Consider the following 143327-nt stretch of genomic DNA (forward strand, 5'->3'; position numbering starts at 1 on the left):
TTTTTCCCAAAAACATCACATCGAATCTTTAGACACATGTATGAAGTATTAAATGTAGATTAAAAGAAAAACTACTTGCACAGTTAGGGAGGAAATCATGAGACGAATCTTTTGAGCCTAATTAGTCCATGATTAGCCATAAGTGCTACAGTAATCCACATGTGCTAATGGCGGATTAATTAGGTTCAAAAGATTCGTCTCACGGTTTACAGGTGAGTTATGAAATTGGTTTTCTCATTTGTGTCCGAAAACCCTTTCCGACATCCGGTCAAACGTCCAATGTGACACCCGAAAATTTTCATTTCGCGAACTAAACAGGCCCTGATTTAACCTGTTGAATTGGAAGGGGTAAACTGAACTACTTTTTATACTAGTATAGACTAGAAAAAATACCCGTGCGTTGCAACATGTGAAGGCTATTTTAATATTATTATCGTTGTACAGTTTAGCTAAGGTGAAATTCACCGTGGGAACTCGCTTGGATATTCTTTTTACAAAATCATGAGCTGTAATTAAGGGTCCGGTCGTCTCAAGTTAACATGCAAGTTTTTAAAGAGATTTCTTATATGACTTCTTCTCTATTTCTAAAAACAAACAAAGTTAAAAACTGACTCAAACACGGATCTGTATTTCCAAAAGCGATTGAACTTAAAAACCGATTCAAACACGGATGACGTACCAAAAGTACTGGCAAAAACATCTTCAATTTTTATAATAGTAGAGATAAACATAGATATATAGATAATAGATATCGTGTGATTTGTTGTGTTTCTCCTTTGGGTGTGTTTAGTTCGTGAAAAGAAAATTTTTGGATGTCACATCGGACGTTTGACCGGATATCGGAAGAGGTTTACGGACACGAATGAAAAAACTAATTTCATAACTAGGCTGGAAACCGCGAGATGAATTTATTAAGCCTAATTAATCCATCATTAGCACACGTGGGGTTACTGTAACACTTTATGGCTAATCATGGACTAATTAGGCTTAAAAGATTTGTCTCGCGATTTCCATGCAAACTGTGCAATTAGTTTTTTTATATTTATATTTAATGCTCTATGCATGTGTCGAAAGATTCGATGTGGAAAAAAAAATCCCTAGCAGATCCTCTATCCGGTACTCCATCCGAAATATAGCGCATGGGATAAGAAATTGTCCCTCCAACAGATACGGCATCGAGGCCTCCAAAAATAGACGTTGCACCAAATCGGAGAGAGTTCAGCCAAATATAGCAATCCACTCTCCTCACGCCATACCTCAACGTTCTTGCTCCCGCCCCTATCGGGATTTCCGGATCAACGTACCCTCCGTCGTCGTCGTTGCTCGCCGGCCGCCGACGCCGCTTTTGCGCCCGCCCGCAGCAGCTGCTGCCGCTCCTGATCCCGCCCCCACCTGCGCCACTTGCCCACCTTAGCAACCGCTGCCGTCGCCTGCGCGGCACCGTAACCGCCGGCCGTCTACGCCACTCGCTTGTGTGGCTTCGCTCCCGCCGACCACCGCCGCCGCTTCCCCGCCCGCCGGCCGCCTGCGCCACCCGCCCGTGTAAGCATCCACCGCCTCGCCTGCGCGGCTCCGCGCCCACCGGCCACTGCTGCTGCTTCCCCCCCTCCCGACGGCGCCTTGCCCACGCCTTGCCCGTCCGCCCGTCGCAGTCTGCCTCCTCCCCCGCCCATCTGCTCCTCTTGCCCGCCCGCTCGCCACCGCCCCGCCGCCCCCGCTCGCCCGCCGTTGCCCTCACTAGCTCTGAGAAAAGAGTAGTAGTAGTAGTAGAGAAGAGTAGAGAATACTGAGCAGAGATAGTACTAGTATGTTCAAGCAAGAAAAGAATCTGAGTAGAGATAGTACTAGTATGTTCATTTTATTTGTATTGGTATGATTTTTCTTGCTATGATTCACTCAGATCAAATATATCAATTAAAAAATTACCCGTTAAAATTATATCTCTTAAAAATTATTCATTTAGAAATTTTATCGTGATAAATAATAACGTTAGCATTTAGTCGTTCAAAATATATCTCTTAAAAATTACAAGTATAAGATTAATTGGAAGATATTAATAAAATATAGGAAGATGTGACATGGATTATTTATTGGAGTAGAAAGAGATATGAATGAGAAATCTTTTTTAAATAGCTATACATGTGGACATATGAAGATGATATTTGGATGAGCTCGTGATGCTCTAAACAATCCCTTTGTATTGACTAGGGGGTGGGGTGGTACGGAAACCCTATCACCAGGGAAGAGGGGGGCGGGGGCGCACAGCAAATTTCCTCCTAATCCGTTTCTCCCTTGGGCGATGGCTTCCATCGCTATGGCTGCCTCGTTGCGAACCTTCCTCCGCCCTCACCGTTGCCGTCTCCTCCTCCGCCAGAGCCGCAGCCTCTCCGCCAGCGCCGCCCCGGCCGGTGCCGCCGCCGCATCCACGGTTATCCGGCGCAGCGTAGTGGAGGTGCTCCGGGAGCGGGGGCTCGTGGAGGCCACCACTTCTGAGTCTCTGGGGTCGGCTTCAGCGAGCCCTAGGGAGCTCAAGGCGTACTGCGGCTTCGACCCCACGGCGGAGAGCCTCCACCTCGGGAACCTCCTCGGGCTCGTCGTGCTCTCCTGGTTCCGCCGCTGCGGTCACAACGCCGTCGCGCTCGTCGGCGGCGCCACCGGCCGTGTCGGTGACCCCTCTGGAAAGAGCGCCGAGCGGCCCGAGCTCAACCTCGCCGCCGTCGAGACCAACTCCAACGCTATCAAATCGCTCATCGGCCAGATCCTTGACCGTGCACCCGAGCCCTCCCAACATTCGCAATCCGGTAAAAACTTGAACTTGGAGCAAAATGAGCAGGCTTTGGTCAATTCGGGAGAAAAGATGGGTTCTTTTCAGATCCTTGATAACTATGACTGGTGGAAGGACATCACGCTGCTGGATTTCCTCAAGGAGGTGGGGAGATTCGCTCGTGTTGGGACGATGATAGCCAAGGAGAGTGTCAAGAAGCGGCTTATGTCCGAGGACGGAATGAGCTACACTGAGTTCACCTACCAGCTGTTGCAGGGGTATGACTTCCTTTACATGTTCCGCAATATGGGTGTTAATGTGCAGATTGGAGGAAGTGATCAGTGGGGAAACATCACAGCAGGGACTGAGTTAATTCGGAAGATTTTACAGGTTGAGGGGGCACACGGCCTGACATTCCCACTACTGCTGAAGAGTGATGGGACAAAGTTTGGCAAGACGGAGGATGGAGCAATCTGGCTTTCGCCCAAGATGTTGTCACCATACAAATTCTATCAGTACTTCTTCTCAGTGCCAGATATTGATGTCATAAGGTTTATGAAGATACTGACATTCATGAGCCTGGATGAGATTCAGGAGCTGGAAGAGTCGATGAAGAAGCCTGGCTATGTGCCGAACACAATTCAGAGGAGGCTTGCAGAAGAGGTCACACGTTTTGTGCATGGCGAGGAGGGATTGGAGGAAGCGTTGAAAGCCACGGAAGCCTTACGGCCTGGGGCACAGACTCAGTTGGATTCACAAACAATTGAGGGGATAGCAGATGACGTACCATCATGCTTTTTGCCATATGGCCAAGTTTTGAAGTCTCCCCTGGTTGATCTAGCAGTCTCCACAGGTTTGCTTGCTAGCAAATCAGCGGTTAGGCGGCTTATTAAGCAAGGGGGGCTATACTTAAATAACATAAGAATTGATAGCGAGGATAAGTTGGTTGAGGAAGGTGATGTAGTTGATGGGAAAGTGCTGTTGCTATCTGCTGGAAAGAAGAACAAGATGGTTGTGAGGATATCTTGATTGTTTTAATTTGTTCGTTGCATTTAAATTTTTTTATCATTGAGGAGCAAAGGAATGAGACGAAGTCTTGTATTAAGAATTTAAGATTAATTTTGATGAACATCGGCATTAATTTTAATGCCACTTTACTGGAATGATTAAACTGATGATACTGTTAGTCTTCTGTTGAGCAGCCAATATTTGAAAAGGAAACTCCTATACTGCCTTTGTGTGAGTTTACTTCAGAAACCTAACTGACTTAAATTTACTATATGGCAGAGATTCATGTTCTGTTTAGTTTGGACACCATGAGATAAAGCTAGAACGATGCTGCAGCTATAGTTTTTGTTAGTTTATCATATTTGTTGAATTTTCTGTAACATGGGCAACCATACATGGTTTGTGATGGTGGAACCATTGCTTTACATTAGTTACTAGCTTCTGATTGTGAAGGTGCTGATGATTTTTGATTGCTTCAGATTGATAGGCTAGCAAGAGATGCCTGATGATTTAGTTCTATGTTGCAGAAGCAGATATTGGCTTTTGAGATGTAGTCCTTTCTGGGGATGATTCAACACCTCTTGTTGTGATGACTGGATTAACTAGTGATTTTACTGCTTCTGTAAGTCCCTATGATTGCGCTACCAAATTTGGTTTAATAAATAAGATCTAGAAATTTGCCATAAAATCCATTTTAAATGTTTGCCTACCTTCTGAACTTGTTCCAAACATGATGTAGCAGTCTCTTCCACAACTGCAAGTTTCTTCATAGGCAAATCTTTTAATGATATATGGCATTAGAAAGTTGAAGATTCATCTGCTTTAACTGACATTGCTTTTATTAAACGTAATTGTGTAAACCAATGTCTAGAGATGCAAAAGATGATAACATTTGCCAAAAAATGAACTACAGATAGAAGTTTCAAAAAGGCATTTGCCAAAAAACGAATGGTCAGACGTATGTCTAAAAGTCAATGGCATCATCTATTAAAAACTGGAGTGAGTATTAATTAAGTGATTGACTAGGCAGTTAGTTATATAATCAACCTATTCATTGCACGGGCAAGAAATTTTGTGTAATGTTAATTTGCACGGACAACTATTTATTTCAATTTTAACTTCTATGCGGAAAACAATCTCTTCCTTTGCATTGCTTAATAGAGGCTGTAGGATTCACATGTGAGAAAATTCGACATATATGATCTATTATTTTTACTGATTACAGTGAGAATTTCTAATTTTTTAATTAATGTAGGAATTCAGCTTTTTGTCCCCTAGAATTAATATGGTGGTTTCTAGGAGAGCAAACTGAATATGGTGGAGAGTGGAAATGGGAGAAGTGGGGCCAGATCCCCTGGTTGAAACTTGGATCCCTTCACGAGAGTGGAAATGGGAGAAGTGGAGTTAAGCCTAAATCAATGATGGAGCATGTGGAAATTAGCAAACCCTCAAATACAGAATCTTGCACCAGGAAAAAAGATGTCACAGAATTGCATGTTTGGTAGCAATTGCTGAAACATGTTCAACTGGTGCTTGTTCCTCAAACTATTTATCCTTGCAGTATGATTGTTTCTACTGTGCTGGATGGACAGAAGATATCCATGTGGTTTTCCAATTACCTTCATTAGAAGTATCCACAGGCTCCCTTGTTTGCTGTTAGGGTAAGCATAGGTGCCAATATTCTTGTTTTATTTTCCATAATCTCCTCACGTGCATGCAATTCGCTATTTACTGCAGTTGGTATTGAATAATTGAACTGCAATTTTCTTTATGTATTTCTTATCTGTCATCCTTTTAGGTTATGTGTCACAGAGAATAAGGTGAGGGTACTCCTGTGGCTGGTGCTGTATCTGTTGCTCACCCTTGGAATATGGCTTCTGCTGGTCACTGTCTACAAATTTTTTTTGCATTTTGTTATTTCATGGATTAGTGATATTCTTTTATGCATACTTAATTTATTTGAGACACAACCTTTGCCCTTCATTGTGTTACTTATATGTTTGTTTGCAAACTACTTCCCTCGATGTCTTACAGAATGGATAGCAAATGATAGTCTCTTCTAGCGCTTCAGCTCATCAATAATATTTATAATAATTTTCTGACTTCATATCATAATATTTTGTTATGTCATTTCAACGTTGCAGGTAACCAGCAGATTTATTTCTCTCAAGTTTGTTCAATGATGTTATGACGGAGCTCTTGCAATTGGTCTCAAAAGGACATCTGAAACTGTATGTACTTGTTAGGCTTCTCTATGTGCTAAGCATTTAGACATCCTGCCATGACTTTTATTGATAGAATATATTGTGTGCTAATCATTGAATCCTTTTTGGATTGATTATTAATTGGAGAGAAGCTTTTCTAAATTTTTTTTTGCCACTTTTGGCACCGTAGAGCATCACATGTGCCTGCCAGCGTGGACAGGGCACAAATGACCACTCTTGTTGGACCTGAAATATCTGCTAGGTTTGTAACACAAAATACAACTATAAGGTATGCTAAAGGTGCTACTAATTTTATTTGTTTTTTATCAACTTCAGATTACTAACTTTTGTTGTCTTGATTAGTGTTTTGCTGTGGAGAAACTGAGGAAAGAGTAGGCTAAAGGTGAAATGAGCTGAAAATGCAAATTTGCCTCCCATTTTAAAGGTAAACTGTGATGACTTATTTTTCTACAAGATGCAGATTCTGGTGGGTGTGGGATTGTTGTCAGGGATACAAATGATGGTGTTTTTATGGCTGCAGCCTAATATATTAATCTAGACCCTGGTTTTGAAAGTTTTCCTTCCCACTCTCTATGTACTGTACTGCTTTGAAAGTAAATGGTGTCTTCCCTAGAAAACATTATATGGAAAATGGAGCTACTAATTCAATAAGTTGTTGGCGGTTGAAAGAGATTTGTTTATTGGCACCAGACACCAGTGCATATACATAAACCGGTTCTTGGATTTCTGCCATTGGCATCTGCTGTAGTGCATAGCATCGCCGTCAAATGCTAAAGGTTGAATAGTGCCACCCTGCTAGCTATTACCTCTGTACCTAAATATAGCAACTTTGCTGGTTAAAATATAGCATCTTCTACTGGATATGTATAGATTATACTAGAAAAGAAGCCGCGTAATGGGCCAACCAATAGGAAATATCAATGGGCCAACCTGAGAGGCCCATCTGATGACAACATCTGTCATCTCTCCAGGCTTGAGGGAAAAACATGGAAAGAATTGCTTTGGCAACATTACAGCTCATCCAAAGTTCTCATCGGAGAGTTCGCTTGATTACAGTAAGTCGGTAACTGCTAAGAAAAGATCAAACCGCATGTCAAAACAATCGAAAACAGGATAGAGTTTCTTTTGTTCCCCTTAAAGTAGCAATTATAAAAATCTACCAAGTATAGTTTCTACTGTTCAGCAAACAATTAACTAACTCGATTCATAGCTTGCATTCTGATATATTCGCTTTGTTCTTGATCCAAATCTCCAATTGCAGGAAAAGGTGAAATGCGCTTATGGTAGGAAGTCTCTAGCTGTGTGGACCAAGCCTAATATTCCAACCCACCCCAACTCTGATTATCTGATATAATCTGCCTTTCTGTACTATGCATTTCTTTATGAACTTTCTGTGCAAATGAGAATAACAGTTAAGAATCAAGTAGACCACCTGACCTGACCTGATTATCTGATAACAGTTAAGAATCAAGTAGACCACCCACCTAGCATTTCTTTATAGATTTGGTCCCATACTCTAATGTTTGCTTGCAAAATGGCAAAAAAATAAAAATAAAAGGTGTACACATATACATCATGTAGTGCTGCAATTTGAGACAACTGACATGAATACAGACTTGGATCAAATCTGTGACGAAATTGCAGCACTCAGGATGCTCTTAACAATAAATCTCACAAGTCACAACAATGCAAAATCTCACAAGTCATAACAATGCATCGTTGCTTTGGATAAATTGCATCTTCGGGGATCAGCTCCACCCGCACATGCGCCGTAGGAGACGACGAGCGGCCGAAGACCATGGGCAATCAGGAGCCATCTCGATTTTGCTGGCCAGGAAGAGCGCAGCAATGAAGGGGGCCTCGCCGGGGAGGCGCAAGCTGTGGCGGTGTTGATGGAGTCTGCGACGGCGCAGAGGCCTTCCCCTCTCCCCCAGTTTCTTCCTAGCGGCGCCACCGCGCCAGTGGCTGTGGCTCAGAGGTGGCATCGATGGTTGTGGATGATTTTGTGTCATACTGGGTAATTCCCGCTCTTTGCTGCGGTGATTCCCGCGCTTTGCTGCGGTGATTCCTAACTAACTTTTAATATTTTTTAATAATCAAGCTAAAAGTAAAAATAATATTAGTTATTAACAACGGGCCTGTTCGGCTGCATGTGCTGTAGCGCAGCCGCAGCCACTGCAACCAGCTTACCTAACAGGCCCAACAAATAAAAATGGTTTGTCAAACCATGTTCAAAGAGAAGAAATATATTTAGTAGACTCTGTATGAGATTGTAAGCGAAATATGATATTTTCGCACTTTGATTATATGAACGAATATATGTTAATTATTATAAAAATGATGTGTTTGTGTATGTGTGTGTTAAAAATATTGTGAAAATATTGTGAAGGAAGATGATTGGATGTTGATTTATAGAATTCAACGAATTATAGATGATGTTGCATGCATGTGGATAATAAGGTGGCATGTTTGCATGCTCTAGAATATTACTTTATAGATGTGCTGAGGCTATCCGCTGTTCTAGCTTGACTCCGTCCGATGCCGAATGAAGGTACGAGAGCTATCGGATGTCAGAGGATTCCCATGCAAACGATACTGCATCTTTTCTCAGAGCTATTCTGCATGAGCGTCTGCTTTGCTCTCTCTCTCTCCCTTCCCTTTTCTTCGTGTAGGATTTTGACGTTGACAATATTGCATTTGGCTGCTCAACCTTTTGTACTTGCTCTCATAGTCATAGGTCATTTTCTCTTGAACTTGGTGACGCATTATCAAACCCAAATTACTCCGTGATAACAAGAAAAAAAGTCATACTCTTGCGTCATTAATTTTCAAATGTTGTATTGCTTGTGGGCTCTTTGGCTGTGATCTGGAAACTTTTCTATGTGAGGTTTAATGAAGACGAATCATTTTGTTTCAAAGAAATGAATTTCACGTAGGAAGATTCAGATAAGATCATTTTTTAACTTACTGTATCTTAGGATCAGGATCCTATCAAAAGAGATGTAATACATTATAAAAATTAAAGCCTATACACATTACTTTCAAATCCGCCTTAATTTAAATAATACCACCAATCGAAACATATATCCTACCAATCTCATGGAATCATATAGATCTCTCGCATAATATTAGAATACTATGAAACTATACCTTAATGAGATCGATATCGTTTCAGCCTAGCAAGATCATAAGATTGCAAGTTACTAAGATACCTGATAGGATCTCTCATATTCATAAGATTCTAATATCTCCGAACAGGAGAGGAGGGGATGAATGAAGAAAACGGACAATTCAGTCCAAAATTTTTAGAATGTATCTTGAAGGGGTAAGTAGCGGCATATATCGAATAAGCGTGAAATTCCAAATAGATAAATACTAATGGCAATTTTCCAATACAATGAGTTTGCAATGGCATGGATCAAATTTACCCATTAAACAAAATGACTGGTCCTCAGTAAACCTTCAATATAAGCTGGGCAGCATGCTCGTCTCAGAAACCCATGAACCCATTACCCACCAACAATATGAGATAGCACAAACTGAAAGTATGTTCCTAAGCCAGACCAACTTCAAGGCTACCTCGATTACAGAAGTAGCCGATGCTGATTAGAAAACGATCACATGTAGCAACGAGCTCCTCTTTAACATTCCAACGCTACCATACAGTCACCATGTTACTATCTTCTTGTATCCCCCTTGAGCAGGTCTTCAACGGAGCTTCTGTACTTTGTGATCAAATCCCTGTCAGGTTAAACGCTGGTCAGTACCAAATAAATAAATATCCAGAGCTTGGTTCACCGAATGGTTGTCTTACTTCCTCTGATCAAGGAGCTGCTGCGTTTCTTCCAAACTTTTCCTTTGTCCTTCAACTGTCTATTGGTAAGAAAAAGAAACAATTGCCATGAGTAGGCTTGCTCAACACTGGTTCTTTCCTCTCAGAAAGAAGTTAAGTAGCACATGTCAAGATTTTCACAAAATACATAAATGTCCTATTTTAATTTCTTACAAAGGCATCTAGGTTTATCTGCAAAAAATATTTGAAAATTTTATGGTCAAATTGTTGCTCATTTACTGTTTCTCTTGGTTATTAGTAAACAAAGTAAAAACCAGCCAAGATTTTAGTGGACTCACATTAAGACTGAGCATAAACCTCTAACAGGGAAAAATGAGCTAAAAATAACAATTTTATACTGACAGTTAATATTTCTTTCGTAAATTTGGTATTGTAACAGTGACTTTAGCTTTATAACAGTGAAGTTCATTGATACAATTAGTTACCATCCAGTGTTCACGTTTTGTCGAGTGATACCATTCCATCATGTTGTAGTAGCAATGTCAAGTGTGACCATTTTCCCTTAGAAACTGATCCCATCTCCACTGAAACAAGCTCACCTCCTAGATCTAGCCTTTACCTTCTTTACGTCCAGCCATCTGTCTGTACATTGCATTCACTACATCTATTGCCTAGCCTATCCTCCTGCACCTTACCCCTATTTCTCACTTATCCTCCCCTATCCATCCCCTCCCTTCTGCTCTGCATCACAGGCAGGTGTGGCATACAGTAGAAACCAATACCTTGTCAGCCACTTTGAGCTCTGAGCACCCTACTCTGGCATCTATCTTCTCCTCTCCCTTTTCTTCACATTCTTCCCCCCTCTTCTGCTCCAGATTGCAGCTATAATTTAGTGGGGTGTGGACGTGTCCTTTTGGCCACTTTGACCTCCTTTAGCATCCCTCCCCCTCACACTGGCATGCGCTCGTGCGCGCGCGCACACGCACACACACAGAAGGAAGAGAGAGAGAGAGAGAGAGAGAGAGAAGGAAGACGATTATACATTGGCCCTATTACCTAACACAATATGCAGGCTAGTTTCACCCATTGCAGAAAAAGGGAAAAATCAATCCTCCAATAAAGTTAATGGGAGGAATACATAAAGTTAGGAACAAGCTATCAAATGGCATTAAACGAAAGCTTAAATTCTCAATGGCAGGCCAGAGAAATAAAAAAAAATCAGTTGAAGTGAAGGAAAGCTCTGAATTTTTGGTAATATTCAGGGATGCTGAAGAAATTCTCTTAACATTATGATATATCTTGTAATCACAGTAATCACAAGGTCTTAATATCAACCCTGAGTCAAGAATAACTATAATGGGGGTAGATAACCTAATTTAGGGCTTGTTTGGTGTTATCGAAACGACAACCGCATACGTCAAAAGACGTGGTCACTCAACAGTGGTTGGAAAAGAAGTAAAGTGTATTAATTTGAGAATTTTACTTGGGATCCCCCCATTACATGGCCCTAGGGGCTATTTATAGCCCCCATTACAGGTCTTACTACTAGGGCTTTGGTTATGCAGGGGAATTTACATGGTTGCCCTCATGAAAAGGACATTTACATGGGTACATAGCGTAATTGCGGTCCATGGGCCCTTAGCGGGCCGACGGGTTATTGTCGACCCAATTGACCTCTAGGTTTGATGGGCCAGGATAGCTTCTTTGGCCCTCCCGGGGCCAAACCTGCTACGGCGAAGTCGTCCCCCTTCGGCATATGCTCTTCGCCTTGCGTCCTTCGCCCATGAGGCCTCTAGCTTGGCTGCGATTCCCTGCCTCTCGCCGTCCTTGCTCCATAGTCTTCGCCATGGGGGGGGAGGGGGGGGGGGTTCGCCTTGACTAACCCTGACGTCTCGGGCTTGAATCCCCATCGGTCGCATGCTTTCAGCAGGTTTGGTCGAAGGGCCTCATGCCATATCGCCAACAAGCCCCTCACGGGCAAGGGTGAGATAGGAGCTTCGGCCGAAACCGTGCAAACCATGTGGTATGGTATGTGGCGCCCTCTTTCGACCGGTGCTCCTGTCGAAACCTATATTGTTCCTACAAGTAAAGTTTGTTTGTTTCTACGTTTAGAAAAAATTTCTTTGAGAAAAATCTCCTCTTCACGTTCGTTGCAAAGCGTCGATGGGGGCTTATTTAGTCTCTTTTATTACTATGAATAGTAATAGGCCCTGTGGGTTTTTCCTTCTCCGTAATCGGGCTTTTTACTGTTCAGCACCATCCCGATGGGAATTTACCGTTTCGTCTGCCCTTTGACACGTGTCAGAGCTCGATTGGTTGGCAGGCGAACGGTCTCACTACAGGGTTATATATGCCCGCAAACCGGCCTGCCATTTTTCACTCCCCCCGTGCTCTCCCCCTTTTTACCGCTTTACACGCTCCGTGCTCTCTTCGCTTTCCTGTTTTTTAGCTTTTTCGCCATCGTCGTGCTCCTAGCCTTTCGGCTTTTTACCTCTCTTTCCTATGCTACAAGCCTAATGGCTCCCCGCAAGCCTACCAAGGCCGGGTCAACTGGCGAAGATCCTGGAAGCCTTGGCGAAGGATGGTCGTGCTTCCTTGGCAAATCTCTTGTCAAAGAGGCCGACTTGGGCGAACTGGTATCATCCGGTCTTCTCATAGAGGGCCAAGGATCGTGTGGGGGCGAGGCCGTTGTTCCCTCGCCTGGGGATGGGCGAACGGTTGTCTTCGCCGCATACTTCGCTGCTGGGCTTCGCCTCCCATGCGACAACTTCTTGCCTTCGGTGCTTTCGATGTATGAGGTTAGGCTTCCCCAACTTAGCCCGTCAGCGTTCCCGAAGATGGCGGTTTTCGCTTGGATGTGCCGGACCTGTGGGTTCGCCCCTACCGCCAAGCTATTCGCCGCCTCGACCAAAGACGTGCAAACGCCGGCGGGTCCGAGGAAAACCGTTTTCGGCTGCGTGAACTTCATGCTGCGGCCGGAGCGTTCAGATGCTTGGCCAGTGCCTGCATCGATGGCGAAATGGGACAGGAACTGGATGCAGAAATGGTTCTATATCAGCAACCCCTACACCGAAAATACTCAGGCAAACTGGCTGCTTTTTGAGCGTTCTGCCGTCTCCATCAACGCGAAGCCAAACGTGGAGATCGACGGGACTCTTGAGTCCCGACTCATTCTCCTTCGCAAGGTTGCCCGGCGGCTGAGCACCCGGGATCTTTGCGACGAGTTTTGTCTCCTTCGGATTTCCCCTCTCCCTCGTGTGTGGGACGTTTCCGTGAACGAGGGCGAAGAAGTTCTTGGGCTTCCCCGCCTTGTTCTCCCCGCCGGGGTCGAAAGTAAGGTTTTTGTTTTCGACTTAGGCCGCATACTTCCTTCGTGGAAGCGCTTTTTTGGCTAAACGGTTGTGTTCCTCTCTTTTCGCAGTGCGGACTTTGGAAGACGCTGAGATTGAGGCGTCGAAGATGATCGGAGCTCTAACCACAGCCGAGTTCGCCCGCTTGCTCCAGCGCCATGCTGACGGCCGAGTGAACCGTGTCTATACCGGCAAATTGCCAAGCCGATCGAACCCCTCTCGGGCCGGTGATGACGAGGCTGGCACTTTGAAAAAACGCAAACGTGCGGTCGCGAAAGGCGGCCAAGTCCGAACTCGCCGTAGCGCGAAGGCCGCCGTCGAAAGTGATGGGGAGGAGGAAGAGGAGGATGCGGAGGCCGGTTCTGAGGAGGATGGCTCTCATGGTTATACCCCCAGCCCTACCCCTGCGAAATCCGGGGCAGGCTCTCATGTTTCGCCTACGCGACCGCAAGATATCGTCGTAGCGAACACCCTCTTGGCGATCTCCAGCACAGCCGCGAAACCGGTGATTAGGTTTAGGTAAATGTTCGACTGTTATGCCGGTGAAGCACTTTTCCATAGACCGAACGGCCTCCAAATACCTCTTCATCCCTTCTTTTGCCTCAAAGGATTTGTCGATATGGCCCGCCACCAGCTTAGAGTCGGTTCGGATTAGTAGGCGCCGAATCCCCATTGCTTTCGCCTTTCTTAGGCCCAAAAGAATGGCTTCGTATTCTGTTGCGTTGTTGGTTATGTCGAACTGCAGCCTTGTGGCATACCGAATCAGCACACCACTTGGCGAAGTGAGTACTGCCGCAATGCCCGCCCCCTTGTGCGACCACGAACCGTCGGAATGCATCACCCAGGGCTGTTCGACGGGTTCGGGCTCAGGGGCGAGTGCCGGTGTCCATTCGGCCACAAAGTCAGCTAGCACTTGGGACTTGACAGCAGTTCGGGCAACAAAATGTAAGTCAAAAGGGGATAGCTCTGCTGCCTACTTGCTAAGCCGGCCAGTAACTTCTTTGCCCCGGAGTATTTCGCACAAAGGGTACTGCGATGGCACTATGACTTTGTGGGCCTGAAAGTAATGCTTAAGCTTGCGCGAAGCCATTACCAGGGCGTAAGCGAGCTTTTCCATCTCAATGTATCTTGTCTTCGCTCCTTGCAATGCTTCGGAGACGAAATAGACCGGTTTCTGGCCTGAATCTGTTTCTTGGACGAGGGCAGCACTGACTGCCACTAGCGAAGCTGCCAAGTATAGTAGCAGTTCGCTTCCTGGTGCTGGGCTGATCAAAGCTGGCGGGCTTTGCAGGTATTGCTTTAGCTCGTCGAACGCTGCTTGGCATTTAGGTGTCCAGTTGAATTTTCCCGCGCCCCGGAGGGTCTTGAAGAAGGGCAAACCTCTTTTGGCTGCCTTTGAGAGGAATCGACTGAGTGCCACAATTCGGCCTGCGAGCTTTTGTACTTCACGTACGCTCGACGGGGGCTTCATTTGCAGAATGGCATCGATTTTCTCAGGATTCGCCTCAATGCCTCTTTCAGAAACAAGGAAGCTTAACAACTTGCCTGCGCGAACGCTGAAAACACACTTCTCAGGATTCAGTTTCATACCCGCTGCGCGCAAGTTGTCGAAGGTCTCCTGTAGGTCGGACGCGTGGTCGAAAGCCTTGCGGCTTTTTACGACGATATCATCGACATAAGACTCCACGTTTCGCCCCAACTACTTGTAAAGGACCTTGTACACCAGCCTGGCGAAGGTTGCTCCGGCATTCCTCAAGCCGAAAGTCATCCTGAGGTGACAAAACGTGCCGAATGGTGTGATGAAGGCTGTCTTGGGGATGTCGGCCGGGTTCATGTGGATCTGGTGATAGCCGGAATATGCATCTTGGAAGCTCATGAGTTCGCAGCCAGCTGTTGAATCCACGAGCTGGTCGATCCGTGGCAGGGGGAAATCGTCCTTCGGACATGCTTTGTTTAGGTCTGTGAAATCGATACACATGCGCCATTTGCCGTTTGACTTCCGAACCAGCACTGGATTCACCAGCCACTCAGGATGGTCGATCTCTTGAATGACCCCAGCCTTGAGCAATTTTTGGACTTCGGGTTTTGCTGCTTCTTGGCGATCAACGGACATCTTGCGCAGCTTCTGTTTCCTTGGCTTGGCATCCGGCTTAACTGCCAGGTGATGCATAATGAGGTCTGTCGAAACACCTCCCACCTGATCGAGGCCCCAGGCGAAGATATCACTGTTTTTCTTGAGTACTTCTTGGATGCTTGCCGCCACTTCTTCGCCCATGTCGCCCCCCAGCGATACGAGCTTTGTGGGATCGGCGTCATCAATCTGCATCTTGATTATCTTGCCGTGAGGGGCAGGCTTTGGCGCGTGCTTCGCCCGGCCATGTGGTTCGGCCTCAACATTATGTACTGTTCTGTTGATTATGGCAAGATCGCCTTTTGAAGCGGCCGAAGGCTGAAGCCCCTTGACCACGATCACTCCCGCCAAGCCGGGCATCTTGAGCTTGAGATAATTGTGGTGGGAAATAGCTTCGAACTTGTTCAGGGTTGCACGGCCGAAGATGGCGTTGTAGTTGTAAGGGATGTTGACAACGTCAAACAATACTTGCTCTTCGCGTCTGTTTTCCCCTGCGCCGAAAGCTACCAACAACTGTGCTTGGCCAAGTACTTGAACTGCTTCTCCACCGAAACCACGGAGCGAGGCTGGCGCCGGGGTAAGGGCTAGGGTGGGCAACCCCATCTTGGCATATGCTTCGGCGAAGATGACATCGGCCGAACTCCCTCCGTCAACCAGGATTCGCCGGACCTCGAAACCAGCTATCTCGGCCGAGATCACCAAAGGATCTTGATGCGGGAACATTACTCCTTCGGCGTCTCCTGGCCCAAAAGAGATTTGCTGGTTCAGATACTGCGGGGCCCCTTCGCCTGCCGAAGTGATATTGTGGACCGTTCGTAGCTGCATCTTCTTTTGTCGCTTCGACAGCTGGATCGGCGGGTCGGCCCTTGTAATCACTTGGATTACTCTGCACTGCGCATCTTGGCGCTATTCGGCCGGGGGTGCTTGTTCTTGAGCTGCTTCACGAGGTGCTTCGACAGCTGCTCCCTGCTGCAGCCTTGGATCTTGCACGTTGCCACGTTGCCGAATGTTTCGGCATTGCTCCGTGGTGTGCGAAGAACATCCGTGGAAGGCGCAGTAGAGGTCTTTTCGGACCTTCTTGCAGACAGGCTGCTGATGGTTGCTTGCTTGCTGGGCGTCGAACTCCTTGCGGAGGGCTTGCACTTCTTCGACAGCCATCACAGCCTTGCCCACACGGTCGGTTCTGAACTTCCTCCAGGTCATGGGGGCTTGACCTTGTCTTGGCGGTTGTCCTTGGATCGCCGGCTGAGGCTGGCGAACAGCGAGAGGAGGTGGTTCGGCAACTTGAACTTGTGCTTGGGCTTGGGCAGCGGCGACGAAAGCCTTATCATACTCAGCTTGTATTGCTTGCCGTCGCTTGGAATCCTCTTCGCCCCTTGCGTACCCGTCAATGATGCGAAGTAGGTGCTCAAGCGTCTGTGGTTCCTTGTTGGCGATTTTTCTTGTGAGTTCACCCTCGAGTAGACCGGCCGAAGCGGCGTTTATGACAGACGCCTCGGTTATGTCTTGAACTTGGCACCAGGCTTGCGAGAAGCGACGCATGTACTCCCTTATCGACTCCCCCGGCCTCTGGCGAATGCCGAGTAGATGCTACTGCGTCTTCGGCTCCTCATAGGTGCCTCGAAAGTTAAGGACAATGCTATTGGCTTTGGTATTGGCTGGCATGAGTAAATGCTATTGGCTGGCAAATTGAAATACCAAGAACGGGCGATGCCGTCTAGAGTGAGATGTATTACCTTTGCTTTGGTATTTTCGTCGCCATGAGCCGCTTCGATCGCGGACTCATAAATGGAGAGGAATTCCTTTGGGTCAGTTTCGCCTGAGTAGCGTGGGACGGGTGGGAACTTGAACTGGGGTGGGATTGGACGGGTCTAGATTCCCCCACTCAGCGGTAGCCCCTTTTCGCCCCCTACCCTATTCACGGCACCTTGCTGCGGTTACGGCGAGGCGAAGGGCGAAATCACGGCTTGCGCGTGAGGTTGGGCCATGGCATTCGGTTGCCCGGCTCCGATTGGTGATGCTTGCTGAGCTGCCATGGATGGGTCGAAAGTTGGCTGTGACCATGTCATGGCGACCTGGTTTGGTGCTCGGTTTGCTCCGAAGCCTGGCGTTGGTGCTTGCGGCCAAACGGTTGGTGCCTGAGCAGCATTGATGAAGTCGAACTGCGGTCTTTGACTCCACGGTGAAGCCCCCAGACCTGGCTGATTCGACGGCAACCAACTAGACGCACCTTGACTTGTATTCCCCTCCGGGTGAGCCAAAGGGATTGTACCTGAAATGTTGTGGGGTTGGCTGAGCTGTTGAAGGAAAGCTTGGAGCTGTGCCTGCAGAGCCGAAGCCCCTTCTGCCATTGTTTGTGGCACTTGGCCAGGCGGTTGAGGGTGTACTTGGACAGCGACCGGTTGAGCTTGCAGTTGCACGTGAGGGGTCGGATGCGCTGCTGCGGTCGATGGCTGCCCGGCGAAGTACATTGGCGCTTGCGCAACTTGTGGCGGAAAGGGTTGGGTCGGTACTTGTGGATAAACTTGGGGTGGGACATAGCTTGCCGAATACTGGAGGATTGGGGCCGAAGTGACCTTGGACCGCCTTGCCGCCTCGTATGCCTGCTGCTGTTCTTGCATTTGGCGAAGCATGTCTTGGAGTCGTGTCATGTTCTGTCGCATGGCTTCCATGTCGGCTTCGGTTTGTGTTTCGGGATCAGGGTTGACTTGGGCTTGCACGGCGGCGAGCGCAGTTGGGGCCGCTGCCGGCTGCGACGGAGCGGCTTGGGGCACCAGCAGTTGGCTTGTTGAAAGGATCTCCGCCCTGGTCTGGAGTGACCTTGCCGCCGCAGCCGCCTTCGCCATGTCAGCCGCGTTTGGCACCTGTGCAGAGGTGGCAGGGGCTGAAGGCGGTAGTGATGGCGCAGGTGCGGAAGCAGATGGCGCTCTTCCATCTTCGGCAACGGGCGCCGAAGGCTCTGCTCCCTCTTCGCCGGCCATATCCGCCCCGGCTTTGTTTTCCTTTCATCTTGTAACCTTCTCCTTCACGACCTTCTTCGGTGGCATTCGCTCTCAGTGGTTTCGCTCGGAGGTCCCCACGGTAGGCGCCAGCTGTTGTCGAAACGACAACCGCATACGCCGAAAGACGTGGTCACTCGACAGTGGTTGGAAAAGAAGTAAAGTGTATTAATTTGAGAATTTTTACTTGGGAGCCCCCCATTACATGGCCCTATGGGGCTATTTATAGCCCCCATTACAGGTCTTACTACTAGGGCTTTCGTTATGCAGGGGAATTTACATGGTTGCCCTTATGAAAGGGACATTTACATGGGTACATAGCGTAATTGCGGTCCATGGGCCCTTAGCGGGCCGACAGGTTATTGGCGACCCAATTGACCCCTAGGCTTGATGGGCCAGGATAGTTTCTTCGGCCCTCCCGGGGCCGAACCTGCTACGGCGAAGTCGTCCCCCTTCGGCATATGCTCTTCGCCTTGCGTCCTTCGCCCAGGAGGCCTCTAGCTTGGCTGCGATTCCCTGCCTCTCGCCATCCTTGCTCCATAGTCTTCGCCATGGGGGGGTTCGCCTTGACTAACCCTGACGTCTCGGGCTTGAATCCCCATCGGTCGCATGCTTTCGGCAGGTTTGGTCGAAGGGCCTCATGCCATATCGCCAATATTTGGTTCTTTGCAAGTTTTGGTTCTACCAACAATTTGGTATAATATCACATTGATTTAGCTATAAATTGGCTTCAATCCAAACAATATCAAAGCACTATTAAAGTTGCCAAATGAATTCGTAGGGCACATTTTGGTAGCAAACCAAAATGGCCGCTAGATTTCAAAAAATATTTTATTACCGGACCATCTATTAGAATTATTATCATCTCAGTCACCATCTTTTTTCATGAAAACAAACATTGAGCTATGTATTAGATATTAGTCAGAACAGCTAACTGTATGCCCAACTACTTACAAATTAGTTATTCTTGTTTAGTAAAATTACTCCACCTATAATCGAAGGGTCATTTCATATAATGCTTGTCAATTGATGAATCATGAGCATAGTATTAGAATATTTCCTGCCTACCATGCTTCAATGCTACAAAACTTTGAAATGCCATTACGTGATTCTTAGATTTTGTGTCTCCTCACTCTTACAGTCTTCGTGCAACAGAAGGAGTCATATAGGTAGTGTTGGAACTTAGAAACACTGGAAACTGAAATGGATTAAGCAAAATGCCGACTTTGTCTGGCTGAATCAAGGAATGGAATGGAAACCCTTTCCATCGTTTGGTTCGAATAAGTGATCATCCATGCAATGAACATATAAACAAGCAATTCACCACATAAATACGAAAGGCAAGACAACAATTCAGACAAAAAATCACAAGAACTAGATCTAATGTGTACGTTGGCACTCGGCAGATTACTGATTTCCAAGGATGGGACATACCAGATTTCTATCACGCTGTTATTTGTTACCATGTATTTGAATTACAGCCTAGCTACAACAAAGAAGATTTAACGATATCTATTACTATGTGATCAGATCGCATAGCAAATTTAACAAGCCAAATACCTCATTAGATGTAACAAAACTTACTATAGATTTCGAGCTTAGTGTTCCCGATATGGAGTTTAATAGTTGTTGACACCTAGCAAATTGACTGGTCAAATCTTCAACCTACACAAACATATAAAAAGACCATCTAATTACTCAGATATTCATGCTATAACATTATAAGCAGTACAACAATAACAGGATAGTGGAAACTGGAAAGTTATACAATTTTGCACAGGCACATATGAGATACAAAATACGCAGGTTTACTAACTGGAAAGTTTGATAGCATCAATAAAGAGTGTGGAAACAGATCGCAGAGAGCATTAATCCCAGTTCAGTGTACATATTAACTATAAAAAATATGTAGTTTATAATAATATAATTCAAGTATATTGATGTTGTCACGGTGCTCTGGCAAGGCACCGTAAGCCCACAGAGCCAGGGTGGCATCCAGGTCAGGCCATAGCAATGCTACGGAAATAAAATATAAAAAGGAAAGGAGTAGCGCAACACATAAACAGATAAACTCAGCTCCCTCCCTCTAGCTCTCATCCTAGATGAGGACCCCAGGCAAGTGCCACCCATCACCAGGACGGCATATGACACAGCGACAATGTGACAACATTGGCATATTGTCTTTCAGATTCATCGCTCTCAGTAGAAAATATTATATGGTAAGAATCAGTCACCTAGCATATTCCATACATTTCCTCCATATTATATTACAACAGGAAGTGGTTTCATAATAAGTTTATGAAGCAAAACAACTGAAAAATAGTTCCTACACAATAAACTTTCCAAGAATATGTACACTCCAAAGAGAAATTAATTTCATTCTTTACAACAAGAATCATGCATCATGGAGTAGAATCACATCAATTTATTAAAACACTATTAAGAGCTACATGAATTTCTTACCAGTGCATCAGAATTTTGATCCCTTGTGCCCTTTCCAATAGCATCAGCTAATCTTGTCGTCAACTGATAAACAAATAAAAAACCATTGATTTGTAAAGGTAGTACTTTCTTGTAAATGAAATAAGAAAATTAGATATACGCCATTGTGTAGATGTGCTTGGCGGATATTCCATAACAAGCAATCATCATTTACACTGCCACATGTTAAATTCCAAAAGCAGCTCAAAAATAGCTTTTTAATGTTAAAAAAAACACACCGGTATTTCATTCGTTGATTGTAGCAAATCTCCTTTTCAGAATTTCACCCACCTGACTAAAATTAGCATCCATATTTAATTATTCACATCTTAGTCCATCTACTCCACTTGTGGCAGAATGGCAGCTGTTGTCCCTCTCCCAGCCAATTACTACATTGTTGCCTCTTATCCTATTCACTTATTGCTTAATTTAACAGTGCAGGAATTTCTAGTCCTTTTTGATAACTTATTATTTAATAAATAGACCCCTAAAACAGGGGCGGAGCCCAATGGGCCTAGGGGGGTTCCCAGGCACCCGGCCCAATTTTCAGATTTAGTACTTACCCCCTTATTTTCACCACATGGGAACCTCTTGGCCCAAATTCGTGCACCACCCCTGGCCCATAAGCAAGTCGTGGAAGGCCTAAGGCCCATGAAAACAGTGCGACGTCTGGGCTACTGGAAGCGAGACGACGCCTCGAGCGTCAATCACAGCCATGCCGGCACCGCACACCTCCTCAACTCCCGTTTTTTGCTTTTTCTTTTCTTTCTTTTTCCAAACCACAATACAGCATCTGCGCGGCTGTGTGTCTGTTCGTCTCGCCACTGCTCGCCGAGTCGCCGTCTACTCCTGCTGCTCATGCTCAGCCGTTGGTCGTCGACTCGCCATTGCTCGCCGTCCTGGCCTGGTGCTGGTCGCCCTAGCCGGCCGCCGGCAGCATTACAGCGGCACTGCGGCAGCGAGCAGCCAGACTACAGGGGCAGCCTGCAGCCAGCAGCCAGCAGCCGAGCAGTCAGCAGTGCACAAGCAAGAGACTAAATTAAGAGATGTATTATCTTCCTTTTAATTAGTTCCAAACTTTCAATTTATCCTCTCTTCTAGTTCTAGTCTTATTTTTAATCATATTAGTTTCATTTGTAACTTGTTGATAGCACCCTGTCAATATCCAGATTTATATAAGGTAGGGTTTAAAGTTTGAAGAACTGAAAGTTTCAATTGATCTCTAGAAGGGACAAGTAGTCCTATTGTCCTGCAGCCATCAGTCCATCAACCATCACTTAGTAAAATTGTAAGCATACTGTGACACCATCATTGCTTAATTGTTTTGGGGGTATACATTGTTCTATTGTGCAGTGTAAGTCTAACATAATAAAACTATTTAATTGACAGGTTATGGACAAGTATCTCAAGAGGAAAGCGCCCGATAGTTCCAATAATGTAGCTGTACGAAATTCTTGTTCAGAACAAGATGACAATAGTTGGGTGATGACTACTTAAGTCATAGTCTTATTTGCTATGTGGAGAAAGAAGAAATGAGAAGAGTAACCAACAAAGCTGTAGTTGACCGTTTTATGAACATGAGAACACGAGTATACTAAAAGGTAACACATTTATTTTTATGTTTTTACATGTTCATTGGATATAAATTTTTAGTTGAAATTAATATGTTTCTAACTTCTGTTCGGCTTTTATTGTAGGCTATTACCTATCGATGATATTGAGATTGACAGCTTTGAGGCCGAGGATGTATTTTGCATAAATTGATCGTCTTTTATGTATTTTTTGATGTTCCCCTTTGCGGTTTCTTTTCATCTTATATTTCGGTAAGCACTTTTACTTGCTACTCAATGATTTTTTGTGTCAATAGTTATCTACAAATGAACAAATACCATTATTTAGAGTAATTGCTGCCATCTATATAGTAAAGTAGGGCACCACCCTCAATATGGTTCCAGCTCCACCACTGCCCTAAAAGTACTCTTCCACATTGGAGTATGTACTGACACCATCCACTGGTGCTGACCAGATCACCACATTCTGTTAGTTATCTCAATAATGACTTAACATACGAATAGAAGCAAGTTCAGGGAGGCAAGAAAATAATTTGCATGATTCATAGAGTTAATTGATACAGGTGTGCAAATATAGTGACCTCCTGTGTAAGTAGTATTTGGTACTACCTCCGTCCAAAAAAGATCCCTTATATTTCGGGATGAAGGTAGTAACAATTATGGAAAACTGAGCATTGTAGAGCATGCATAATAGTGAAGTTCTATATTCCTAAAAGGACAGAAGCAACACGTAAGCATCCAAATACACAGAAAAGTGGCAGCCAATACACTAATGCTCTTGCAGACACATAAATAACTCGAGCAGACTTGATTTACAACAGTTGTCAACTTAAGAAAGACATGTAATTAGCAAAATGCATAGTTTGTAGCAACCTTTTTCTTCACAAGAGACGATGCAGCAGACAATTTGCACTTAAGTTATCCAATTATAATATAGCAAGAGAATAACAGCCTCTAGGATGCTTCTATGGCCAAGTTGCAACTGCAGAATGAGCTGAACCTTTGTGTGTATAGACTTTTTTTAGATAATGGAAGACCAACTACCGGCACTCCGGCAGCCAAAATTTGTCATGACATCCTTCCCCTTCAATTTATTAGACACAAAGACAAGCATTAAGAGATCAGGACTGTGACTTACATGGAGGAGATGGAAGTGGGAGGCGAGTGAGGCATGGTGATGTTGTGGTGGTGGTGGAGTTGCTTGCAGTGGTGGCTGTGGCTGCTGCTGGTGATTGTACTGGAGGGCATTGAGGTGGTCAGGCTGTGGTGACAGCACCATTGTCCGATAAGGGTCAACATACTGCTGCTGCTGCACGTGGTGCTGATCCATCTTCCTCTTCCCTTCTGCAAAACAGTGCCAACATGGTTGGAGTAGGACCAGGGACACAGATAGGCAGAGACGAGCAATGGCTTGGCCTCCCCCATATCTTCAATGTTTACTATAAAGTTACTGTAGCTTTCGCTGAGTTTAGAAACATTAACACTCCTAGTTGCCAACCTGTGCGTTGTATTGGGTTTTTATTGTTGTTACTGTAAATATATAAACATATTGGATATTTTTCAAATTATATATGCTTAGACTTAGAGAGGAATCCAAATCAGTTACAACTTGCTATTTTTTTAATTTTGAAATCAAATTAATACAACACTAAAATGAGAGTCCACAATGGCCAATGTATAGCTTCATAGTAAACTTTGAATTATAGAATTATTATTTTTGGAAAACTAAGGTGGTGTTTGGTTGGAGGGACTAAAGTGGGGCTAAACTTTAGTCCCTAGTTCCCAAACACCCCCTAAAACTAAAGAGTACATGTTATTTCTATTTTCAAATGCATATACTATTTAACACAAAATCCTACTAAAATTCACGATTAATACAATCTACTTAGTCAACAATCAGTTCATTGTAACCACATACACGTGCATTTGCACGGGCTGTTATTATTATGTTGTAAACAAAAAAATTCTAGCTATGTATCAAATATATTGATTGTTGTTTGAAACAGAGCAGCAAAGAATAAAAAGAAATCTAGAAAAATAATAAGTTGAGTCGAAGATGTGAACAACTAATATTTACATGAATGACACTCTCAGCCAATGCGGAATTGCGGATGTTACATGGGGGTACGGTTTTCAAGACAATCAAACCAACTCCCACTCTCATCCAATGCGGATGTTATATCTGTCAAAACCTCTCCATGACAAGCAGACCCAACTACTATCTCGGATTCTCGGATCCCATGTGGGAGCCACATGGATCAAAACAACTATCAACAGGTGAAGAGACGAGGTTTACCTAATTTTGAAAGTTCGGACATGGGTTTTACCCAGTTTGGAGTTGAGGGACAAAAATTAAACCATGCAAAGTGTAGAGTGATTGGAGATGTTAATCATCAAATTGTTGCTTCGGCGGGAAGCTTCAACATGCCAGTAGTGGTGGCTGGTGAGGTATAGCTCTACAGAACAACAAGAGGGCTTCGGGCTAACGTGGTCCCTATGGCAGTACAAGACAATTAAGGTAGGCATCAATGACAGTTGATGAGTGCTGCCGGCTTATTGGATTAATGTGATGGATTAGAGCTCCCGTTGATGCTTCGAGCTCAGGTGACTGATTTTGATCGCCTGACCCACCATACAAATAAGGTCCTGGAGGAGATTCAGAGATTCATGTCTGCCCAGAACATGAGCTAGGGGTGGATCTAACATGGGACATTGGGGTTCAGTTGAACCCCCAAACTTTTTGGGAGCAAACAGGCTGTTCTTAGAATTAAGGTTAATGCAAATTTCTAGAAGAGAAGCTATGGTAACACAAATTCGAGAAAGCGTGGGTAAAGAGGGATGAGAAAGAGGATGTGCGTAGCGGATGGATGCTCACCAGGATGCGGTGACGGCGCCCCTGCTTGCCCGTGGGATGAATGGTGATCGGCGGCGGCACAGGCGGCGGGCGAATTCACGAGGAGTCAACACCGAGGGAACAGGGAAATATCCTCGAGGCACCGCACTGCACTGAACGACGATTTCCTTCTTCTTAGGAACAATTACACACGATGGATGGGGATCGGCGCAGGCGGCGGTGCGGAGGATGTGCTCACCAGGATGGATGCGGCGGAAGCAGCAGGACTAACGACGGCGTCCCTGCTCGCTCGCGGGATGGATGGGGATCGGCGGAGGCGGAGGCGGAGGCGGTGGACAAGGGCAAACTGACGAGGAGGGATACGCACAAAAATGGCGAGGGTAACTGGGTAAGGCCCTGATCCCACCCCAAAATTTTCGCCCTGTAACATCGATACCTACGTTTGAATACCTGCTAGAAAAAAAAACTAATTACACATATTATGACTAATTTACAAGACAAATCTTTTAACCATAATTGCTCTATTATTTAATAATATGATGCTACAGTAAACATTTGCTAATGATGGATTAATTATGCTTAATAAATTCGTCACGCGGTTTAATGATGGATTCTGTAATTAGTTTTTTTACTAGTGCTCGAACACCATATGCGAAACCCTATATAATACCTGATGTGACACAGCAAAACTTTACACCCCTGAATCTAAACACCGCGCCTGGCTGATCAGCAATCAGTCGCGCGCGTCGCGCGGTCAGTTCTGGCCTTCTAGTCTCTCTCATCTACAATGCATACATATGTATATACTTTATATACATATACAAAGTATATATATGTGTATATATTTTGTATATGTATATTTTTTATATGTATAAAAAAACATATACACAAATATAAAATCTGTATACGATGTATATAAATACTAAGTTTGTATATATCGTATATAAAGTTTATATATGTATACAAAATATACCAACTTTATATACGTATATATAGAAAGTTTGTTTTGCATACGTGTATACAAACTTTGTATACGTACATATACAAACTTTCTATCCGTATCTTTTTTATACGTGTATATAAACTTTGCATACGTGTATACAAACTTTGTATACGTACATATTAAAAAACCAAAAAACTGAAAAAAAAATATGGATAGAAAAAAAACGTGCGAAAAAAAACCGTGGAAAAAAACATAACAAACAAAAAATGGAACGTGCGGGAAAAAAGGAAACCGAAAAAAAAGAAACCGTGTGAAAAAAAACCGCGGAAAAAAAACAGAACAAACAAAAAAAGAGGAACGTACGGGAAAAAAGAAAACCAAAAAAAAAAAGAAAACCGCGCCGCCGCCCACGCCCCTCTCCACGTGCGACACGTGTCCAGTCGCGCGGGAGAAGAGGCGCGCGATTGATCGCCTATTAGTGTTCTCGTCTAAACACCCCCTAATTAGTAATTTTGCATAGCACTCAATCCACCCAGATTGCTTGCACTAAAAGGTTGAAACCTAAAAAATATAAGTACTAATCGCATTCTCCAAATGAAGCCCCATGGGACTAGAACACTCTGATGAAGAGAGTCCTTCGCTCACCGATAGCACATTCCTCTTCCTCATCGTCAAGCACCGCTGTGACCCTTCACTTTCTACTTCCTTCGTCCCAAGCCGGTGAGTCCCAATGACCACATGCTTAGTGGTTGTGCTCATGAATAGGGTTGACCGCGCCACCACGCTATCGTGGTAGGCCTATATCGACGAGCATCCACCATCACTTTCTCTGTCTCGAGCTCCTGGCTTACTCAATTCTTTCGATCTCCTTTCCTCATAGCTCCCGCTTGGATGACAGTTTCATGACTGGCGACTGTCAGTCACCAGTCATCATTGTACCGTATGGGCTAGGTCGTGTTGTGCTATTCCTAAGCCATGTTGTGCTGGCTCGCTCATGCACTTGTCGTGTTGATACACCAAGCCAGGTAGCAGCCCAAGCACGGTGTGGCTGGATCGGTCGTGCCAGCAAACCCATAGCCAAACGGATCATGTTGTTCCTGAGTTGTCTAAATGTGTGTCCGGACAGACACAGAAAGACACAGCCCATTTGACAACCTATAGGAGGATTTAGCAAACTTCTAGCTATTCTTATGTTTCTTTTGATGAGATCAATTACGACACCTCAGTCGCACCTAATTAATTTGATTGGTGTCGAATTAAAGGGAACCTTTCAAAAAAGATGTTCTCTTCCATAATAGCGATTACACTCCAGCTAACACTAAATAAAATAACACACTCTTTACACAAAATAACATGCAAACACGATATAATCTAGAAAATATATCCATTTTCTTATTGTTTTATTAGATCAATTCCAAGTAGCGTTGTCTAAGAAAAAATATTTCAATATGTAGAATGAGGATAAACAGATCTCATGGGGATATACAAAATTGTGTCGCTTATCACATTAGTGAAAAGGAAAATATTTTCTCACTAAATCAACACTTGTTATGAGAGTTAATTAAGAAATAATTTTAGCTAGTAGAAACAAAGGGATGGTAGACATTTTTGCAACTACAGTAGGTGGTTTTAGCAACAACTCTAAGGAATCCACACCACACAAGGAATCGAGGTCGACGCCGAGCAAACGGGGAAATATCCTCAAGGCACCCATCACGACAATTTCTCTTCCTTCGTGGACACAATTACGCATACAATTACGCATGGATACTTGGCCACCTTGAAATATGTTATATTTATATCTTTTCTAACATTTTCTAATTGATTTTTTTTCCATTTTTACTTGCATGTTATTTGAATTAATATTTTTTAATCAAATAGATTATATTTTTTAACCCAAAACAAACATATTATCAAAATATATTACATTTACTTAACCTAATTTAGTGTTGTAGATGTTAATAATTTTGTACAAAGTTGGTCATGTCAAAAGGACTTATAATATGGAATGGAGGGAGTAGTAGTTATCATGACATATTAGTAGTAATTTTTACATTATTTACTAGTAATTACTGTGATATCAAGTTGCATAACTAATTTTTAGAATTTAGGAGATATTTTACCTCAACATAATCTAGAATTCTCTTAACTAATTATGTATGAAGATAATATTCAATGCCACATGTAGTCACATAAATATCTATAATTTATATGGATAAAGTAGAATAAATTAGAGAGCGACATTTGTTATAAATCTAATGATCATAGAGCACTATAAATATTACTCAAGTGAGTTATGACTTTACTATATATGGTTGCATGTTTTATGTTGTTATACTAGTGAAAATGCATGTGCTTTGCAACATATGAATAATTTTCATGATTAATAAAAAACTCCGATAATTTAAACGGTAAACCAAAACAAGACAAACAAAACAATGGCAAAACAAAGTTATAAATCATATATAATATTGAACTCGGCTGTGCTCGCTTCATTCATCATCACATGAAGAATCCCTTATTACAACTTTTCATAGCCTCACACATCGAGAAAAAAAGAAGAAAAGAGAGGAAAAGAGAAAAGAGGAGGAAGTAGAGGAGATTAGAAGGAGAGGGAGGAGACAGAATGATCACGAGAAAAGAAAAGGAAAATTAGAAAACGAAAAAAAAGGAGAGAAAAGAAGACGTCGATCAGGAGAGGAGCACGCGGCACCGAGTGGGGGCGTGCGGGACGGGGCAGCGGGATGGTGTGGGCCAATCATCTACAGCTTGCGTGGCAGTCAAGATAAAACACGTCAATAATAGCAGAGTACAAAAACAGACCAAACACGCATTACAGGACTCACCATCCAACTTGTCTTGTAGATCCTGCGCACCCTGTCAGGACTCCTGCAACTATGCCTCCAGTTCGACGATCTGGGCCCACCCGCCAGTTGCTTCAGCCTAGTCCACCAGCATCTTCCACTCTGCCGCCTAGCGTTTGCCCCTCTCCCGCTCATCCTCGACTGCGAACATATACACACCGTCAAAAAGGCTAGCATAAAGACAAACTCTCTCAGCCAGAGCAACTCACCGTCCCTCCATAGCTAACAAATCTGGCCCTAGAGCTCCCTCTCCCGGTAATGCCCCTCCTTCACCTCCTTCAGTCGGTGGAGATCGACACGCTGCATGGCCCGCTAGATTTGCTCGATCTCCGTGATATTGTCAAACACGCTCCACAGCGCCTCGCTCTTGGCAGTAGAGCGATTGACTATCTTCTGCAAGAATCAATGCAACAATCAAGTCAACTCCATGCTACGACTCCTATAGTCGTCCCAACATGAAGTCGGGGGCTACCCGGCTCAAAAACAAGACAACTGCACATGACGATGTGGCGCACCGCCACCCCAGCACTATGCCACGCCATCGGGGATCTACCCGGCTAGACGCAAACAAAGATAAGACCCACTCTCCATTATACTTCAGCAGCGCACAATAACTACTCGCACTCTGTCCTGAAGTCGGGGGCTAAGGGATATAACTACTAACCTGCATCTTCTCCAGCAGAACCAGCCCTGCCTCATACATGGTCGTGCAGTCGGCCTTGTCGGCGGCATCATCGAACCCTGTAATCATTGCGTACTTCTCCTTTTTGCCCCCCCCAGAACCAGGCAGTTTGGAGGGGCGAGACATACTGGGTCGACAGCAGCGCGCACTGCTGATGCGGAATTTCTTCCACGATTTCCTCATCCTCACCAACCGGCTCCTTCCCGGGTCAGTGGTGTGGAGGCGGCTGAGGACTCGGTGGAGGAGAAGCCCATGGAGGAGACTCGCAGAGGAGAAGCTCACGGGGGAGAAGCTCGCAACGGAGAATGGTGAGGAGGCATATGCGCATGCGATGTCTCGTTTGTAGCTCACAAAGCCCCCACCGCCAATTCCCCCGTCAGTCCCTTGATCCGTCGTGTCCTTCGCCGTTGCCGCTGTCATGTCACCGCCCAGCTCGCCTAGGTCCCCTGCGGTCTGCCCGGCCGCCTCGGGCCCGGAGGTGCCGGCTCTGGCAGCCCCGATCCACCCTGGGCGGCGGTCTCTTGACCCGACTCGAGAGTGGCCTAAGCAGAGGCGCTGTCGGCATCCTTTGCCGACTGGAGCTGGCTCAAATCATCTCGTATCGACGACATGCTACATTCACTCTACGCTTAATCACCACGAGTCTACAACGATTCCATTACATACAAGTGAACAAGAGGAGACCACCATCACAACTAACCTGGTGGACTGCCGAACCTTGCGGACCCGTATCCTCGGTCCCTTGGTCGGACCGGGGTGACATCGTCTTCGCTACCACTCCTGGTGCCTTTGAGGCCTTAGCGGCAGACGCCGCCACCTCGTCGTTGCCCCTAGAGTCCCGGGTTATCCCGGCGAACCTATCAACTTATTCTTGGAGACCGGGTCGGGAGTCACCACCACGTCCTTCCCCTTGCCAGACGTCTCGGCGATCCTTGGAGTGGAATGGCCATCACTAACCTTGGCCCTACCGGTTGGCCACCCGGGGTGCGTGGCTGCTTTAAGGCCACATGCTTGAAAGAGCGGCTACTGGAAGGGGGATCGTCAACACGCCTCTTGCTCGAGGTCCCAAGCAGTGGAGGGTTGGAGATAAAGGTCGCGGCTCCCTGCAAGGACATAGATGTTGAAGATCACAATCCAATTTATACACATATATATGAAGCAGGCATGGGTAGGGCATACCTCCGGCCATTTCTTGCTGCAATTGAAAGGATTGGAGCACCCTTCCATGCTGACCAACGTCTCGGGCTCGAAAAACTAGTTCAACCTCTCGGAAGCCTGGTCCTTGTCAATCAACTCATTGCTCTCCCTGGTCGGGTCATCCTTTCCTAAATATTCCCAGACTGGGTGAACACAACTCTTCAGTGGTTGAATCCTCCGAGTGACGAAGTTGCAGGTCAAGCCAGCATCGATTAGAAGACGCACTCCCCTCAGCACCCCTCTAACTTGGTCCATCTCATCGCGGCTAGGGAGTGTGTACCAACAATCCTTCACGCCCGGGGCATGGCCATTATATGGAGGCAGACCTGCAACAAGTTGGAGCAGTAGACACCTAGAGTGCCAGCCCTTGTTGCTAGACCTGAGCAGGAGATCGAAAAACTCCGCTTTCCGCTCGGTCCAGATCTGGATGCCGCTCCCTCCAACCACCATGGGGTTCTTCTTCCCCGGCTATGGCTTGAGTTGATAGAGGTAACGAAAGAACGTGAAGTGTGGGTTTATACCGCATTATGCCTCACATAGATGGATAAAGATGGCGATTGGAGGATGAAGTTGGAATTGAGATGGTGGATGTCAATACCGTAAAAATGAAGCAGCCCTCAGAGAAAATCGTCGGCAGGAAGACCGAGGCCAAACCTAAAGAAGGGGAGGAACACCATGATATCGTCGGTGTTCGGGGTCGGGAACTCCTCCCCGGTGGCCCCCCGCCAGCCGATGAGATCCCGAGAAGGGAGGATCCCCTCCTCAACAGCTTCCTCCAGCATCACCATCGTCACCGTCGAGCGCGTCCAGGAAGCGGCCTGGTCCGGGATCAGGACGGACTCCGTTGTGGATTGAGACATGGCGACAGCGGAAAGTAGAGAGCTTCAACAAGAGAGGCGGACCTGGGTTGGATCTGTTGGATTCGATCCGATCTGCTCAGGGAGAGAAAACCCTAAATCGCCGAAGACGAGAAGTTTGGGCGCACAAAGAAGAAGAAGAAGAGAAAATAATTGTTTGATTTGGGAATCTAGGGCAACGGCACTCCCGCCCGGGGTATTTATGGCCCTCGGTATCTTCGGCGGGCCAGCCCAGGAAAGGGTTCCCTAAGAAGGAAGTCTGGAAAGCCTCCCCCGTTTGGTAAACATCGCTATCAGCAGTCTGATTCAAACTCGGCAGCATATCGCATTATTTTTTTTGGAGATTTTGGGAGGAGTACTTAGCCAGTCTCGTCTTCTTCATTGGATGCCACTAGCCTTCATCAAGCTCAATACTAGGTGGCTACTACTCCCTCTGTCCCATTTTAAGTACAACCATGAGTTTCTGTGCCCAACTTTGATCGTCCATCTTATTTGAATTTTTTTTATAATTATTATTGTTGTTGTTATGAGATGATAAAACATGAACAATACTTTACTCGTGACTTATGTTTTTCAATTTTTTGAAAATTTTTTTCAAATAAGATGGACAATTAAAGTTGGGCACGAAAAACCATGGTTGCACTTAAAATGGGACGGAGGTAGTATGAGGTACAGGGTACCCGAGTACCTAAGAGGAGGCGTTTGGGCCGTGCAGTATAGGATGGGGCAAGTGCCCTAGGCCCATGCGGCTAACTTGTAAGCTAAGAAAAAGATGTAGGATAAGGAAATTAATCCTATCCCTTATAAATAGATGGTAGGTGCCTAAATTATAAGGGCAACCTTACCATCTAACTACCGGCGACCCTAGCTCTATACAAAGGGCGCCGGGGGAAACCCTAAGGGGTTAGACACTCCATGATTCATACGCGCCATTGGCTATTTCGTTGCTAACCTACGCACACCGGTATATATCCAATCTATTCCAACTGGACTAGGGTATTTCCTCACATTCAGGGTCTGAACCAGTACAAATCTGTGTCACGATCTCTTCTCGATCTAGTGCACCCCATAAATAATATTGCCGATATTAGAAATCGACAAGGGGCAAATCTTATCTTGATTATTCATATCTAACTACATGTTTCATAGAATACCCGAAGACTACTTTTATAAGTACCCAATCACGGAGTAACGTTTGGCAACCTTTAAGTAAGCGACTACATATGTTGGGAACTATGATAATCTCAGGTCTGATGTTTCTAACTAACACTAAATGAGATCACTGATGGCACATCACATATAGTTCTTGATGTGCCTCATATTGAGTTTATCCAGCAACATGCTCCCCAACATATGTCTACATTATTAATTTGGTATCTCCATACCATGATCTATGAGGCATGATCATCAATCAATATATGTACTAATCATTAAACCATATTTGTTACACATATGATATTTCATCAGGGATCATTTATAAATAACAACATACAACATAAAAGTCTTTTGAACGACTCACATATTCATTAATCAATAATGAGTTATCTATTTCAAGAAACAACGTATGATAAATATATAAACATAGTATGTGATATAATCATCTCTTTGATTGTCTCTAGGACATATCACCAACACACGGGTACAAGAATTCATCTAGGGTTTGAACCCAATCTAGGGTACAAGAATTCGCTAATCTGAATAATTTGCGCACAAATACCTACATCGGAGCATATCCGGTGAAAACCATCAAATAAATGAAAACCCATTAAAATTGGACCTAAAAGTTTTATAAATTCATGCAAAAAATAACTAGGGATAGGTGTAGGCATGAAATATATTCTCACCAATCTCAAGTTCGAACTCAACTTTATTAGGGAGTTAAAAAAAGATCAGATAATAGTAGTAGGACACTATTCACCTAAAATTTATCTTTTTTTTCCCTATCAAATGAAGCTGAGTATAAACTTAAGATTTGGTGTAAATGTATTTTATACCTATACTTACCTCTAGTAATTATGCAGTAATAATGGTTATGTAGTAATAATGGATTTTCACTATATATTTTCCAAACGTATCGGTTTGATGGCTACTAGTCGTAACGTGAAAGAAATGAAAAGGTACAGTACTTGCCGCCTAAGTTGAATCATCACTACCGATTTTGTTACCGACGCCGTTGACTTTTTTTAAATATGTTTGATCGTTCGTCTTGTTTAAAAAATTTAAGTAATTATTAATTCTTTTCCTATCATTTGATTCATTGTTAAATATACTTACATGTATACATATAGTTTTACATATTTCATAAAAGTTTTTTGAATAAGACGAATGGTCAAACATGTGATAAAAAGTTAACGGTGTCAAATATTTAGAAACGGGGGAAGTATTAACCAAACATCATACTTAATTTTTATAGGTGACAACGAATTTTCTCCCATGCCAGCACATCCTATTAACCAAGGCCGAAATGGTCATGTCATGAATCATGGGGTAAACAAGGAAGGTGTGATGCGAACCCGCTAGGGTTTGTGGCCCGATCTTTCGATGAGAGGTAAGGGATAACTCGATTGGATGAAGACGACGTTCACGGCCCGACTACAACCGTCCAAAGACGCTGCGCCTTAGCAACCGATACACCGTCTCCAATGGTCGCCTCGAACTTGTGGTGCGCGTCAACCCGGCCACGAGGGCACTCGTCCTGCAAGCAATCGAAGAACAAGTAGAACAAGCACTGAAATTGCTAGATAGAGATGAAAGTTTCACTATCAAACACAATATGGTGGGGTTCCGATTACAGGCAAACGGGCGGTTTAGCCAACACGCGCGCTGCGAGCCGGTAGCAAGTAGCTATCTCTATCATCAAAACCCCCAATGTTCTTGGCGGCGACTAGAGGTATAAGAAGAGGGGAAGAACGACCATAGGGTCGTGCTCCAACCCTAGGACGCGCCCCTAATGGGCCCAACTTGGATACACAGCCCATTGGGCCAAAAGAGGTGACGCAGCACCATGGACAGAAAACAGTCAGGAGTAAAATGACAATTGCGGCCGCTCCAGAACAGATATGGGCATGTGGCTGGATCCATTTGAAAGTAGACTTGATAAGCTTTCCATGAAGTACTTGCACGCCCAAATCGGAGTTCGCATGAAGTCGTGGTGGCCGTCAGAAGTTGGCGCTGCCCTGCAGTCCGAATCCACCCCGCGCGAATCCTCTTCCCTTTGGATCCTCTCCAACGTTCCTGAGTAAGACACGAGTGCACGTGTCTCCGGGGTATAAAGAAGAGGAATATGAACTCAAGAAAGAACTCACCTGATAATTTAGTTGACGTGCACGAGCGCGGGTAATAGGACCATCATGCTGTACATGGGGGGGACGTGGATGTATCGATGGTGTACATGGGGGGGACGTGGATGTATCGATGGTGTTGATGTCCTCATCAAGGTGAGTTGAAAAATGAAGGGCAATAGTCAATTAACTTTCAAGAACAAATGAATTATTTACTACTCCCTCCTGAATCCCTCCGTTTAAGGGGTTACAAGACGTTTTTACTTTGGTCAGTCAAAGTCAAAATGTTTCAAGAGACAAATATAGTAATATTTATAATTATAATACTAAATTAGTTTCATCAAATCAATAATTGAATATATTTTCATAATAAATTTGTCTTAGGTTGGAAATGTTATTACTTTTTTTTACAAACTTAATCAAATTTAAAACAGTTTAACTTTAATCAAAGTCAAAACGTCTTATAACCCAAAACAGAGGGAGTATTAAAAATGTACCCCTCCTTGCTTGTGTACATCTTTTTGAGTGTAGAGGCATATGTACTCCCAATCTTTTTTTGACATTAGGAGACCTTAGTCATCAGCTCTCCCAACGTCGAATAGATGACTGGAGGGAGCACATAAGATTCAGGAGCATGTAGGAGAACAAAAGAAGAGGAAAAACAATATTTATGAGATTTGTTGAAGAGAAAAAAAGAGTTAATTTTATACGAACTATGTTACAATGGGGAATGCGATTTGTCCAGAACCACCGCCATGACTATGATGCTAATTAATACAAAATACTAGTAGGAATTATCGACCAGTTAGCTTGACCATCCAAGCACCACCCAAGTACAGGCCAAGCAGCGGACCAGCCAAGAGCATCTGAGTCAACGGATCTGTCGACGGTGTAAGCACAGCAGCAGCAACTACAGCGCCAACAACAACATATCTCCAGATGGAAAGCATTTGGTCACTAGAAACCAAACCGACTTGCCCCAGCAGTAGCTGGATAACAGGGACCTGGAAAAAATAGCATGGAAACTATAAAAATATACAAGATATTATGTTCATTCAGCTTTGAGAGGGGATATATTCATTCTAATGAGATGGTCCTGCTACAATTATTCTCTCTCTTCATCTTCGGCAGTAAATCAGACTGATAATTCAGATCACTAACATCTAGAGAAGTTTCCACACCAGCCATTTAATTGATGATTATATTAGCACCAGATAACAAGTCAATGAGCATTGAAACAGTTAGATCAAATAATGATTTGTTCAAGCATACAGGTTCCAACACCAATTGGCAACCGAGTAGATTATGCAAGATCAAGATATCCTGTAACCTTGTCCATAGAATTTACTTACCTAGTTGCTTTGAATTTGCCCTATCACTACAACCATGGATTGAACAAAAGCACCCGCAAGAACAACAGATTACATAATTATTCTATGATTGATTGAGTTAATCTCTATATTTTTATGATAAGAAGGTAGAGACTCAGGTTAAAGATGGAGATTAACCATCTGCAGTCACCCATTAAATTATTCTATTATGAGAAATCTGGACGACGATCTTCGCAGAAGGTGAGGCAGTACCCTCCGAACCAGTTCAATCGTCAATAAAGTAATGGTTACCATGAACTGGCTTTACTACTATGTTTGCTACAATTACAACAACATGTGGAAACAGAGGACAATATGACAACAATCAACCTTGATACTGTGTTAAAAAAGAAAACTTATAAGACCATGTGTTTACCTGAAAAGATAATCCTGTGCTGAATAAAAGCACAAGCACAAACTCAAAATACTGATCAATCGACCATAACGATTCCACTGCCCCGTCTGCGTAGTTCACGAAGAAATTCAATGCTGCAGGAGCAAGAACCGTGTAGGAGAAGAAAATGCCAAGGTAGAATAGTACAGAAGAGCCCAGAACAATGGGCCCTAGGAATTTACGTTCATCCCTTGTTAAACCCGGAAGAACAAATGCTATTATCTCATACAGAATAACAGGACTCCCAAGTAGAAGGCCACAATAACCAGAGACCTGCACATCATTGAATAACAATGTCAGCAAGAGTCGAATTGCTTAACAACCACATGAGAGGATATAAGCGTCATTAACATCTAGTACACAAGAAGATTGATTAAAAAATTATAATGAATATGATTATATAAACTCTAGTGGTCTCTAGAGCAGTTTATAGACGAGTGAGGCAGTGTGCATTACTGTGTGGTTTTGTGAATGTGAGCCTAGTGTACACGTAATAAAAACACGAGTCATAAACCTGCACCTCCTTTCCTTCTGCACCAATCTTGCTACCCATGGCACTCAGAAGTGAGAAACTTCCTGAGCTAGCTTCAACAGGCATAGGCAAATGAAGCTACTTGCAGTTTTGTGTTGTGATTATATGGGGGCCTGGGAGGCAAAAACAGTCCCACACATGTCGACTTGTGTTTAAGCTTCCTGACCATGTGAGGGAGGATTTAAATATTTTCAATCTTAATGATAGTCATTTTGATAGCTACAGTACAGTTCATATGTGTCACGACCCGAGGCCATGACGAGATAACCACCGCCGGAAGGATAGCCGGGTGGCGTCGGCTCCTGGAGAAGGGATGTAGATTTAGGCTAGGGAGAAGAACATTGCGGGGAGGGAGAGATTAGACTAATTGATATTCATTGCTTAATCGATAATAGACACAATCACATCCTCATATAGATGGTATAACTTGAACTCTAAGTAAGACTTAATCTTATCTTATCTCTAACTTAACTGGTATGGGCTGCCTATGGGCCTTGGCCTTATGGCCTAATGCCCATGACAATATGCTTGCACTAAATGCCTTTACAACGGATAGACTCCCCAGACTAAAACCAGTCCATGTGCTACGCACCACGCAGGACCAGGATCAACTTCAAAGTGCAGTGCACATTGTTGAAACATTTAATAAGAAACAGCAAACTTCACACAGCTACAAATATTTTGACAAAAACATGACAAAATTACAGATTTAAGCCACAATACCACAAAACTACAGATTTACTATGGCTTACCATAAAACTCCAAATCTACTTATTTTTGTGATACTGTCCTAAATTTGTAGTTTTGTAATGATGTGGCTTAAATATGTACTTCTGCGATAGTTTTATCAAAGTAGTTGGAGTTTTGCAAAATTTACTCAAGCATCAAGGTTGGTTCCATAGGGAGATGCAAAACTTACAAAGTTAATTTGCATTTAGAGTATGTCATGTTAATTTGTTAAGAGTTTTACCTTCAGTGTTGTAAAGAAAAATTCTCCAGGAGAGAGCTGCAGAAACCGAACACCCTGAACACTAACTGGTGCTTCTAGAATTCTAATAAGATCTTTGGAGTAAGCGAAACAACCAAGTATCGCAGCACCAACAGCCAATACTGAGACAAATATCCTGTCACGAAGTTCCTCTAGATGATCAAATATACTCATCTCCTTATCATCAGGAAGTAGCTCTTTGCTCGGATAAAGAAAATTGTACAGGCTACTCTGTTCTTCATCCTCTGTGATACCTCCAAAAGATCCATTTTGGACTGTACAAGTTAAATTTGAGTTGTCAAGTACTCTAAAAAGGAACTCCACCAACGTATAATACTAATTAAGGGCATTTTGTACAATGAATATAAATGTAGCAGTTATCACCAGAAAAATACACAATGGGAATAAAATAGTTATGATAAGTACAATGCAATGACATAGATTTTTCTTTAATACTTCTAGAAAATTGAGCCTAAAGATTTTAGCCACAACAAATCTAAAACTGTATAAGTTTCATCCATTCAACTCTTCCAGTTGTTTCCTTTACTCCTACAAAAGACACAGCTAGTGTTGATGATGAATTTCATCTGATTCTTCTGTGGATGTTTGGAAGCATACACACATAGGACTTGGGGGTTCTTCTGTTGTGGCTTGTGGATTGGATGAAAGTTTTTACCTAACTTCCAGATTTAAGGATATTATGACAATTATGCTATATTATGCAATATATTATGCTAAATGACAATTATGTCTGCATGATGGATTTCATTGTTTAAGTTACTATATTATGCAAACTTTGAGTTGAAGTTTTGAAAGTATGTGCTTACACATTAACTGACTTTGTTTTATCGTGCTTAGCAACTTACGGTAACATTTCTTTGAGTCAGTTGCAGCACATGGCCACTCAGTTTGTTTAACACTAAAGGCTGAAGCAGAGCCTAAAAATCTAGCTTTTCTCATACTAAATGGCCCTTCTGATATAGCATTGCTATTCAAAATATGGTTCACTAAATCCTGATACAATGATAAGGTGACAACTTAATTTTAGCATAACTGTTTCAAAAATAGTACCTATCAAGTGAAGGAAAACAAAATTAAATGCATAATAGATCATCAATGGTTTTATACAATGTTGGAACTCTAACAGGTGATTATACAAATGACATCTATAATGGGTGATCATAAAGATGGGTTAAGAACAAAAGCGACTAGATTTGGAACCCACTTGTACCGTTGTACAAACTACATATTCAGAGCAGATTTCCTTAGCATAACTACAGAGTTAAGACCAGTTGTAGATAGCCTTCACGTCTTATGACTGACCTGACCAAGCATATAGCATCACATGCATCTCTATTGCTTATCAGCTGGGGGTTTGTTTGCACTATAGAAAGATTTTCTGTCTTTTGGGTGTGGAGTAATGAGATACTAGTATCAGATATGCCGCAGGCGGATAGGCCCCTGCTTTTTAGCTACTCAAAGCTGGGGTTTTGCACTCTAGAAAGATTTTCTGTCTTTTGGGTGGGGTAATTAGATATTAGTATCAGATATGCCAAAGGAGGATAGCCCCCTGCTTTTTAGCTACTTCCTCTGTTTCATAATGTAAGTCATTCTAGCATTTCCCATATTCATATTGAAGTTAATGAATGTGGGAAATGCTAGAATGACTTACATTGTGAAACGGAGGGAGTACTCAATATACCCAGAACAAGATTTCACGAACATATATATCAAGCTCAAATGAATCAATGAAAGCTCACGGTCAGCAACTATTGCATGTTAAGCGACTTGTTAAATCTGTAGTTGGTATTGCTATGCAAAACTGTATTCCTAATCTACAGTTTCATTGCGTTGATTGTTAAATCTGTAGCACGTATGGTTACACCAGGAGGATGCCTGAAGTTCTACTAAGTTTCTTCATTCCCTTCGTAACATTTTTTTTCTCATGATTTTTAGCAAGCAGCTGTCCAGTTCCCAGTTCAATCGCAACACTTGTTCCAGCCAAGGAAACGGCTCGCTAGTGAGTACTTGAGGTACCATCGGCAACATAAAGGGAGAAGGATAAGGGGCACACCAGGTTGAGGAGATGGGTCCTCGAGGGCTGCGCCGAGGCTGCCCGACGGCGACTCCTCCCTCTGAGGTGCGGGCGGCGAGGGACGCTCCGTCTCCCGGCCGGCTCCCCCGTCGACGGCGGCGCAGCGAAGGTGCCGGCCGTGGCGACAGCTGAGGGGCTCGGGCGCCGGGGAGGGGAGGAGCGGTACGCAACGGAGGACGGAGAGACGGTGGTGGTGATGGCGGCGAGGAGGGAATCCGCCGAGCCCCGGAGGCGAGTGCGAGAGCAGCGCCCCCGCGCTCCCCATGGTCGGTCGCTCCTACACCTCCGAGGACCGAGGCGGGGCAAGCTGGAGGCGGATAGAGTGCACGATGATAATTATCTCGCTCGCTAGTCGCTTCCGTGTTGCCTGGCGTGTTGCACTGTTGCTTGCGCCGCTTCACCTCGTCTTGCTCTCTGTGTGGAAGTGTGGATTATGCTCACGCACCGAGTCACACGAGTCACGACCACACGACACAGCAACAGCAAAGCAGCGGCGCACCGTTAACGGGTTCTCTCACCGAGCAAAAAGATCTACCACGGCCTTCGACTCGGACTGAGGCTGAGAAGCTGAAAGTCCCGCATTGGCCAGGCCCTAGTTGGGTCGTTAATAGGCTGGGCGCCTGGGCCTACACATGGTATTCCCTAAAACTTTTTTAGAAACGAAATTCTCCCAATTTTACTATATATTTATCGACAAATTTTCTCTCAAAAATTTGACAGATGTAATCATAGTAAAATCATAGAGTAATTACACTGGAACTTACATCTAATTACACTGTAACTTGTATGTAACTTTTAAAAATCTCTCTGTAACATGTTATTTCGGTAAAATGAAGGTTATGGGAACAAATCCTTTCACATATGTTTGTGCTATGATTTTTTTTCTTCCTCACTAGAACAAATCTTGTAATATATCTAACAATTCAAAATTACGTGAAACTTACATGTAAGTTACAGTGTAATTACACTACGATTGTACTATAATTGCATCTGTCAAATTTGTAGGAGAAAATTTATCGACAAACATATAGGTGGTCCCTTAGAGCATATGTTACATAATTTAATTCGGAGAGGATGTTTATATATGTTACAAAATTTAGACAGAATTTAGAGCATATGTACTTGTGGAGAATTTGTTTATATATTATCCACACATGCAGATTCTCCCTTTGTTGATCTTGGTGTCGACTAATCTCAAATAGATGGAGATAAAGTGTTGAAGCAGACTTAGATACAAAGTATGGGCTTGTTCGGAGAGCTTCTACTTGCTGTAGCTTCTCCTAGAATCAGAAGCTCCTCCAAATAGTCTAGCTTTTGATTTAGACTTTGAGAAGCTGTAGTTGTAAAATCGAGGAAATAAACTAGAAGCTAGAAGTTGGGAAACCCAGCTTTTCCAGGTTCTGAGAAGCTGGCTACCACCCAACTGCTCCTCGGAATCCTACGCTCCCCCAAACAAACCCTATATATGGGTGAAGACACGAATTAGAGACTAAAGCATATGTTACAGAATTTAGTTCGGTGAGCTAGCACAGTTTTTAACAAAATATATACAAAAGAGATGTATGACGATCATCTATCTACTTTCGTAGAGGCTCTATTCCTGAAAGATCGGTTTTACCTTAAAAACATGTTTTTTTTTGTTTATATGAAAATCACTTTTAAAGTTGTTACTATACTGTTGCTTTTTTTATAACTAGCTAAATATTCATGCTTTGCAATGGATAAGTATGAATTATGGATACACTTGTCCCTTAGATAAAAATAAAGTACATAAGGAGTAGTTGATAAAAAAAATATAAAATGGAGTTGATGTGGTGGCGGATTCACTGCCATTGTTGATGGTCGTTAAGTACAAACTTTAACCATCAACTCCTGCGTTAAAAAAATAAAATACACTATCAAAACTTAGTGGTAGGAGTTTACTACTAACCATTTCCACTAGTTTTGATACATATAAGTATGCGGGTCAAATAAGGAAAAATACATCCGTCATCTGACAAAAATGAAGCTCTGGCCAATCAAGCGCGAGCACAAGGACTAAAGGGCCCATCTGACTGTCAAAACCGACTTGAGATAGGGCCAAACCATCTTTAACCGGCGTAAGGGTCCACATATCAGTAACTGCCCAAAATCGGTGGCCAGAAGGCGGAGGCCTAGTTCGGCTGAACAAGCCGTGGTGCCCCTGGCTACCCCTTTCAATGTGGCAGCTCCCCATTGGATTGACTATGGCTGTTATGTGTGCACCAACCTCACTAATCACCATTACAACCATCATTTGGCACTATGAAAGGAGGAGCTCAACACACTTCACAACACACAACAAAGTAAAGTTTTTTTTTTACTTAGTTTACTTGAGTGATAAATATTCTCATCGATGCGGGTTCGTTGCTTAGTTGCAACTGCTCTAGTACTAGGACTCTATAAAGAAGGAAGTTCCTGTGGAAGGTTAGAGAGGTAATTAATAACTTAGGCATGGTGTCTAGATTATAGATTACCTTTGTTTGTTGTGTGCTCCACGGAAAGTGAGGTGGGCAGCAGGTGGTGACAGCCCTGCCCGTACTTTGCATCCCTCCACGTTCAGGCATATCATATAGCTCAAGGCCAGACTCAGCCTAACAGACTAAGGGATAGCCGGTGCGGAACATACGATAGAGTTCTATCTTTAACTTAAGTCAACTAGTGAAGTCCATATGAATCCTCTCTTGCCAATCTTATCATCAATTGTTGTCCTTGGGGGAATTCTGTTTGTAGATAGTACACACACGTCTTTATTTTTGATACCCTTGAAATACTCTAAGAGAAAATGCTACATCATTATTTGTGCGCTTACGGATTTATCAGTATGCGTAGCAAATACCAACAGCCACCACCATAGAGTATTGATGAGAAAAGTATTACTCTATTGTTTGTCCTTTTCTAGAAGAGTATAGATGAGAAAAGTATTACTCTATTGTTGTGGATATATATATATATAATGTGATTCAGTTAGGAAAATTTACAAATAGCTGTCGACCATTTCCATCTACAACGATGTAAGGCCCAATGTTTTTTTTTTATAATTCCTGTTTCATCTAACACATTACAAATGTCGGTCTTATGAGCGAGATCTTTAATTTTTAGCATTTTCTTTGGGTTCCCTGTGCCTTCAAGAGAATAGGTTCGTTTGTCTCTTCCATTCCTGACGTGGCAGGCCTTCGTTGGCTGGAAGTAGGATCTTCACAGCGCCAGCCCCACAAATGAAAGAGCCCACCACCACACGCCGCGGAAGGAGTGGCACCTGGGCGTGCCACGTCGACGTCCAGCTCAGCATCACCATAGCCCCAAGCCACCAATGGGAGGCCACGCCTTATCCAATCCTCTTATCCTCCTCTGCCCCCCTTGCTCTGCGCATAGATAACACTGTCCCGCCCTCACAAAACGCCCTTCACGATACAACCCACACGGACACGGCCACACCACCCACCAACTGAGAGCTGAGCAGGCGAGCGAGCGGACATGGCAGCATCGCTCCAAGCCGCGGCCACCCTGATGCAGCCGGCCAAGCTCGGCGGCCGGGCCTCCTCCGCCGCGCTGCCATCGCGCCCGTCTTCGCACGTCGCCAGGGCGTTCGGCGTCGACACCGGTGCCGCCGGCAGGATCACGTGCTCCCTGCAGTCCGACATCCGGGAGGTCGCCAACAAGTGCGCCGATGCCGCCAAGCTCGCCGGCTTCGCCCTCGCCACCTCAGCTCTGCTCGTCTCGGTAAGACCTTAATTAGGATTTAGGAGTATGTTGCATGGCGCCATGGCCAAGGCCAAGGTGGAAACGATCGAATTACTATATATGTAACGCCGTGCATGTGGTGGCCGGCCGGTGTAGGGCGCCAGCGCGGAGGGCGTGCCGAGGAGGCTTACCTTCGACGAGATTCAGAGTAAGACGTACATGGAGGTGAAGGGAACCGGCACGGCGAACCAGTGCCCGACGGTGGAGGGCGGCGTCGACTCCTTCGCCTTCAAGGCCGGCAAGTACAACATGAAGAAGTTCTGCCTGGAGCCGACGTCCTTCACCGTTAAGGCGGAGGGCGTGGCCAAGAATGCGCCACCCGAGTTCCAGAAGACCAAGCTCATGACCCGCCTGACCTACACCCTCGACGAGATCGAGGGCCCGCTCGAGGTCAGCTCCGACGGAACCATCAAGTTCGAGGAGAAGGACGGAATCGACTACGCCGCCGTCACCGTGCAGCTGCCGGGAGGCGAGCGCGTGCCGTTCCTCTTCACCATCAAGAATCTGGTCGCCACCGGCAAGCCGGAGAGCTTCGGCGGGCCCTTCCTCGTGCCCAGCTACCGTGGTTCGTCCTTCCTCGACCCAAAGGGCCGCGGTGGCTCTACCGGCTACGACAACGCTGTGGCGCTCCCCGCCGGAGGCAGAGGAGACGAGGAGGAGCTCGCTAAGGAGAACGTCAAGAACGCCTCGTCGTCGACGGGCAACATCACGTTGAGCGTCACCAAGAGCAAGCCAGAGACCGGCGAGGTGATTGGCGTCTTCGAGAGCGTGCAGCCGTCGGACACAGACCTCGGCGCCAAGGTGCCCAAGGATGTCAAGATCCAAGGGGTGTGGTACGCGCAGCTCGAGTAGGGAATGAACAAATGTTTTGTGCATGGCCGGGTTGATATATCGATACATGGAGAGAGGGAAGGAAGGCTGCAATGTGTGTATCTAGTAATGCAAACTCGATCGGGCTGTTGATGGTTTTAATTTTTAGCTTTTGTTTCTTCCTCTGTTCTCGTGAACTGATGATCATATCCCCCGATGATGTTATTTGCATTTCGACAAGCGGAGAGGACATTGTACGATACATATATGTGCCTATCTTCACGAACATTTGCCTTCCAATCGTGACTTCTCCTCTTCTCTCCATCCACGTTATATCTTGCACATTTTTTTTACCAAAGACCAAATTATCGTACCTATCGATATTGATCTACTATCAAATTGATATCCACCTCAGAACAATTAATTAATGAATCTATAAAGAAATCTTATCTGATCGTCCAATTAATCACGATTAATCATCCCATCATGGGCATTCATTCAATCAGGTTGACTAGAAATTTGATCGTCCGATTAATTGGCGATCAGGCACGATTAATCGTCCGATTAGAGCACCTATATTGATCTCACAACAAGTCTTGGCTGCATGTGAAGCTGGGCCCATTCTCCTTAGGGTTTAGTCATGAGGTCTTGTCACCAGTGGCGGAGCCAGGATTTTATACCTGTGAGGTCAATTACTAGTGGTTTATATTTAAGTGGGGTCATTTCTATAATTTTTTTTGGATTTATACATGAAAATCAAGATTTATAAGGTGTTTTTCAAAAAGCTGTGGGGTTAGCCGACCCCACAGAAATGGACTAAATCCGCCACTGCATGTCACCACTATTCTCAGAAGCCGTCGCCCTCTCTCAAGCCGCCACCCTGATATGCTGCTAGAACTAGACCTGCTGCTGCCTAGATCTCTCTCTTCCCTTCACCTGGTCTGCTGCTAGAGCTGCCGAGCTAGATGGAAACTTTTTAATAGACAACATAAACAGATAGAAAATGCAATTAAAAAAACAGGAAAAAAAAACAATCATTAGTTTCAAAAGGTGTGCGCATTGCACAGCATCGATGCACAGCATTTACTCATGAATAGACGAAAAAAATGAAAAGAAAAAAAAAGAAAAGAGAAAGAAAGAAGAAAGAGCGCCGCGTTGACGAGATTTCTCCGTCCACATCGCCGACATCCACAGTGCCGCGCCGCCGTCCCCAACGCCTGCAGCTCAGCTCACCTGCAGCATCGCCCCTGGCTCGCTTGCGCTGCCGCTCACCATGGAGCTTGCTGCGCGCACTTCCCGCGGTCCTAGCATCCAAATCTAGTGGCCGCTCGTCGTTCGCGGCCTCACCCCCAAACCATGGTGTCGCCGCCGCTCCAGATCTACCGCTTAGAAGCTTGTGGGCACCGGATCCGCGCGGTCCAGTCGCTAGAGAAAGGAGGGGTGGAGTTTCTGGTGGAGAAGGTGGTGGAGGCTACGACAAGAAGAGGAGGAAGGCAAGCCCCAGGCAAGTTTCTAGTGGAGAAGATGGCTGTGCGGCGACGAAGATGGCGACGAGCCGAGTAGAGGCCAAGCGAGCAAATGAGGAGGAGTGAGGTGAAGGGAGCGCGACCCCTCTCGCCCTCCTGCATCTGTGTATCCCCGCGCCTGCACCCGCACGTCACGCCGCCTGCACGAGCGCAGCCTGGATGGGGAGCGAAGCTCAACTCGGGCGTTTCTCGCGGGCCTGGCTGCGGAGGCCGTTTTGCATGCGTGGATCCAAGCCCCGACGACCGTGCGGGCAACCAGACAGCCTCCTCTTGCACCCACACATGCGAGCCACCCTCCATGCATGCAGGTAACCAAACACGCCCGTACTAGTCCGTGTATACAAAATATTGATCAGGTTGATTAATTGAGGTTAATTGACGATTAATCGACCTAATCAGTCCCTTGGCGATTAGGATCGACCAATGATAAGATAACATTGCTCTAACGTCCATAAGCTAGTACTACAAAATAGAGATAACAAAGTATTATTCTCAATGCACATAATAAAGAACACAAATCACTTGAAAGAGATACCAGGCAATTTATTTATATAGTATTACTACAAAATAGAGATACCAAAGTTTGATTATAGAATGAGCCGCTTGTCAATGACATTTCTCATATTTGCTCTTATATCTATGAAAAAAATAAAATAAAAATGACATAGAAATAACATATGGTCATTTATTTACATGATTCTAATTATTAAAGAAAGCAATTAAATATATAGGTTGTCTCCTTGTAGGATAAAAATTCTAAATGTTCTAATTTGATTTAGTCCTGAATCGATCATTGAATAATTATGAAATCGATCTTTGTGGGTGATTAATGGTAAGAATTGAAAGATAAATAAAAGTATAGAAAGGTAAGGAAACCTTTTCTATTTAGTGAGATATAAGAGGGGACTTGCACTTGTGATTGTGATTGGCATGACCATAGAATTAAGGGATAAGTCCATTTTACCCCCTCAACTATAGCGTTCGTCTGAAATACACCCCTTAACTTCAAAACCGGGTATAATACGTCCCTCAATTCTTAAAACCATTCAAATCACCCCCCTGTCCTGAAATATGGTGGTTTCGCCAATGTGTGGCGCTGACGTGTCAATCTAAGCCAGCAAAACATATTAGAAAATAATTAATGTCCCACATCTCAGACTGATTCTTCATCTTCCCCTCTCCCTCTTCCCAAGCCAGCAGCCACCGGGTTGGTCAGCTCGAGCGCTGATGCCGATGAACGCGCAGACAGCGCAAAGAGGAGAGCCACGTCAACTGGAGCTCCCCGGCGCCGACCTTGAAGCCTCGTCGAGCTCCACCATGGAAGTAGATCGAGCGATGGCGAGCTCGCCATGCATGTGGTGTGGTTGCGCTTGCGCAGCAGGTGCCACACTGCCACTGGTGCTGGGTGTAGCCTGAGTCTGGGTGGAAGAAGACCGTCACGTAGCCAGCGAGGATGGTGTCGAATGCCGACCGCGTGTACGAGTCCCCGTGCCGGCCGCACCGCTGGGAGCGTGCGCACTTGGCGATGAGGATGCGGTTGCGGTCACGGACGCCGCCCCTGCGGCCCCGCCGCCGTGGCCGGTGGTGGTCGTCGTCTTTGCCGCCCCGCCCGCCGCCGGCGAATGCGAACAACCACGGCCGGAGGTTCTCGACGCACCGCCGGCGAAGCGTGGAATGCAAACGCATCGATTGCTCTCGCTGGACCTTCTCGACGCACCAGCGGCGACGGAGTTTCTGTCCTTGCATGGTGTACTGGCAGCGGCAGCCCCCCGGAGCATCACCGATCCATGCAAACCGTCCATAGCGAAACCGCACGTTCCACCGTCAAGCGTGCATCACCGGCGTAGACGAGCTGCTCGCAGCGCGCTTCGTCATCTTGCTGTTCGATCGATCAATCAACTCCAGCGGTATGCGATTACACAGCAAAACGCATCGAAAATTAAATGGGAGCATGCAATTTCGATCGATCAATGAAATGACGCGATCATCACCAGTGGCGACGAGCTGCTCGCCGGCTACGTGACGGTCTTATTCAAGACACATCGAAAATAATTCAATGCAATTTCTTATGTGTAATTGCAGATCCGGAGATTCTCATTGATTAATTGCAGAAACTAGGATAGAAACCACCCAGGGGGGTAAACTGCGTGGTATTGAAAGTTCGGGGATGTAAAATACCCGGTTTTAAACTTTAAGGGTGTATTTTAGACGAAGTGAAAAGTTGAGGAGGGGGGGGGGGGGGGGGGGGAGGGGGGGAGGGTCAAATGGACTTATCCCTAGAATTAAAGCTTCACCTAAAACATATAACTTACCTGTGCTTTGAGGTCCGAAATATAATGAAGATCAACTGAACCAAATGGGAGATAAACCAGCAATTGAAAAAAATGGTTGGGGGACAATCAGACAAAGAATGAATAATTGGAAAACAAATTGATTTCAAGACTTTGATAGTAATCATCAACTTTTTACCACTCTGGAGGGGTGAGCGGCAATAGATTTGCCACTTTGTGGGACAGGTGGCTGAGAGAGGGATTAAACTTAAACTGTTCTAGTAAAAAAGGCAAAACTAGAACGGCTTGGGAAGTGTCAAACAAGGATAACAAGTCACAGATTAATCATTGTCTGTGGTGGTAGTAGATGAGGAGTTGTGATAGACAAAGCTGATCCATTGGACATTTGAATCGCCACCGAGATGCACAAATGAGGAGCGCCATGCCTCTATCCCGATATGCGTGATTGGGTATCCTCCTGTGCACATCGAGCCCATTGAGTAGCACCCCGGGGGAATGGGGATGGAAGAAGTAGGAAAATAATGAGAAGACGGGGCAATACCATGGCCCCGTCGCTTTGTTGAGAAATGCTAATATGATAATTGATAGAGAAAGACATTTCAATCGAATGGATAATGTAATCTTGATGATCTGGTCTCATAGAAGTTGAGTTTTATAGCAGTAGGTGTGTTTGAGAGGAGGGAAAAGAAGAAGATTGAGAAGATAAAAAAAACTAGGTCAGCCGTTAGCGCATAATTAATTGAGTATTAATTATTTTATACATGAAAAATAGATTAATATGATTTTTTAAAGCAATATTCATATAGAAAACTTAAAAAAATACACCGTTTAGCAGTTCGGGAAGCATGTGCACGAAAAATGAGTTAGTTTTCCTCCCAGTTTCGTAAGAGCAAGTTTAATAGTACAGCCAACTATTAGCTCCAAATCATCTATAGCAAATTTAATAGTTCATTCATATAATATAAACATATACTACATCATTAATATATGGTCCTATCTCTCATACACACATAACGTTTTAGAGTACGTGCTGCAGCTAGCTACAAATTTGTAGCTCGCTTTCCTTCTCTATCCTCTTTTATCTCATCCACACATGTTTATAGCTGACTTGTAGCCTACTATTGTACCTGCTCCGCTTTCCTTCTCTATCCTCTCTTATCTCTTCCACACATGCTTATAGTTGATTTCCTTCTCTATCCTCTCTTATCTATTCCACACATGCTTATAGCAGACTTGTAGCCTACTATTGTTCTTGCTCAAATGCCGAACACAACAGTGTGTTTATGTAGTAAGAAAGGATAATTATGATCTTTTACCTTAGCACTCACGCATGTAACCATCACACCTACTACACACATCTGACTAGAATATAGATGCTTTCCTTATGAACTAACCTTAGAGGCATCTTTAGTTCGGGTTGGTGTTACCAACCAGCACTAAAGATCGATTTTTTAGTCCGGGTTGGTGTTATTGATGTGGACAAGGGTTCCCGATCTTCCGAAAGGTTCTGATAAACAGTCGATTTGGTGGAGTCACGACACAAGTCGATCCAACTTCTAAACAAACACGCTCTTAAGCCTCGCAATCGCAGCACCACGTCTCCTTTGGTTATCAACCGTGTCGAAACCCGGTTGACCTCGCCGAGAAGGCTAATCCCTGCTTGCGAATCGAAGAACACAAACAAGAACAAGAAAGAATACAACCAAATTATATATGAATGATTAAGCTCACAAGTTGGGGCTCTCACAAACCGAAGGATCGACGAAACTGTTCTGACAGATTAATCTAAGCAAAACCCAAACCCTAAAGGTGGTGGCAGCTACTAATATATGAAGTTTAGGGTCATGCAAACACCCCTTGACGCTGTTGGAAATTTGGTCATAATTTGGCATATTTTAATCCAAAATATTAAGACAATAAACATGACTTTGCAATATGAGTGGATCCAGTGACAGTGCTAAATGTATACAACATGAGTATGCTTAATATAAAATAAGCGTCAACATAAACAAGACAACGCAATGACATTGCGGCTGACACTAGCAGGAAACGAAGAACGAACAGTAGTAGTAAAACATTATACCCCGAGAATGGCCCTCCGCTGGAGTTTGAGGAAGTATTGCTTCCGTTGGTGTTGACGGGAGCCTCCTTCTCCTTGGCTCCAGTGTTGATGTTATCGCCGGTGTTCGACATGTTGGCAAAGACGATGCAGAGGAAGACGAACAGGAGCAATCGCGTGTAGCGCTCCCCAAAAACTTGATCTCTCGCCTACCCATGCAGGTTCTCAAGCGAACGGAGTTCCGAAGGCACCTGCTCGTCCCGTACACCTGTGCGCGCAGGTGAATGGAAACGGGGAAGAATCCCGTACACCTGTGCACGCAGGTGAACGGAATCGAGGAAGAATCTTGCAGCGTAGGAACAGAGGCCGGAGGTGGAACAGAAGTGCAAGAGACAGGAAGAACTGAAGAACTTATTGTACTTCTGTTTGCTCCTTTGGCGGAGTATATGCACAGAAGTGCAAGAGACGGGAAGAACTGAAGAACTTGTCGTACTTTTGTTCGCTCCTTTGACGGAGTATATGCGAGCGTGAGAGTAACGTTCAAGGCCGAAGGAGGAACATAAGTGCAAGAGACGGACTACATGCGAGCGCGAGAGTAATGTTCGGGATCATCAACCGTGGTGTTTAATTCTGTAACCGATGCGCTCGCTCATACGAAATCAATTCCTGTATTTATTATTGTCCGTTACAAAACGAGAGAGTATGTGCGAGCGCGAGAGTAATGTTCGGGATCATCAACCACGGTGTTTAATTCTGTAACCGACGCGCTCGCTCATACTAAATCAATTCCCGTATTTATTATTGTTCGTTACAAAACGAGAGAGAAAGCAGCCTTGTCTCACCCACGCCCACGCCATGGCCTGGCGCGCGCGTGTTGCTGTTCGCCCACCATCTCAACCGGTCAACAGAGACTCTCCACTAGCTCCATATTTAAGTTGAGACCTCTTCACTTAGATTTCCAAGGTGGTATTATTACCCATAGCACTTAACGTGGACCAATGGAATTTATTAGGATTTAATTGGGTCTAGCCCATTAATCTAACATACGCAACCCTAATGGGCTCCAACACGATACACGGCCCAAAGGCCAAAATACGGTGACACAGCACCGGAACAAAATTTGGAAGTCAACTTGTTCGGTCGATTCCCGATGACTCGGAAAGAATTTGGATATGGTATTGGAACCATTGGAAATGTTATCTTCTTAGCTTTCCATCCATATAAAGAACACCCCAATCCGAGCACGTATGTGACCTGGGCGCCCGTTTTAGTACAGATTGGTCATGGACTTTGAAACGTACTCGAAGTCGACTAGATTTGGACCTCCATCTTGACTTGGACGCCCTTGCTGGTCCTCCACGCCTCTAAGTCCCTCTCTAAATATCTCTTTGTCCTCTCCATTATTCCTAATTATAATATAATCATAATCATTAGATAGCAATCTATTCTCAAAATCATATAAAGGACATAGGAGCGAGCTCTTGTGATTGGTCCTTGAATGACCGGTAGAGCATTGTTGTGTATATTCGAAGGAGTGATGTCCTGATCAGTTACCAACTAGGACTAAAGATCCTCCATCTTTAGTCCGTGTTAGTGTTACCAACCGGGACTAAAGATTATTTTTTTTAGTCCCGGTTGATAACACCAACCTAGACTAAAAATATTTCGAGGGACTTGGAGCATCTTTAGTACCGGTTCTTAATCTAACTGGGACAATTGTGATTTTGGGTAGCACGGGAGTAGATCAGTTCTCCACTAGGGATATACGAGTCCATGCCGGAAGAAAAAACAAACAAGATCAGCACAATCTATACTAATATAAAAAGGAGGAGTTGTGCCTAGAAATCCTACAGGTGAAATCATCCCCTCTCATCTCATCTGTCCATCTACCGTCTCATCTAATCTCATCTGTCCACTGTCCTTCTCGCAGTACGCATTCATCAGTGATTCTGCCGATTCTGCCCCAAGCGATGACTCCGCCGCAATGAATCCGCCCTGCGAATCCCCACCGCCTCCTCGCTCCTCCTCGCTTCCTCGTGCGCGCCCATTAGAGAGCCGGGGTCGCTGTCGGCCGGGGCACAGCCTCCTTGCGTGCGCCCGCCGGAGAGCTTGGGTCGCGTCGGCCGACACCTTCTCCACCGCTCGCCATACCCTGCCACAGCTCCCTCCTCGCGCGCGCATGTGTCGTAGAGCCGAGGTCGTTTGAGCTGAGCCGTACGTAGAGCCGAGCTCCCTCCTCCCTGCCATGCACCAAAATGTAGATTTAGCTTTATTACAGGCTGTTTGGGAAACAAAGACTTATTCCAAGTCCCTGTCACATAGGATGTTTGGACACTAATTTATAGTATTAAACATAGACTAATTACAAAAACCCATTCCATAACCTTAGACTAATTCGTGAGACGAATCTTTTGAGCCTAATTACGTCATGATTTGACAATGTGATGCTACAGTAAACTTTTGATAATTATGGATTAATTAGGCTTAAAAAATTCGTCTTGCGGATTAGCTCTTATTTATGAAATTAGTTTTTTTATTAATTATTAGTCTATATTTAATACTCCAAATTAGTGTCCAAACAACCGATGCGATAGGGACTAAACAATTTTAGCCCCACCCCTAATTGGCTGTTCTGATGACCTTTCATCACGTTTTAGTTCTCCCATGGCTTTGTAGCATTAACAGTTTGAAACTAACTATATTTTAGTCCATTTCACTATATTGTTAACCAAAAATGCTATACATACAACCAAAGCGTCCGACCCTTGTACGACTAAGACGTCCGCCGTCCGTGTCTCCACATCCGCATAGATCACTAATTCAGTTGGGCCTTACAAAAGCCCAATTCAATAATCTGGCCGCACGTCTGCTCATCGTTTCATCTAGCCGATAATATTGCCTCAACGTGACTTTCCATCTCCTTCTATCCTAAACCCCACGGTCTAATTCCTTTGTCTTCCATCTCTAATCAATTGCTTGAGTTCAATAAGATGTAATTTGGCCGCACGGCCACGTTGTTTTATCTAGCCAATAGTATTCACTGATCACATCACACAAGGTATGTGAAAGCTGCTTCCCCGAAAAAAAAGTATGTGAAAGCTGCTGATTTATTTATGCCTACTCCAAATTTTCATCTGAAAAATCATAGACATGAGACAAAATATCGTTGTGCGGCTAAAAGGACATGTTGTGTCCTTATAAGTTCAGGCTTGAAATAATATATGGGCTTTGATGTGGATTATGTTACGTGGGACAGTTGGAGCAGCAGCCCATCTGACCAAGTCAGTGCTGCCTCACGCCGTGTAATTCGCCGTTGAGTCGTACGCCAGTCGAACGCGCTAGTCGGATGTATAGCAGCTGATGTGTCATGATAACTAATTTGCAGGTGCTAATTTTTGTTTGCATACATGGAGTCAGGTTTATATATATTTTAGAGAAAATCCCTTGTGTGCCCATGAAAACTCACCTAATCTCTTCTATACCCCCGAATTTTACCCAATCCCCTGTGTACCCCTGAAATTTCGCTGTGATCCCTCCCATGCCCCTCTCGTCAGGTTTCCGTTAGAGATGTTAATCAGAGCAAGGTCAATAGTATAACCAACTACTGGCTCCAAAACATCTATAGCCAATCTAATAGCTCATTAATACAATAGTTAACTATAAAAATATACTACACGATTAATACCCGGTCCCACCTCTCATACACACATAACATCTTGGAGTATGTGTTGCAGCCGGCTACAAATCTGTAGCCCGCTTTCTTCTCTCTCTTCTCTTTTCTTCTCGATATATGGTTATAGCCGGCTTATAGCCTGCTATTGTACCTGCTCTCAAACCGTGTGTTGTATTGTCAGTATTTTTAGGAAATACCAAAATGCCCCTGCCAACCCTAACTAGTTTCGATCCCCTTTCCTTCTTTTGCATCTCTCCACGCGAGCGGCCTCTGCGCGCCGCCGGCCTGCAGTCCTGCGCCGCCGTCCCACCACCCTCCGGCCGCTGAGCCGTCGTCCCGCCGCCCTCCCGCCACGCGAGCCGTCGTCCCGGCGTCCTCCGACCGTGCACGCCGTCGACGCATCCTCCCGTCGCCCTCCGGCCACGCGCCGTCGTCCAGCCGCCGTCACGCCGCGCGGGGCGCCGGCCACCGCCCTCCCGCCGCACGGGCAGCCAGCCACGGCCCCTCCCGCTGCGCAGGCATCGCTGGCCACGGCCCCTCCCGCCCCGCGGGCGTCGCTAGCCACCGCCCTCCCGCCGCGCGGGCTGCCGGCCACCGCCCTCCCGCCGCGTGGGCGTCGTCCTGCCGCTTGGGCTGCCGGCCACGGCCGCTCCCTCCGCGCGGGCAGCCGGCCACGGCCGCTTCCGCCCCGCGGGTGTCACCGGCCGCCGCCCTCCCGCCGCGAGGGCCGCCGGCCACCGCCCCTCCAGCCGCGCGGGCGTCGCCGGCCACCTCCCTCCCGTCGCGTGCGCCAAAGTCAGCCGCCCTCCCAGCTCCCATTCTCCCATCCCCAATATAGGTTAACACCGATTTCTTCTTGTTTTTGCATATAACCTAGGTCTACTTTCTTGCCATTGGAAATGCCCTTGGAAGGATAAGGGGTTTGATTAGAAAAAACTGATCTATAAGTTCCAAGATCTCACCATGCACATAAATGCATTACATCATTCTTTCTGCCTTATTAGTATGAGAACTCTACTAATATTCGTCCAGTGTACTAGTATTTGTCTAGTGGAGACTTTACAAAATTTTCCATATGCTTGATTGACTCAACAAAGCTTAATCATTATGCCCACACTTTGGTTGTATTTCATCATTATGCCCACACTTTGGTTTCATTATTACTTATGTTTTGACTAGCAAAGGTGACCAAAAAGTAAGGAAGTGAAAGCGGAGCAGTGGAGGCCACCATCCCTTCTCTGCACCACATCAACTTGGCATGGCAGATTCAATGCTTAGCACGGTTCCTTCATGGCTCCCCGTAGGGTAAGTGACTTATCTTTCCGTCGTTCATAATTTTGACGTAGTTGTATGCGTGGGGATCATTTTGGTTGATAGATACATACTATTGTGTTCATCCACAGGATGGACCCCTTAACTACATATTTGTTGGAAATCAAACTAGCCGGGGATCGAAAAAATGCTAGGGTGGAATATGATTGGTTTATTTTCAGTAAAGTGATAGACTCAAATGTGATGTGCTACAAAGACTTGATTGATGATATTGCGAAGTCATATCCATGGGGGCCAAATGAAACTGTCACAATTGGCTACGTGGATATGGTTCATAAAATTACTCATCATGTCACAACTGACCAGGATATGCTTGCAATGTTTGAAAAGTTTGTTGATATCAAGGTGATTCCAATGATTATTCGCATACATGGTATTAATGAAAGTATTGATGAGTTAGACCACACTCTTGTTAAAGCAAGCGCATGTGTTCCCGATACTCCTTCTTTGGCAACCCCATCTCAAGTGGATTTCAGCCAACCTAGCAGCAGCACTCTTCCTTCTCATGTCATTGTGCCATCAGACACATACTTAGTAAACCCATTTCCTATGGCTGAGCATGTTGGTGTTGATGAGGAAGGCATATACTTAGATGAGGAGGAGGCTGTTGTTGGTCATACTGATGAAACTAGAGGTGAAGGGGCTGTCAATGAAGTATCCGAGGATGAATCTTGGGCTACATCTGAGGATGAATCTGAGGATGCATCTGAGGATGATGGTGTCAATGAATCCGAGGATGAGTCAATGGCATCAGATGGGATGCCTGAACATATTCCTATTGCAACTTATGACAAAAATGACCCACCAATGATCGTAGGCAGCGTATATCCAAACATTAATGAATTTAGATTGGCAATAGCACAACATGCAATAAAAAAGGAGTTTGAATATAACATCATCCAAAGTGAACCAGGGCAATTTACTGCAAGTTGTGCTGCTAAAGGCTGCAAATGGAGGATTCATGCATCCGTGGTTGCTGATGGTGTCACTATGATGGTATGTTTTTAATTTAAATCAGCATGCATTCTTTAAGTATATTGTCATATGCATGGAGCCCATACTTCTATGAGAAACATATGGCAGCCATACAAGAAGTTAAACCAGAAGCAGTAGCATACCTTAAGAAGTATCACAAAAGGCTATGGAGTAGGAGTCAGTTCTCTACAATTTGCAAGGTTGATTATGTGACAAATAACCTTGCAGAAAGCTTCAACAACTTGGTGAAAGATTGGAAAGCACTACATTTATATGACTTCTTGGAGAGGATTCGGCGGTGGTTGTTGGTGAAATGGGATAAGAGGCAAAGAATAGGAAAGAAATTCGAAGGCTGCATTCTACCTCATATTGTCAAGGAATTGAATGAAAAAAGTAGAGATTTAGACATGGTGGTCACAAGGAATGGAGACTTTGAGGCAGAAATTGAGGTCAAGGGAGGTAGTGGGTTTAGACATGTTGTGAATTTGGAGCACAAAACATGTACATGTAGGGAATTCCAGATCTCAGGGAAGCCTTGTATCCATGCTATAGCATTCATCCCATCAATTAGAGGAAGGCTTGCAGATTATGTGGATGATTGCTTTAGTGTGCATCGATTCAGGGCAGCATATGAGAAATTGATCCCTTCATTACCTGACAAGGCACAATGGCCAAAAGCTGATCATGGGTTTTTCTTGGCACCACCCATTCTGAAGAAATCAGCTGGGAGACCAAGAACTATGAGGTACAAAGGATGGACTGAGAAAGGAAGCAAAAGGAGTAGGAGGCACAAATGCCCAATTTGCAAGAGTTATGGCCATCATTGGCATAATTGCAAAGAGGGTGATCCAGAGGAAGTAGCAGCAATGCTTGCTGAAAGGTACATATCATTGCAAGTCTTTTATTCATTTTAGTTGGTGGTTGCAATTTAGGCAGCTGTGTAAGTTGATAAATATATTTCATGACATTCCATCCTTGTAGTACTAAACATTATAATTAATGGATAAGATTAGAAAGTAATGCGGTGGTTCGATTTAATAACCTAAACACTTGTGTATATTTGTCTCACAAATTTCCATTCTATTTCTAACAAGCCTTATGACATATATTTTCTCTTGTTCATAGAGGGCCACCAAAGAAGAGAACAAAGAAAACTAATGAAGCAACCTCAGAGACTAGTATCATGGCTGCTCCAATAGTTACACCAATAATGGCATACCCTCCTAGGTTAGCCTATCTTCTTTATTTCATTCTACATTGGATTTATATCAATTAGCTACATAACAATTTATTTTTCACTGTCAAAACTTTAATTTCACCGAGGACAATAGGACATTGAACAATAGCTCAGGTTCAAGTATATCAATTAGGTAAGTAATTAGATCAATTATGTCAATTTGCTGGTATTATGTTGTTCTATGCAATATATTCACAATTCTCTTTTTCAGATCAAGATCACTTACTGGCTCCAACCAACCTGAGCCATCTAACATGATTGTAGCCTTGCCATGTCTGGGGGAGGAAACACCTACAGTTGCACCAAAAATGACCAAGAGCAAGACAAAGGGAAAGTCATCATGTTCTAGTACTCCTGGTAGCCCAGCTATGAGCACAAGGAGCAAAAATAAGAGTCCTGCAATGGGCACTAGGAGCAAAAGAAAACTTATGGACTGAATCATATGGCTTGCTAATTAGGTTTTATTTTGGTACTGTCCATTTCTCTTGTGGAGGCTGATGGATTTTGTTGTTGTGATGCCCTGCAAAGTGGTCTAGTCATAGTTGACATATTTTGCTATTGTAAGGATTGCTTCCTCATGATGTAATGATGCACTGTTATGGACCTTATGCCATTATGCTCATGATATACTGCCTAGCTAATTTGGTTTGTTGGTTGCACTATTTTGTTTGAGATGGAAAGTTGGTTTGGTTCCTGCACTATTGGGTATGGAAATGAAATTGTGGGTGCGCATGATATGAACTGTTATGTATGCATGATGGAAAGATTATGTTCTATGCATGATATTGTGTGTTCTGTATGAATATCTCTATTGTTATATATGATGCTATTGATGCTCTTATTTTACCATAATCAATTTCTTGTACAGAGGAACCAATTTCTTCTATAGAGAAAACTGATGACTGTACAGACAGTCAGCTTTTCCTGATCCTATTATTTTTCCAAACAAAAAGTTCATTATATTGCATTTTTTTCAGTGCCACAATAAATTTGTTATACGCTCATTATTTAGTCTCATAAAATACACATATTGTTCAGTTAACATTTTTTCAATTTTTTCAATCTAGCTGCCACTCCTACATCTACAAGGGTATTTTAGACATTTGGAACCACATATAACGTGAAAATGAAGGAAACCTAACGGGAGAGGCATGGAAGGGATCACAGCGAAATTTCAGGGGTACACAGGGGATTGGGTAAAATTCGGGGGTATAGAAGGGATTAGGTGAGTTTTCATGGGCACACAAGGGATTTTCTCTATATTTTAGCATTGCATTTACATGGAATTAGAATGAGGAGTATTGGAAGAAGGAAGACGGCGGCGGAGCATGGGGCAGCGTCGAGGAAGACAACAGCAGGTACATTGATTTCTGCCCATGCTCCCCTACTGCTTGATAAAATGATTCAATTTACTGCTACTTACTCATTGGTACTTGTAATACTACCATGAAAGACCAAGAATCCTGATCGTTTTTATTTTCTGATACAGTTAATGATTTATACTAAATTTCATGGGTTCCTTTTGACACTGGATTGACACTATTTCTATGATCCTTGTGTGGCCTATGAGCACCTTTCCTTGGCTTTTTTAATATTAGAATTGTATAAACCAAAATGAATGTTCTTTTTATCTATACTAATTCGAGTGTACGATTTAGTCAAAATGTTATCACTATAGTAATCTCTGGTTGCCGTTGTATTCACCATATTGTAGTATCGAAATTCTTAGTGGTCTCGAGGGGCATCATATTTGTGTAATGTGAACTCTTCCCAAGACAATGGAAACGGTATTTGTTGATCCCAGTTCGCACTCTGGTAGGTGTTCACACTAACTCGATCAAATGAAATGTACGCATTAGTACTACAACAAACTATTATTAGCTTTTCAATCTCTGGATGTTGCTAGGGCTGTAGCCTAGACAGGTTCTGACTAAACCATTCCGGTTTTAGCCCTTGGCATCTTCCAAGCCATTTGCTTTCACATATTCAGAATTGACTGACATTCATTTATTGTTACAACTAATTTCGGTGATCAGCTTTCCTGGAAAATATTTGCTGAAAATATATGTATCAGTACCAAAATGTCACATCTTAATTGCTGAAAACATATGTACAATAACCAAATATATGTAACAGAATTGCATATTTTCAGATATTCACATATCTACTTTATTCTGTCAATAGCTGAAAATATGGGAAACATCGCCAAAATCTAATTGAGTTGTCACCAGCACATACATTATCCGTGTCAATTAGCAATACCATTCAATTTAAAGATTTGTACAGTACTTGATTAATGAAATCTTGAAGTTACTTGCTCATATGAGTCACTAAAGTTCTGCTATTTTGATCTCTTTGAGGTCTACCTCCATGAGATTTATGCTAACCATGGGCTATTGTATTCCTCTCTGAGTCTCTATAATGCAGTTCTACAAATAAGAATATGAGAAACTGATGACATATTTATGTGTAGTGTCCTGTTGTCCTATAGGGCATTCATATAGAGCTTTTGAATTTCTGTTAATGGAGGCAGAGACCAAAATGAGAAGATTGTAATATGAATTTCTTCCTTGCAATTTGTTTCTATGTAGTAGAATATGGAAGTAAGATTCACTTCAAACTTTTAAATAATTTAGTAAACTTTCTTGCAGGTAAACAAGCATTTTGATAGATTCTATAGCTGGTGAGGCATTTATTTTCGTAGTCTACATGATAATTTGATCATGCACATGAGTTGTGCCCTTGATATGAACACCTGATAGAGCCCGAGATAACCTGTGATGGCCATTGATCTGTGCCCCTTGGCCTATTGCAGTGGACAAATATCGTTGGAAGCTCTACACCAAATCCATTTGCATGAACAGGTGATACACACCAAATCCCCTTGGCCTACCCAGTAACATGCACTGGAATCTTAGCAACTGTCTGATCGTTATTAATTCAATTCATCACTCGCATTCTATAACTCTGTAACATCATGACAACTTGGGCTTTGATGATTGGGGAGACCAATAGTTGTCTTAATAGAAGAAAAATCACCATCACCACTAAATCCATTTTCATTGCACTCAGGCGTGCACAAATGTATAGGGATATGGCTGCAAGTGAAGGGAGAGATCAATTTGTTGTAGTTTAGGCTTCAAGTACAACAAAGCACTGCCTTATAATCTATTTTGGTGTTCACATTTCAGGAATCATATAAAAGTATTTTAAATTATGTATAAAAAGATCAGATTGTATGACGGTAGCCACTGTGCTATTATTAAAGATGTCAATTCAAATATAATTTCTCTGGAATTTTTCCTATGCTAAATGAATTATCTGGAATTAGATCCAAAGTCTTGGAGCAAGAAACACAAGGTTTGCTTCTCCAGCAGTGCACTGCATCTTATATTGGCACTCTAGAAATACACTGTGCTGTTTTTTTTATAGACCTATACAAATTGTCATCCTACCATGGTCTATGAAACTCTATTTTTATCTGTATAATTTGTATGGAGTGCAGTGCATAGAAAATACCTTATTTATTGTTCTATTCATATGTATATATATTGCGAAAACGTGTCTTGCACGTGCACGATAACTAGTTCCGTATAAACAACTCAGCGCAGTTACCTTTATTTTTTGGCCCAAAACTACCTAGTTTGAATAGTGGAAGGCATAAGAATGCTTAAGCTCCATATGCAGCATGTCATGTAGTTTCTGTTTTGTTATTAATGTTACCGTTTACCGACGACTATAGTCACAAATGGATATTCATCTTGCCTGTACCAGCATATAGAGAATGTTCGATTGGTAGAAGTAATGAATTTTCTGCTTTGTTTACTCCAATAGAAGTGTCTTCCAATTCCAAAGAATCTATGCTGTCAGTGCTCGTCATGACAAGAACAAGGCACAAAGTCGATGCATGACTGCGGCATCAGAATGTAACATTATTACTATTATTATTTATTACTAAGAGGAGCCCACCTCTCTTGTCCAGATTTTGGCTTTCAATTTCGCTCTCCGTAAGGTCCAAGTTAGGCTATTTTCGTTTGCATTGTTTGTAGCGATGGCAAGCGATTGAGTCCAAGGATGTTTGCTTTCTTTGTTCCTTGTCCGTTGGAACGAGTGACAAACGAGGCTCTGTTGGCGGATCCGCCCTCGTGCTCGTGCGCGCAATCGTGTTAGTCCTATAAGAACGTACGGCGCGCCATTGAGCATATAATTAATCTAAACTGCTACTAATTCTTCTCCGTTAATCGCCGAAAGCAAGCAAAAGTTTTGATCGATATATCACTGCATCTGCATGGCGAGCACTACATTATTGTACTACTCGAAATTGCTCGTGAGGTGCTCGGCCTACGAGAAAGATGGTAGCGGCGGCGGCCGGGTGAGGGTGAACGGCGCGGCGCACCGCGTGCCGCTCCAGGTCGGGGCTGCGCTGGAGACGAAAATCAACAGGTCGCTGGCCGGGCTGATGAGGCCGCCGGTGCTGTCACAGCCGCCGACGGAGGAGGAGGCCGAGGGCAGGAGGAGCCAGCGGCAGAACATCCCGAGTGAGAAGCAGACGGTGGACCCGTTCCGGCAGGCGGTGATCGTGGAGGGGGGCGTGCGGTACCGGCAGACGGTGGTGGTGCGGTCGTACGAGGTCGGGCCGGACAGGACGGCGACGCTCGAGACGGTGCTCAACCTCCTCCAGGAGACGGCGCTCAACCACGTGTGGATGTCGGGCCTCCTCGGCGACGGCTTCGGCGCCACGCACGCCATGATCACGAACAACCTCATCTGGGTCGTCTCCAGGATGCACGTCCAAGTCGACCACTACCCCATCTGGTATATTATATTAGTATTTGTGTTCGTCCATGGCGTCCTGTTCGTTCAGAGAGGCCGGGGCAAGAAAATTTATGCTCATCAGACAGAGGTTGGTTGCAGGGGAGAGGTGCTGGAGATCGACACGTGGGTAGGCTCGTCGGGGAAGAACGGCATGCGGCGCGACTGGCTCGTCCGCGGCCGCAGCTCCGGCGCCATCTTCGTCCGAGCAACCAGGTATGTCTTCTAGAGATCATCCGCCAGTCTTAATAATTAGTTATACTAGAAAATATGGGTGCCAGTTGGCGCGCCATTTCTAATAGTAGTCTGTTTAGGGTAATGTGAATATTTTAATGTGTTTTCATTTTTTCAGTTAGCCAATAACATTGTTTCGACTTAAAATATTCCTCAACTTTTTCATTGATTTTTATACCATTCAATTAGATTGACTTACGAATACTTGTTGATTTGACCGGTTGATCGTGAGTAGATAAACTTTTAGCGTTATTTTTTACATAACATCATAACAGATACATTTAAATATATTAAAAATGTAATAATACAACTTGGATGCTACAAAATTTGATTGTTTAAATTAGTGTTGATCAAAGCTCAGCACTTCAAAGTAAAAACCAACAAGTATTAAAGTCCAAAGTGTTTTGTGTTTTTACCCTTTTCTGATTTTTCTATTGGTGATCATTAGTTTGTGCACTGTTTCCTGGAATTTTTTTTTGCTCTTTATTAAGTGGATTTTATAATAATTGGCTATAGCTTACTGGACGTAAAAGATAGGATTTATTCCATTATAAAAAACCCTTTCCTGATTTTTTTTAGATGCCCTTGATTTTAGGTGAGCCACGCTTTCGCTAGATGCATGGCTTGAGACTGTAATCATTTTATACTGAGTTTACTTTATTATTTAACCTAGGGATTGAAGATTTATTTGATAAGTTATAGCTGCCATGTAGTAAAGTTAGCTGGTGGTAAAAACCATCAGCTTAAGAAGGATATTATTACACGTGACTTTACTAAAATAATATGCTTTGTATTTACATACAAGCTCTTAGAATTATAATTTGTAGGATTAAAATATAAACTTTTTATCTCAACTTTTGCTTTGAATTTTGTTTTACTTTCAACTACTTATAATTTTACATATGGTTATTCAATTACATGGTAGATATGCGCTCGTAGAGCATTATGCGCACACACACCGCAATCATATATCCGTTCTGGTAAAAAAGATGGAGACCACATCAAATACCTAAACCCAATGATTCTTATTAAAAATGTACTCCCTCCGTCCCAGAAAAAAGACAAACCCTGGGTTTCCGTGTCCAACGTTTGACCGTCCGTCTTATATGAAATTTTTTTATAATTAGTGTTTTCATTGTTGTTAGATGATAAAACATGATTAATACTTTATGCATGACTTGTCTTTTTAATTTTTTTCAAATAAGATGGATTGTCAAACGTTGGACACGGAAACCCAGGGTTGTCTTTTTTTTGGGAGGGAGTACTCAAGTACCAGGGTTTGAACCTGTGAAGTGAATTCTTGCACTCATGGTCTCTCCAACATCATACCACCTGTTCTTCTCCATTTTAACATTTGATTTTGCTATTTATTTATTTTTCAATTTCTAGAAACATAGGGCATTAACAGGGTTAAATTACTTTGCCTAAAAACATATTTTCGGTAAGCTCATGCAAAGTAATTTTCAGTAATTTTCCCCGCCTGTATAGCAACAACCACGAAGCATCGAACATAGGGCATTAACAGCATTAACAGGGTTACCGAGCAAAATTTACCGAAAATTTAAATATTTATTGGTATTTTCTTTGAACTTGGTTGATATACAGGCGGTTTTCGCACCTCGGTGGTAAGCGGTAACCCCGCAGTAAGGGAAACCATGCCCTGGGTATTAATTAACTCATTTTGTTTTGTTATACTTTACTAGTAGTAACTCAGTTAGTCAACTGCTTTTCTTATCCCTAGCGTCGTTTGTGCAGTACATGGGTGATGATGAATAAGGTCACCAGGAGGCTGTCGAAGATGCCGAAGGAGGTCAGGGACGAAATCTCGCCGTGGTTCATCGACAGGCACGCGATTGACGAGGGGGCCACCGACAAGATCATCAAGCTCGACACCAATGCCACATATGTCGATTCCGACTTGAAGGTTAATTATATTGGTTCTACTGCACAAACCAAGTTCCTTTATTAATTTTCTCGATAAAAAATATTTCTTTATTAATTTAATTGATTTGCCTTTCTATATTCCTAGGCTCCAGAGGCTTTGCAATTTTCTTCAGTTTGTCACAATCTCATATGGAGCAATTAATTTAACGCAGGATAGGATCACAATATCTTATTCTTATATATGCACATTATATTTGTAGCCGAAGCGCAGCGATTTGGATATGAACAATCACGTCAACAACGTCAAATATGTAAGGTGGATGCTTGAGGTAATATTCATCATTTTATAGCGGTTAAGTTTGTTGAGATAACTTAGTTGTATAATAACGTGTCAGTGTCACAGAGTGTACATTTTTTTAAGAACTGTCACAGTGTTTACAAGGTGGTTAAGTTATCTAGAAAATGCTGCATGGGTTATTTGTTCCTATGTACATATGCATATATGTTTGACCGGCCGTCTTATTTAAACTTTTCATAAGACATGAATAGTAGACTTATTTTTAAAAAAAATTCATAATTTTTTTCAAATATAACGGACGGTCAAACATTGGACATGGAAACTCACAGGTACGCTTAAAATGTGTCAGAGTGAGTATTTGCTAGGCTACTTCCTCATTTATCGTGAGCATGTTTCCTAAGCTTCTTGATCTCTTTTAACAGTGCTTATAAAAACTTTATACATAAGTCAAATAAATCCATTTTTTTCAACTTTATTAAAGTTAATACTAAATTAATCACTGCTTTGGTTTCCGTGCCACTAACCAGCTTAGCTATTTTATACTATCGAATCTTAAAGTTCGCTCAGTTTTCTCCTTCAAAATATTTCTTTATTTGTTTCTCCTTTTATAAAAACATGTTTCAAATTTGTAAAACCATGTATGATACCATAACATTACCCTTTTAAAAGAATGTTGAAAATTTTATTATAGTTTGGATGACGTGTCAAACTTATTATTTAAATTAGTCGTATGTGTTTCAAATTAGATGCAAACAGTCATAAAAACATTTCAAGAAAAATGTTGAGGCAAAAGGAATAATCCTATGATCATCCCACAAAACTTTACTTAAAATATTACTGGTATAAAGAGATAAAATAGTAAAAAAAAATACTCCTCAGCCCCATCCCAAAATAAGTGCAATTACATGATTTAAATTTATCCCAAAATAAATGCATTCCTATGTACTAGTAATCACATCAACTAACTCTTATTTAAATATTTTTCCAGCTTACCCTCATCCGTCCTTTCTCTTTCATTCACCTATCATTTAATAAGGGTCCTAGATCATTTTATATTTCTCTTAAGTTGTATTTGACCTCTAGAATGGTTGTTATTTTGGAATGGAGGTAGTAGAAATATGTTAGGGAGTAAAATGAGCTACTCTCTATGTTTTATATTATAAAACTCTTTAACTTTTTTAAGTCAAACTTCTATAAGTTTAACCAAGTTTATAGAGAAATATAGCAACTCTTGTAACACTAAATTAGTTTCATTAAACCTAATATTGAATATATTTTGATGGTATGTTTATTTGGTATTGAAAAGCTACTATGTTTTTTATAAACTTGATCAAAGTTAGAAAGTTAGAGAAGTTTGAATAAGACAAAAAAAATCAAAGTGTCTTATAATATGAAACAGATGGAGTAGTTTAGAAATGATAAAATTTTATAAAAGCAAAATTTTGTTGGTTTCAAACATGCCATCGGTAAAATAATATTACAAGGTACGGTACGTATTTTATGGTGTAAGTAAGAAACGAATGGAGGTAGTACGTTGGTTTCTCTCCCATTTGGTCCGGTTGATCTTCATTCTCTTTAAAAAAATATTTATCTTTACTTGTTTCTCCTTTTATAAAACACGGTTTAAGTTCAAAATTTGTAGAACCATGTATGACAACATAATATATTTTTTATTATAGTTTGGATGCCGTTTCAAACTTGTTATTTAAATTAGACGTAGGTGCTTCAAATCTATGCAAATAGTGATAAATATTTTTTTTTCAAGAATAGGTTGCGGCAAAAGGAATACTCCTATCATCATACTTCAAAACTTTACTTGAAATATCACTTCTATAAAGAGACAAATAGTAAAAAAAATAGAAAGATCTTTAGGGAGTAAAGTGAGCTAGTTTAATAGAGATGATATAAATTTATAAAAGCAAAATTTAGATGGTTTCAAACATGCCATTGGTGAAAAAGAACGGTGTAGTACATGCCATAGATCCATTCCCAATTTCTATCGATTCCCACTTGTTTTATTAGGCATAACATAAAGATCGACATATTCTAAATGTCTTTTTATGGCGTGCAGACTCTGCCTGACCAATTCCTGCAGCAGCACCAGCTTAGTAGCATCATTCTGGAATACAGGAAGGAATGTGGGAGCTCAGATGTTGTGCAATCAATTTGCCAACCTGATGAAGACACGATTATGCCGGGAGAAAATGTTAGCATTGTGATGGGACCTTCACTTTCGCAAGAGATCATCAATGGCCACCATAGCTTAGCTGGTGCGCTCCAGCAGTGGCCAACGAAGTACACTCATCTTCTGCAACTAAAGGCAAATGACAAGTATGAGGAGATTGTGAGAGGTAGAACCACATGGAAGAAAAAGTCATATAGTATATCAAACGTCTTGAAGTTTTAAAGGAAAAAAAAATCAAGCTTATTGATTATGTCTATTACAGATGGGTATATATGTATATGGTGTACTGCTCTAGCAGTTTCTCTGTGTTGGAGATATTGTGCTCGCCATACACATGTACATGTTGGGGGTCTCAAGACAAACATTATTCACAAATTTAGCCTTACATATCTCCAGAGTACCTTTATACAAAATTATCTTTCTTCTTCCAATATATGTGATTTCACTTTTCTAAAGCATTCCATAAGTGTCTCTCAGTAGCTGTACCAAATAGTAAGTATTTCATAAACATTTTCTTACTCCTTATGTTTTTCTCGGGGGAAAGAAATATATTAATTAAACGACGACTGGATTACAATCTCAGGACAGGTGTTCAGAAACACACTTGGGAGCCTGAGAGCCAAACAACACTTTGTTTCAGGCATAGGCCGAGTAGAGCAAGACCATGCGTTACAAAATTACTATGCCTTCCAATCTTCTGGATTTGGGCAACTGGAGCTTGCTGCAAGGCCGCCTTTGCCTCCTGGATGAAATGCCAAAATAAAAGACTCATCGGGTTTCACTGAGTGAGTTCCATTTTGCTTTTACATTTTTCTTTTGTCTTTTTGTCTTTTGAAGCACCCTAGGTACGAAAACAAGTGTGGGGTGATCTTGTGCTCACATGACGCATTCACATACAAGATTACCCATGTTTGTGCTACACCGTGACGCTTGCACATTCATAAGATGAGACGAAGCAACCATTGCACAAGGCTGCACGTCTTCACACTCACATATGAGCGTTGGTTTGCACGTTTATCCTTCATATCCTTAATTCCTTGAGTTGGATTAATTTTGCCTTTTCTAAAATTAACTGAACAATTAAAATGAGTATTGACATGATCAACTAGAGTCTCCGAATTGCTTGTTAAAATGACTTGCATACCTTCTATTCCCTGCACACACCTTCTATGACTTACATACTCATGGGACCACGTGTTATCTAAGTTATTGATTAATGAGAGATGGCCTAATGATATGAAACTTGCACTTGATGTTGAACCCTTGGAATTTATAAAGGAAAATAAAATAACTTTGCATACTCCTCAATGTTGTTCCTTTCCTACCAAAGCCATATGTCAATCTTAATGACGAAACCTGCTTGCTATCATTTTGAGTTTTGCCAAATGGTTGTGACCCTTGTTAGATTATTTTCATATTCTCATGACCAAAGTCTTGTGCACTTAGCCACCAAAAATTTTGCTTTTTCTCCGCACTGTAGGATTAGCAACACATTCCATTCACTTTCATATGCTAAACTTCTACACCAGAAGTCGGCATCCACCAAATAAAGACTAAAAACATTGTATGGTCTCTCCTCTAATGATCCATGCCAAATGAGACATGAGCTAAAAAAAAACTCTGCTCAAAAGAGAATGAAGCAAATTTTCTCAAGCATGATAAAAAAAAAGTATAGTGATGTTCTCTGGAATAAAAGTGCAAGCAGGAGGATCATAAAAAAAATGAGTCACCATCCCATTTTCATTTTTTCCACTCTCCCATTTCCACCCATAAATATAGGTGACCAAGCTTGGTCATGGTTTTATGATTAGTTATCTTCTTACATCCTCTATTTGACTTTACAATATATCTGATGTAAGTATGTCTTTTCTTATTCCCTATCCTGATCTCCACATAAGCCTTATTAGAAATATAGGATGAGAAAATGCAACATCAATGCCTTGATGAGTGATTTGAGATAAATTAATTCAGAAGTATAGTAAAAGTTATATTGTAACGAGCATCAAAGAAAACCCCAAGGTAATTCACCAGAAGGAGTAAATGTGACTTGATTCGAGGACCATTCCATTCTTCAATCACTCAAGATGACATGATAGACGCATCAAGGTTCACAGACAAAAGTTTGTCTTGGAATATTTAGTATGTTATATCATTAAGCAGAAAGTCATTACTATAATATATTCATGAGCTTTACTCAGGGACAAGTAAAGGATAAGTGTGGGGGTGTTGTTGACGGTCGTTAAGTGCAAACTTTAACCATCAACTTATGCATAAAAGAGATCAAATATACTATTGAGACTTAGTGGTAGCACCTAATTAAAACTAACCTAAGTTGCTAGGCTTGGTGAAGGATAAGTCTAACAAAGCAACTAGGTTATGTTTTGCAATCCTAGGGTGATAAGGGCTCAAGTATGTCTCTATGAATGTAAATTGCACAAAAGTAAATGCAATAAGTGAATGAGACAAGAGACAAAGGAAATTTTACTTGAGGTTCGGAAACTCGCTGGTTTCTAATCCCCGTTGAGGCAAACCCAACTTCACCGCTCAAAACCACGAAGCCACCACAAGCCCCCTTCGTCAAGGGGTGGGCAAGGTTGGAGCCGGCCCACGAGAAGTGGACTATCAAGCCTCGATCACTAGGGTAGTTCTTCCTTCACTCCGAAGGTGGTGAACTCCAAATCACGCACAAACCGGCACCAGGCCTTCTGTACAATCTCCTTGGAGAGGTCACCAGGCAACACCTCCACAAGTCGTCTATGAGAGGGCAACCTCCAAGAGTAACAAGTAACAACCTAGCTTGAAGATGATCAAGTGCCACACTAGCTCTACAATGAAGCAATGCACTTGTCTTGGCTCAATCAACTCTCAAACACACCAAATGGATGAACACAAGCTCAAGAGAGTGTATGCAAATTAAGCAAGTGCCATGAGAGTCCCCTTGCTATTGATGGGGGAGTATTTATACCCACATCCACAAAAACTGGCCGTTGGGGTCGAAATCCCCAACCCCTGATGCCTGCCAATCAGACCACCATAGGGTGGTCGGTCAGACCGCCAATTGGTGTAACGGCTAGAAGCCGTTACGGTTCATTTATTGCATAGGCACAACTAGCACGGTTTGACCACCATAGGTCGGCCGGTCAGATTGGCCTCGGCTCTGGCAGCTCTAGATCGCCAAGCTAGGGGTATCCAACCGACTCAAAGGAGGCCCGGTCAAACTGAGCCTGGCCCGGTCTGACCAGCATGGGGCCTGCGGTCAGACTAGCCATGGTCAGGGGATGTATGAGTAAAAGTAGTTGAACCAAGTGACAATGCAAGAAATGTTAGTTCTCTTTCTTTGTCGAGATAATTGACGATCGAAAAAGGTACTTAATGACGGTCAACATTAATACTCATCATTTTATTCATATTCTTTATATGCGGTTGGTTGGTCAAGTATTAGAGATCATTAACAGGATCATTGTAACTAACAATTTCATTGAGTTAAATAAAAGATATAGGTCCTTAGAAATGGAAAAGGTGCTAATGCTCAAGTCACATCATGACACCTAATGATCAAGATGAATAGTTTGCTTGGTCAAAGGATGAAAAAAGTTGAAATATGCAAGCAAAGATCAATTGATGAGAATTACTGTGAAGATATTGAAGAGGTGGGGTATGAAGTAGCTATCCATGGAAAGATATTGAAGGGCAAGAAATGATTGGTCGTCATAGGCCATGTGGTGGTGAAGGGCAAGCAATGGCTTGGCACCAAGGACCGAATCTGGAGGTAAAGGACAAGTGAAGGCTTTGTCGTGATGTATTGTGCGAGGCCATTTAAAGCTATAGGTAAACATCATCAATCTTTTAAAGAATACAAGGTGAAATGGTTTTGGTGTTAACATCCCTCAAGACAAAGAAAGGAAGAAATCATGAAGGTATTCCTGTTGGTATAGTTTTCTTTCTATTTGCGTTTGAGTATAGGATTGGCGTATTATTAAGTGGGATGCAATGTCGATGTGTTTGTTTATGTCTCAGTGCTCAAAGTTTCATATCCAAGTGCTACATTGAGAGAAAACCCAAACTTAACCAATCCTTTGAGTGGTTTTAGACATTGGTTTTAACTGGGTTGGGTACCCCTCTAGGTAAGCTTTTTATAGAGTCCAAGATCATAAACAATGAACTTCCGGGTGCAAGAAGCTATGGTTGTTTCAAAGATTATAGAGAATTTGGATTTTTCCCTTTAATTACTAACAAATTATGGATTTCGAGCCCTGCTCTACACCCTCTACATAATCTTGTAGATAAAATATTATTTTAATATCCATAGAAACAATGATAATCCATGTGTTTACACTGTTAGAGATATAATTGATTAGAGTTACTTTCAATCTTTTCCGTGTTTGGATAAGGATTGGTTTAGTTCCCAATTTTATTTTCTTAAAAATGTCACATCAAATTTTTAGACACATGCATAAAGCATTAAATATAGATAAAACAAAAACTAATTACATAGTTTGCATGAAAATCGTGAGACAAATCTTTTGAGCCTAATTAGTCCCTGATTAACCATAAGTGCTACAGTAACCCATATGTGCTAATGAAGCTTAATTAGGCTCGAAAGATTGTCTCGCGGTTTCCAGGCGAGTTATGAAATTAGTTTTTTCATTCATGTCCAAAACCCTCTTCCGATATCCGATCAAATATCCGATGAGATATCCAAAAATTTTCTTTTTCCCAACTAAACTGGGCACAAGTAGTCAGATAATAGCATAGCAGTCACAAAATTATGTAAACCCTAGCTGGCTGTCCGTCCTTCCCCCTCCACAGCGTTAGTGGCGGCTCACCGCAATTCTGTCCCCAATCCAGGGTCATTTGACTCATTTCCTCTTCCTGCCCTCGGGGAGTACGTGAGGGCCTAAAAGTACCTCGCCCCCAAACCCTAGAACCCCACACCACACCCAATTCGCCCACCCAAACCCTAGTCCTCCCGATGCTGTGATCCGCCGCGCGTGCCCCATGGCTCTAGACGGCCCCGCGGAGCGACGGGACGAGGCCCAGGCCGCGATGGGTAATGGCAACGGCGTGGCCCCGCCGCCGTTGCGGCCGGCCGGCCGGCCCTCCGGGGCGCCGGCGTGCGCAGATCGGCGGCTGCGGTTGAACCCCAACATGGAGCACAAGCCGCAGGACTACAGCGACGTCCGCGGCGAGTACGCACCAGCTGTATACAGTGCACTTGAGCGGCACCTCCCACCCAGTGTCCTTGATGCCAACCGGGAAATCAAGCTGCAGCTCATGCGAGAGGTCCTCGGCCACTACTGGCCCCATGGTGAGCGCAACAAGGTGAGGTTGTGGATCTTGTTAGATAGAAATATATATGGGCCTTGCGTGTTTTTTTAAGTGTTTGCTGTGGCCCTTTTGTCGATAGAATTTTGTTTTGTTTTATTTTTTTACTACGCACTCTGAAATTAGAGATTCAGAATGGGCGATGGTGAAGAAAGTAACTGCTGAGTTGTATGCCCATTAGGTGGAATAATGTGGTTCTTGTGCCAGCAACTTCTGGCAGGCAGGTGTTGTGGCTGGAGAAGGGTACGAGGTGCAGCCACAAATGCTGGACTAAATCCAATAACCAAAAGATTTGTCTGTTCATTTTGCATAAGACAAGCTGTAGCCAGCCCAGACAATACCAGACAATTGTTTGTTTTGCGATGCATATGCTTGGTTCTGTTATCAGCGGACGGACTGATTCTTGTTTTCAAAGGCATTAGTTCATATATGTAGGATTATTCCCAATTATCCAATTACTTAATCCAACATGTCGTGGATATGCTAAAGATCGTGTTACACCTGAAGGATCACATTGAATGGAGCAGGATCTGAATCTTGTTTCCATCAAAGAAACCATTGAATGTGGATATCTTATTGCCAGTATCCTAACTAAAAGGTGTATTTTCCATCATGAATTTGTTTAGATACGACTGTGTTATAATTTATGCCAGCGCTGCAATTTGCGTGAGCCTTTTAATTAATGTGTAACATTTGTTGAATTTTGTAATCTAATTTTATACTTTTAAGTTTTATTAATTAAATACCATTTTAAGTTAGTAATTTCTTAATATCTAATAGGTCATGATGAATTTAGGGAAGTCTGATCTGTGTTAGTGTTGAATGATATTTTAGTTGAGTGTAAACAATATCTGAATTTGATGATTTGATCCAAAATTGCTGTGAAAAATTTGATCTGGATTTGGCATACCTGCTGTTAATATGTGCCAATGCCCCAATCTAGTACACCCTTTCTAGGTATAACTGGATGCATGTGATGATGGAAGATCCTATTTAAGAATGCATGCAATTTTGTAACTTATATTAGATGAACATAAGGGACTAATTAACCATGGGCAAGTTTGGTTTGATGCGAAATATTGCCCTACCCTTTATTTGGTAGCTTCAAACTCTTGCTAGCTATTTGGATTGGATCCCCCCCCCCCTCCCCTGAAAAAAAAAATCTTGCCAAATCAATATAATTGATACAACTTTACCCTACCAAAAATTTGGTAGTGCCAAAGCTTGCCCAAAGGTTTAGCATTACCAATGGTTTGGTAGAGTAGAGAACCAAACTCACCCTAAATACATACACAATTTGGGTTAGAGACAAAATATTGTGATAATCACTTCCTTTCTAAATAATTGTCTCTATGGGTTAATCACTAGGCTTTTCCTTACCTAATCGTCACTTGGTCCACCTTAAAGGTGTCATAATATCCTTCTGTTTGCCTTTATCTGCTAGTTATGCCATGGCACTTTCCTTGATCAACCTGTGCTTATGAAAAATGTTTGGTGGAAGCCTATCTCTTGCTTGATCTGCTTGATTGATACAACATTATGGATTGGCTGTTTCTAGGACATCCTAAAATTAGTCTTGTTCAATACTTATATTATGACGCCATCGATCCGAACTAATCTATCTTGAACTGCAATTTGGATCTATGCAGTACTGTACTAATTGAACTTCATTCTATAAAGGATTCTAAAAAATCATATTGTTTATCTGTAGCTTAAGAGTTCTTTTTCCTTGTAGCATAGCAAATTGCATGATATATCTTGGTTGTCTTGGAATTCGAAATTTGATTTTAGTTTTGGTGATTGAGAAAAAAAAAAGAGTAAATTCGACTGGCAGTATATAAACTTTTAAGATTTGGTGCAAAACAAGGCCAAAATGACCACATGGGCAAATCTGGCTGACTTGACAAGGATTCCATCTAGCTGAGCAGTGGACCCTGGAGTTTTCAGGAGCCAAATCAAAGTCTTCATGCACATAAATACAATTAGGGTCCTTATTCATGAAAAGTGAAGTACAAATAGGTCAAATAGTCTTACATAACACAAACAAACGTTTAGTCATTTCGGGCTTTTTTCATGGCATATAAATGCTTGATTACATCCAGAGAAAGATGATCATATATTCAGAGGAAGTGAAAAGGTGAAAGACTACCTGGTCATCTGGTGTTGCCTGTTGCCACCTTCAGTTGCTGGTCGCGTGCTACCCAGGGATGCTACGCTTGCAGGCCATGAGTTGCAGCCCTGTCAGGCATCGTCGCCAGTACTCCATGCTCAGGGGGTTGGGGCTCAGCTGTTCAGGGGCCATTCTGCAAGGGAGTGCTATTGGCTTTGCTAGACTCTAACTCACTGGCAGTTCCACTTCACACGCGCCTCCAACGGAAACCCTCAAGATGTTGAAAGGCTTTGTTGCATGTGCACTCCCGCATTGACGCAAGCACACGCATGGTCTTCCGGTGGGTGACTGCACCTAGGCTTCTTGGGCTTTGGTTTACTACATCCTTTTTCCTTTTTGCAAATTTGTTGGGTATGCCAGTGTCCACGTAGCATCCCATGGGTCCGCCCCTGTAGATGAGGTGTACTTCATTGGTTAGTTGTTCCTTGATATTGCTGTAGAAATGAAAGCATGCTATGTTATGGAGCTTCTTGTGTTGTTCCGGCTAACTTGTAATCGAAGAATGGGATTGAAGATAAGGATGTGAATCTTATCCCGTGTAAATAGATGGTACGTACCCGGATAAGGTGGGATCCGGATACCTCTCAATAGCCAGTTCCCTGTGTCTATATAAAGGGAACCGGGAACCCTAAAGCAGGTGATCACTACACGCTACTCCTAATGTCGTATTGCGAACCCCTACACAGATCTAATCCACATAAGTGGACTAAGGTATTACCTCTCCCTAAGGGCCTGAACCAGTATCCCTGTGTCACCATCCCTCCATGATCTTTTGCACCCCATAAATATTATTGCTGATCCGTAGAATTGACAAGGTGAGTCAACGTGGCTGAACCCATACCAGGATAGCTCACAACACAAACCATCACTTGGTTGTCATCCTTGTTAACACCAAGGCAACCAGATTTGCCTTCTTGGATTGTGTGTCTTGGTTCGCACCTATGAGTCTATTATATTTTGCTAGTTATTGCACTAATGTGTATCCTCCATTCAAGTTTGTTTACCACAAGTGCAATCATATTTGTTAAAATATAAAGTGTATTTGGTATGAAGCATATAATTTATGCAAATTTTGAGGTAATAGGAGCAAAGTTGCAGAAAGAAAAGATAGCCATTTAAATTCTGCTGATATTACTTGCATGTGCAAGACTAGAATGGATTGGTATCACGGGAAACGGATGCAAAAATTAAGCAATGCTTAACATCAATATATATTTTATTGTTTACAATAAACTTTGATGTTATGCCTAGCGGTAGGACTTTTTAGTATAAGTTTATGATGTTCAAAGAAGCTGTTACTGCATACCACAGAGATCAGGTCAAAATATTTGTGGCTGCTTCAGATATTTGTAATTGCATATTAATTTCATATATTAAATTTAATTCGTCATGAGATGCTATATCTTAGTTTTGCAACGACGAGGGAGTTTGAGCTGGAACATGTCAAAAGAAAACACATGTAGTGGTTTAATTTTTCCTTAAGTAGTATGAGTGAACAAAGAAAGGTCACCTCGAATTATTTTTTGCATTTCCAGAGTTTCAACCTTCCCATTTTCTGCAGCTGTAAGATTAGTTCTGTTGAGATTGTCATATGAAGTGTTCTTTTATTGCAGGTTCAAAGGCACAGAGAATACAGACAGAGAATACTCAACCATTATAAGGTTAGCGTTTCAGCATAGCTGACATTTCGAATTATCTCTAAATATTTTGAAATGGGGGAATATGCATGTTTTTTCTTGTGCATAACTATATTTGCACATAGAAATATGCAGTCCAGGAATTCAGGAATTATATCATGTATTGTATGATTTGTTATTTCTTTTGAGCGTTAAGCAGGGTGTGATATGAGATGTTTATGGAACAATTGTATTGGTCCTGTACGACCAGCCATATGTGATTTCCCAGGTGATTGCATGAGCAAAATCTTTGTTCTTGAAGAGTGCAGCTGGTTCCTGGTACAAAAGGGCACAATTGGTTGGACAAGAGGTCCGTGAAGAGTGTAGGGTGGTAGGATACTGGAAGATCATAGATAAAAGAATTACAATCCAGGCATCCAGTATGCGCTAGTAATTCAATATTTACAACTGTTTGAATCAAGTATGCATGACTGTGACAGAGCACTACAGGTACCATGAATAATTTAGTTATGGAGAGCCTTCCGAGATTTGGTTATCCAATCAGCATTTCCTGTGTTGGTTGCCTTGTGTGCATGATCTTAGAAAGCTGCTTATGGAATATTTATCTTATTATGTCAAACGAATTTGGAATTAAATTTCTATGTTTACATGGCAAAATATAAAAAAATATACTTCTTTTATTAAATGAAGTATACTTCTTTTTTATTAAAAAATATACTTCTTTCTATGTCGATATGGCAAAATAAATTTCTATGGCATGAGCGGTAATGAATCCCCAGACAGGAGAATTAAATGAATTGTGAGCTGACGTGGGTTTCAGTCAACAATATGTGGGTTCCTTGATTTCACTAACAGCTAGAGCTCAAGCAAGTGGAAATATCAATGAAACTAAATGGCACCATGTGTTTGTTACAGTTCATTCATGTGTACACTACAGTTGTAGTGTATGGACTGGAAGTCATCAATCTTATTGAGAAATTGAAACTAAATCTATTTGTTTTTTGTGCTAGTAATAATAACTTATATTTTTTTTATTTTCCTGACAGCCACTTCATAAAGAGCTATACAAAATGCGCCCTTCATCGTTCTTTTTACCAACATTCCTTGAAGCTATTAGGACCAATACAGAAGAAAGCTTTAGAAGCATTATGACTGAGCCAGTTCCTGGTGTTTATTCATTTGCTATGTTACAGCCTAATTTTTGTGAGATGCTATTACAGGAGGTATGGTAGCATATAACATACAATTTTGATATTGCTATATCATGTTTTGTTACAAACTTACAATGATAAAACAATGTTTTACACCTTGTAGGTAGAGAACTTCGAAAAATGGGTCCACACAATGAAATTTAAGATAATGAGGCCAAATACAATGAACAAGTATGGTGCTGTCCTTGATGATTTTGGCCTGGAAGTTATGCTGAACCAATTCATGGAACAGTTCATAGCTCCAATGTCTACAGGTTATCTTATCGACTGCTATCCTTGTTAAATAGAGGCAGAATCACTAGCATTTTCAAAATATATTTCCTATATTGATTTTATGCTGTGTTAATCTTCAGTATTATATCCTGAGGTTGGTGGAGGAACATTAGATACACACCATGCTTTTGTTGTTGAGTATGGGAAAGACAGGGATGTTGAACTCGGTAAGTTACCATTATAAATTTATAATATTGTTTTATACTTAATAGCCTGTAAAATCATATGAAGTAAAAGAATTTTTCTTGATTGATCATGTCTGCATTCAGCTATTCCATGTAACTATGGATACTATTTGTATTGTTGTTCCTCCCTGTTGAGAAATCAGTCAATCACATATCAGTTTTTGAGCCAATGGTTTGGCCTTTCCTACTTAAAATGGCAATATGTTGAAACTAGTTTCAATGACTAGATGATAAATCAATATGACCAACTTTCACTGTCAGGAACTTGTGGAACTGCTATCAAAGGTAGAGGTCACATCTTCTCTATCTAGTCTGGAGTCTGGAATTTCTCTTCTCTCTCTGTCTACTATATTTCGGACAGAGGGAGTATCTTATTGTGCACTATACGCTTAGATATATTTGTACTACTATCACCTAGGGGTGTTCATCGACAGGAAAGATTAGCTATCATGATGAAAAATGAATGCTATGCTGGCTCTTAATGAAGTAGAACAAAGACCGGGGCTGATAGAATGGCATGATAAAACCGTTTTCTTTCTCAGTTTTTTTTTTTGAAGAGGGGGGGGGGGGGGGGGGGGTAAGGATTCAAGGGACTAAGAAAGTTCTTAAGTTCAACTAACTTAGTGCCCGAAATTTCAGTGGATAACTTACATCTTTCCAAACCTTGCTTTAAACTACCTTACGAACAGCAGTTGAGAACTTGAAATCTGGGCAGCAGATGAGATTTAGTAATTCTGCTTTTTGGTGCCTACATGTTGTACCGTTTATTTTACAACTAATTGACATTGTAGTCATGTTAGGCCACTGAAATGATCATCAGTTAATTGTTTGGGGTGTTCTCGACTTCTTGTTATAAATGAGGCAAGAGGCATAATTTGCTTCAGAAAGGAGTGGCTAGTATCATGTTACCAGAAACTTTAAGGTCCTTGCCTATTAGTCTTAAATTCTTTTCAGAGCCAATCCACCTTCCCAGGTTGTTCCTGCATCGCAGATCGCACACATTACTAGAATTTCTGGATGTAAAGATGGTTTCACGCTTTTATTTACTTCTTTTATCCAGGTAGTTAAATATGAAACATTAAAAGCATGTCAGAAAACTTCATTCTATTCGCGTGAAATTTTGATATGGTATATTTGTCACTGTTCTAAAACAATACCTACAAGGCCACACACAAGGAATGGGTGCGCAACCTTGTAATGCTTAAGCCGCATTAGAGTTCCATAAAGAAATGTTCTTTTGTAATTAACAGAGTTCCATAATTTCATTAATTTTCTTAGTTGCACTTTTTTTTAAGTATATCGATTTGCCTTAGTTCCTAATGATACTTTTGCCATTTTTCATTCACAGTTTTTGTTCAAACATTTCTTTTCTGTTCTAAACCGTTTCTCAACATTATAGGTTTCCACGTTGACGATTCTGAGGTTACATTGAATGTTTGCCTTGGCAAGCAATTCTCTGGTGGTGAGTTATACTTTCGTGGCATCCGTTGTGAGAATCATGTGAATTCAGAGACACAGCATGAGGTAGATGAACTTTTATGTTTTAGTTGCATTTAATATCTATTTTTAAATTTCAACCCACCTCTTTTCTTCTCTTCTGTGAGTGCATTTATGTGGTGTTGAAACTTATTTTGTTCAGATTTTTTTTTTGCATGAAACTTGTCATTTACTTGCAACATATTCTGGTTAATTTGTTCACGGAAGTTACACAATACATAATTGAAGATATATATTTTTTTACCCTTTTCAATTTCATTACTCATGTTGCAGGAAATGTTCGATTACTCTCATGTTCCTGGACGAGCTGTGCTCCATCGTGGTCGTCATAGGCATGGTGCCCGACCGACATCATCTGGGCTCAGAATCAATCTTCTTTTGTGGTGCAGAAGGTATACAAGTCTTACAGATCTTCCCATACAATTTTGATTGTCAAAGATTTCAGTGACCTTTTGTCTTGCTTGTTTAAAGCACATACTGGGCATGTATTATAGCTACCGTTTATGCGGACATTTGAGGTTTAGTTCAGTGAAATATTATGACCATATATATGTATGCATTTTTTTCCTTAACTTATCATGTTTTATTGGTGCTTGTTTCACGGAAAGTTGTGTTGGTATTGCATAGTTCATGTCAAGGGTAAGAAACCTGAAACTACAAAATACACCTGATCAAAGGCCTCTCACGAGTGCTGTGGAATCAAGGTAGTTAGTGGAATCTTTACTGATTTAAGATTTTGCTGTTACAGCTTGCAAAAGTTACGGAGTCCTATTGTTTTGAAGGGATTAGCTATTTCCAACATGGTTGTAGTCTCAACAAAGACATTCCTCATAGTCAAATGTTGACAATAGTTCCTGTAAATCAATTTGTAGATTGATTACTGATAAGACAGCTCAAGCGAGTCTAGCCTGAGATATAAAACCACACTAGCCAATAAAAAAGGTAGCCAAACAAAACTAGGGAGTTTTCATCCAGGCGAACAAGTAGAAAGAGCTTACTTGGTAGTGGGGAGCTCTTGCTGCATTATCTGTTTTAGCAGCTCTTATTTCTATTGAGTGCTCAACTAGCTCTTAAACATTAAAAGGATACTTATCCAGAAAGGTCAGTTGCCCCTTACTTTTACTGACAGAACATAACAACCACTGATGATTTTATTTTATTTTAGTATTTTTCACCAAATAATACTAAAGATAATGTTCTTCACCTAGCATAACTTCCTCATGAAACTTTTAACTTAATACTCCATCTGGTTGCAAAAACATGTTTCGGACATCTCTCAATTCAAACTTTGAAAATTTTAAACATCAATATCATTTTAATTATTTAAAAAGGATGCAGGCAAACCATATGTATATATTTTGTTGGGCTTTACAGATGTATTAGTTGTAGAAGTTGTATTATGAAGATCATGTTGGTGTCCAAAATGACATTTTTTTTATGGTAGAGGTAATTATTAGATTTGTAGTGTACGTAACTCTATAATAGATAGTGTAATGTTGATTTCTTTAGATTGTATCACCTGTGCGCTATCATATAATGATGATGCTAAAAAGGTTCAGATTCGCACGCAAATCTGTTTTGTGGTTAATGATGAAGTGATGGAAATTTGGTAAACCATAATAGACATACGAGCATACGACTATATGAGCTGTTGTATTGTATCATTAAATCAAAATTCCAACTTATGGTATGCTTTAGTGAAGGATCAATATTTTATTTATGTTCCTTTTTGTTTTATTAGAACCGTACTTGTTCTTTAGCAGTGATTTGAATAAAATTGCACACGGATGTTTTTTATTAGGACTAAGATTAGATAAGACATATGGAGTAGTTTGAATGGAGAAAGGTGGAGCAATGTTATGTTGTTTGAATAAGATGCAGCCAGGCGCAATAGTAAAATTTCAGGAACAAAACAAGATGCAAACATAGGAAAGGTTTAAGAGGTCAACATAAGTTGTTCCATGAAAAACTTCTCTTTAACAATGTATCATCTCCCTAGCTATGTATCTGTACGTATGCTACTTTCTGTGCAATTTAGGGAGGGATTTTAGAAAGATTTTGCTTCCATTGACAAATCCAAAAACTGAACATATATATGGAACTCCATAAGGTTGAGTTCAAATTTGATTTTTCTGTAAACAAGATAGACATACATTTTCTTCTGATGTATGAGATTCCACTGTCTGTCCATCATACTGAAAGAGCCTAGTGCTTACCACTCGGATAGCTTAAGGTTAGTAAATCAACAAAACATTAATGGAACAAGAAGTTTGAGACAACAAAGCATTAGTGCAAAATTACAAATATTTTGAGATAATGGTCATGATTACAGATTTAAGATGCTCTATTGCATATCTTAATTTGTAACAAGTTTGGTGCTAAATATGTAGATCTGTGATACTTCGTGTTGAATCTGTAGTTATGTCAAAATATATGTGGTTTTGCTAAATTTATCTTTATATTTATGTCATTCAAATGCAATCCCAAAGGTTATTCTTTCTCTTGACATCCGCAAAGAGAACTTGTTACTGGTTACTGGCTACTGGCTACTGGCTACTGGCTACTGAAAAGATTATCTTTCTTGTGGCTACTGGCTACTAGCAAGCTAACTTGCAGCTAAAATTAATAGTTCCTGTGCACAGCTCTGTGTTCAGGGAGATGAAGAAATATCAGAAGGACTTTTCGGGCTGGTGTGGTGAATGTAAACGTGAGAAGAAGGAGAGGCAGATTCATGCTGTTAAAGCAACTAAGCTGGTAAATTATCATTTCTCCAAAACCTGTACAGTACATGTCGCTGTTAACTCCATGTTCAATTCTTAGATGTCTTTTGTTTTGTTTTCTGGTTTTTTGTTTGATCAGGCGTTTCTTAGGGGTGCTGGAGGGGCAACGATTTAAATTATATTTGCTTTATGTATTTATACAATCTTGTATTATATTATACTTTACTGTCATTTGGGAAGCAGCTAGTGTGATCTTCAGTTTTTCTGGTCACAATCATTAGTGGTCACAGGTGTATGTAAATTGAACTTGTGATCAAATCAAGCTGAAACTTAGTGGAGGATCGCATGTTAGTGTGAAAGGAGTGCTAGCAGAATAGCAACTCCCCCCTTCAATATTGTCTAAGCCTGATATTGTACAGATAAGTGCATCTGCATAGAATGTTCTAATCTGTCATCAAATTTGGTTCTAATCTGTCATCAAATTTGGGTGATGCAACCTTTTATGCACCTGTTGCCTTGTTGCTTCATTTAGAGCAAGTCTAACTATAAGCTTATATGTGAATAAGAGAGAACAAGAAAAATGAAGTGTTAGGTCTCGAGATATGCTACAAGCTAAATGCATTAGTTACATAAGTGAGAGAAAGAAGAAAATTAGAGACAACTTTATTAGAGACAACTTTATAGCTATCTAGATTCATTAATATCAATATGAATGTGGGAAATGCTAGAATGACTTACATTGTGAAACTCAATATAAATGTGGGAAATGCTAGAATGACTTACATTGTGAAACGGAGAAAGTATATGTTAGCTTTAATACTACTTAGTTAGCTCTAATATTAAACAAACTTGCTCTTAGTGATGTTCTCACAGAAACGAGAGATTCGCTTAATTGTATTTTTCCGAGGAGGCATTTGTGGTAAATTGTGTTTGCCTCTTTACGCTCCCTTCTGTACCAATGCTTTTCTAGAAATTTTCTATTCTTGCTTTTGTATTTTAACATAATAGAAAAAATGTATTCATTCCTATTTTCTAACATTTTCATATTTGTTCTGACTATTTGCTTGCTCGAGAATTGTATACAGATACTCTTGAATCAAACGACATGCCTAATTGAGCTCCAGATTGTTTAAATAGAGTAATTAGAGGTTATCGTTTGCACAAGATAGTGTCTGTTGGGTGAAACGCACGAGCAACTATGGATTTTTGCAACAAATACGGAGATAGAGAAAAAAAAGAGATGTCCATTCACGTGGGCCTCACTACTTTTAGTTTTTTTTTTACCAGTGCACCCCACAGTTCCCAAACCGTTGCCAAAATTGCTGGTGGGGGTCGTGTACTCGTGTGGCCGGTATGGATACTTGAAGGGTGCTCGATACCTGATTTTAAAGTCTAAGGGTGTATTTTATATAGAGTGAAAAGTTGAGGGGGTTAAATGAACTTATCACTACTAGAAATGTCTTCTTTTATGCCAGTTTAACTTGGGAACATATCCTATGCGCATAAGCTTCCCGTGCACACTAAGGGCCTGTTTGGCACAACTCTAGCTTCAGCTCCACCCCTCCTGGAGCTGGAGTTCAGCCAAACAGTTTCAGCTCCACCAAAACTGATAGTAGAGCTGGGTGGAGCTCTCTCACAAAATGAACTAGAGTTGTGGAGCTGGATATAGGTAGCTCCACAACTCCACTCCAGACCCAACTTCTGAAGCTAAATTTAGGAGTTGAAGCTATAACAAAGAGACCCTAACTAGCAATGACATAAAAAATTCTACACAAAATTGAACATTTACTCCTATTAGTATTACACATATCTACAAGTCTTATATTCAAATTCATTATATTTTAGCCGTAACAAAAAAGTAAAAAAAATCTGACAGTTTTAAGGGTAAAAGTCTGTCAGAATTGTCTTTTTTATTATGGCTAAAATATAATGAATTTGAAGATAAAATTTCACATGTAATTGTAATACTATTCGAAATATGTATACAATTTTTTGTAGAATTTTTCGTGACATTTGCTAGTTAGTGTGTACGGAGTGTGCATGGGAAGTTTGTGTATAAAGGATATGTTCCTGTATAATTTAAACAAGCACTTGGTGAGCTAATTTGGGTGATTACCGGATTTGATTGACAAAACATAACTAACTGGAGAGGGCTTAACATCAACTGTCATGGTTAGTAACGTCAAAAGGACACAAACAGCTAGTTTCTTTCAAACATGCCTATTTTGAACAAAGAATTTGTGGAAGAATTCTATAGGGATTTTGAACAAGAACAGGTTGCCACGGATTCGATATGTTTTGTGAAACACGATAAGCGCACAGGTCAAGCCTGAAATAGATTTAACTCGTGATGGTTTGAATGAGTGAAATAAAAGCAGGTTTTAGTAAAAGAAGTTTAATTCAATTTTTCCAAAAAACAAAACCAGTTCTAGCTTATTACTCTCTCTGTCCTAAATTATAAAGCCTGTATTTTTTAATACACGGTATTCAATGATATATTTTAATTATTAATTTATTTCATATTATATTATTAATAACTGTAAAAATAATATCACATAAAAATATTTTAAAATACGAATCTACTGATATAACATAAGTAATATTGATATTATTGTAATTAAGCGTTAAAAGTTGTACGGAAGGAGTATCATGTTATTTTAGATCTCACTTTTTGGCTGGGTGGTTTAAGTGCGCGCATAGCATAATGAAACCAGCTTTTGTAGAAACTCTATGGTGTCTTTGTGATAAAAACGCGATTTCCAGTTTAGAGCAAATTTGCTTTCCTATCCAGAAGATTGGTACAATAATCAAATAATAATTTATCTAAAACAAGATTAAGTGAACTATAATTAACAGCACGTGAGATCTAAACAACCCCGTCGAGAATCATAAAACTATAAAAGCATTTACAATTTTTTGCAGCCTCATAATGTTTTTCGACTATATCATTCATAAGACAGCATGGGTTTAAATTAATTTGATCTTTTATTAATTCATTCATAAGATAGCAAAGCAAGTTTGAATTACCATATGGTTACCATGTACTGGCAACATGAAATTATACTTACTACCTACGTCCGTTTTAAGCATAGCCAACTCATGTGTCTAACTTTGATCATTCGTTTTATTTAATTTTTTTTATGATTAGTATTTTTATTGTTATTAGAAGAGAAAATATGAATAGTATTTTATGCGTGACTTATGTTTTTTAATATTTTCAAAAAAAATTAAATAAGACGAACAATCAAAGTTGAACATAGAAACTCATGGTTGTGTTTAAAAGGGACGAATGGAGTATTTAGTTACTACCCTTCATATGGTTGTGTTTAAAATAGGACGAATGGAGTATTTAGTTACTGCCCTTCATGTGCAACTGAATTTACCAGTAAAGGTTATTTTACTAGTACTTTTTAGAACATGATGACAATTAGTTCATTTGAAGACTTATTTACCTTAATTTGAGGATCATTTGTTGGAACTACGCGTGGCTCTGTTTATTACTCTATTTCGCATTATAAAACGCGTTGGGCTCTCATTTCGTTTAGATGCATTAACATCCAATATAAATTAGATAGATATATGAAATATGAATCTATTCAAAACCTAAAATGTCTTATACTGTGAAACACAACAACGAAACAAAGGAAGTAGATTTTCTTCATGTTTTATCTTTAGGCGTGTAATGCTAACATTTTACCTTTTCTTTTTAATTTAAACAATGCAGATAAATGGGGCGTACCCAGTGAACTCTCTCTTTCCTAGTCAGTGAGCTTATGTGTTCTCCCCTTCTTTCATTCATGTCATGATTCTGTGTAAATGGATTTCAGCTTGTAGCAGAATTTTACAGGTATTTCACTCAAACAAGTTTACACGCAACGCTAGTACTTGGAATTTGTTTTTCTTTAATGGTAGCTAGGATAGTAATCTGTTTGTAATACTCTCTCTGTACCATATTTCTAGCTATGAATATGGATTCATAGCTAAAAGTTGTTATATTTTAGGATAGAATAGTAATATTCAGAAATTGCAAAAACCGCACAAGGTATGAATGTTTCTTATATTGTTTAATCTTTAGTAGGTATGCAGGCTCTCTGTGGAGTGAATATGTTGGATATATTTGAATTCCCTTCCATGTTCTAATTGCACTTTGGTTTTTCTTTGTTTGGCAGGTGTTCAATCTCACTACTGCTCAATAAACTGCATGGAAAATGATTAAGCCACCAACTAAATTACATTCTCTATAGTCTAACAATGGGAAGAACTATTAGCTTTTGTTCGTGGGTTTACTATGGATATATATATTTGGATGAGTTTTGGCTGCACAAATGGCAACATTCTACCTGATTGTTATTGTTTATTGTGAAATAAAAGATAAATAAGCAATAAAGATAGTGATTTATTGTTTTTCAATGGGCCTTGAAAACTGTGAGGGTCTCACAGTGGGGCAGCCATTTCAGCCTTGACCATTCTGTCTACTTTGGGCCTTTTTGGCAAATGGGTTAGACAAATGATTTTCCTAGCCATCCATTATCCATCCTCATTTCATTGTAAACCTTTACCCATTTTCCTATCCCGATCTTACTCTTCTTATCCCATATCTAAACAAACCCTTCAAGTCAAGGGTTCCTTAAGCATGACACATCGGGCATGAAGGCTTTCCCCTTAGCTTGTCGGCCCATGTGCTTTCTCCCCCCACACGCATAGCAATTTTATTAAAAGATTTCTCAATTTTCATTAAATCTTATAGAAAGAGATAGAATTTCTTCTTTTTTTTTTAGGGATTTTAGGGAAAATGAGGCTCTTGTCATTTTTTATTCTATTACTGAACAGAATGGGAAGACAGGGTTGGTTATTCTTCGTCTACGAATATCCAAATTTTAACTCTAATACTCCATAGATAGTTCGAATTGAATAGCAGCAATAATCAATTTTAGCACGAATTGTTTGGAGGGGAAGTCTACCTTTTTTGATGCATTCGGCACGCGCAATTTCTTTTCCTGCGAGACGGCCTGCAATTTTTTACTTTTACTCCCTTTATATCCATTTTTTTAGTTAATTCAATGCCTTTTTTCATTGCCTTTCGGAATGAAACTCTATTTTTTTTAATTGGAAAGCTATATATTCTACAAGAATGATAGGTTGTCTATAAGATTCTTTCACTTTTTCGATCCCAATATTAAGTCTCTGGTTTACAGAATTAACTTCAAATTTTAGAACAATTTATTGGCACACAACAAATTTCTTGAATAGTAATGGTATTTTTTTTAAATCAACATATTTGTAATGGCATAGATCCAATTAACCCTTGATTCTAACAGGGTCTACCCCTAGTCGGTAGGGGTGGTCATTCGGTCTAAATGAAAATTTCGGTCTCGGTCTTCGGTCTTTCAGTCTTTTCGGTCTTTGAAAACTGAAGACCGAATTTCAGCACAAAAAATGTTAGGACCGACAAATTCGGTCTTGGTCTTTTCGGTCTCGGTCTCGGTCTTGATCGAAATTCAACAAAATTTTCATATATGCAAAGGAATAATAGAAATTTTCAACAAAAAAATCACAAAAAAATTCGTAAGCACTTATGAGTAAAGACTCTTATTAGGTTGCATGCATAGAAGAAGTATGGATGTGAAAATAAGAGTTTAATCCTATTAAACATAGTGGATTGTAGATTGCATTTAGACTTTTTTTTTGGATAATTCGGTCTTTTTGATTCGGTTAACCGAGGAGACTAACCGAATTGATCGAACAAAATTCGGTCTATCACTACCGAGGACCGAATTGATGACCGAATTTCTCGGTCTCGGTCTTTTCGGTTCGGTCTTTTTCTGCCCACCCCTACTAGTCGGTTTGGTTTTGTGTAACATCCTGGGTTTTATCTATAGTCTTAGTTGTCCTAATGACTTGGTCACACTAGCTGATAGCGGTGTTGATCGAACCATGATGCTAACTAGGACTTATTAATGTATTGAATTGTAGTTTCTGTTTTGGATTTCTTGGCTTATTTATGTTGGTATTTCTTATGTTCACAGATAAATCCGCAAATTCACGGATACCGCTATAGTACTTCCCCTTAGAGTATTCCAATGGTATCGAACAAAATTCAATCCAAGGACAACAACTGATGATAGATTGGGTAGAGATAATTCCTCTATCTTTTAATTAGCTACTTAAATTAAAGGTAAAACTCTATCGAATGCTTCAGGCACCGGTCCTCCCCTGGTCTGCCAGGCTGAGTCCGGTCTTGAGCTCTATGATGTACCCAAACATTGAGGGATACAAGGGATGGACAAGGCTGTCACCACTTGCATTCTACCTCACTTTCCGTGGAGCACACAACAAACAAAGGAAATTTCTAACCTAGACACCACACCTATGTTATTAATTACTACTCTAGCCTTGCGAAAGAACTTCCTTCTTTATCTAAAGTCCTAGTACTAGAACATAGTTGCACACTAAGTGATAAACCAACATCGATGAGAATATATCTCACTTAAATAAACTAACTAAAGAACATAAAGAAACTCGAATACTTACCTTATAGAAGGAAGCATCCGCTGAAATACAATTGAGAGAAGAAGGCCAACAGTACCGGCTTTCTCCAGAACTCCATTTGAAGAATGCCGACTTTCTCTGGAATTCAATTTGAAGAATGCCGACAGTCCGGCACTCCTCCATAAAATTCTCGGAGGTACTCCAACAGCCAACATACTAAAGTAATGTCTAAAAGTGAGTTGTACTCTATTTTGTTGTGCAAGTTGAAGTGTGTATGAACTCCTTTTATAGTGTGCCAATGACAATCTGAACTATTGGAAGGGCGGTTATTGTGAACAACGGAATTTTGCATCAAGATCGAAGAATAATAAAACCTAGATTTATCAAATATATAATTTCCAGATGTAGGCCAATTTACTTAAATATTTAATTGAAACTTATTATTACTCGCAAAGTAGATAAACTAATATTGGCTATGATAGTTTAAATCGTCATCATTAGCAATCTAAATTTATTAATCACAATCTAGATAGATCGGACCTAACTAAGACATTGTAGGGAAAGTAATGAAGGCAGCAGCTTGACCTATTCTGACAAAATCTATGTATTAGCCGATACAGTAGATTAAATTATGATAAGCAAATAACTTATCAGCTAAAACTCCGATAAAACTATATTGAATACCTATTAGTTTGAGTAAATATAGTTAATATGTTATAACCTAGAAGATTGGACTCAACCAAGATTGTTCTAGATTAATAACAAGTTTAGTATATTTAAACGGGTCGATCGATACTTTTGATAGTGTTTGATATAAAAACCCTGACTATGATTGCAAAAACGATCAAACAAAGAGTCGAATCTTAACTAGTATGCCGGACTTAACTGAGAAAGTACTAATTCCGCTGTTACAAGCAAAGTTGACAAAAACTTACTTTCTTGCCAGAGATTGAAACCGATGCAGCCTAAACTCGAAACAAGAACTCGTCGAAAGTAAAACTAGGGTTGGTGATGCATCGAAATTTGTATATTGAACTGTTGTTTTACAAAGACCCTGGGTGTACATATTTATACCAATGGGCTATACTAAGTCCGACTCCACTACAATCGGATCGACTCAGGACTGTACCTCTAAGCAAGGAAAATACTATTACAACTCCTACTCAAACACGACTCTGATCGGTTAACCTAAAAGATAAATCTTCTAAGTCTGATTCTAACACGACTCCATCAGCCCAGAAATCTATCTATAAAAATAGAAACTTAAAAACCTTCCTTATCACGGAAGTAATTTACAAAAACCCAGATAAACTTGCCAACCAAATCAACTAAAATCATGGCATGAATTCCATCTTTGACTCGGCCTTGACTAACAATAATTGCCAAATTTTGCCGTTTACATCTGCGAATTGTTAGTATAAAGAGTGAATTGCACTTTATGGCAGGTTTTATTACCCAAGTTGCAAATTGGAGCAGCAATCAGCAGATCTTTTCACCTTTGACTAGGTTTTATTACCAAACTTGGCTTTTTTAATCAGTGGCCCAAACGTCAGCATCAAATAGTGTTCTTCCTCTCCTCTCCTCCCTAATCACGGCCAGTTACTTGTGGTTGACGAGGAAGCCGAGATGAGAGCGGACTCAACGGAGGAAGGAGATGAGAAGGATATACGCACAAAAAAAATGTTCAAGAATGCAGGCCTCCACTAGTATGCCGCCGTCCATGTATTGCTGCTCGAGCTCGATTTCCGTTGGTGCCGTATGCGCTCTGCTCAACCTACACATTCTGCCATGCCCTGCGTATCGTGGAGCATTGGAGCAAGCATAGTTGATGCTTTGGTGAACTGCACCGGTGAATGCCCCCAATTTGTGGAGGCTATAGCGAGCGCCTACTGCTCATCGCCAAGGAGCATCTCCTCTGAGCCATGCCCTCTACCTGACGTGAAGCTCGAGGATCTCCCATTTTCCCAGTTCCCAAAATCAACGCAAGAAGCGAGCACCTAGCTAGCAGATCATTGATTGGTAGTAGTTGAATCCTGCATTCCTGCTCATGCTGATATGATGCACTGAGGATTTGAGGAGCCGCATGCTGCTGCCTTCATGAGCTCACCAAGTTTCCTATATGGTAGAGAAGAAAGTGACGAGAGAGCTGGAGAGGGAAGTGGTACAAAGTGACTCATTTTGCAAACTTATCTAGTCCAAAGTGAAAATATTTTCTTCTCCCTAGTCCAAGATGCAACCTTGGTAAACATAAGTGGCCCATTGTGCAATTAACTCTAGTATAAATTATGACTTAGGCTATGAAAAGTGTAAGAACAAAGCAAGAAAAGAAGATAAAACTCATAAATTGTTATCGTTTTATTTCATCAACTATGTTTAGTATTTTGTCAATAATTTGCACAAGGCCCCCGAATTCGATGGGACAACCCTGTAGTAAATATTGAGGTTTCAACTATTGAAACATAAAAAAGGGTTGTAAGATCAAAAGTTAAAAATATAAAAAATAGTCAAATCCCAATTAAAACATTCTTGTAACACTCATTTAACATTAAATTTTAATTATTGACACATAAAATTAACACTACCATTCCCCACCTCTTGCCATAGATTCCATGCTTGGAGAGGATGTGGGAGAGTGTTTGCAGGCTACCTCAGTTTTGCCACTCCTGAGCACCCACCAGAGTCCAATTCCCTCCAACCTATAAAAATTTCTTGGAAGCAGCTACTTTTTTTAATAATAAAAGCTTTTATACAAGGGGAAATTGCAAATATACCACTACTTTCACTCTCTAACTCAAAATAGCCATTAAAAACACGAACTGTAAATTTGCCACTGGTTTTGGTTTAGGTTGATGCGGTTTGCCACTATCGTTTGATTTAGTGCAAATAAGCAGATGAAAATAATTCATAAAAAAGAAAAAAAACATGATAAGACCGTTTTGCCCTTAGCCAGTGTTAATCCTCACTGCTCATCTCTTTCGATCAGTGCTCTTCACTCCACCGTGAAGAATCAGCTCCTCTCTCTCTAATCCCAAATCCCCTCGTCACTTTCCCCTCATCAAGAGCAAATCAACCAAAAAATGGGTCACACTGGAATAGGAGATGACAATGGAGGAGCTCAGCCGTGGGGCAGTAGCGGCGGTGGCTGGGGATGGCAGCGGTAGGGGTAGCAACAGCATCAGGCGGCTTGGGCAGTGGCGGCGGTGGCTGGGGAACAGCGGCGGCAAGGGGGTGGCAGCAGCATCAGGCTGCAGGGGCGGCGGCGGCAAGGGAGTAGCAGCTGCCGACGGTGGCCAGCAGCAGAAGCAACACGCGCCAGGAGCTGCAAGGAAACAGCAGGAGCACCATGGAACGGTAGATACTCCACCGATCTACTAGAACATTCATCAATTTTCTTCTTATGTTGTTGGAATCAATGGTCCGGCTTCTTGACAATTATGGTTAGAGTTGAATCTCATTTGGCCACATCATTTTTGGAGGACAAACCAATATGTAAGCTTTTTATGGCAAATATGATGTCAATCTTGCAATTTCGGGGTAGGGGCATCCTTGTCCTAATTTTTCTGAAAACCAACCCTCTAACGGTGTTAGCCTAATCAGTCAATCCAGTGGCAGATATGATAGGTTCTAACCGTTTTTGATGGCAAATATGCAATTACATCTTCTATAATGGTAAATTCACAATACCGGTTTAAACCAGTGGCAAATATGCAATTGGCCCTTTATACAACCCAGTCAACTACAACAAGATCATACAACAGTTTTGAGAACACTCCTAGCCTTTGCACAACTAGGATGCACATGACCAAAACATACACCAACCAATTTCGAAGAAAACAAGTACAAGAAGCATTAAGGACCATCAATTCTAGAACTAGATCGTCACCCATGTCCCTAGGTAAAACACACCCTTATCACATGTTCCAAGCGTAGACACGCCACAATAACCATATCCTGTGATGACCTGCATAGGCAAAGGAATAACTTTTTTGTAGAAACCATATGACGTGTTTAATTGCCTCCTTAATGTGACGAAAACAAAAAATTTGATTGTCTTGCCAATTACGTTTAGATAGATTGTTCTTAGTTAACACAACTCCACAACAAAGATACCGAAGGAAAATCTTGACCTTCAGAGGCACTTTTAGTTTCCAGATGCGTCTATTTATACCTAGGATGTCATTATGGAGTAGTGCAAGGGAATGATACTTCACAATGAACTGTCTATAAGAAGTCAAGTTCCATCGAAACTCATCTTGCTCGTGAATTAGATGAATATCGGTAATACGGTAATAAGTTAGTCCATGCTACTAATTTGATCTAATTAGATCCCTTCTTCAAGAAAAAAAATGGAATATCCATTCGATATGACATCTGCAACAGTCGCCTATTTATGCCTAGCATTATTTGTAGGGACACTGATACTATTTTCATAGAGTTATATTTTCCAACCATTTATCTTCCTGTAACCTAGGCAACATATCCTATGCACACAGGCCCTCACGTGTACACATGTGCACACCAACTAAAAAATGTCACCAAAAAATCTAGAAAAAATCATACACATACTTTCAATTGTATTACACCTAGGGTTAAAATCTTAACGTCAAATTCATTATATTTTAGCCGTAACAAAAAAAACAAAAAATCTGACAGTTTTAAGGTTGCAATTTTGTCAGAATTTTATCTTTTTTGTTATTCTCTATGTAGAATGAATTTGAAGATGCGACTTTGCACGTAGATGTAATACTATTGAAAGTATATGTATGAATTTTCCTAGAATTTTTTGTGATAATTTTTAGTTGGTGTACACGGTGTGTACATGTGAGGGCCTGTGTGCATAGGATATGCTCCCTGTAACCTAATTTAAGAGCCATCCTTAATTACGAAGGATTCAGAATGAAAAGACATCCCTTTCCACCTTCACTAGGCTAACCAAAAAATGTGAGTCCCCTGCTTTTCATTGAACTTGCAAGCGGGTTGTGAATATAAATACCTATTCCATATTAATTAGCCATTACCAAACACCTTATGCACTAAGAAACCTGAATAGCTACTCCCTTAGTAGACTATGTTTTTAATATCCAGATCATGAATTCCTAAACCCTCTTAGTCAATAGGCCCGCACAATATGTCCCATTTGACAAGAAGATATTTCTTTTTATGACCGTCACTTCGCCAATAAAACATAGATCGAAAATAGTCAGGCTTTTTTTAATCCAGACAAGAGAACGTACTGGTTATGAAGTCCCATAAAGCCTTTTATCCATAGGCATGGGCTTGCTCTACACAATCTGATACAACCTAAAAGGAAATGCATTGTAGGAAGGGTGAATAGCTAATTTAATCCCTCAAGTTTCACCGAAGGCTCAATTTGGTCCTTCAGGTTTCATTTTGTCCACATAGTTCCTCTAAGTATTTGTTTTGGCCTAAAATCATCCTTGGGCCCACTTAATATGCCATATGGCTATTTTTAGTCAACAATTATGTTAGAAAATGTCCCTTGTGCCCTTAATTGTATACAGCTATACACTAGAAAAAAAAACCAAAATCAACAAACAACATTACATATGTACTTCCCATTATTTCAACATGTGCACATGAAAATTGAGCCTAATGGCTATTGTATACACTTGGAAGTACATAATTTATTTTATCTATAAAAAGAATTCATTGCATACAATTTTTTTCATATATATGTGAATGGGGGGGGGGCATAAGTGTCATTTATCAGGAAAGTTGTTGGTTATGTGTGTTCAAGGATAACACTACAATAATCTATTTAATCTATGACGAAAAAAATTCGCCATGGATCACTGAAAATTCATCACATAAATTTGTCTGTGACGATTCTACTTATCGTCATCTATTGAGCGTCACAGATTAAATCTGCCGACGTTTTCTCCGAAATCGTCACGGATTAGCACAATCTATGACATTTTTAACTGTCATAAAACGCTTTTGGGCTCATGTAGTTCAGCCTAGGCCCAACCTTTGTGACGAAATTAAACGTCACAGATGGTTGCCACGTGGCGGCCAACATGGCAGGTGACGTGGTCGTTAACACGTGTGATGACGTGTCACTGATGACGTGGTAGATAACGTCAGCAAATATTTTTAAACGACCTATTATTTTTTTAATGGCCCACTATTTTTTTTGACAGGCCATTAAATTTTTACATTGGTCCATTAATTATTTCATAGTGGCCCATTATTTTTTTAGAACTGGCCCATTTTAAAACTGGCCCATTTTGTTAACCAACTATTAGATCAAAGCCCACTAAACAGGCCCATTAAATTTGAGCCCACCAAATTCAATCCAATTTCTCATACCATGTCACATTCAAACCTAATAACAGATACCATAGTGGTTTATCCTAGGTGAGCTTATTACAATTTTGTAAAACATTAGATTCCCCATGGAGGGTAGATATCAACCATCCCCATCCCCTAATGTGTGAATTCACCACGGGGGATCGGTGATCGGGTCCCCATTGCCATCTCTAGGTCCACATGGTTTTACAGAAAAAGGCAGCAAAAAGTTTGCTTCACATGATTTTTACAGTAAACTAGCCAAGTTCTCGATCTGGGTTGAACATAAAACAATATAAATCCCTGCTTAGATGGTGTTTGAATCTTCTGAAGATGAAGATGAAGATTAAGTGTTTCACGCAAAACGAGATGGTAATAACGTGTGATTATTTGAGTTATAATTATTACAAACTTGAAAAATGGATTAATATGATATTTTAGAACAACTTTCATATAGAAAGTTTTCGCACGAAACACACCCTTTAGTAATTTGAAAAGCGTGTCATGAATATCCAAAACTATATGCTCTCTTTACGGAGGATTCAAACGGGGCCTTAGTGTCTCGATCTCATAGAACTACAAAAATTAGTGAATTTTTTTATTTTTAAATTTTTTTATTAAAATATTTACAAAACTAATTTTGTGTTTGAAAATTTTACAAAACTAGTCGCCCGCTGCCCTTGGGGCCCTCCCAAAGGGCCATTTTTGTGACGTGGCGCACGGCCGTTAGCTCATTCCTAACGGCCAGCTATAGGGGGCCTGCCATTTTGCAGGCGGCCCCCTTGCCGTCCTTAGGGAGGGCGGTTTTACACTGTTCGGGGGCCGCCTGCAACAGGGCGGCGAGGGCGGCCCCCTTGCCGCCCTTAGGGAGGGCGGTTTTACACTGTTCGGGGGGCCGCCTGCTAAAGGGCGGCGAGGACGGCTTGGAATTTTGCAGGCGGCCCCCTTGCCGCCCTTAGGGAGGGCGATTTTTCACTGTGCTAGGGGGCAAGGGCAGCCCCAGGTGTTTAGCTCTGTTTATTTAGAAAATTTAGTAAATCATCACTTAAAAAACTGTGAAACAAGAAAAACATTATTACAATTGAATGGTACATTGTTTTCGCAGTTTGGAGCCCAACAAGGGGTATTTTTACATCAAAATAATTAATTGTTACTTTATAAACTACGTAAATCATCGTTTTGAAATAGGAGGAATAGTTTCAAATTATTCATTACATAGATCTAACTATTTTGCACTTAAAATTTTACAAAATAGGTGTTTTACATAGACCTAATTTTGTAGCACTTAAAATTAGGTAAAGTATAGTTTTGAAACGAACAAAGTACGTACATTTTTATAAAATTTCAATAATTTAATTTTTCATATAGATTGGAGGGCAATTAGGGGGTTTGTTACCTATAAATTGTAAGTTACGTATAATTCTTACGTATGTTGAATCATGTACACAATTGAAGGTGAAAGTTATAAAAATATAAGCAGATATTTATAAATTATAAGGATACAACGTATCGTGGCGTCAAAGAAACTTTGGAAATCGGAACGATAGAGCCCATTAATTTGTAATTTGTGACGCATATAACAACACACCATAATAATGAAACATTATAATGACAAGATAGCATGGATAAAAGATACAAATTTGTCGGTCCTGACAAATCGAGCCTGAGCTTATCTACCGACCCCTTTTGCGCTGTTCAACATGTATTGCATTTTGATGCTCCTTCTCCCGCTGGTATTCTACCTGTGTTTCAGACTCAGTTATCTTTTGGCCATCATATGTTGGATTGACATTGTCGATCCATAAAGTGAATGTGCACCTCCTTGGATTGCCCTAAGAAATAAACACAGTTAGTCAGATATGATAGTAATAATAAGCAGATGCTAGTTAAATTTGGAATTTGTTATACGTACAACGAAATCGTCGTCTACATTGGGGCAGACAAAGTATCTCCTACCAATTTTTTGTTCTGCAAACGAGGTAGCCACCTGGTAGCGATCTCTACAACCACACTTTGGACGCTCTGACCATTTAGGTAAACACAATGGATTGTTCCTCCAGTCTAAGCTTGCAATTTGTACCTGACGTTCGTCAATGAGACCGCACCAATGTTTCACTGCCTAAACTCTCTCATAAATGAGACCGCCCAATGCTTCACCGCCTCCTTCATATCCTCCTTATGAGCATATGTAGCACCATCAATTACCTTGTTATCCTTATATTCCCAGGGTACATGATGCCCCTCTGAGATAACAAGTCCCGAGAAGTCCTCGTTTGTCCAATCAGTGGGCATTACATCACCTTCCTCATCGGATGATGCATCACCCTCCGCTTGCTCGTTATCCGAATCTTCCCTCTCCATTTCATCAACGATTGTACTGTTTCTCTCCCCCTCATCCGCCACGCCCATGGCCTGCTCCACCCCTGTGTCATTCCCTCATCTTCCCCCGATGGTTCAACAAAATCCCCCTCATGGCTTGGACCCTCGACATCTTCGGTTTCCATTGCAATATTTCTATCATTTTCATGCACCGACACAAAAATAACCAGGGGCCATGACCTTTCAAAAGCCATCTCCAGATACTGTTTCCAAGCAACAGTGCTATGCATCGGGATGAGTTCCCAAAAATAACCTTCCATTGCACGACTCACTACAACCGATACTGACATTGTGTAGACTTCTGAGTCTATTCTAAATCCTCGCATCAACCAATTATAAATTGACTGAAATGATCTCTCGGCAAGCCTATCGATGCCCTTCGATGTCATTACAAAATCTGACAGATCAACACCATCAGGACCAAATCTAAGGTTGCCTTCACCGTGAACTATCTAAAACATGACCTTACTTGACATTGTGCCTGATGAAAAAATAGCTATGTTAACTAAGTTCATATCATACTAACCAGATCTAACCCCCCCATTCATCAATACATATTACGCTCTAAGTTAAAGATACTACAAATAAGTTGTTTGTTCTATGTATCAAATTCAAAAATAGGGTGTGTGCTACAGATCTACTAAAGTATATGGTAAAAAAACTAAAATGCAACAACAAAATGGAAACACATTTCAAATGAATGTATTACCTGTGATGAAGTCAGCAAACTAGCAGGGCTTCGCCGCTCCCCTTCTCCTCCCCCTCACCCCTCCCTCTTTCTCTTTTTTTTTTTGGATTTTGAGTGAATATAATGAAAATTCTCAGAGGGAGAAGGGGTTTTATACTCGGGAGGGGAAAAATCACCCTCCCTAAGGGCGGCAAGGGGGGCGCCTGCAAAAAAACCAGGCCGGCGGCTCCCGAACAGTGTAAAACCGCCCTCCGTAAGGACGGCAAGGGGACCGCCTGCAAAATGGCAGGCCCCCTATAACCGGCCGTAAGGACTTAGCTAACGGCCATGTGCCACGGCACAAAAATCGCCCTCTCCAAGGGCGGGGGCGACTAGTTTTGTAAAATTTTCAAACACAAAATTAGTTTTATAAATATTTTAATAAAAAAATCAAAATAAAAAAAAATCAAAATTAGTTCTGTTCCACACCATGCAGTTATGCCAAGATTACAAACATGCAATGCAACACATTGTATCTTGAAATTAGGTACATCAGTTCTGCAGGCAAATTATCCTTTTCATTCAGGCCTTGTTTAGTTCGCGAAATAAAATTTTTTAGGTGTCACATCGAACGTTTGACCGGATGTCTGAAGGGGTTTTTGGACACGAATGAAAAAACTAATTTCATAACTTGCCTGAAAACCACGAAACGAATCTTTTGAGCCTAATTAATCCGTCATTAGTACATGAGGGTTACTGTAACACTTATGGCTAATTATGGACTAATTAGGCTCAAAAGATTCGTCTCGCAATTTCTCCTCTAACCGTGCAATTAGTTTTTCATTTTATCTATATTTAATGCTCCATATATGTGTTCAATGATTCGATGCGATGTTTTTTTTGGAAAGAGTCTAATCAGCAGAGAGATCAGTTCATCCCCCCAACGATCCGACCGTCCATCTCCCCTCCCACGGATCGACGGGCCCACCACCCTCCCCTTCCCCCAACCGTTTAAATACGCCACCCCACCGGCCTCGTCTCCATCGCAATCTCGCATTCGACGACCCAAGAAAAGGAAAAAAAAAGAAAAACAATCCTCCACGCCTTCGAGCGCAGCAGGAACCAGCTTAGCTAGGCTAGCCATGGACGCCGCCGGAGCCGGAGCGGGTGGGAAGCTGAAGAAGGGAGCCGCCGGGAGGAAGGCCGGTGGGCCGAGGAAGAAGGCGGTGTCGCGCTCCGTCAAGGCCGGGCTCCAGTTCCCCGTCGGCCGTATCGGCCGCTACCTCAAGAAGGGCCGCTACGCGCAGCGCATCGGCACCGGCGCCCCCGTCTACCTCGCCGCCGTCCTCGAGTACCTCGCCGCCGAGGTAATAACGCTCGCCCACGCCCACGCCCCCACTTTGTCGTCAACTTCATCTGCAGTGCAGGTTTCGATCAGTGTGCTGATCTGGTGGGCCCTCTCTGTTCGATTGCTTAGGTGCTGGAGCTCGCCGGGAACGCGGCCAGGGACAACAAGAAGAACAGGATCATCCCGCGCCACGTGCTGCTGGCGATCAGGAACGACGAGGAGCTCGGCAAGCTGCTGGCCGGCGTGACCATCGCGCACGGAGGCGTGCTGCCCAACATCAACCCGGTGCTGCTGCCCAAGAAGACGGCGGAGAAGGCCGCCGCCGCCGGCAAGGAGGCCAAGTCGCCCAAGAAGGCGGCCGGCAAGTCCCCCAAGAAGGCCTAGACGTCGGCGCCTCGCTTTGCTTGTTTAGCTGGAGTAGATTGGACGGGATGTGTGTCTGTTAGTAGTCTGCTGATGCTGTTGATCTAATCTATAGTGGTGTCGTTGAACCTTGTGTCTGTTCAAGAAGATAAATCTAAGATATGTTAAATTTTTCTTCAGAGATGTTTCCATTCTTGCTCCTTATGCTTTGGCTGTGGAGATCTGAATTTTCTCAATTGTCAGATCCGATCTTATAAGATCGTTCGAATTTGGTTGCTTGGGTTGGGCGGGTAACTTAAAATCACCCAAATTTGTTGGTGGTGTGTTGGGCTTAGTGCCGCCTCAAAAATTTGGTGTTTGGAATGAAAATCACCGAATGCCTAAGTATGGGTATCTCAGCATCTGATTTTGCTGGATGTTGAAGTGATTGGTTGGAATTTGCATTTTGGGAGGCAATCTGGCGCTTTGGTTTGAATTAGTGGAGGGGGAAAGGCGGGAAACCGGGTACGAAATGAAAATGTGTCTTGGGATTTCGCTATGGCATTGGGCGGGCTAAATCCATGGAAGTTTGGAGCTACTTGGCCCCTCAATTGTGTCTTGAGCTGTATATTTTTGGGCCAACAGGCAAATAAACTTGGTCCTCAATTCCGCTATGGACTTATTTTGGGTCAAGATCCACGTCCTTATGAATAGACCATCTCTGTATTTATGTTACTACCTCCATTTTTGTGTTGAACACGGGTAAAATTAAATGTGTGATGATTGTGATTTGTTGAGAATAGAAAATAGGTGAGGATACTAAGAGGTGGAAGGTTGTGATTGGTTGAAAAAAAAGTTATTATATTTAGGGATAAATGTACACCTAAGTTGTTATATTTTGAAACGAATGAAATACTAATATATTTGAAAGATCCATCTTTGTAATAGGGTTTTGTTTGTGTACCCTCCTTTTTAAGCAAGGACATTTATTTTTTAGAAAACATAGTACAACATAGGCGCTCAAAATATGCAAACTCACTCTACGAATACGCACATACACATCCTAACTCTATGAACAGTCATCATAAGTACATCATCTATCATTAAAAGAATAATTAGTTGTAAATTTGAGTACATGTGTTGAATTTGAATTAGTTCCACCACAATGTTACACTCATTCCGTCAAGGGTATTTAATTTTGATCAACTATATAACCTTTGTACCTATTTCCATATCTCACAGAGCACGCTTAATTTTTCATGTAGTGAACTAATGATGGATTATAATGTTATATCTGCTAGTACAATTTAATTTTGAAGAAATGGTTGTCTGCTCCTGTAAAACAATAAACTTCCGGTACATCCTCAGGCCAAGGCAACCCAGTAGCACAAGATTTTTTTAATTTTTGTTGGTCTTTTTACTTTTATTAAAATATTTTTTAAAAAAATCATAGCACAATTGGAATCGTCCCCATATTTGGACTGGAGGAATTTTATACAAGGAATTAAACTAATTACTGCAAAATTCCTACATAGAAAGGAACCCTTTACCTATCCTAGGTTAATCAGCGTATTCTAATTGATTTAATTAAACTAAAGTGAGATAATCCAACTTTAGCCATGCCCATGGAACTATAACCTCTTAGGTAATGTGTTCACAGGTCCGCATGTCAATGATCACGTTACTCTGACGTAGGGCACAAAGCCATCCAAAACCAGTTCATCGGATATACATAACGGCTTTAATACTTTTCAGATCAAATTCAAACAATATCGCTTTATAGATGACACAGAAGAAAACGGTGGAAGCACTAGCTAGTGGAGCAGGGGCGGGTATATGGGTCATCCAGCATTCTACGCATATATAACCTTCCAGCCCGGGTTCATAAATTCAACTTAACCTTCCAACAACAATTTTCCTGTTTGAAAGCTTTCTTTGTCTTTAAAAAACAAACAATGTTGTTCGCAAACCAATACTTGGCTCAACAGAAGTCACAAAAGTACGCATTCAGGCCGGGAGAAGTGCTCATAGGTCTTGTTGGAACTGAGCTAGATTAGCCATGTAGTCATGTACGAGTACGCTTTAAGGCAGGAAAACTGCTCCAGTTCAGCAACGATGGTGATAGACTATGCCCTATGCAGTTTTATTCTTTTGCAATTTCCACAAAAATTAGTCTTCCACGTATGATCTGCCAAAGAAAAGATTTATTGAAAGTTTAGTCTTACAATAAAACAGACCAATCAGGGGAAATAAGAAGGCTGGTTTAGTATAAATCTATGCTGAATACGAATCATTTCCACATGAAGAAAGATCTGAATGAATACTCACACGTCACAATCCCAAAATAAAAACAACATTCTACAGTGACAAAATGGTGGAGGGCCAACATGCTAGCAAGATGACATCTAATCTCAAAGTTTATGGCCAATCTAGAAGATATTTTCTTTGGGATTAACAGAATAAAAAGAACTATATAAGCAACACAATGTTCCTCACAGAAGGAAATAAACCCCACAGTTTGGTCCACATGGTTTTACAGAAAAAGGCAGCAAAAAGTTTGCTTCACATGATTTTTACAGTAAACTAGCCAAGTTCTCAATCTGGGTTGAACGTAAAATACTATAAATCTCTACTTAGTGTCTCAAATCTCATAGAACTACAAAAATTAGTTCTGTTCCACACCATGCAGTTATGCCAAGATTACAAACATGCAACACATTATATCTTGAAATTAGGTACATCAGTTCTGCAGGCAAATTGTCCTTTTCATTCAGTACTCCAGGTAAGTGCCTCAGCAATGTAGTTGTTTGTAAAGAGTCTAATCAGCGGAGAGATCAGTTCTGCAGTCAACTTGTCCTTTTCATTCAGTTGTCCAGGTAAGTGCCTCATCTAATTTAGTTGTTTGTATCAGTGGATTTTTTTTATCCCCTTAGTATCTGAAGTAGATCAGAGATAACATCACAAATGAGGCCCACTCAATCTACGAGGGTAGGTGTTATCATGAATCACAATAAACCACTCTAGGCTTCAAGTAATTAAGCTAGAAATGTGTGTGTGGTGTGCATGTACCTTCAATTCCAATTGAAAACCAGGTAGAAAGTACTATATACAGATTTTCAGAACTCTTCTCAGATAAAGAAGAATCAAAACTAACATCAGAAAGGTAAATTGCGGGTCATAGGCAAGATAGGGGATGAGCAGAGCAAATACCCGTCCATCCATTGCCTTAACAGCTTTCTCTGCGTCTGCTTGAGAAGAATATTTAACAAAACCAAATCCCTTTGGCCTTCCAGTTTGGTTGTCTCTCACCAATCGAGCTACGCTTGATAAGGTAGATAAAGCAGAGTGAAACTTGAATGCCAATTAAGAGCAACAACAAGGATTTAAATTGCCCTGTGCTGAAAATCATGTGACTACTGACTGGTACCTTCCTCAACAGCGCCAAATGGTGAGAAGACATTTTTAAGTTCTTCCTCTGTTGTGTAAAATGATAGCCCTACAAAATCCCAAAATGAGTGAATGAATGTTTAAGCTGTACAAGCAATCAACATCAAAACATGATAGAATGAGTGGACAATCCACTAAGAACATAACTTACATGGCTTTAGCTTGCATAGATAGCAGAATATCTACAGGCAATTTATGTGTTCTACTCATGGTCCAATGTGAACAGGTGTGCATCTCACAGGCTCAACAGATTAGGGACTTCTAAGTACCGCTATCACCAAGAGAATAAATAAGCATCTATCAAACACTATGAGCTCTATAACAATAGCTAGCTATGTTTCTATAGGCTGTAATTCCCTAACTCGCTAGAAAGCATCCTCTGATCGATCCTTTGTTGCAATCAAAAGGAATCATATTCTGAAAGCACCAAGCCTCAACAACTTCTGGCATGCCATATCTATCATATTCAGAAAAAAAGAAGGGCTAAAGGACACACCATTTAGTGCTCATTTCATCCACCATATCATATTCAGAAAAAAAGAAGGGCTAAAGGACACACCATTTAGTGCTCATTTCATCCACCACACCCCCCAGAATCACACCAGATCATCACTCATGAAGTTCTGACGGACAGATCATGACAAGCGAAACTGTGAAGCAGCAGGACATCACATCACAGGCTCACACAGATCCAAACATTTTGCAGCAAACCACAAGATTACGTAGGCAGCGAAAAATTAATTACTTACTGCTCACAAATATCTCCGTGCTGAAAGGCTTGGCTCCAACCATCCGAGAGGCCAAGCCAGCCAGCCGCCCACCTCGCAGCATCATCTCCAGAAGTACAGAGCCCCCCGCCTCAAACCCTAGATCCCCAAATCGCAATCGCATAAGAGAGAAAAAAACACGAGATGCGAATCAGCCACCGACAGTAAATAACACTCCACGTCTATTACATCAAATCCAAGCCGTCCATTATGATCAAGCACAATTTACAAAGCAAACACAAGCTTGCAACTACTGCCACCTAGCAAACGAGAGGGGAAAGGGAAGGAGAGAAGCATATGGCGGCGAAACCCTAGAGAGATAAGGCTATTTGCTGGTGAACTTGGTGACGGCCTTGGTGCCCTCGGAGACGGCGTGCTTGGCGAGCTCGCCGGGGAGGACGAGGCGGACGGAGGTCTAGATCTCGCGGGAGGTGGCGATGGGCTTCTTGTTGTAGCGGGCGAGGCGGGCGGCCTCCTGCGCAAGCTTCTCGAAGATGTCGTTGATGAAGGAGTTCATGATCGACATGGCCTTGGAGGAGATGCCGATGTCCGGGTGCACCTGCTTCAGGACCTTGAAGATGTAGATCTCGACGCTCTTCTTCGCCTTCTTCCTCCCCTTCTTGTCGCCGGCGCCGCCCTCCTTGGACGACGCCTTCGACTCCGACAGCCGCTTCTCCGCCTTGGGCTTCTTCTCCGCCGGCTTCTTCTCTGCCTTGGGCGCCATCGGAGCTGCCTCTCGAGGGATCGGCGCAAATGGAGATTGAGAGGTGGGATTCGTGAGGAGGAAGACTTTTTCCCTTCGCGTGGAGTTGAGGCAAAGGGAAAGAAGACCTCAATTATATATAGGCGCGTGGTGGAACCCCATTGGTCGACATGGGTTCATGGATATATCTGTCCGGTGCTAGCATATGAATCTTTTACTAGAAAACCTGTCGAACTCCATACACATTTATCTTCTATTAGGAGTCATTCAAAAATGTTTAATACGACAGGTTTTGTATTTCTCACATTGACTAGAGCAGATATAATTGAACTCCATAGCTCCCATACAAGTAAGATATATTTCAGCACAGGACGGTCGAAAGAGTTTATTGATGGCGTGCATTATTTTTTGAGAGTGGTCGATGCTAACAAGCATAAGGGTTTTATCTGTTGTCCATGCAATAAGTGCAAAAACCAGAAGGAGTATTCTGCATTAAGAAGTTTTCATTTCCACTTGTTTGAGTCGGGGTTCATGCCTAGCTATAAGTGTTGGGCATTGCACGAAGAGCTAGGGGTTCAAATGGAAGAAGATGAAGTGGATTTTATCACGGCTGTTCAAGAACAACTGATGGGATTCATCAACGAACAAATCCTTGATCCCGAGGGTGAATTCTACTACGACAGATCGACAATTCATACCGTCGGTCCTTCTTCTTCTGAGATAACACCGGCGTCGAAGTCGTAGCTAGCGAGCATATGATAGAAACATTATATTTAGGGTCCGAAGGAATTGTAAATATATGTATATATTTATATATGTACACATTTAGTTTAGTGTAAATATATATTTTGGTAATATATGCACATAAATTGTTAAGTGCTTTAATTTATATGTGTGTAATACATATATGTATTTATACATACAAATATATATCCCCTAGAATAACTATTCTACACCCCCCCTCTCCCATGGGCCAATCCCACAGACAGAAATGGTAAAGGTTTCTTCAGGAGAAGAATCTGTTCCTCTTTCCTTCCACGGCGGATCACACACACGAAAGAACAAACCCATCAAGCAACACCAGCCCACCCCCCAAAGATCCTAGCACAAGAACCCTAATCCGCGCACGGAACAGCACGAAACGGGCACCGATCAGGATGAAACCGGGCGGGGGAAGAAGGATTCAGGAGGCGAATTGGGGGGGGGGGGGGGGGGACAAACCTGGCCGATCTGGGAACCGGAGATCAATCGGAACTGGGGTCTCGGCTGCGGCGCCTCCTCCTCTTGTTGTTGCTGCTTTCCCCCCCTTCTCTCTCGTGTTTGTTCTTTTCTCCGTGTCTTTGACGGAGCTGTGGGCTAAAATAAATAAAATTTAAAAAGAAAAACAAAATCGACAAATACTCTCTCCGTCCCGTAGTGTAAGGGAGTAGTATACAAGAAGGGGGCGGCGTTGCGTGTGCGTGCCTGACGGGGATAGGGCCGACAACGTCGTTGGCGTACGTGAGGCGGCGGCAGCTCGGTAGGCGTGGGCGGAATGGCGGCGGCGACGGCGCGGCGGTCGACCGCGTAGGTGGTGGTGTAACACCCCAGGTAACCACGTACCTAGAGTGCCACACAAAAATACACTCAAAACCACTAACTCACAAGTTTTTTAGAAATTTCGGCAGGCAAATATAAGATAACTCAAAGACAACATAACCCACACAATCCCAAACCATCCTAGCTCCATAAATTCCGTGTGAAAATAAGGACCAGAACTTTAAATGACCTTTACAAGTTCTGTGCAAAACTTATGCTAAGCATAATCACAGTCCAAAACTAAATTTGAATAGTGTGCAATAATAATGTGTAGACCAAGGGTGCTACTCCCATCCCATGCCGATCAATATTATTAGGTACCTAAAAACCAATTTAAACACAAGAGTAAAGAATACTCAGCAAGTACAATATAGAACTAGTAAAACATACACAGATTTATTGCAATATGAAACCAATATAAAATGTTGGATTTACTTTATTCTAAAACAAAGAAGTCAAAAGATAGTAGTTCCCTCCCGGGCAGGTATGAACATCGTCTTAGCATTACCGGTAAGCCTAGCAAGTGTGATCAGCGCTTCTCAAGGATCATGAATAAAGATCCAAATTGCACTCCCATGACTACACATGGTTCTTGAATAATGTAAACAGAAACATCCGAAATAATAAAACATGAATAACATCGTGAATTTGAATATGGATTAAAACATGAATAAGTAGCATAACATCAGATCCATACCATCAATAATATCAAGCAATTGAATAATAATTATGCAAGTAAAACCCAAAAAAAAACAACTAAGTTCATCCATCAAATAAGTCCGTCTTGTACTTGCCTTAACTCCTTCGATACTCCGACTCAACTCCTCCAATGTTGGAACCCTCCACACCTGTGGAGCAAAACTACGCATAAACCACTATATCCAACTAATGATAGTTACAAGGGATATCTACTAAAATCAATAACCTAGAACATATAAACTTTTTACCGATTTGTATTAAATAACCTATAGTAGTTCCCTTACTGTTTTATGTGTAACTCGCAAACCGTCTAACAGAATCTAGCAAATAATACAACTTCGGACATCTAGGCAAAATTGTCTACATCTTTCATATTGGGCACAAAATCAGATTCACCCTCTATTGGTCTCAGATTAAGAAAAACTAATTACTGTCCCTATTTTCAGACCGGGCAGCCACACTGTTTTTTCTGTTTCTCCTAAACCGTTTATCGGAATCGAGCGAAACCAGTGGCGTTAAAAACATATCGACATTGACTACAAACTTTATTTAGGACAACTAACCTGAATCCCGACGGTTTAATACCAGATGCGAAAATACTATTGTCAGCCCATAAACAACATCTAAAAACACCCGACCGGCAAACCGATCGATTCCCACGTGAAAATTTGAACTACCATGGATCAAGAGGAGTTACCCTTACAAAGGAGAAAAACAAATTTGAGGTAAATTTGCGGAATCCCAGAAAATCCCCAATTTTTGCTTATCTTTCCCCTTTTCTTCTATTCCCCTCCTCTTCATGTGCCCCTGAACCTTCTCCTCCCTGACCACACAACGGCAGCCCTAGCAGCAACACCAGCAGCAGCCAGCTTTGGATCACGGCAGCAGCGCCAACCATCAGATCGGCAACAACAGGGAAACGATAGAAGGAGGAGCAGCCGCAGGAACTCACCGGGAAGAAGCAAAACGGAAAGGAACCACCGGTTGCGATGGATGGCGACGGCTGCGACCCCCGGCTATGGCCGTGGTGGCGGCGCAAAGACAGCGGCGGCGGCAAGAACGCAGGCGTGTGGCGGCTAGGGCTGCTGCTGTAGCGCTCTCTTTTTTTCCTTTTTTTTTTCTCTTCTTTTTATAAAAGAGACTAAAAAGAGATCTAACGGCGCACTTCGTTTCAAACGCCGGGACTTCTTTCGGACTCCGATTACTATAAACTTATATCTATTTTGTATTACTCGACGAGCTCTGCGCATCCATGGTTTCTGATCGCCTATTCGAACAACGGTTTAAAAATTGAACTTTTGCGTGTTTGTTCAAATATTCCCCGAAATATATTAATTCAAAATCCGGGGCATTACATTCTTCCCCCTTCAATCGAATTCGCCATCGAATTCGCGCAACCCTGTGTTACAGGTGGGGACTGGGGAATGGGGACGGCTCATGCACGGTAGGAAAGATTCAGAAAAGGTAGGAGCAGTATTTCTGGCGCCGTTTCGGATTGTGGGAATGAAACGAGAAGGTTATATAAAGGATTAATTTGATCCATTGCCATTGTAATTATTGTATTTTAGATAAATGTCATTACAATTTATCTATTCATAGTTACATCACCAAAATTTTACAAAATTAGAGCCGTGCCACTATCGACATGTTTTCTATTTTCTTTTCCATCTGCACGTGGGACCCACACATCATATTCTTCTTCTTCCTTCATCTTCCCCTCTTCTTTTTTTTCCCATATCTCTCCATCACCTCTCAGCCTTCCACCCAATCCATCACGTCCTCTCCTCGCCATATATGCCACGTGCTGCACATGGCCACCCCGGATTCCCTCCCCACCGCCTTTCTCCTCCCCACCTGTCACACCCAGAAATTCACGAACCAAAATTTCTAAGCTGAATGTGTATTAAATCCCTGTCCAGGACCAGCCAGGGTACACAAACGACAATTGTTGACATACAGATCTACGTCTTACAAAAATACAAAAGATTACAAATGCAGCGGAAAAGATAAAACGAGCTAGACTTGGACGCTTGACTTTAGCAGCGGGGCGACTCCACTCCATATGCAATCCTTGATGGCAGCGACGAAACCAACCTCTCTAAGACAGCTCCAACTTGGAAGAACTTCAACTCTGGTGTGGGGGAAAAGAGAGCAAGACTGAGTACTACCCACTGTACTTAGCAAGTCATACCGGAAAAGGAGGTATGATGCAGGATATAACCAAAGGAGGCTAAAGGTTCATTTGCATAAAGCTAGCATTTAAAAGCAATAGTTGAAAACAGTAAAACAATTGCAGTAGATTAAGCAATATTAACCAATCACTGTCCAACGCTACACCACGTTGCAACAGGCTCAACCAACCACCTGAACTACACCAGTTCATTAAGCTAATCTAGGGGTGAGACTAATCATGGTGAATCTGGTTGATCGCCCATAACCGCGGGCACGACTATTCGAATAGTTTTACTCTTGTCAGAGGTGTACAACTGTACCCACAAGACACGATTCCACACATATCGCCATGCCCCGAAGTATCACCATGATACTACAAAGGGGGAAATCGTGCAAGACCTTCCGCATAACCCTCCTCTAACCATCCACACCACGCTAAGGTTTCACCCCCACCCCTCAAAAGGCAGTGAGCAATCCCCTCGTGCACCGCGGTGAATCCGGCAGCTGGACAACTGGACACCCTGGCCGACCCAACTACATCACGCCCACCCTCGCCACCGATGCCTAGGAAAAGGTCGAGCTATACTTCAGATCAAGCAGTTACCCACTCCCGCTTGTGGTAAGCACGGTAAGTCTCCCAGGGTTTCCCGTGAACCGGTCCTTAACTGCTATGGGTGCGACCAGCAAAACCATGCACCAACAGCCCACCATTTAGTGTATTTTAATTAACTAACACCATTTGCGGTGGTACCAATCCAAAGCTATGCTAATAGACAAAGTCTATATAATAATGTGATCTCCATTTGTGTACTAGTTGAGCTAGGCATGGCTAAGCATTTTCCTAAACCAACATCTAGTCATTTTGACACCCAAGTTATCAATGGCATAAGGTAAACAATAAATGGCTGAGTAATAGGACCCATCACACGTGACATTGTAAAAGAATACAACATTTAATAGGAATGCGGGATATTTGTAAATTGGGTACAATATGATCAATTATAATACATGACTTGCCTTACTCTCATACTTACGAGACCACAGCAACGTCTTCGAGAAACCGTGGATCGACGAAACGGCCGAAATCTACGCGACAAACAAAGCACCCAAGCAAAACATGCTATAAGACTATTGAAACAGGAAACAAAACCATTTTTAATGGATTCTAGAGATTTTTATGAATTTACTGAGACTTGAATGGACTTAAACGGAGCTCGGATGAATTACTTATGAATTTTAGAAGATAATCTGTGCTTTTACTAATAAAGAAAAATCCTTATTCGATTTATTGCACAATATTGCCCCAGGACCGACGTTAGGGGGGGGGACAGGTGGGCCCCACGGGTCGGCGGCACAAGGCGGCCGGTCAACCGTGGACTAGGACCATGCAGGTGGTCCACTGCCGGTCCACGGGACCGACGGTCCAGATCGGCCGGGAGCCGATCGGACGGCGCGGCAGCGACTAGGAACGGCTCGGCTCGACACAAAGTCGGCCGGCCGGCCATGGGGAGCGGCGGCGGCGAGTGGTCGCAGGCGACGGCAAGTGGCGGCGCGGGAGGCAGCGGCGACCGGCGCGGAAGCGGCGGCACACGGCCGATGCGGCGGCGCAGCGAAAGGCGGCGCACGCGGGAAGGGGAAGAAAAGGAGAGGGGCGAGTCCTCACCGGCGACACGGCAGCCGGAGCGGGAGGCGAAGGCGGCAACGACGACCCGGTGAGCGGAGGGGCGGACGGGCGGCGGCGACACCTAGAGGAGGGGAGGAGAGAAGTTAGGGCGGAGAGGACAACCACGGTGGCTTACATTGCCGGCCGAAAAGGGGCAAAAATGGTGGGCTCATCGGCGAGGCGAGGGAATCGAAGCTTCGGCGTCGTTCAGCGGCAAGCAAGTGGTGGCCGAGGTGGTGGCGATGGCGCGGTGCGGCGGCGGCGGAGCTTGGGTGTTTGCGTGGGGAGAGCGGCAGAGTGCACGGGCGAGCACGGCGAGAGTAGAAAATGGTTGAGGGGGCTCGGGGGAGCGATTTATAGGTGCGGGAGGGGGCGGACGTGGTCGGGAAACCTCCCTATTTTGCCAGCGATGTGGGGGATTGGGGAGGAAGAGAGAGAGGGGATCCAAAAATGAATCCTGCCTCTATGCGAGCTTGCACGCGTGCGGGGGAGGTGGAGGAGGTGGGCGGCGACGTGGGGAGGCGCGGAGTGGGGTGGAGGAAGCGGGCGTCGTGGGGTAGCGCGAAGTGGGCGCGGCGGTTGCCGGCCTAGGCGCGGGCGGCTAGAGGTTAGGGACGACCGATAGGTGGGCCCCACCTGTCGGCGACCCTAGGGAGGAAGGGAGGGGCACGGGCCGGCCCAAAAAGAAGTAAGCCGAGCGTGGCCGGGCGAGATGGACCGGGCCGATGGCCCAAGAAAGAAAAAGAAGGAAAAAGAAAAGGAGGGAAAATGGAAAATGAATTCATGGGATTAAAATATTACGGTTAATGAATTTTAATTGGTTAAAATTATTTATAGGGCTCTGAAAATTCAACTAAAAATCCTGTTATTCAATTGTGACATGTGGAACCCAAGAAAAATCTCACAATGCCATTTCCAATTATTAAATGCATTTATTAATTAGGGATTTAGCTCTAGGTTAATTAAAACAATTTCTTCGGACGATTTATTTAATCAATTTTTATAGAAGAAAAAGGGGAAACTTCTAGCCGTACACCACCCACCCCCCTCGTTGTGGGCCCCCCACCACCACCGCCCCACCACCACCACGTCGGCATCTACACCTGGACGAGCAGCTCCCCGTCCCCACGTTGCACCTGCGACTGCAACACGATGCGCTCCAGCATGCTCTGCAGCCGCTCCTTCACCGTTGGCTCCACGCCTACCTCCTGCGGCGCCTCCTTGATGGTAGCCCAAGTCAATATATACTGTGGTAGTGTGGTTAACTAGCAAATGTCTTGCTAGTTAACCATCAAGGTTGAGCCACGTGAAATACCGTTGGCTCCATAGCTCCTGTTGAGACATGTTTTCTAAGCAGATGAGGGAGGCGGAACATTAGGAGTTTTTCTGAATGACTCTACACTTTGTAGCAAGACATCGTGCTAGGGTTACCATCAAGGTCAGGTATTGAAAACTTTAGTATTTGAAAATGTTGTTTGAAGTTGTCATAATTTAAATTTTAAATTTAAATTATTGAAACAGAGTCATATAGCAAAATGACCAAACCAAAAGTTGTAGATATTGATGAGTTGTACAACTTTGTTGTTGATGACTTTTTCAGTTGAAATCATTTAGTATTTGAAAATGTTATTTGAAGTTGTCATAATTTGAAATTCAAATTTTATATAGGTTAATCAAACTCACATGAAGAAATAATCAAAATAAAATAGTTAGATCTCAATAAGTTATACAACTTTGTTTTTGACAACCTTTTCATATAAGTTCATTTAGTATAATAAAATTCGATTCGAAGTTTTAATATTTTGAAATTAATTGAAAGGAGGGAGGCAAAATGGACTTATCAGTGAGGGAGGTGCAAAAGGGCTAGCCTGTAACAGGCCTTGTTTCATTCCATCTCTGTTTAACCTTTTTTTTCTTTTTATTTTATTGTACCATTGTGAAGTAACACAAAAAATCGTATTAAATGAACTTATGTGAAAAAGTTGTCAAAAACAAAGTTGTATAACTTATTGAGATCTACCAATTTTATTTTGGTTATTTCTCCATATATAATATTTGAATTTCAAATTATGACAACTTCAAACAACATTTTCAAATACTAAATGATTTCAACTGAAAAAGTCATCAACAACAAAGTTGTATAAATCATCAATATGTACATCTTTTGTTTTGATCATTTTGCTATATGACTCTGTTTCAATAATTTGAATTTCAATTTCAAATTTTGACAACTTCAAATAATATTTTCAAATAATAAATGATTTCAACTGAAAAAGTCATCAACAACAAAATTGTATAAATTATCAATATCTACAACTTTTGTTTTGGTCATTTTGCTATATGATTCTGTTTCAATAATTTAAATTTGAATTTCAAATTATGACTACTTCAAACAACATTTTCAAATACTAAATGATTTTAACTGAAAAAGTTATCAACATCAATGATCATTTCTTCATCCGATAAAGTGATAGTAGGATTTTTCACAAAATTTACGTATTTAATATTATATTTGTAAATCGCAACGAAATTTCTATAACGCCACAGATTTTGGGTCGGTTTATGATAAAATCGATAAACTGTCACGGTATTACGGGCCTTGTATCTATAGTTGCATATCCGTGATGATCTCTGATCACAAAAATTTCGTCACAGATTAAATAGATTCTTGTAGTGTAAGTTTGAATTAAAATAAAAACTTGAAGTACTAATATGGGTACATTGAAACATTAAGGATTAAACTGATTCTTGCATGAAACTTGAAGGACCACTTTAGCTATTCACCCTTGTAGGAATATCGATGCTCATGCGATTTGTATAGGGAATGATTGAGGAAGAGCAAGTATCTTGAACATTAATGTTACGACATCTATGTGAATAAGGGATAAAACTAAGTGATGTCAATATGTGGATAAATGGGCTCATGGCGGGGGCCACCATTGGTGTAGTGTCAAAGCCTACGAACACATGATTATCTGTAATGTATTTTCCTAATCCACCAGTCACTTCTTGATGGCTAGATTACAACAAGATTGTGTAGCATTTTATAACCTTATCTTAATCCACTTCCTCCTCCCATCGAACCACCACTGCCAGTACTCGCTCCCAACGCGTGCATTGGTCACCCCTCTCCACCGCCTCCAGCTGCTTTCTCTTCCTTCAATAGCTCTGGCAAATTCTGCATCCTTTCCCCCGCCACCCTCATCCATTCTTGTGGCTCCAATGGAACTGCCTATGCCTCACTGCCAGTTCATCTGTACCACCCAAAGCCGGTCCTCTGCCACTCCGGCCATATATCCTCACCACCTTCTACCTTTCTCCCATCATCACCCAACCTCAAAATGGTAATCCATCAATGCTCACTTGAGTTCAATGGTGCCCACCATCAAGACCGGGACTCTCTGCCGTTGTCGCAATTGATGGTGAATTTTCCCATAACTTCTCCCTTGGATGTCAATACAATAACCAATGATCATATGACTAGATTTGGACAAATTTCAGGCACTTGCTGGAGATGGATTCTAATCTCCCGGGCGGATAACCACCCGTTTTTTACATGTCAACTGAATGGTTATGAAAAAAATTCAAAAAAAACAAGATAGATTAATATGTAATATATCGCATCACAAACATACAAGTTTAAATTCAACTTATACAAGTTATAACAAAAATAATAAATACTCTAACTACAATATTCATAGTCAAATTTGTGATTTTTCTTCAGAAAATCAAATTTGAATTTGCGTGTTTGTGGAGTAATATATTATATATTAATCTATCTTGTCATCCTTTTTAAAAAAAATCATAATCAATTAATTGAATATAAGAAATGGATGGAGATCCACCGAGTGTTTAATTAAAAGAGTTTCCCGTCACCTGACCGATAGAAAAGCTGATATATGAGTGATATCAGTGATCATCAGAGTGTAAGATCCCCTCATCCAGCCACAATATCCGTTTCCTACATTATTGAGCATTGTGCCGCACTGTAACAATTCATCTAGAGAGTATTTGGCACACATGACGGACCAATTGACTACCTCAACATGTAGCAATTTGCGTGGTTAGACTTGGTCAAAACCAACGGGGCATGGGTACAGAAAAAAGGATATTACCAATGGTCCCGATCAGACCCCTTAACTTAGCTGTCTATAGCTAGCTAGTCTCTTTCCAAGACTTTCTTCTTCTTTTTTCTTTTTTTTTTTAGGGGCTTTCCAAGACTTTCTGCATTGCCTAGAGTATGTACTTTCTCTTGTTCTTTAATTTGCTCTTCTTTTCAAAATATGATGGAGAACACTAGCACATAGTTTAGTCCGCCAGTGCTTGACTACTCCACAAATGTCTTCAAATGGTGCCACCATCTGCTAGTCCAAATTCCCTGTGGACCTTGGTATTTCCGTCTTAGTGAATTTGACGCTTTTGCATGTTCTTGCTCAATCGTACTACGTACATATTCCATGCCCTGCTTATCCTACCCGGCCGGAGTGGAATTATCTACTGGAAATCACTAGAGGTACAATGTTGGAGTTGTTTCTTAATCATGGATAGACGATGACTCGATCCACTTGACTACAAGGATTTTAAATCCTGCTGCTCACAATTTCGTACACATAAGTGTGCTTTTAGTAGCACGATGAAGGATTTACCGCAAGTTTCCGTCCCCTTGAGTAGGTGTTGATAAAAGCACACTCATGAATGTAAGCATGTAAGTATAGTGTACGTCGCCATGTAAGGAAGGAAAATAATGGAAGTTATCTACAAATTAAATTATTGTCTCTTCTTTAGTCATCTACTCCCTCAATCTCATAATATAATGGATTTTGACTTTTTTCTTGCACTGTTTGGCCATTCGTTTTATTAAAAAATTTTAGAATTATTATTTATTTTATTTGTGATTTACTTTATTATCCAAAGTACTTTAAGCATAATTTTTCGTTTTTTATATTTGCACAAATTATTTGAATAAGACGAGTGTGTTACCGACCAAATTTGGTAAAACCATAGATCGGATTCAAAACCGCATTAACAGAGTGGTCAAACAGTGCAAGCAAAAGGTTAAAATTTCTTATATTATGGGATGGAGGGAGCAGTTACAATATGTTGAAAGCAACTAACGATGACAACAAAAAGATAGATTAGTATGTGTGTGTATATATGATATATCGTCAACCTTATCATATATACGAAATGAACACCCCCGTACGTCCTAATTGTGACGACTAGACGTACATGCATGATCATGGCCGATCAACATTGCCACTGTCGTTGCACCACCGCCACAGAAGGGTTGGAAAACATGGAAGACGTCGACTTGGAGGAGCAGTTGGCGCCACCGCCGCCGTCGCCGCTGCCGTCGTCGGCAGAGCCGCTCCATGGGCTGTGTAGGAAGCCAGCAGCAGGCAGTCACCGGGCGCTCGTCGCCACGCCGGTGCGCGCCCTATGGATGGTGGTTCTCATGGTCGGCCTCCTCTTCACCGTGCACCTGCTGGTGCACGACGTCAGGACGTTCGTGCTCCTCGTCGCCGAGTCGCTCTGCATCTTCTTCGTCATGTCCGGCGTGGCGGCGTGCGAGAGAAGGCAGCACGACGCCTCTGGGGGTGCCTGCCACGGGTTTAGCACGGTGGCAGAGGTGGCGCTGTGGTCGTTCGCCATGGCGCTCACGGTGACGATGACGTTCTGGGTGGCGGCTGGCATGTCTCTGCCGGCTGTGGCAGCACTCTACTTGCTTTCGCTGTTAGTTGTCTCCGCGTGCTTCGCTGTTCTTCTTGGCGCTTGATTGGTTAGGTTGATCCTTGTGCATGGCACCTGCTCAATTTGATCTGGGAGGGATCGACTTTCATCAATATTTTGAGTTCATTCTAGTTTTCCATCCCTGTGCTTTGCTTTTGACGCGATAGAGTGGAGATGGATTCTAATAGCTCGAGTGGACGTCCACCCGTTTATTGCATGTCAACTACTTAATTACGAAAAATTTTCAAAAAAATTGACAACATAGATTAATATGTAGTATATCACTCCACAAACATGTAAGTTCAAATTCAGCTTCTACAAGTTGTAACAAAAATAACAAATTTAATTGTAAATATACATATAGTAATTTGATTTTTGTTTATTATTTTTGTTACAATTTGTAGAAGTTAAATTTTAACTTGCATGTTTGTGTATTAATATATTACATATTGATCTATCTTGTTCTTCTTTTTTTCAATTTTTTTCATACCATTTAGATGACATGCAATAAATGGGTAGACGTTCACTCGAGCTGTTAAACAGTTTCCCGCGATAAAGTTAATTAAATGCATGAACAAGTTATATACTGGGAGCCGGCGGTCTGGTTAGATGTGGTAGCGCTATGAACGAAGCATATAATAGTCGGCAGGGTTAGGTCGGGGTGAGAGGTCGACTCGTTAAGATAGGAGGTGGTAGATCCAGCAGCACGTGGCTCTAAAGATGGGAAGGCAATGCACTGTGGGGTGTCTAGCCGGGAAAGAAGAAAGAGCATGTCAGGGAATGTGAAGTGAAGGAAGGAAAAGGGCATAGAAGCCTAATAAGCCTCGTCGACGTCAAAGAGGCACTGGAGGAGGGACGACCCTAGTGGTGAGGGAATTGTGAATAGAGGGGTGACAATTTCCACGTTGGGGCCATGTCTCCAAAGGATATCTGCCCCAATGCGGCCAGGACAGGTGGGGGTTTCTACCCACGGGTGAGTGGGGATAGGGTAGCATTTCACCTGTGGCCATTGGGAAATCCTATGAGGCCACAAAATTTAAATCACATGAAAATGACCCATTACAAACAAGCCAATTAGAGCCAATATAACGAAGGGCTAGACTAACCTTGTCTCAATCCATCCAGCCAGCCACCACTGTTGTGGCCCCAAACTACGCAGCATCAGGTGTCGGCGTTCCCTCCCCATCTCGCCTAAGCTTCTTTGTCTTGCAACTCATTTTCGAGCATATGTCACACCACGTCGGCATGCCGGCAAGCCGCTAGGTGCCAGAACGGTGTTCCGCCGACCGCATGTCTCCATTTTGTAGCTCGCCGCTGGCTGTTCCCACCTCCCCACGCTCTCTCTCCTCTCCCTCCGGCTGCCGGAAGCTACCGCTCGCTCGGGGGTGCAGGGACCCAGAAGGGACGGGGCAGAGATTGATTTCGCTCCATTCTTCACTTCAAGACCAGGGCCAGGGGCATTCTTATCCAACCCGCCTCCACCCCCGCCCTATTGCCATCCCTAACCGGGAAGGAATGAAGCGTCGACAGCGGCGTAAGAATTCTTTCCATAAAAAGATCTACTATGTTCCTATTGAGCGTTAAGAGGTAACGCTTTATATAAAAGGGACGACTGATTCTATAGCACCGGACATTCACGAGTTCAGATATGCAACATGAAAAATTTTGAACTTCAATAGTATTGAAAACTTATTTCGTTCCTCTATTTAGTATTCCGTCAATAACATAGCATTTCGACAATAACGCCATTACCCTTCCCAGCTTACCCATCTTTCTTCTTCCTCTCCTCTCTCTTCCAAGTGCACATGCAACAGCTAGCTTCTTCCAATAATAATCTTAATCCTTCAGTAGCACTAACTTCAAGAATTTCTAGAGACAGGAAAACCCAGAAACAAAACTTAGATGTTTGGGGCTGTCCCAAGCAGGGCGTAAATAAGTAAAATGTGTTGATGTAGACTTGGAGCAAATTATACACTGCAGGGTTAAGATATTTGTTTCATTTCTATTAAGAAATGGAATCTAGCTTTGCCCTTTAATTTGATTTCAAAAAACTGCATGGTTATTAGACTATGCCAATTGATTTCTTTCTCATAGTGCTCAAATAAATAGAAAAGCAAATCCTGCAGAAGCTAATAATATAAATCATCACTCTTTGCTAGAGCAGCGTGCGCATGCTTCCAAAGCAAATGGGCCTATCGCTATTGAAGTTGATATTTTCCATTTCAACCACAAACGTGAGAAATTTGATTATGGATTTCTTCTTTGGTGTTAAGGCAAACCATCACCCATTGGCAGAGCAATGAGGGTATCCATCAAAATCCAAGATATTGCTCCAAAAGTTCAGCTGCAATGATATAATGAATTTGTAGAACGCATGCACCAAATGAAACTAAATTCATGTAGTCATTCTTAAATTTAACAAGTCGAGCGACCGTGAACACTTCCTCGATCCGATGGAGTCACCTGCTAAAGCTCTTCTTATTATGCTATTGAAGTGTTTAGGTGGAAGGATGGTGTCGGAGGGATGAGCCCCGGTAGATGTGGGGAACCATGACCCGGTAGATGCTCTAGGGCATCTTGGTGTGCTCGGAGCTGTTCAGGGAACACATAATTATAGATGTTCGGGCCTTCTACTGGATAATAGTTCTAGTCATGCGGTCTTACTATTTCATCAAGTAAACAAGCTCTCGAGCAATACATAGATTTTGATGAGATATGAGAGTCAACTTTTTCTACAGAGTTCTAGCTACGCCTTTATACCCTACCACCTCTCTTTTGTACTCTCTGCTAAAAGATATTTTAAACTGTTTACAATCATGAGCATCCTTTATGTCTTTCAAGCCATGTGCCTATGTAGCGGCCGAAGCAACTATCTATGAGACGTCACATTATGCCCACCTGCATAGTCATTGTGATTTCTAAAGCGATAGTAAAAACCTAACATTGGAGATATGATAATCATGCCACAACATGGCAATGCAAAAGCTTGATAGAATCCATAATTAATGCGATGGATAGGCTCAGTAGCCGGTGCACCACATCTGTGGAGACGTGGGACCCATAGGACACGACCCCATTTTTAGACTGGTGGGAGCACCACCATAGCCCTTCCCAGGATGTCGAGGGTTCCTATGGCAAGCCACGTGGAATGAAGGTTCTTTTCCCTCCTTGAAGTAGAACACCCGTCTAGCTCCGAGGAGGGGTGAGGGTGACCTACCTGATCCAACTAGCCATGCTCAAAACACAGCATACGTGGTTGTTCATAGATAGACCAAACTTCGAGAGGCTCATCTCTCACAGAGCCCAATGTTAGTTCTCAAGTAGCCAGCCAACTGGTCCCGCACACCCACGAACATGCCACGTCGTCGTATCCAAGTAGCTCTTGTCCCCCGCCATGGTTCTCGAGTGTTTCGACCTAGTGGTGGAGACAAGGGGGCACGACTAGTGGCCCTCCAAAAGTTTTTTAACACATATAATCACCTCACTAATTAGGTAATTAACCAAAGTAAGTAGCGTATTAGGCCCTTTCCGTATCTAAATCTTAGTTCCGCCTCTGTTTCAGCCTTATCGTGGTTCCGTGGTTTGTGCAACAAGGAGGCACGTGGACCCTCTCACAAGGCTATGGGTTAATGCCCTTCCTAGGAAGGCGCTGGCCCACTGTCTGCACAATGTAATGCCCTTCCTTTGAAACGAAGTGATCTGGCCAAGTAGGGACCACCTTGGCTAACAGGCTGACAGTAGCCCCTAGGACCACATCAAGGTGAGGAGTTACTGTGAGTGCATGCAATCCGGTCAAGGTGTCGCATCCTCCGCACCACGTGGCATTGTTACCACTTTTTCAGAGGGATTTGTGGAGTCCTACCAACAAATACCTAAGACAGATTTCTTCTTCCTTCCGTTCCCCATAGGCAAAACCCTAAGTTCACAAGCTCCCTAAAACCTAAGTCTCGAATCAATTCGGCCGATCTTCCTACCTCTTGATGCCGTGGCTGCAAGGTTGAGGAGTTACGCAACATAGCACCCCCCTCCCCTCTTGCCGAGTCCAGCTCCGCAATAACTACCACGTGCATCCCCAGCCCAAAGAGGTCATCATCTTCTCATTGTTCCTTCTAGTGGGGCTTGTTCCCCCGTTTTTGAATTCTTGCTGGCGATCCTAGTTTACTACAAGATCCAGCTTCTCCACCTGACATCAAACTCCACTGTCATCCTCATGACATTCATATACTTGTTTGAGATGTTTGTGGGAGTGGCATCGAGCATGGCTACGTTTTAACAGTTCTTCATCCTATGGTGGCTACCTAACTCGTCGTTGATTGGGTGTTGCTACTTCCAGCTCCGAGACAATACCATCGACTGGTACATCTCTGCGCCAATCAACTCCAAGTGGGAGAACTTGCATCAAAATTGGTTGCACCTAATTTGGTGAAGTGCCCCGGTGCTTCAAGTTGTTGACCCTGCACGCTATCACCCAAGATTCGTGGAAGGACCTCCAGTCGTTGACACACTCCGGAGCATCGGATTGATCGGACCCATGGTCCTAGGAAACGCACTTCGTCGTTGGCTCAGTATCTTGCGCAAGACAAAATACTTGGCAGCATACACCGCACCCACGTCGACAACAATGACAACATCCCCCCTTCTCATGTTTTTGTAAATTGGGATGGGCTGTTGACACCGATGTCCGTCGACACCGTCACACTATCACCTAGGTTGCGCCCCTTGTGAGCTTGTGAGCAGGTCACCATCATCAGGGTAAGTTTTATTGTTAAAAACCTATTGACCTTCATGGTCTTTTTGATCACTAACTGAAAATTTCATGTGCAAGGGCGTCCAATTCTAGATGCCTTTGGGCCAGCCCATCGGGTCCACTACATGTCGATTTCTATCCTGGAGGCCTTCACTGGTGCCGCCACCTCTTCCCCTACTACTGGGCACTTAACGACCATCAACAACACCCCCACACTTATCCTTTACTCATTCCTAAGTAAAGCTAATAGAACTTAGTAGAGCAAAGACTTCCTGTAACGATGCAAATATACGAAGTATTCCAAGCCATACTTGTACCTGTGAACTTTTGAAGTTTCTACCGTGTCATCTTGGGTGGTTGAAGAATAGAACAACCTTGATTCAATTCGCCTTTACTTCCTCTACTTGAATTACCTTTACTCCTCAATTGACTCTCTCATAACACTCATTGTATTTAATCCTCACCAAGGAATTGATGTTGTCTTTTGTTATCCTACATTTCTTTATGTAGAGCTCAGGGTAGAGAATAAGAATGGCATATTTGCATCAAACATTTTGTAAAGTCAAAAAGTAGATTCAAGAAGAATACTAATCATACAACCATGATCAAGCTTCTGCACATGTGTGTGGAAAGGAATATGTATGTGCAAGGATGGGAAAAATGGAATGATGACTCATTTTTGTATGATTCTCCTCCCTATACTTTATTTAGAGAACCTAGCTATTTTATATATCTTTTTTTTTCATCATGCTCGAGAATATTTTGTCTCCTTCTCATATGAGCATTTGTTTTTCTAACAAGAGTCTCAACCATTTGACCAAACTCAAAATGATATAAGCAGCATATGTATAAGGTTTATAATGAAGATTGACATATGGCTTTGGTAGGAATAAAACATTAATTAGGAGTAGGTAAAATTATATCTTTTTTTATAAAATTCCCAAGGGTTCAATCAGAAGAAAGCAAGGGTCATTTTAACAGGTGACCTCTCATTTACCAATCACTTAGATGGCATGTGTTCCTAATGATATATGTTCACAAGCACAAGGTATCATGCGAGGAATAAAAGAGTATGCAAGACATTTGCAGGCAAGTTATATACTCTAGCTAGAATATCTAAGCTCATTTTAAAAGTTGAGTTTAATTTTCAGATGTGTCCATGATAGGAATTATCAAACTCAAAAGTTAGGGAGATGAGAGGATAAACATGCAAACACACTCGTGGGGGTTTGCACAGGGAGATTGTGGTCTTGTGAGATGCATGGCATCCTTGGAAACCCGTCTCCAAGAGAGTTTGGTGGAGGCAGTCGTCCTTGGTCTGACCAACGATGGGCAAGAGGCCTGGCTGCCATCCCAGGCTGCCAACATCAGGAATGAGCCTCTACTCAGGGTATCCTTTGAGGATATTTCCAACATGCCTAGGTCGCTCTCGATGCACTTGGAGCACAACCTGGTTTCTCGCAAGATGATACGGACGAGAAGTATGCCATGTTGTTCGGGAGGGTGACCGAGGCTTTAGAGAGGATTCCGGCCACCATGGACTAAAATAAGGAGTGTCGCTTTGTGACTGAGGCTGCGATGGAATACATTTTCGCTGGTTACTTTAGCCGCAACTTGGACTTCAACTTCTAGCTAGTGGAGGAGGGTATCCAGGTAGCCAGGTGGTACATTCCTATGCTCAGGCGATAGTCAAAGATCTCAACATTGGGCCAACCTCCGCCCTACCATGCATGCACCACACCGCTAGAGTAGAAGATCCAAGAGTGACAAGTGGTTAAGCCCTTCAATAGATCATAATCAACATTTAAGACCTATCTCCTTTCATGGTAATGTCGTTGTACAAGGATTTTACAATAGGATACATGTATAAAACTCCCACTCCCACTCCCCCTCCAATCTCTCATGTCAAACCCCACCTCCGCCCCCCTCTCGATGCAGGGCACCTTTCGTGCAGTTTCATCCCCATCTCTCCTCCTCACTAGATGATGTGGTGTGTTGGCTACGACGAGCAGGACAGCTCTGACATGAAGGGAGGCGGCTGAGGTGGCTTCAAGTCTAGGCAGCTTTGACGGCCTTGGCTGCGATGACAAGTGGTCATGATGGCTTCGATGTTGCCGGCTATGGCGGTCGGCTACAGGGGAAAGTGCCCAGTACAGCTATGGCGACCTCAGATGTGGCCTTGAGTGGTTGGGACAACTTCGGCTGTGTGGCTACGTTGATCCGGATCTTGTTGCGTGGCAATGTGGATGGCATTGGTGTTCCCTCCGATGTATCGACCCGGTTGGCCATTATCGTCGCAGCCATGCTTCTATGTGAGTAGCGACATGGGTGACGCCTGTGGGCACCCCATACCTTCCTGGAGGCGATGTTGGGATGCCCAATCCCTCATTTGTGTCATGGGTAGACTGTCCGGGTGAAAACCTTGTTTTGGATGTCCAGAATAGTGATGGATTCATTATGTCACAACTTCTTGAAGACATCGTATTGGAGGTTCTCTGATGGTGGGATATTCCAGTGGCGTTGTCCCCATCGGACGGGTTCGATGGCAAAGGTGCTAGTAAGATCTGGTGAATGAGAAATCTACGGCTCAGATACTATCTGATGTTTTATTCCACTTTGGTTCAACATTGGTTAGTCGATGGTAATATAGGAGTGAAATTCAATCGACAAAGGATTGGTTGCTGGTTTTCGGATAGTCTGCTTTTCTGGTTTGAGGAAGACAAGAAATACATATAACTTGTAATCCGTTGGTAGAGACAAAGGTTATGCATACCCTAACCAACTATAGATATAGAATTATGTCTTTAAGGTGGTATTCTTGGTAGTTTTCTACTACCTCCGTTTCAGGTTATAAGACTTTCTACCATTGCCCACATTCATATAAATGTTAATGAATCTAGGCACACATATATATCTAAATTCATTAACATATATATGAATATTGGTAATGTTAGAAAGTCTTATAATATGAAACGGAGAAAGTAGTTTATACTCAAGCTATAATTTTGTAATTCGCAATTATTCGACCTGCAAACACATAATAATTGATTGCAACTTCTACGAAGTAAAGGCCAGAATGAATTCCATTATGTTAAAAAACATATTTGCAAAACAGGGCATCTGACCATTGTTCCATGCATTTTGCCATATACCTATAGTAAAGTTCGTCACACATTTGAATCTATGACGTGGAAGAGAATTTTATTTGATGAGCAATTAACGAAAGGACAACACCTATGACTAGAAAAGTTTTGCTATATGCCTAATTGTACTGAACATACGGTTGCTAGCTAGAATGTTTCTAAATGATTTCGAGGCTTTGAGCTATATACATCTTCAAATGAATTGAAGTCCCAATTTCAGTATATGCTAAATACTTGATGCATGTCCAGAGAAGAATCACATGGACGGTGTCACCTTTTCTATTCATAAATGTACACCTAAATCTTCCTGCTTCTCTTGTATTTGTATGTGTTGAACTTCAATCTCACCAGAAACTGAATTGGTGGGGAATGGATCTGAAAGGTTAACTTTTCTGAAAGCCAAGTAGATCAGAGCAGCAATATAGGCTGCCATGAAAGGGAAAACAAGGCTGCTAATTATTGCATTAACAACCCTTGGAAGGTCGCTATGAACAAGCCAAGCGACAAAGCTAGTACAGAAGAAATAAATATTGATTCCAATAATCACCAATGACAGTATCCACGCGATTCGGATAATCTACATAAAAGAGTAAAATTCCCAAGAGTTGAGAAGAATGAGTTCAATTTGATGACAAATGTATGCCATTTTAAGACAACACAGGGAATAATGAAAACTATGGTGTTATTGAGGAAGTAAAAGTTATTCTATGCAATAATGCAAATTATGTTGAAGATTTCCGATTATCTAGTAATTAAATGGAAATAATTCTTCAAGTAACTGTGATTCATTTGAAGTAAAACCATTGTCTAAAAATATGGATGCAGAATATAATAACACAACAAGAAACGTTACTACCTTGAAATTACTCTCACTCTAGAATTTGAACCATAAGTATATACTCCAATGTTTACTGAAACACCATGCTATGAGGTAATTTTACAAATTGAAAGCTCTAACATAGTAACATGCATTCGTGATCAGCCTACAGTTCTAGTTGAGATTTCAAATCTCATATATTCACTCTTACAATGGGATATATGTAACGCCCATGTTCCAACATGCACATGAACCTAGACTTGATACACCAGAACTCTACACATGGATAGCCATATAGTAGTTCTTAGACTATCATAACAAAGTAATTAAACTATATGTTGCTACATTTGGTCCCTAGTTGATATAGTGTTTCATTCTAAGAGTATAACTATGAAAGAATTACCCATAAATCATTTTGATATGAATGAAAGACATAGATTTGCAAATATATTTCAACCATAGAGTATCAGACAGGGAAGAACCAACAATCACCACTGTCTACCAACTCCATTTTATGCAAATAAAGATATACCTGGCTGGAACTAGAATCTAACATTATTTTTTCTTTCTGTTGCCATCTATACACTAGCTCGTATTTGCACCCCTTTTCTAAAAAGCATTGGCATGTTATTAAGTGGAAAAATATATTATATATATGAGAGATGCTAATTATTATTTATCCAATGATTTTATGGTTTACATGTTGGCACATAAAAATAGCAGCAGGGACATCAATTTATCAATAAGAGAAGCTGGGGAAATATTGTGTGTCAAACTCAATGCAAAGTGGACACTGAGGAAATGGGGGTATGTGCACAAAAGAAAAATGTTCATGAAAAGGGGACTATCATGCTTATAGCTTCTATTTACAACTGTTTAGAAAAGAGTCTGCTAATTAGTGTTTTTTCCCAGCACAAACTACTTTAGAGTTGTATAGTTACCAGTGGTAAGTAAGGTGTATAAGTTATTTACATATGTACAGCAATAGCTGGTCACAAAAGTGAAATGAACTGTGTAAGTGGCAGTGGGGAGGTTGAAGAAATTTGGTTGGTCAAGGCCAACCCACTGCACTGTATTCCTTTCCATGAGTGCTTATTTGCCCTTGGCACATTCACATGTGGAGCTTGGACCCACATGTAACTGAGAGAATGAGGGACGTGCATATCAACTTTTAGGGGCAAATAAGGTTCTAACATTTTGGTTTTTTATTGTTCCATCTGTAACTTTTAGATGCCCTGGTAAGAGTGTATCATACAATAATTTGTAGTGTACGATCCTACATACATCTAGCACAAAAATATCTTTTTTCTTAATTTACAATTATCCGCTAACATACATAAGGGCATTTAGATTTCTTGTAAAAGATATTTTTCATGTTATATATATATCATAAATTCTCTAGGACATAATTATATATACAAACTAAATGAAAGTTATGTAATGGAAATGGACTATGATCGTGTCCAAAATGACTAGTATAACCAAACAGATAGAGTATGTCATAAACAAATTGAATAGTAAAAACTGTTTTAGCAAGCTTACAGATGTTGCATTCTTGTATGGTCCTATATTTGTGCAGCTGCTACTGAATTTAATGAGTGGAATTAGAGCAAACGGCAGCACAAATGATAGTACAATCTGCATCACAAAAAATCACATTACAAAACATATCATAATTATTACACTCGTTTAATCTATGGATTTTAAAGTTCCTATTAGTGAAATATAATATGTTTTATTCAACATTGTTTGAATTTTTGTGTCATTGTGCCTATACCTAGCTTATGTTAGTTGATAAGAAGAGATTATCAAGAGAAATTACCGCAGCTATGTTGATAATTCGATGCACTCGTAAAGTACCACCAATGCTGCAAATTATCAAACTAGGTAATAAGGTGAAACAAGGAGCAACAAGATATATGATGCACTTTCTCATTCCGGAGAAGCCCTGTAACAACATTTGGTAAATCTTGCATGAAGAAATTTAGGGAGGAAACAAATACAGAAAATCCCCATTTGGATACTGATATGAAACTAGAGCTTGGCCAGATTGCTATCTATTACCAGTTGTAACTAAATATTTTAACACAGAAGTTACATTTCAATTTTTCTAAGCAAAGTTACATTTCAAATTCAGTAGGCATGCAATTAGCTCGAAATATTATTTGGTAATATTGAGATGATACATCTTCTGAAGGTATGTACTACTAGGTTTGTCCTTGAGGCCCTAATCTAATCTACTCCAGTAATTAGGTAAATGTACCTGCATGATGTATTGGCCAGCATAACTCGTAGCCACCATGCAGCTCTGTCCAGAAACTAATAAGGCCACACCATACACAGTTGAACTTGATTTTCCCAAAATATTCTGCATCACAAACATATCAAAGATAGAGAATGAGGAAGAACTAGTAAAATGGTACACTTTACTAGTTTAGGTTTCCGTTTATATAATTTTGTGGCCTGGTGTTTCCTTTTAGTTGTGAAACATGTATACAGTAAGATTACTGCATGTATTGCTACACGTTCAGTATTGCTATTTAGCTCCACAATACTAAAATACTGTCAGAAGTCAGAACCCCCTAAGGCTTATAGTTTTCAAATGTAAGGTCAATGACATCCTAAAAGTGTTCTATTGAATACAAACCTTGAGTAGTACATAAGTTGAATTCAATGTTAGACTGCTGCACGTGCTTGTGTCGGCAAATGAGAGATTGTTGGTACATATAGTACCAGATATTGATACAATAGCGACATTTACAAGTAGTGCAATGAACAGAGCTAATGCATTCTCAAGCAAGAAGAATGTAGAAGCATCCTGCAAGAAAGTGAATTCAAATTATATTACGAAGAAATAATGACTGTTTGAACAGAAATATAAAGAGCTAGAAAAAGGGAAAAAAAAAACCTCCTTTTGAGGATTGTCATAGACTTTCTATAGAATACTGAAATACTGAAATTATTAGGTAGAGTTCATTGTACTTAAAAATAGAGTTTTTCATGTTATATATGCTTATTCATTCATGGTTGAAATTCCTCAATAATAACATGAAAGTAAACGAAAACTTTTGTTCAAATATGCTATGTCTCATACGAAAATGAATAATCTAGAGGTACTGGTATAGAATTATAGCCCATATACTAAGGGGCACTGGACAGACAAAATCAACATCAGTTTAGAGAAAAAAGTAAAAAGAAGTAGCCTATTCCAGAGGTTAAAAATTAATTTTAATTTTAACATAAAAAATATCCTTTTACCTTGCGTCCTTTGGAAGTATATGGCATTTTTCTCGTTAGCACCAAAGAAGAATGTAGGAAGAGATTATGCCTAATGTTATAAAAGAACAGAGCAAGTTAGTGAAATATACCTTTTGCTTTTCATCTGACGGGGTAGCCACAATAATACCTTTTAAAGAGTGTGAAAGACCTTTCAAAGGTTTTTTTTTTATATAACAGATATATAACTTTTAAATTAGTAAAACCTGAATTATAATCGTTAACTAATTGAAAAAAAAATGAAAATAATGATGTACAGCTAAAAAGTAGTGGCAATGAAAAAGAAAATTCATTTGAATTTTCAGAGACAAAAGTATAATCATAGTTCTAAGATAATCATTAAAATCATTTAATGTGGGAGTGATACTTACGGAACAACAAGAGAACCAAACATAGCAACCGCATCTGAAGTAGAATAATCCCCTTTGGGCCTTGGGATAAAAAGCCCCTCAATTACCCCACCAGCAGGAGGATTAACTTTGCCAAGTTCCATAAAAAAGCAAGTAGCCATCACCAACATAAGAACTGATATAGTGAACTCCATTTTCCGAGCCTACAAATTAAAAGGATGATATGCATGTCAATCTGCTGGCTGATACAATCTAAAACATATTTTACCTTTCATAATGTTAATAAGGTGGAAATAATGTACAAAAACTATATACCAAAAAAAAATGTGTGATCTCTCTCTCATCGAAATTCCCATTCATTCAACTATCTGAAATGAATGCCAGTATTATTTATCTCAGATAGTATATAGTTATTTCGGACAGTAGAATGAATGGGAATATTTTGTATATATTTTTTAGCAGAAATTATTTTAAGTACAATTTTGCATATTCCATTAGTGAATGTCCACTTCTCACACATACCATTTATTTTTGTGAGATCAGGTTTATGCCACTTCTATCAAGCCACATTTTGCTTATGCCATGGAGGTTCTGGCTGATTCAGTCAAAAACCATTGTCTGTCAACTGACTATTTTGCCACTGTCTTCTGCAGTGTATTTTCTCCCTCATCTTCTTTCACATTCTCTACGCTCGCATCAGCTTTCTCTTCCTCCACCTCCACCACCAGTCAACGCTGACAAGTTCCTCCATATTTGGATGCTTCACAGCACAATGGCGTTATCCTCCATTTTCTCCATCCTTCAAGGAAAAGGTCCTGGCTAATGCAGGTGGAGAGGGAGGAAGCAGAAGATTCACGGAGGGCAGTGATAGTGCAGGCTGATGAATGTGAGGAAATGTGGCTTGATGGAAGAGTAGAATCAACAAGAAGTCACAAGAATTAGTGACAAATATGAAAAGTGGACATTCACCATTGACAAAATTTTCCTTTACTTTTTTCCTGAAAATATCATATTTAGTGAGCTCCTTAATTGTGTTTTTTTATTGAGTAAATTACACTAGCGGTCCTTAAACTTGTAACGAGGTTTCACTTAGGTCCACGAACTTGCAAAACGAGCATCGAGATCTCTAAACTTGGTTTAATGTATCATCCTGGTCTAAAGCCTCGTTTGACCGTGGTCTTGCCTACGTGGCATGCCACGTGGACGATGACATGGATTTTTTTTTATTTTTTCTCCCTTCTTCCTTCTTTTTTTCTCCCTTCTGCCGCTGACAGCCTGTCAGGGCCTCACTACTCTCCCCTCCTCTCTATCCTCTCTCTTCGGCCAATTAAGTGAGACCAGTGTTGTGGATAACGGTTGGTACGGCTGTTATATTCGGACGTCAAAATGGTGGCGCTGACCTCTCCGTCACGTTTTAGCAAAACGGTGTACATTAGTCATTTCAGGATGTATAATCACCATCATTAGCGACTAATCGGCCGTATCCGACTAATCGGCCGAATAAACGGGCCTAATCACGTGACAAGGCAAGCCCAGCCAGGCCACGATAACTATACTGGCCCATTAGTTATGTAACCTAGCACTATATAGCTAGCAGAACGTCGTTTGCAATCCCAAAATCCTCGCAGCTCATTCCTACCGCTACAACCTGCAAGTCTATGGTTAGTTCTTTTCATCTAAACCTCTTTCAAATCCAATCTACCATATTTTTATGTCGAGTTAATGTCATGTTATCCTTATTTTTATTTAAGAATAGTAGGTATATATGTAGTTATATGCATTTATCTGTCAAAAATAATAAGCTATTATGATTTATGAGTTATGTACATATATTTGTCCAAAACATTAAATTTCCGTCAAATTCCAATTATTCGTCCGTACTCCGATTAATCGTTTAGCGGTACCCTCTCCGTCCGACATCCGTATTCCGACATCCACAACACTGAGTGGGACGGGCGGCCGGCGACCGAAGCGGGTGACGGGCGGATCGAAGCGGGGCAGCCGGCCGGCGAGGTTAGCTAGGGGGCGGGTAGGCCGGCGGCGGCAACGGCTTCATCTCCGCCACCGAGCTCGCGCGCTCCATGGCCAACACCTCCCCCGGCACGCACGGCCGCAGTCGGCGACCCCTCCCCGGGCGTGGTCGGCGACACCTCCCCCCGCATGCCCGCGCTGCTCCTATCCTCTCCGGCCGCCGCCCGTGTACGCACACCGCTCCTCTCCTCCCGTCGGCCGGCGCCCGCGCACACGCGCCGCTCCTCTCCTCCCACCGGCCGGCTCCCGCGTGCCGCTCCTTTCTCGTCGGCCACCCCGCCCGTCGCCGCTTCGGTCGCCGGCGAAAGTGAGGGAAAAGTGAGGTAAGAGAGGCCCTGCCAGTACCTGTCAGCGGCAGAAGGGAGAAATTTTTTTTAAAAAATCCATGTCATCGTCCACATGGCATGCCACGTAGGCAAGACCACAGTCAAACGATGATTTGGACCAGGATGATACATTAAACCAAGTTTAGAGATCTCGATGCTCGTTTTGCAAGTTCGTAGACCTAAGTGAAACCTCGTTACAAGTTTAAGGACCGCTAGTGTAATTTACTCTTTTTTATTTTATAAGCAGAGAAAAATTCTTACCCCATATCCTTGTAACCCGAGAATTAGGAAAGTGCATGCCCCACATGCTAGGACACCGGCCCAGAAAGGGATGTGGAGTAGCATGTTGTAGGCTAAAGCAGTTCCTAAAACTGCACAAAGACCACAGAAAGCACCATGAACCTTGAAGAATTTAAATACAGAAGATAAAACTGTAAAGTTCTGTAAGATTTATAAAGGAGAACTGTAGTGTATAGTGCAGATCTTGTAAGCCTATGTCAAGAAATAGATTATAAAAAATGTGATCAAGATAGATAAGTTAACTGGCACACAAGAAAATAACTCCCACCAGTTACATAAACATGTTATCTTGGACATTGACATGGTCTCCATAGTGCAACATTAGATGGTAATTTCTAATACAATATATTTATTATAAACCAGCAATATAATACTATAAGGAACTTTCCACAACAAATCTATTTAGAAAGAAATATGACAATTTAAAGTTTTGAAAGTTTGACTTAGCACATGTCCAAATTGATTTATGTGACCAGTGGGAGTATTTGATTAAGAAATAAAGCAAGATAAACACATGGAAACCCTATACTGTGAGAGTAACATTCTCATAAACCACACTATTGGTGTTTCTATCTTCAAAATATAATTAGAGTTATATGCAATAATCATCAATATTTTAGATAATGGAATATTTTATTATCCCGGCCACTGCACCCAGAGATGGACAAAGCCATGATCACTTATTTACAAGTTTTCCATGCCAAGAGGAATAAACCAAACATAAAGCAACATGCTACAGATGTTGATGAAACACAAAATTTCAGTTCGCTTACAACCTATTGCTCAACCACCAGCCGTAGTTATTGAATAGCTCTATTAAATTTATAATTCAATAAAACAAACTCTGCACAAGGAAGTTCATTCAAAATATTAACCTAATTTATGGATTACCCCCATGGTTTATACATGGACAACAAATATGCTGTAAAAGAGGATACTGTTTTTCCAAGTAACAAGTAAAAATAGTATTTCAACTTTTATAGAAAGCAAAGACAAACAACAAATACTGATACATACCTCCTGGTATAGTGGCAGCAATAACACCAAGCTCTGCTAGTAACCATAGGCAGTACTTGACATACTTTGGATATTCACCCATGCACAACTCAGCGAGGTGCCTTCCTACAATATATTTATATGGTAAGTTTCATAGAACATGTATTTTTGTCACCAGCTTGATAATATGGGTAGTTAGTTTCACCTGTAATGATACCCAAATTTGCTGCCAATGATTGTACAGTCAACACAAATATGAACCCAAATAGGAGTACCCATAGCAACTGAAAATTTTAAAAATGAATGAAGGAGAAGTGAGATGGCAAATCTACAATCAATTGACAAAAATGTATAACATAATATTCCACAGAAATTTTGAGAGCTTTATACCGAATATCTGTGGCTGGATCCAGCTACCAAATCAGTCTGCACTGTTCCAATTTTCAAAGTGAAGTAGTTCAATATATTAGTACTAGAAAAAGAAAACGGTGGTATATGAGCATGTCCTGCCTAGGAATTCTAGTGGTATCCATCCATGTTCCTTGATCCTATTGTTGAATTTACCAAAGCCATTTATGACTTAAAAATGTCTTTTTCTCACCATGCATGGATGGATGGACACAGAGGGTGAGCAGAGACAGGCATAGTTCTAGTCCAAGGAAGATTGAAGGACAAAGGGGACTTACAGTTACTAGGATCAAGGTATGCGATGGAGATAACAAATCCAGGACCAACATGTGCAAGAAATCTCTTCCAAGTGGGTGCCTGCTCTCACAGATATAAATTACTAAATGGACTCAAAAAGTTCTGAAAAAAAAAGTTGCATGTTGCAGTATTTACAACTTAAATATTTTTTCCCTGGTGGAATAAAGTTCAATTGTCTTGTAATAGATGGTTTTACACTGTTTTAAACATTAGTTTTTCCCTAACCAGTTAATCTTTTATGTAGGTAATGCATATATCAGAGAACTACAAGTGAAATATTTTTCTAAAATTTGGAAGACATCTAATTTTAAAAATTCAAGAATTGTTTGATCCTTGAGCTAGATTGCCACATTAGAGCCATGTTAATCAAAGCAACTCTAAATTTGGGCCAAAGTTGAAAACTGAATGAAATACAAGTTCAAGGGTATATACTTCATGGTTTTGAAGTTTACGATCGATAATTGTTTAACTCTATGAAAGATCATGATAATAAAATGGTTTTTTTCTTTTCTTTCTTTTTTCTCGAAAACGTAGGAGAATTGTGTTTCATTTCATTAAGGGGAAGAAAAAACAAAGTAGAAAATATTTACAAAGTAGGAGGACCCGAGTCCTCCCACCGAGACCCACGCACCCAAGACCACACCGAGGAGCGCTAACTGCCTAGGTTAGCCATCCCACTGAGGAGCTTTTGAAGTGCCAAAGCTCCTGCGGAACACCAAAGATTACTCTTGTTTTCTACCACTTGCAAGACAGAGACACCCTCGCAATTTTTGTTGAACCCATGTTATAGTAGGGGTGAACTGTACTTTTGCGGCACTAAATAGAGAAAAGAACATGTCACTGACAAATGACGGTATAAAAGGAAAGAAAAGCCATTGTCTGATATTATATTGTGAAATTCATGTTCGTCAATGGTATTTTGTAGAACACAACATTTGTTGATAGCATATTGTAGAACAAGTCATAATACAAAGTCAGCTACACCAACGTGAAAGGAATGACACTAAAATCTCAACTCGGCAATACGCGAGTGAGTTGAATTGGCTTACTCCTAAATTTTTTTTTGGGGAATACGGCTTACTCCTAAATTGAAGCCCAAGAGAAACATGCCTAACCGATGTCGGTTGATAATCATTATTGCAAGAAAACATCCTTGCCAACTACTCGAAGAATAATCAAACCATGGCAAAACTAAGTAATATACCACAAAAAGGGTCTATTATTTTGTAACCAGACGAAGAGATGATACGATCTACGGTCGAGCCAACAGATTTCCTATACAAAATATTCTAGCAAAGCCAAAAGTCCTCATTGTTATCAGAAATTTTGATTAGTGCCTGTTTCTATCCCCGTTTGAGGAAAAGTCTGTGCTAATTTTACAAAGCAGAGTACATAGAGATCATCAACCGTACATATTCATTTCAGAAATCAATCAAACGGATATTCCTCAGATGTCTGAATCGGCTGAGGCAATCGTGCTACACATGGTTTGCTTCCTACTTGTGCGAACAGCAGGAGAGAAGAAGAAATTGACAGCAGGCAGCCTAGCAGAGGAGGAAGAAAGGAAGAAGAACAAACTAACCTGGACATCGCCGTGCAGACCGCCGTGTTGCCGCGACGGCGAAGCCCCTGCGGCTGCGGCGACCTCAATCTCAATCTCGTCCCCGCCACCGCCGCTGCCGCCACCGACGGCCGCGACCCTCCCGCTACCGTTCACCCTCCCGTGCTGCTGCTGCTGCTGCTCGTGCTCCCTCCCGATCTTCGCCCCCTCCTCCATTGCTCTGTCTCAGTAGCGCAACTAGTGGTGGTGGTGGTTGACCATTAACCTGAACCTGGCGAGGCCAGCACCAGCTCCGGTTGCCGCAAGAAAAGCAGCAGCTGCCTGCATGCAATACGGGTCAACTCCGCGATCCCTCTGCATATCTGTACTTCTCCCAACGTACACTCGGTGTATTCGAGATGCGACGCAAGCATCGAGGACGAAAGTCGTCGGCTTGGGGGCAGGAACAGCACTCACCTAACCCATTCCCTCTCTCAAAACCCCCTCCAACCCAAACAAATGCCCATTGTTTAATGCCCGCCGATGGCCTCCCGCTTCCGACGTACAGCTCCCCTTGTACGGCATGATGCGGAATTGCGGATTACTGGTGCAATCGACGGTACGGATCGAGGTGGTGCGTCAATTGGATATTTGGATTGCGGAGGAGGCTGACAGCGACCGGATCCGCGGGGTCCATTGGGAGCGCCGGTGGGTGCGCGGTGTGCGTCTCTCACAGCTGGACAAGGCCGCGACAGCCGGCCGGGCGACGTACGGCAGGCAGTCCGGATCAGCTTCTTGCTCTGCTGTGGATAGAATATAGATAGGGATCGCGACAACCACTTGAGGACAAATTGTAAACGCCAAAAATTTACAAATGCCGTCGATGTCTTCGGTCTCTCTAGAAATCTCGGTGCTCTATATTGATAATAGTTAAAAACAATCTGAACCATTATCTGAAGCGTTCAGATTTTCTTTTCTACCACCATCCCACTTAACTGTAGTAGAAATGTTTAGGGGCATAATTGTCAAAAAAAAAGTTACGGAGGGGTAAAATCATCCTTTAAAGTTGACTAAACTTAGCACTTCCCCTCAATCAGCCGTCGCATCCGCCACCGATGCCGAGCATCCGGTGCCTAGTGTCTCCTCCCCACCAACGCCTCCACCACCAAAAAATTGCTTATCGTACCCATTCGTGTTAGGACGCTTGATCAAGGCGCATGCCCGATCTCCACTTCGTGTAACCAAACCGGTTAAGTCATGTATAACTTATCTGGACTCCATGCCATTTCACGCACCGGATATTCGAAGTGTTTCCAAAAAACAAAACAGAATTTACTGCAGCAAAACAAAACTGCAAAAAAGGAGACCACATCTGCGTAAGGGTAAGGAACCAATTTTGGCGAACCATCTGACACCGTACGTTATGCACGCGCACCGCCTCGCTAGGACAGGCCAGGCGAGCGAGTGTGCGCGTGTGTTCCCCTTGTTCTCTCCACCTCACATGCCTCAAGTAGCTAGAAGAGTATCCTTCCTTATAAGGAGATTTTCCTCTCCTAGAATGAGCAAGGTGGTACTAAACTCCCCATGCATGCCATCCTATGAGGTGGGCTTTTCTGATTTTCCAATGAATTAATCTTCGAATGGGCTAAGGCCCATCTATTAATTCCAACAACCCCCCACCAAATCTAAAAAACCCACTGAAATTTGCCTTTTTCAATGTATTGTTTATATACCAGCGGTTCGATGGAGATCAATTAAGGTTGAATATCCACCTAAAACTCCAAGCTACACTTACTCACAACTTGAACAATGGATTACGCCTTGAAGCAAGGCTTATACAAGCAAGTTTCACTCAGAGTCTTATCTGGTATTAGACCGTCAGTCATAGTACAAAAAAACTGGACCGGACCGGCGGTTGAACCGGGAATAAACCAGAGCCGGCCACCTTGACGGCTCAGTTATGCTAAAAGACCGCCCCTGCAATCGAACCAATAAAAAACCGTGAACCGGCCGGTTTTTGCTTGAACCGGTGAACCGGTGGCAGGTTTTAAAGTATCGAACCGGTTTTTATTTTTCCTATGGCAGTATGACATGATGAATTTATTATGTTACCACACCACATTTATTTTTTTATGTTGTGACCATGTAATAATAGATATATTGGTTTATTTATGCATATTTTCACCAATTTGTGATGGTTCTATATTAAAAATAATGAAAATCAAATATAATAGTAATAAATAAAAAACCAGTGATTCAACCGGTGACCGGTGAACCGACAGCCCAAGCGGGTTGTCCTCCGGTCCATTTTTTGTTACTATGATGTCAGAAGAATACCCCTTGGGTGGAGCGTATAAGTCATATTCTCTGGTCTCTTAGTAAGCTTACTAGAAGATTCACCCAAAATCTCCATAGACTGCGACCAACAGTCAATCTCACAAAGGTGCATTCTTTCAAGAAAGCTCTGCAGGATAGCATCTTCGTTAATTAAAGCCAACAAAACTCATCACGACATAGCCAACCTGTCTTGCAGCTCATGAGAGTACATGCATCTTCACTTAGTTAACTAATAGTCTGTTTACAAAACCTCCATGAAATAGCACCACTACCTAGTGTAAAACATATCCACTAGGTGCCAAGTTTCTCTCTTTGGCAACCTTGTGAGGCTTGCAAGGTTGCTTTGATTGCACACAATAATGACACTTAGAACCTTTGACAATAGAGAACTTAGAAATTAAACACATACCGAAAAGCCGAGACATCAAGCCAAATTTAATATGACATGAACGTGAGTGCCGAACATTAGCCTCATCATCCACACTGCCACAAATATGGTTCACAGACTTATTGCAGAAATCAGAAAGGGAAAATCGGAACAGGCCTCCGCACTCATAGCCTTTCCCAATAAAATATTCAAGTTTAGACACGACTACTTTATTAGACTCAAATACCAACTTAAATCCGTCTCTACGTAGACGGGAGCCACTAACGAGATTCCTGTCGATAGTAGGAACATGTTGTACATTTTTCAGCTGCACGATCTTTCCCGAAGTAAACTTCGGATCTACCATGCTAACACCATGAACAAAAGCATGTGACCCATTCCCCATTAGGACGGCAGAATCCCGTGCGACCTGATAAGAAGAAAACAATGAAATGTCAGTAAAAACATGTACATTAGCCCTTGTATGAACCTACCAGTTAGTAGACTAATTAACTAAAAAAATAGTAGGTAAAATACCATACCGGCTTCCATCTCCAGTGTTGCCAATGGTTACATTGGCAGACTTTGAAGTCTGCCCTGCAGGTGGCATCATCCCCTTGCGTTGTGGACACGTCTTGGCCAGATGACCAGACAAGCCACACACAAAGCATGTTCTCTCATCCTGGTTTGGATTGCTATTGTTATTCATCTGCTGCTTGAAGTTGGTGGTCTGTTGAGGTTTGTATTTCTCTTTATCCTTGTTTTGGGCCTTGTGCACAACATTGACACTAGACTGCCCATCATCGCCCTTAGACGCGGCTATTTTTTTCCCGAGCTTTCTCCTCAACATCAAGAGATGCTATCAACCCCTCAACGGAGTATTCTTGTCTCTTGTGTTTGAGTGCAGTACCAAAACTTCTCCAAGATGGAGGTAGTTTCGCAATAATTTACCGCCACAAATTTGTCAGGTAAGACACACTTAAGGAGTTCAAGTTCCTTAACCATGGTCTATATTTCATGAGCCTGCTCAACTACATAACGGTTGTCAACCATCCTATAGTCATAAAACTGCTCCATGACGTACAGATCACTGTTAGCATCAGTAGCACCAAATTTGTTATTCAATGCATTATCCCACAACTCCTTAGCGTCGGTCATGTGCATATACACCCCGACCAGACGACACTAAGAATGCTAAGAATGCATCCCACAAAGAGAGTAGTGGCCTCCTCGAATTCTTTCTGCTTTTGAGTAGTGAGAACTCATTCAGGTTTGCCATTACTAACCCAGAAGCATTTCATAGCCATCAGCCACAAAGTGCCCCTTGATCAGCCCTCTCTTAAAGTGCACACCGGTGAATTTGTCCGACCTAGTACATCGGCAAAACCAGCTATAGTAAAACCACGGTGCCTATAATAAAGTTTTTGGATTGTTGAATATATAAGCACATAATGATTTAATTTATTCTATAAATAAATCATGACATTGTAGATGTAAACTAGCATAATCGCATCATACGATCTACACGTGTAAACTAGACGGTAAACCATGAATAGATTGAATATGCGAAACATGCTGAATGCGTATCGAGGGTTTTGGAAAATCGGCTGCTCAGCAAGAAGGACTCACGGTACCATGCGTTGATGACGGCGCGCAGCACGTGAACGAAGAGGAAGACGAGCCGTTGTGGACGAACAGGAAGCAGTCATGCGAAGCGCTTCCCAAAATCCTTATTGTCACCTTCTCCCAGTGCAAGACGTCGAAGGCTATAGTTCCGAAGACCTGCTCTCCTGATCGCCGGTGCATGTCGGCGAGCGGGATGGAGTAGTCTACGAGCGACGGCGCGATGCAGAGGAGGAGGCAAACCCTAGATTGATTTTGCGTGCGTTGCATGGAGGCGGGGACTCAACTTATATAGAGATATCATGTCACTTGATCAGGGCGCCTGCACGCTCTCCACTCCGCGTAACTGAACCGGATAAGTTGCACGTAACTTATCTAGACTCCACGCCGTTTCAAGCACCGGATTATTTGGAGTGTTTCCTAAAAAAAAAATAATTTCATGCAGCAAAATAAAACTGCAAAAGAAGACCACATCTGCGCAAGGGTAAGGAACCAATTTTGGCGAACTATTCGACGTGTAGTCGTGCATGCACCTCGCCTCGTGTATTCCTCTTGTTACCTCCACCTCACATGCCTCACGTGGCTAGGAGAGCATCCTCCAATAAGGTGGTTTCTGTGATTTTCTAAAGAATTAATTTTTGAATAGGCTAAGGCCTATCTATTAATTCCAACAGCCTCATGATGTGTTGTTTTGTGCACCTTCTATCCTCACCGGTAGTATGGCTCTATCATTGATGGTGACATCTTCTTACATAGATCTGTCAATCGAGGTCAGTTTGAGCATGTAGCAGCCTTGCAGGCAATTGAGCTTATTAACCTGTGTTTTAACTGAAATTTTATCTTTTCAGGTTGTATGGGAAGATACCAGGGCAAAAGTAAATCTGCATCCCATCTTGTAGTTCTATGGCTTTTCTGGGAGAGGTTAAATAACATGTACTTGTAATAGTACGGTTTGTGTTAAGTATTTGCCAGTTTATTGGTCCGTTGCCTTCTGCTCATCGCTGTTAAGTATTTACTGGATATTGCATGTATTCGAATTGGATAAAACCGCGTTATTTTCTCCCAGAAGAACTTGCGAGCTGCAAATCTACAACTAAAGCAGATATAGAGATAGGCCTGTTATAGAGGCGGGCCCAAGGTATTCGAATAGGAAAAAAATCCAATTTGACTCCCTTAAATATACGTCGAATCTTATTCATATCCTTAAACCACAAAACCAGATATGATGACTCCTTGAACTATTAAAACCGTCTAAAACGACTCCCTCGGCTATTTTAAGAGTGGTTTTCGCTGACGTGGTGTACATGTGGCCGCCTAGTCATCAAATAAATTAAAAAAAGTTAAGCTGGCCCACATGTCATCCCCTCCCTTTAATAACCTCTCTCTCTCCCTCCTTCTTCTCGGCCCCTTCCGCCTCGGCACTGGCGACGGCGGCGTCCGGCGGCAAGGGTGCGGTGTCAAGGGCCCGACAGCGAGGGCGTCGCTTGCGGCTGCTGGGCCCGACGACGAGGGCGTTGGCTGCACAGTGAGATCGACGAGATCCTCGACCTAGCGGAGGCCCAGCCTTTCCCCACGGCGTCTGTGGCCGCCGCCCGCCTCGACAGTGCCCTCCGTGTCGCCATGTCGCGCATGACCTGCACCTCGCCGTCGACAAGCTCACGGTCGGTGCTTCCGCCAACGCCCTGTGGACACGCCTTAGATTGTCTCCAATAGAGAAGGCAAAACGCAAAACAGCCTCCAACAGACAAAGCAAACAGAGGAGGCATTTTGCATATGAGGAGAGAGGGAACGCAAAATTGCTGTCTCTCTCCAAGACGCAATCGTCCGCACGATGTGGCGGTGAGCTCGAAGATTCGCATCGGGGCGCGGCGGCCAGCGGACGACGACATCGAGGTGAGCCCGCGGCCGGCGTTTCCAGGCGTGTCTACGACGGGGCGAGGAGGCCGACGACGAATCCTTGTAGGGGCGCGGCGGCGCGGCGTGGTGAGCCCGCGGGCGGTGCTTGCACGACGGATCCACGTCGGCGAGGCAGCAAGGCATCCACGTCAGCGAGGTGGCGAGGCGAGGAGGATCTGTGTTGACGCAGCAGCGAGGCGAGGTGAATCCGCATCGGTGCGAGGCGCGGCGGATGCCCGTCGAGTGCCCCTGGCGATTTGGTCGGCTTCTTGGACGGCGACTTCTTGGAAGACCTCCGCTGCTCCACAGCGTCGAAGTCCCGCGGGAAGAACTCGATGGAGCCGAGGCGGCGGCGGTAGAGTAGCCAGGCCGCTGCCGCTCCCTACCGCCGTCCCCACCACCGTCCACCGCTCCCGACCGCCGCCGCCGCCGCTCCCCACCACCGCTCCGAGCAAGGTGAAAAAAGAGATCCGGGAGGGAGAAAGAGAGATAAGGGAGAGAGAGAGGGAGGGAGGGAGGAGGAAGAAGGGAAGGAGAGGGAGGATGACATGTGAGGCCCACATGTCGGTGGGTCCCACTTTTTTTTTTTTGGTGTGTGGATGATATGTTGGTCCTACAAATTTTTGTTTTTTGTTTTTACTCTAATTCCACATAAGCGACATGTCGACGACACGTGGGACGAAGATCGGGTCAACACCGCCACGTAGGCGCCACATCAGCCAAAACCGCTTGCAAAACCACCTAGGGAGTCAAATTGCATCAGTTTCAATAGTTCGGGGAGCCATCTTATCCGGTTTTCTGGTTAAGGGGTACGAATTAGATTCGGCCGATATTTAAGGGAGTCAAAGTGGACTTTTTCCTTCGAAATATGAAGGGATAAAAAAATACAATATCAAGCCTAATAAATGATATGTATGTATAGTTTCGCATAGTTCTAAACTATATAATATATAATGGCTATAAGTATATTTTCATAAATTTATAGAACTGGTCATGAAATGAATTGTATGTATTTTAACATATAGCCGAATGGGCTGAGTTGTGGCCCAAACTCAGTGTGGGCTGAGAGGAAAGGGGAGGGGAGTGGGGTATTTTTTTCATTTTTAGAATTTTTTTAATATTTACAGAAATAATCTATCGGCCAAAAAAATTGCAAAAATAGACCCTGCCGCCCAGAGGTGGGTGGCAAGCTGACGTGGCAGACGGCGGGTCGACCGCGCCGTCTGCCGCCGTCGGCCAAAATTGTAATTAGCCCCTTGCCGCCCATAAAGAGGTTACGCTCGTACTTTGTGCATTTGGGCCCCTTGCCGCCCCAGTAGAGGGCGGCAAGGGACCCAGATGCAAAAAGTACCGCCAAACAATTTTTCTATGTTATGTTAATAATAAATAAAGAAGTATTTATTGGTAAAACTTGTTAATATTGTTATAAAAATGTATTGAAGTTGGTTGTTTCGCAATTTCATATGTTAAGTAAGGTATTATTTTGTAACTTATTCGACGTATTAGTACTCGGATAATTAATATAGGCCTATCGCAGTCTTGGTCGTAGAAACATTATATGGACTTAAACAAGGAGAATTATGTAACATGAAGAAATAGTAGTACAATTTGAACATGATACAACTATTTCCATTGCGGTTACATAGATGATATTAGATTCGAACTAGGAGGGAGGTAGTGCAATAGTTGAACACAACGACGATATAGTAATGGGACAAGGAAGCATGACAGTAGAAATTTCAATATGCCAAGTTGTCCGATAATAGCTAACCCCTACGTGAGGATCCCTCTCCTCTCTCAAACCGCGCTTTAGTAACCCTGTATTGCTCTGGTAGTTCAAGCTGCACAACACGGCTAGGTGGAGTTAGAACCCTTATGGTGTCTATCCATTCTCTGTATTGACATCTCCTTGGTGGTTCCTAGGAGGAAAGAATAGATGTAAAGCGAGCAAAGTTAGTAAATGTTGTGAGAAAATAAGGATTCATGAGAAAATAAGGATTCATGTAATCAAAATATTCTTACCATGAAATCATCGTCAAGAATATTTGGACAAATAAAGAACCTTCGACCCAATGTTGTAGGCTTTATGGAACGAAGAACCTGAC

At 42.1% G+C, this 143327-nt stretch overlaps 9 protein-coding genes, 1 long non-coding RNA gene and 2 pseudogenes across 20 annotated transcripts; 5 read left to right on the top strand and 7 right to left on the bottom strand.

Annotated features, from left to right (window-relative positions):
* Window positions 1-2224: 2224 nt before the first annotated feature.
* LOC127782464 (tyrosine--tRNA ligase, chloroplastic/mitochondrial) lies at window positions 2225-7435 on the top strand. 6 transcript variants are annotated; one of them, XM_052309699.1, is made up of 8 exons: window positions 2225-4003; window positions 4300-4394; window positions 5028-5433; window positions 5571-5592; window positions 5917-6003; window positions 6167-6265; window positions 6340-6421; window positions 7259-7435. In XM_052309699.1, exon 1 carries the CDS (start codon window positions 2300-2302, stop codon window positions 3791-3793), a length of 1494 nt encoding a protein of 497 aa, XP_052165659.1. In that variant the 5' UTR covers window positions 2225-2299; the 3' UTR covers window positions 3794-4003; window positions 4300-4394; window positions 5028-5433; window positions 5571-5592; window positions 5917-6003; window positions 6167-6265; window positions 6340-6421; window positions 7259-7435. The 6 variants fall into 6 exon arrangements, with proteins under 6 accessions (XP_052165659.1, XP_052165651.1, XP_052165637.1 ...); XM_052309691.1 differs by having other exon boundaries at window positions 5028-5592; XM_052309677.1 differs by having other exon boundaries at window positions 5571-6003.
* A 1920-nt stretch (window positions 7436-9355) lies between these two features.
* Window positions 9356-25570, bottom strand: LOC127782500 (mediator of RNA polymerase II transcription subunit 9-like). 2 transcript variants are annotated; one of them, XM_052309710.1, is made up of 7 exons: window positions 25415-25570; window positions 25198-25328; window positions 23461-23666; window positions 20734-20796; window positions 19855-19935; window positions 9812-9870; window positions 9356-9738 (listed from the first exon to the last, which is right to left on the bottom strand). In XM_052309710.1, exons 3-7 carry the CDS (start codon window positions 23650-23652, stop codon window positions 9675-9677), a joined length of 459 nt encoding a protein of 152 aa, XP_052165670.1. In that variant the 5' UTR covers window positions 23653-23666; window positions 25198-25328; window positions 25415-25570; the 3' UTR covers window positions 9356-9674. The 2 variants fall into 2 exon arrangements, with proteins under 2 accessions (XP_052165670.1, XP_052165681.1); XM_052309721.1 differs by having other exon boundaries at window positions 25198-25323; window positions 25415-25565.
* A 10106-nt stretch (window positions 25571-35676) lies between these two features.
* LOC127760316 (sec-independent protein translocase protein TATC, chloroplastic) lies at window positions 35677-40823 on the bottom strand. Its single transcript, XM_052284558.1, has 4 exons — window positions 40359-40823; window positions 38267-38559; window positions 36747-37037; window positions 35677-36004 (listed from the first exon to the last, which is right to left on the bottom strand). Exons 1-4 carry the CDS (start codon window positions 40642-40644, stop codon window positions 35795-35797), a joined length of 1080 nt encoding a protein of 359 aa, XP_052140518.1. The 5' UTR covers window positions 40645-40823; the 3' UTR covers window positions 35677-35794.
* A 2968-nt stretch (window positions 40824-43791) lies between these two features.
* LOC127785771 (oxygen-evolving enhancer protein 1, chloroplastic) lies at window positions 43792-45213 on the top strand. The gene is made up of 2 exons (XM_052313169.1): window positions 43792-44120; window positions 44238-45213. Exons 1-2 carry the CDS (start codon window positions 43875-43877, stop codon window positions 44991-44993), a joined length of 1002 nt encoding a protein of 333 aa, XP_052169129.1. The 5' UTR covers window positions 43792-43874; the 3' UTR covers window positions 44994-45213.
* Window positions 45214-62332: 17119 nt separating this feature from the next.
* On the top strand, window positions 62333-67679 carry LOC127761104 (palmitoyl-acyl carrier protein thioesterase, chloroplastic-like). Its single transcript, XM_052285359.1, has 5 exons — window positions 62333-62859; window positions 62959-63072; window positions 64846-65014; window positions 65235-65303; window positions 67344-67679. The coding sequence occupies exons 1-5, from the start codon at window positions 62333-62335 to the stop codon at window positions 67677-67679; spliced, it is 1215 nt and encodes a 404-aa protein (XP_052141319.1).
* Window positions 67680-72290: 4611 nt separating this feature from the next.
* LOC127775252 (2-oxoglutarate and iron-dependent oxygenase domain-containing protein CP2) lies at window positions 72291-82982 on the top strand. The gene is made up of 9 exons (XM_052301558.1): window positions 72291-72779; window positions 76566-76613; window positions 77636-77812; window positions 77904-78054; window positions 78154-78240; window positions 79658-79782; window positions 80029-80147; window positions 82398-82509; window positions 82615-82982. The coding sequence occupies exons 1-9, from the start codon at window positions 72456-72458 to the stop codon at window positions 82648-82650; spliced, it is 1179 nt and encodes a 392-aa protein (XP_052157518.1). The 5' UTR covers window positions 72291-72455; the 3' UTR covers window positions 82651-82982.
* Window positions 82983-99372: 16390 nt separating this feature from the next.
* LOC127763517 (probable histone H2A.5) lies at window positions 99373-100221 on the top strand. The gene is made up of 2 exons (XM_052288250.1): window positions 99373-99686; window positions 99797-100221. The coding sequence occupies exons 1-2, from the start codon at window positions 99462-99464 to the stop codon at window positions 100049-100051; spliced, it is 480 nt and encodes a 159-aa protein (XP_052144210.1). The 5' UTR covers window positions 99373-99461; the 3' UTR covers window positions 100052-100221.
* Window positions 100222-101738: 1517 nt separating this feature from the next.
* LOC127777346 (glycine-rich RNA-binding protein 4, mitochondrial-like) lies at window positions 101739-106528 on the bottom strand. 4 transcript variants are annotated; one of them, XM_052303939.1, is made up of 6 exons: window positions 106391-106528; window positions 106148-106275; window positions 104206-104322; window positions 103437-103505; window positions 103220-103326; window positions 101739-102197 (listed from the first exon to the last, which is right to left on the bottom strand). In XM_052303939.1, exons 3-6 carry the CDS (start codon window positions 104288-104290, stop codon window positions 102153-102155), a joined length of 306 nt encoding a protein of 101 aa, XP_052159899.1. In that variant the 5' UTR covers window positions 104291-104322; window positions 106148-106275; window positions 106391-106528; the 3' UTR covers window positions 101739-102152. The 4 variants fall into 4 exon arrangements, with proteins under 4 accessions (XP_052159899.1, XP_052159890.1, XP_052159907.1 ...); XM_052303930.1 differs by having other exon boundaries at window positions 106148-106282; window positions 106362-106528; XM_052303947.1 differs by having other exon boundaries at window positions 106148-106282; window positions 106391-106522.
* LOC127777335 (histone H2B.1-like) lies at window positions 104549-106139 on the bottom strand (annotated as a pseudogene).
* Window positions 106529-107292: 764 nt separating the features above from the next.
* Window positions 107293-108335, bottom strand: LOC127777373 (uncharacterized). 2 transcript variants are annotated; one of them, XR_008018321.1, is made up of 3 exons: window positions 108156-108335; window positions 107907-108072; window positions 107293-107352 (listed from the first exon to the last, which is right to left on the bottom strand). It is a non-coding gene; the product is annotated as an uncharacterized LOC127777373 (long non-coding RNA). The 2 variants fall into 2 exon arrangements; XR_008018320.1 differs by having other exon boundaries at window positions 107901-108072.
* Window positions 108336-124570: 16235 nt separating this feature from the next.
* On the bottom strand, window positions 124571-135707 carry LOC127772195 (metal transporter Nramp4). The gene is made up of 13 exons (XM_052298201.1): window positions 135042-135707; window positions 133441-133519; window positions 133145-133185; window positions 132960-133038; window positions 132776-132880; window positions 131720-131829; window positions 129123-129304; window positions 128734-128803; window positions 128123-128293; window positions 127739-127843; window positions 127298-127423; window positions 127018-127113; window positions 124571-125235 (listed from the first exon to the last, which is right to left on the bottom strand). Exons 1-13 carry the CDS (start codon window positions 135234-135236, stop codon window positions 124942-124944), a joined length of 1653 nt encoding a protein of 550 aa, XP_052154161.1. The 5' UTR covers window positions 135237-135707; the 3' UTR covers window positions 124571-124941.
* A 4933-nt stretch (window positions 135708-140640) lies between these two features.
* Window positions 140641-143327, bottom strand: part of LOC127774202 (uncharacterized) — a 4026-nt pseudogene continuing 1339 nt past the window's right edge.

Source organism: Oryza glaberrima, chromosome 1 (assembly GCF_000147395.1).
Source record: "Oryza glaberrima chromosome 1, OglaRS2, whole genome shotgun sequence".
Taxonomy (NCBI): domain Eukaryota; kingdom Viridiplantae; phylum Streptophyta; class Magnoliopsida; order Poales; family Poaceae; genus Oryza; species Oryza glaberrima.

Bases quoted from the DNA above. Each gene is read 5' to 3' on its own strand.
- LOC127761104 (XM_052285359.1), top strand. From the start codon at position 62,333: ATGGCGAGCACTACATTATTGTACTACTCGAAATTGCTCGTGAGGTGC. The intron at 63,073-64,845 runs GTATGTCTTCTA...TCGTTTGTGCAG, and splicing joins ATCTTCGTCCGAGCAACCAG to TACATGGGTGATGATGAATA. The intron at 65,015-65,234 runs GTTAATTATATT...TTATATTTGTAG, and splicing joins ATGTCGATTCCGACTTGAAG to CCGAAGCGCAGCGATTTGGA.
- LOC127782500 (XM_052309710.1), bottom strand. From the start codon at position 23,652: ATGGATCAGCACCACGTGCAGCAGCAGCAGTATGTTGACCCTTATCGG. The intron at 19,936-20,733 runs GTAAGAAATTCA...ATGTTTGTGTAG, and splicing joins ATCAAAATTCTGATGCACTG to GTTGAAGATTTGACCAGTCA. The intron at 9,739-9,811 runs GTAAGACAACCA...TTAACCTGACAG, and splicing joins CAGCTCCTTGATCAGAGGAA to GGATTTGATCACAAAGTACA.
- LOC127760316 (XM_052284558.1), bottom strand. From the start codon at position 40,644: ATGGGGAGCGCGGGGGCGCTGCTCTCGCACTCGCCTCCGGGGCTCGGC. The intron at 38,560-40,358 runs GTGTGCCCCTTA...TAACTTGTACAG, and splicing joins GGACCCATCTCCTCAACCTG to TCCAAAATGGATCTTTTGGA. The intron at 36,005-36,746 runs GTAAACACATGG...TATTTTTTCCAG, and splicing joins GCACAGGATTATCTTTTCAG to GTCCCTGTTATCCAGCTACT.
- LOC127772195 (XM_052298201.1), bottom strand. From the start codon at position 135,236: ATGGAGGAGGGGGCGAAGATCGGGAGGGAGCACGAGCAGCAGCAGCAG. The intron at 128,294-128,733 runs GTAAAAGGATAT...ACTTTCTTGCAG, and splicing joins ATACTTCCAAAGGACGCAAG to GATGCTTCTACATTCTTCTT. The intron at 127,424-127,738 runs GTACATTTACCT...ATGTTGTTACAG, and splicing joins CTGGCCAATACATCATGCAG to GGCTTCTCCGGAATGAGAAA.
- LOC127777346 (XM_052303923.1), bottom strand. From the start codon at position 104,347: ATGCGATTGCGATTTGGGGATCTAGGGTTTGAGGCGGGGGGCTCTGTA. The intron at 103,506-104,205 runs GTAAGTAATTAA...GGGATTTTGTAG, and splicing joins CACGGAGATATTTGTGAGCA to GGCTATCATTTTACACAACA. The intron at 103,327-103,436 runs GTACCAGTCAGT...TATCAAGCGTAG, and splicing joins ATTTGGCGCTGTTGAGGAAG to CTCGATTGGTGAGAGACAAC.
- LOC127775252 (XM_052301558.1), top strand. From the start codon at position 72,456: ATGGCTCTAGACGGCCCCGCGGAGCGACGGGACGAGGCCCAGGCCGCG. The intron at 78,241-79,657 runs GTAAGTTACCAT...TCAACATTATAG, and splicing joins AGACAGGGATGTTGAACTCG to GTTTCCACGTTGACGATTCT. The intron at 80,148-82,397 runs GTATACAAGTCT...TCCTGTGCACAG, and splicing joins CTTCTTTTGTGGTGCAGAAG to CTCTGTGTTCAGGGAGATGA.
- LOC127782464 (XM_052309661.1), top strand. From the start codon at position 2,300: ATGGCTTCCATCGCTATGGCTGCCTCGTTGCGAACCTTCCTCCGCCCT.
- LOC127763517 (XM_052288250.1), top strand. From the start codon at position 99,462: ATGGACGCCGCCGGAGCCGGAGCGGGTGGGAAGCTGAAGAAGGGAGCC. The intron at 99,687-99,796 runs GTAATAACGCTC...TCGATTGCTTAG, and splicing joins TCGAGTACCTCGCCGCCGAG to GTGCTGGAGCTCGCCGGGAA.
- LOC127785771 (XM_052313169.1), top strand. From the start codon at position 43,875: ATGGCAGCATCGCTCCAAGCCGCGGCCACCCTGATGCAGCCGGCCAAG. The intron at 44,121-44,237 runs GTAAGACCTTAA...CGGCCGGTGTAG, and splicing joins CCTCAGCTCTGCTCGTCTCG to GGCGCCAGCGCGGAGGGCGT.